The sequence below is a fragment of the Phoca vitulina genome, unplaced genomic scaffold (genome assembly GCF_004348235.1).
Source record: "Phoca vitulina isolate PV1807 unplaced genomic scaffold, GSC_HSeal_1.0 scaffold58, whole genome shotgun sequence".
NCBI lineage: Eukaryota > Metazoa > Chordata > Mammalia > Carnivora > Phocidae > Phoca > Phoca vitulina.
This window is the reverse complement of record NW_022589761.1, coordinates 1,254,599-1,398,777: the sequence shown is the minus strand read 5'-3', so window position 1 is coordinate 1,398,777 and position 144,179 is coordinate 1,254,599. Positions and strand designations below refer to the sequence as shown.

Below are 144,179 nucleotides of genomic sequence, written 5' to 3'. Positions count from 1 at the left end.
AGCCTGAGGAGGACAGCCTCAGCAGGGCAGAAGGTACAGGGCTAGAGAGGAGACTGGTGACAGGCAGGATGGGGACAAAGGGAAGTGTCTTAGCGGCCACTGCGCTCCCTGCTCAGAGGGCCGGACCCTGCGCCATCGGCCCAGCTCGGCTGTGCTCGGGTACCAGCCCAGGCTGCAGGGGCCTCTCTGGCCCTGGACACCCGCTCCAGCCTAGCCTGAACCTGGCGGCGCAGTAGGCCAGAGGCAGGGGATGAACTGAAGTCACTCACTCACTGCTACACTTTCCAGACCCCGACCACGCTGTGCTGGAGCATGGAAGGGCCCCGGTGACCGGGGGGGCCCATGCAGCCTCCTCGACCTCGGCAAAGGAGTGGAGGGTCTAAGACCCCCTGTGGCCAGAGAGAACAGGGTCGTGGTGTGGACCACAGAGGACACAGCCTGGAGTGGGAGTTGGGGAGTGTGCACCATCGAGACGGCTCCTGACCCCCCAGCTTGTCCCCATGGCCGGACAAGTGAGCAGGCAGCTAGAAGGTGGACTGCAGGGTCGGGGACGTGGGCGAGCCTGGGACATGAAGGCAGGACGGGAGGAGGGGACATCATGGGGAGCAGTGCACGAGTGGGAGTTCGCCGAGCTGAGAAGGAGAGAGCGGGCAAAGGCCTCATTGCAGCCGCAGGCGGCCGGAGTGACAGTGAGGGGCGCTGGCCGTGGCTGAGGCGGAGAGGTCAGGAGGGGCCGGCCATGGGCGGGCTGGACAAGGAGCTGGGGGGGATGGCGCTAAAGGGCTGAAGGCAGGAGGGTGACAAGATCAGATCAGGGAGCAGACCAGGGGGAGATGAAGCAGTTAGGAGGCCACATCGCTGGGCATCCTGGGGAGAGCGGCAGGGTCAGCATGGAGCACAGACAGACACGGGCCACCCCTGTGCACACAGACATGCAGTCAGGTGCGTGCAGGCGGTGAGCACACAGCCACTCACCAGGACCGGGCTGTGGCCAGGGGCACCAGCCCCCGACCAGACCCCAGACACGATGCCCGCCTGGTCCGAGGCCCGGGCTGCCTCTGTTCCAGTGGCAAGAGGCCTAGAGAGTGGGTGGGTGTGGTGTGGGGAGCACAGGAGAGAGCTGGGGTCCCTAGCTGCCTTGGAAGGCAGAGGCTGAGGTCACCCCGGGCTCCCTGCCCTGCACCATGGGGTCCCCTATTTCTGGTGCTGGCAAAGCAGAGCCCCTGCCTAGCTCCTCTCACCCAGCCCTGTGCGGCCTGGCTGCTCGGCCCCTCAAGCATTGCTTTCCAGGAGAACCAGCCTGGCCGTGCGGACCACCAGCTGAGTCATTCACACATTTCCGGAATATTCGTTGAGCACCTGCTACGTGGCAGGCACAGAGCCACCTGATCCTCTAGCAGGAGCCTTTCGCGTACGCTATTGGGAAAGTCAGTTTGGGAGAGCAACGCCCCCATTTTCCAGAGAAGGCACTGAGAGAAGGCCCAGGAAGAGTAGATACCTTGCCTTGGGTCCCATGGGGTAGGCAGCTCTCTGCAAGCCCCAGGCCTCGGGCCCAGGCAGGGGTAGGCATCCTCAGTGGAACTCACCTCCCACCGGGGTCCTGGGGGGAAGCAGGGCCAGATCTGCAGCCCTCAACAGAACCCAGAAACCACAGGGAGCTGGTCCAGCCAGGCTGCGTCCTTGCCCCCAGGAGGCACTGGAATTCAATGGCCACCGGTGCTCAGCCATCCCCAAGACTCTGGTGAACACCCCTCCCCTCCAAGGTTAACAGGATAAAGGCTGGGTAAAGAAACTACTCATTTCCCAGCTCGCAAAGAAGCAATTATGTGACTTTCTAACATGGTTTCAAATATATTTTGCAAACTAGGACTCAGACAAATATTAATGGCAGCAAATTACAGTACTTAGCAGAATTATCACCTAGCAAAGAGGTGCTTTTAATCTATAAAAAATATCAACAAAAGATGTAAATATGAACCCCTCAATGGGTGGTGTATCTTGAAGAAAATATACATCTAATCTCACAGTGTGCTACCTCTAATACCTGGGGAGAAGGTTAACAATTCTGAGACATTCCCTACGGCTAGAGAATATATTTTGATGTAGATTTGTGGATATCAGAGACTTTAAATCTATTGTATAATCACAGGGCAGGAGGGAGGAGCCCGGCCACCCATTTCTCCGGGATGGGAAGGCAGCCCCTGAGGGCTGTTTGAATAGCTGTTTCCCTTCCTGAAGCTCCTGGCTCCTGGGGCTTCGCCAGGCACCCAGGCCTCCTCCAGGGGAGACGGAGCTGGCTGAGTCCCGGGTACCCCCTCTTGAAGATGGGGAGACTGAGGGGAGCCCCTGATAACAGGGGAAGGGAGGCTGTGAACAAGGCAAACTCTCAGCCTCACGGTGTTGGTTGGGGCGACCAGGAAATAAGTGACCCAAGCAGGTGAACTTTCCTGTAGTAGGATGTGTGTGTGTGTGTGTGTGTGTGTGTGTGCGCGCGCACTCGCACGTGCGTGCGTACAAGAGAGCAGGGACTCCCTACAACACCATCATAGGACACATGCGTGGGGCCCCCACAGCCCACCCACTGACTCCCCAGGAGCCATACCAAGCAGCGGGGCCCTAACAGCCCTCCTGGGGCTTCTCTCTTCCTCTCTAGGGCTGGGACAGGCCAGGGGCAAATAGCCAGAGAACCCCAACCAGTGGCTACAGCCCCAGCTGGAAGAGTGGCCCTCGGAGCCTGCGAGGGAATGGAGGTGAGCTCACGTGGACAGGGGCTTCCTCCCCACCAGTCCACCGTTCTCTCCCTTGGACTCAGGGCCTCAGGCAAGGAGAAGCAAGCTCTGGAGCCGGGGGAGCTCCTCGGTTCCCAGGGCAGGACCCCGCCAGTCCCATGGGCTCTAACCCGGGGTGCAGCTGTGGCCATCAGGGACCAGTGAGGATGGCTGTCCCACCTGGGTTTCACTGTCTCCTAAGCTTGTCCTCATGCAGTTCTTCACGCTCTCCTCCACACATCCCCATAAGTGACATTTAACTGGACTTGAATTTTGATGATTGCTGTGGACTGAATCTTTGTCCCCCCCAAGTCCCTACATTGAAGCTTAACCCCCAGTGTGGTGGTGTTTGGAGGTGGGGCCTTTGGGAGGTGATTAGGTCACAAAGGTGGAATCTCTCTCGTCCCCATGTGGGTCCATCCGCAGACCAGGAAGTGGGTGGTCACCAGACTCCAAATCTGTGGGCATCTCGATCTTGGACTTCGGCTTCCAGAACTGTGAGAAATGCATGTGTGTTGTTTAAACCACCCCCGACCCCCGGTCTATGGTAATTGCTATGGCAGCCTGAGCAGACTAAGGCAATGATTCAAATAGACAAGAAAAAAAGTACATTGGAGATTGGGTTCCTCTTCATACATCACCAAGACCCCTCACCCCTTTATTCATTACTTCTGCCTGTTCCTTGTGCCCCAGACACCTCCCCTCCTTCTACACACACACCTTCACAGGTAACACCCTTGGGTCTCCACTGACGGCCCTTCCTCATGGAGTCTTCCTCTGTCACCAGCCCCTACTGGTCCCCACCCCCACTATTTATTCGCGTTTTCTGAGGCCACTCTTCTCTTGAATTCATCACATAAATATTACATTTATCTGTGTGGTTCTTAAAAATTCATGTCTGGATCCCCCGAGACAGCAATGCCCTAGGAGGGCAGGGCCCCGGGCTTCTGTGTGGTTGGTTTTGTTATCCCATTCTGGCTCACTGGTGTCTCCCCAGAGCCTGATACCCAGAGTTTTTGATGAGTGAGTGAATTTGGTTACAGCTCTCTCCTCCTCCTGGCCGGTGACAGCATTCCCTGAGGGAACGCCCGCTCTCAGGCTCTCCTCTGGAAGCCATGCCCAGAAGCTCGCTTGAAGACCCGTGTCTCCATCCTTCCCACAATCCTCCTCGTGCTCTGCCCACAGGTGGAGAGAACTTTCCGGCAAAGCCCTTGTCCATACACACCTGGGACCTCATCCTGCCCGGTGCTGCCCACAAGCCACCAGCCGGGCACTACATCCTCTCCCACCCGTGTTCCCTTCATGGCACACCTGGGGTCCAAGCCCCTTCCGGGGTTCCCACTACTTGTCTGCCAAGGGGTTGGGGTGTTTGTAATTCCGCTGAGGCTAGCTCATAAAACCACACCATCAAGAGAGCCGCTTAACAAATCATGACTCTGTTGATTGTTTCTCAAAAAGAGAGGTTCTTCCTTATAGTGAATTGGTTCTGTAACCCGTAAACTGCATCTGGCTCGGTTAGTTCTCTGGGTCACCACCGTGTGTCATCTTCGGGAACCCGTATGAATGACTTCACTACTTTCAGAGCTCAGTCCGCAGGACGCGCAGCCCCGAGGGAGGGAGGCTCTCTGGTCCACCAAGGGGACGCGGTGAGGGCGCTATTCCTCTGGGTTCCAGGGGAAACTGTGACCTGGGAGCTCAGCAGGAAATTTCTGGCACTTGTATGAAAACTGGGCCTTTTTACCTACCATTTGGAGTTGCAGCTGCGTCACAAATGCTTTTTGTGAGGACCCCGATCCATTGCGCACTGAATAGGGCTCAGTTCCTGACTCCGTGGGACCTTAGGCAAGTCACTTAACCTCTCAGGCATAAATGGCGCGTGACAGACCTGTCCCCACCTCTCTCACTGGCTATTTCCAGAATTAATTGGATAATGCTCACAGAGTGCTTTGAGCTTCCCAGAAAGAGGGGCACCTGAAACACGGGACAATTATTCTAATTATAACTGCCTCGGACCTGCATACACAATTTTGCCTTTTAATGTTATCCCTGCGCGTAATGGTAGAAGAGTCAAGGCCAATTTTCCCAAAGGGGATGATTTTAAGAAGCTCCATTTTCAAAGAAGAGCAGAGCTTATAAAATAGAAGCACACTCACTCCGGCTGGTGCTTTATAGACAGTGCCCCCAGCGCGTCCCCACGGAGAGCCCTGAGGTGCTCACCCACGGCGGGCAGGAACAGCCAGGCAGGCAGACGCCTTCCTTCCCCAGGGACACTGGCCGCAGGAAGGGCTGTGGGATGTAGGTGGCCACCTGGCCTTCCGGTCCCTGAGAGGAGGTGGTGTGGGGCTCCCCCAGGCATGCCGCTGGGAAGCCTGCTGTGGGCATCAGCTCGGTCAGGCTAGCCGCGCCCCCATCTCTTGCATGGCTAAGCCTGAGCAGGCTCTTGTGCTCTGCTCCTTCAGCTTGCAGTTAGTGCAGGGCGGACCAGTGCCACCATGGTGGGCTCTGGCCCTGGACTGCCACATGGCTCGGGCAGGCAGCCACAGTGGGACAGGATTTGAACACGACCTACCGATTCCTGATCTCAAGCTCTTGCCACCCTCTCTACTGCCTCCTCCCTGTCACCTGCCACCCTGAGGCACCCAGGATACACCCTGAGGCAGCAGGCTACCTGGCCCCCACCTGGTGACACCCCATCCCCCCCTCCCCCGGGACCAGGCAGGTCCTTCCCAAGTCCTGGCTCTTCCTGGAGCCAGCTGGGAGGGACCTGCCTTGTGTGGGCTTCCCCAGCTGTAAGATGGGAATCATAATATCTCTCAGCAGAACTTTTGTGAAGATTAAATAAAAGAACACCAAGTACTTTGTCAACGCTGAAGACCTATAGGAACATGAGCTCTTGGTCTTCATGCTTCCTCACTCCCCTGACAGGCTACAGTGTCCTTTGTGGGAAGCCAGTAGATGGATGTTGCCGGCAAATGTCCCCAAATTCCCCAGAACTGAGCAGGACTCCATGACGGGGTGTTCCCCGGGGTGGCTTCTTGTCTGGGCTCATCTCCTTCTCACTGGGTCAGGTCCCAGGTCTTCAGGGGGTCTGCCACTGGAACAGCAAGGGAGGGGGTCTCAGGACAGGAATCTGGCCAATGGGGGTAGTCCTGACCGAAATGGAGATCGTGGTGTGATCCATGAAACCAGGGGCTGTACCTGAGGCCCAGGTAGGTCCCCAAGTCAGCATGTCCAGCTGGGGAGACCAGCTCTCGCAGCCCTGCACAGACCGGGGTTTATTATTTATTAAGATTATTATTATTATTATTTATTAAGATTTATTTAATCTTCACAAAAGTTCTTCTCACCACATCTCCGATTACTGTGGCTAAGGCCCATCCTGCCCATTCTGAAAGAACGGCATTTAGCTCAAGCTGGAGAGTTTGAGGAACCAAGAAAGCATCCATCAAACTCCTGGCCAATCTGTGCTGGGGGCCAGGCCGCATGCTCGGCGCTAGGAGGACTAAGGGAGGTCATGGAGAGAGGGAAACTCGGAGAACATCCTCATCTGGCTCAGGGCCAGGAGACGACCAGGGGCTGGTGGGCAGCAGGAGGCAGGAGTGAACAAGCTGGAAGAAGGAAGGACCGCTTAGACGCAGAGAAGCCAGCTCCTGTCGGCACGGGAGTGCAGGTGACGGGTCCCAGGTGCACCGTGTGGCGGGATGGGCAGGCCACTTTAGCACCCCTGAGACCACCGGCAAGCCACTAAAGCTTTCCGTGCGCTGTCACTTCCTAAGCGATAAAACGGCGTCAGAGGACTGTGGGGAGGAAGCATATCGTCATTATGCTGGGTTTTATGACTGGCAACTAGTACCTAATGAATGCTAAGTGCATAGTGCTGAGTACTTTATATGAATTATCTCAGTTTCACTCCCCCCCCCAACACCCCACCCCCTGATCTCGTCAGACAGGTACTGTTCCCATTGCAGAGAAGGACAATCGAAACGGAGAGCAATGGTGTAATTTGACCGAGACAAGTTAGTGTTGGGGCCTGGATTTGAACTGTGAGCCTTTGCCCTTAAGCAGGCTCCTAACCCAGAGCCCGCTCACAGCCCGGCTGACCTGTAAAGCAGAAATAGAATGCCAGGGGCGCCCGGGGGGCTCAGTCGGTTGAGCGTCTGACTCTTGATTACGGCGCAGGTCATGATCTCAGGGTCGTGGGATCAAGCCCCGGGTCGGGCTCCGCACCGGGCGTGGAGCCTGCTTGAGATTCTCTCTCTCCCTCTGCCCCAACCCCCCGACCCCCACGCTCGAAGCGCACGTACTCCCTCCCTCTCTCTAAAAAAAAAAGAGAGAGAAAGAAAAACAGAAAGAGAATGCCAGCCACACAGGCAATGTTAGTTCTCCAGTAGCCACGTACAAGAATCAGGTGAAATTAATTTTAATAATGTGCCCAATATGTCCAAAAGATTATTAAACATGTAATCAATGTAAAAAAAAATACTGAGATATTTTACATTCTGCTTCTCGTACTCCCTCCTCAAAAGCTGGTGTGAGCTCACACCAGCAGCGCACCCCGTTGCGGACGCGCCACATTTCTAGGTCTCAGGAGCCACAAGTGGCTTCTGGTGGGTGGCACACAGGTGGGTGTTACCTTCCAAACCAGGACACTCGAAGATGAAAGGAGGTGTCATTAATAATTACGAGGGGACGACAGGCATAAAGCAGGACTGTCCGGGGAAACCGGTCCTGACAGGCGCTTGGGACACTCAGGTCCCCTTGGCCTATGCCCACACCCGGCCCCCCCACCACCAGAGGCCCCCTGGGTCTGCCTCCTGCCTGCACCGCCCCTTGCCCCTTGCTGGGCCTTAGTAGTCTTTGCAAGGAGCTGTGTCTTTTTGAGTCTGCTCTATGTGATAAGTGTCTGCCCTTATCCTTACTACTTTCTTTCTCATTTCTTTGGGTTTGCTCTTTTTCCAGTCTCTACAGTTGAACACTAAGCTCATTGGTTGTCGACCCTTCTTGCTTCCTGATAAATATGTCTAAAAGGCATAAATTTCCCCCTGTGTACTTAATGGCTTTCTCTGTGACCCACACCTTGTGACATGTAGCATCTTCAGGATCCTTCCATTCCAGGTTTTCCTAATTTATTATTTCTGTTTCGAATGTTATTTAGCTTCCAAACGCCCAGGAATTTGCAGCTATCCCTTAGTTTTTCACATCTAGGATTATTCCACTGTGGCTGGAGCACTCAGTAGGTATCTTACCGGTCCTTTGGAACATATGGAGATGTCTCTTATGGCTCATCACATGGTTTATTTCTGTAAATGTCCTGTCTCTGAGCAAGTCCCTTCTCCTAAGAAGCTGTTTGCTGCCAGGTAGAGCTCCACGAAAGCACCCATTAATTCATGGCACCCCTGTCCAAACCGGTCCTCAGCTCCCCAGCCAGGCTTGATGAGCCCCCCAGAGTCTGGGCTTGCCCTCACAGCCTCCCCATGGCCAAGACCCTCCAGCTCTGGGCGCTCAGGGATGAGGGTTCCCTGCTCTCCACCTCCGTGGCTCACAGGCATCCTCAGAGACCCAGCCAGTGGCGGTCACAGTCCTGGGGCTGCCTCAAAGAAACATCAGCCCCGGAAGGAGCCCCAGAAGGAGCCCCATTCAGCCGACCGCTGGGACAGGGAGAGTGATCTGCTATGCATCCAGGAACCATCAATGGAGAAAAACAACAGTCCTGATGATAATGGCAGCTCACTCTTACTGAGCACTTCACTTACTCACTGCCAGACAAGGGGCTGGAGCTTACATGACTCTATTACCTCGTGTAATGCTAACAACCCCAACAGTACCCGAACCCATGTTACGGCTGAGAAAACAGGGGCTCCCAAGGAGCCCAAGGCCCTGGCTACAAAGCTGAAGCTCTAGGCTATCCTTTGCGTGAACATGAGAACAAGAATTGATCCATTTCTCAGAAAAGAGAATCAGAATAGGAAGGCAAAAGCTCTCGGCCCCAGAATGGGGCCTCGGGAGCAAGCGGTTATCCCGGGCCTGTTTCCAGCCTCTAAGAAAACACCTGGACAGAATCTGAACAGCCCCAGCTGCACCCCCAGAGACAAGGAGCTCAGGTAGATCACAGCCCTAGAAAGAAGTCAGATCCATTTTTATGTGTCAAGGTGAAGCCAAAATCCCCTCAAACACCTTGGAGTGACCCCTTGCAGTCTTGGGGGGAGGGCTTGGGAGGGGGACGGGTGGTGAGGGACAATCGCCATTTGCTTCTGGACCCGTCTCCCTCCGTCGGGTGCCAAAAGAAGCCCAGAGAATATGGAAAGTTTACCAACAGACAGGCAGACCCTGACTCCAGCCTCGCAACCACAACCCAGATAAAGCCAAATGTAAACTCTGCCATGGTCCAGACACCTCGTTCCGATTTCCTTTCCACGGCAGCGCCAAGCCCGCCAAAGGTCATGTACAAGATAGAATTTGACACAATAAGACTCCACTCCCATGTTAATGCCCCTCAGATCGGGCCTGCAGAAGTGAAATAATAAATTTAGGAAAACAAGCAGAATGACCCGTCTGGTTGGTTGGTTTTTCTAGATACCATCTACATATTTTAGAAACGTACAACCTTCTAATAGAAATGAATAAACTACTCAACCATAAAGTTGCTATAGAAGATATGCTTGTTCTGATTCGAAAGGGCATCTGCTATCTGCAATATTGATAATACTTTTCAAATTTCATCTGCTTTTGTTTGCATTCTGTGTCGTCTGTTTAAACACAGTGGGAATAATAATGAATCCCTGCATTATCTCTACTTTTTCAAGGCCGAACATATAACTTTATCACAAAAATAATTAAAATTCTTTGGCACTCTTGTATCTTTTCCATTAAACGTTATCAACCAGTGACAATAAACTAACATGAGCCCAAGGCTGGCCATGGGCCGCCTTTACAAAGAATGCATTTGTCCCCGGGGGAGAAGACATGAATTTTCAGTTTACAGGGTCAGACGATCCTGAAGTTTTTTACAGTAGGAGACCACAAATCTATACCTCCTGTCCCCTAATGGGGGCTGGCGGCGGGCACAGGGCGCCCCATAAATTCTCAGACAAGAATACACTTTAATAGGCAAAAAACCTTGGCAGCTTAATAATTCTGAGTTGCAAATTTAAATATTTTACATATCATTAGACATTAAAAACAAAGATTTATGCTGCTCGTCTCTGCGGAGTGAGGACCCCGTCGACTTCACACACAGCCATGAATCTGCTTGAGGTTCATTAGCTGAGCGTCTTTGGCTAAGGAAGCCCGTCGAGTGGAGGCGGCCTCTAAATCACGGCTTTTATTTTCCCGCCATCCGGTGGCACTTGAGGAGGCCCCTCCCCTGAGCAAGGCCCCGAGAGGGCGCCCTGACCTGCAGCGGGTAGGAACCGTGGGGCCGGGCCCCCCCCCCGCCCGCTCCACCAGGATGAGCAGACCGGGGCAGCCCAAGGCCCCTGTGTCTCCAGTCCCCCTCCCCCAGCACCTGCTCTGCACCCAGAGTCCCCGGGGGGCTCCCCTGCTGGGACGCACTGTGCCAGGGCGCCGGGGGGAGGGGGTGCCGCTGGGTACGTCTTAGTGGCCTGTTCACACACATAACTGGGCCCGGGCTGATTGGCCGATGCTCTGGGGGGGGGGGGCAGGGGAGGGAGTCAGGAGAGGGGGAACTTCCCACAGTGCCCACACTTTTATCCTTCAAGCTGCTCCACAGACCCCCCCAGGCAGCACCCCCAGCTGCCCAAGCAGCCGCCCCAGTGCCTCAGCCTGTCCCCTCTGTGCGGTCCTCACTCGGGGTGCTCTCCCCACTAGCCCAGAGGCGCCCGGGGAACCTCCCCAGCATGCCCACATCTACCCTTCCTGCACCTCTCATCCCCCAGCAGAGGCCTCTTGCAGGCAGCTGGGCAGGGCCAGTTATTAACTCTGTCTTCTGCTCTCCGTGCTTCTGATGCTCTGACCCCTCCCAGGGCTAGCTAGTCCCCAGAATACGGAACAGCCATGCCAACCAACCAACCCAGGGCCGCACCACCCTCACCCCCTCTCCCTGTGTGCAGTGGGACGCTGCCACTCCAGGCCGCTACCCCCCTGCGCGCGTCCCCCCAGGGCCAGGTGCCGCGTGTCCAGAGACAGCCCCACGTCCCAGCGCCTGCGGAGATTATCCTCACTTGCCAGTGCTAACCTGCGTACCCTGCCGCACCCGTCCCTTCCAGCCGGAACACAGTAGAAGCTCTTGCCCACACTTTCCCCTCCCTCCCTCTGCCCCCACCCACGCTGGTGGTCCCCCCTGCGGCCCTTATTGTACCTCGTGTTTTGTATTAATACACTATATTTTAAAGCAGGGCGTACAGCCGGCAGATGTGGGTATTTATACTAAAAACTTGTGTGTGTGTTTTGATGGAGCACAAGCTGCGTGAGTGCCACGGCCCCCACCTCTCCCACTTCTGTCACACGCACGTCCCTTCCCGGCCTCAGGCCCGGGAGCTGGGATCCCGGCCTGCGGTGGCTGAGTATGCGGAAGACGGAGTGGACTCCTGGGGGCAGGGCCTGGTAGAGTTGGTTGTGACTGGGAGGAAGAGGGGTCTCAGCTCAGCCCGTGGCCGTTCTGGACAAAAGAGCAACACCGCTATGCTCCTCCAGCCCAGCTTCCTTCTGTGGGGTCTGTGCAGGTTTTTTCAGAACTCAACAGAACCCAGAAACACCACCAGAGCTGGCCAGGGCTTGGGAGGTCAGGTCACCCACCACTTGCCTCGTCCTCACATGAGGAAACGGAGTCCAAAGGACGGGAAGGACTGGCCCAGAGGGCCCCCCGCGCTTGTGTCTTTCTGGGTACCCGTGGAAGATTCAGCACGTGCGCGTCTCTCTGCTCTCATGCCCGACCTCACGAGCGGACGGTAGGAGAATGAGAAGGCGTGAGTCCACAAAACAGAGAGAATGGGCCGAGCAGCCATGGCGAAGGAGGATTTTGACACAAGTTTGAGAGATGGAGAGCAGGTGGAACAGTAGTGAGTGAGCGGCGCAGGGGGACCGGCGTGAGGGGCGCAGGGGGGCCGGCGTGAGGGGCGCAGGGGGGCCGGCGTGGGCGGCACAGGGAGGGCCGGGCGGCACAGGGGGGCCGGCGTGAGGGGCGCAGGGGGGCCGGCGTGAGAGGCGGCAGTGGTGGCTGCTCAGGGACTGGAGCCACAAGGTGTGTCTGAGCATGGGGTGTGGACAGAGCTAAAAGCATCATGGGTCACCCCGCTAACCTCCCGGCCTGGGCTGCCGAGAACGCACTCCTGCCCCCAGCAGACGGTGGAACCGGTTCTATAGAGAAGGTGGGCAGAGGCAGCAGGTGCCATGATGACAACGCGGGGCACAAAGAAGCCCCAGAGGGAATAGCGAGCCCCAAGCCCCCGGGCCCCAGAACTGACAGTGCTCATCCACACAGCCCCAGGCCCACGGGAGATCGGAGGGGCTCTCACGGGCAAGACTGGCCCAAGAGAGACACCAAGGGATCCCACATGTGGCTGTTCACAGGAAGTGGGCAGGTCACCCCCCAGTGGCCCACAGCCAGGCCACAAACCTTCCAGGGGTGCCCCTGGCCCTTCGCTCCGAGATACATAGGGATGGGGGGGCCACCAGACATCTGAGCAGAGTCTCCAAAACGTGAGACAGAGGCCAACAGAGGGACTTGGGAGACATGGAGGCAATGCAGGAGTGAGAGAGGAAATGCCCACAGATCTCTAGCCCGACTGAACCTCCACACCCAGTGAACAGCAAGCAACTCCTGTTTCCCCTCCCTCAGCCCCTGACAACCACCATTGTGCTCCCAGCTTCTGCACTGGACTAATTTAGATACCTCATAAAAGTGGAATCAGGCGGTATTTGCCTGTTTATGATTGGCTTCCTTCGCTTCGCATAAAACACTCGAAATTTTGTTAAAGGGAATAGGTTTCATGTAATGCGTTTTTGCCATGTTTTTTTAGCAGGAAATGCCCACGAGGTTATCATTAATGCTTCAGAGAGATAAGAAAAAGGCATGGACTCCCTGAGACAGGAACTGGAGATGGACAAAAGGAACATTCACTAAAAAAAAAAAAAAAAAAAAAAAGAAGAAGAAGAAGAAGGAAGAAGAAGAAAAAGAGCTTTTTAAAATGAGAAATAAGAGAGCAGGATTTTAGCAAATCAGCAGTTGGAAGTTAAAGTGAGGGACATTCTTCAGAAGCAGAACAGAAAGAACAAAGTTGGAAATGGGAGAGACCAGCTAAGGCAGGGGGACGAAGTGGTGAGACAGGCTGACGAGACTTCCAGAGACGTGGGGCTGAGGAAGACCACGGCAGACGTCTCTGAAGGTAGTGACTCAAAGAAACATCCTGGCCGTGAAGGACAGGCATTTCCAGACGGAGCGAGCCCAGCCATGTGGGATCTCAGAACCGAGGGGATAGACACAGGATCTTAATGCTATCAGGGGGCAACGGGCCACATTGGAAAGGCATGGGGCTTGTCAGCAGCCATGCTGGGTCCCAGAGACGCTGGGACGGCGCCTTCAACACTGGCAGGGGAAGGACGCCAACCTCGGAGTGCAGATCCAGCCAAACGGCCAGTCAGGAGGCACATTTCAAACATGCGAAGTCCAAAAGAAAAGGATTCTCCAGGCACCTTTTTTCAGAAAGTCGCTGGAGGGTGTGTACCGGCAAAATGAAGGAATAAACCGAGAAATGGGAGGACGTAGCCGCGGGAAGCAAGAGGAGCCAGTCGGTCCCCAGGCTGATGTGGAGGGGAGACACCAGGAGAGCCGCTGAGCCTCCTCCTGAAGAGCCTCCAGCGGAGCCAAACACTGTGTGAGAACGACGTCCTCAAGGAAGATGAAGTGGGAGTGTTGGACGGCCCGATACGACACAGTCCTGTGGTTGCAATACGAGGTTACGGTTCTGGCGGGAAATCTGAGCATAAATTCATAATGGTATATATATATATCTCTTAAACAGCCAGCAAAAACAGAAGCAAACAAAACCAAATGCAATTAGAACAGCTAAAAGAGTGGGCAGTGGCCACCCTGAGGAGCCAGGGTGAGGGTAGGGAGGGGCAGCACGGAGAATGCTGGGCTCTCCAAGAGAAAGTGCTTCTCACTAGAAGCCAACTCATGCTTAAGATTATGCACCTATGTTAGCTATATACAAATTCAATGCCTAAAAGGAAGTTGTATTTAATAGAATTATCCGTTAAGACCATTTAAGGATAAATTCTCTTCCGGTGTGTACCTCACGGTGGCAGGGACAGAGTCCCACGCCTCTGTTTCCCCAGGACCTTGCATGGAGCCAAACAGAGCACCCTGGGCTTGAAATGTGTCATCCTGGGAGCAAAATTAAGTATCGTTTCAAGGCTGGTTGTCTCTGATGCCGATGTCCCAGGTCCTCAGAAGACGGGTCCCTCGCTGGCCAGAGAGGCGAGAGGGCTCAGGAGACCCAGGAAGAACACAGCCCTAGGACCTGCCCCTGGCTCAGACGCTCCTTGGCACCCTCCCCTGAGCAAGCTCCCTGCCCGCCAAGGCGCAGAGCAATCCGGCCCCTGCGGCTTCAGGCTCTCTGAAGACCTCCCTTCTTGAGGAGCCACAAGAAGGTAGGACGGCTGGAAGCTTCCTGAGGCCCTTGCGCGCCGCCCTTCCCTCCAGGGAAGAGGGACTCTGGCTCAGCTGGAGCCAGAAATCCATACAGCTAATATGAGGAGGGTTTTTCCTCCCCCAGAAATGGATTTCCTTTCAATACCTCAGCCAGAAAGCAAGCTGACTTCCTGTGTTGGCACATTCCCACCTCTTCGCCAGCCGAGCCCATGTGGCCCAGCCATCCACCTCCATGCACACCTGTTCTTTCTTCTTCCATGAGGCGGACACCAGCATCCTCACCTGCGGGCCATGGAGCCCTGCTCAGAGGAAGGAAGTACCTTCTTCAATCACGGATGAGTGTTGTCCATGTCTCTACCGCACTGCAGCCTTCCCTCCTGGCTCAGTGGCCTCAGCTTCCGTGGTACAACAGAGACCACGCGTAGACCTTGACTCCCTGCCTCCTTCAGGCAGCGTGGCCAGGGACCCAGGCTGGGGGCCAGGTGCTCGGGGGTGTGGGTGACCAGACTGGCCTGTGGTGCCTGGGAGCTCCTGACACACGGTGGATGACAAAGACATCCCTGACCGCAGGCGGGGGGCCTTGCCAGCCCCTCTTCTCTGCCTTTGGCCCCTGCTAAGTGCCATTCAGCTTCCTGGCCCCTCTGCTGGTTTCCTCCCTCTCCAACCAACTTGACCATTTTTTTGTGATGTTTGGTATCGAAACAAAAGGGATTTTTCTAATTACAGTCCATGTTCTCCAAGGGCCCTGGATAGGCCAAGGAGGGGCAGGGGCTTGAAGGAGGGGGGCAGAGTTAGGAGCAGGGACACCAGGCTGGCCCGGGGCTTGCACTGCTGGTCCCACTCAGATCATGGAGGAAGTCCCCCTTCAGTTCCTCTTAGCCCCTGCCCAGGCACCTGTGTCCCAAAGGCCTCTGGGCATTTCCCACATGCAAGGTGACCCATCCTTCTTGGGCCCAGGTGTACACAGACCTCTGTCTGACATGGTGGGGACTGTCCAAGGAGGGCTGTCCCAGCCTCAGAGGGCCTATGTTGTGACAGGAAGGGGATGAGGAGCCCTGAGGGCACAGACCTAGGTGGGCATAAATAAGCTGGGTGGTCTTCAGGGTCTCCAGAGTGTGTGTGTGTGTGTGTGTGTGTGTGAGAGAGAGAGAGACAGAGAGAGAGACAGAGAGAGAACGGGAGTATTGGGAGTTGTGGGAGCATGTATGAGTGTGTCAGAGAGTGTGTGTGTAGGAGCTCACTGCTCCTCGCTGCCCCTCCCATGCCCTTCTTTCCTGCACCCAGTGCACCCTCTCTCCCCTGTAGGGCTTGCTGGGGTCCCGGAAAGTGGGGAACTGGAGTCTTTGTTAGCCCATGCATGAGAGTGAGGCTGGGGGATAGGGGGCTGTGGATCTCCAAGCTAGGACTCCTTTAGGCCCTTGCTCCCCTTCCCGCCACAGAGGACCCTCCTCCTGGCCAGGGCCATGGCCCAGGCTGTGGTCGGGGCAGGCACACCCCTGTCAGTAGGAGCATGTGGGAGCATTCCCATCCTTACCAGTGATGTTCCATGATCACTGATGGTGGGATGTGGCCTTCCCCAGGGCAGCCATACTGCATAACTCCTAGGGGGCACACTTCTCATGTTCACCGACATGAATGGCATCTCTACTCTGGTTCAGTGCACAACCTATGCAGCTGTACACTACAGTCCCACTCAGGGCCCCCAATGTCATCACTGCCCTTTGCATATATAAACGGGAGGGTCTCGTGAGCTCCAGGCAATGCTCCTCAATAATAACAGCACGAAGACTAGCCCTTGTTCTCTTCTAAAGAGGCCCTGAGGATGTTCCAAACAGCCTCAACCTGATACTTGAGATCCCTCTGACCCTGTTTCACCTGTCTTGAGGGCTGTCAGGCCAGGGGTTGCTTCCTTGTTCTGTGGGAGGCCAAGGCAGGATGGGTATGAGTGGGCCTGGGGTATGGATCTGTGGGCTGCAGGAAAAACCTTTCAGGTCAGAGACTAGGCACCCAGTGTGGTGGCCAGCTCGGCCACAGACTCACTGTGCAAAGTTGTCCTCTCCTGAGGAGCTGCACTGCAGTGGTCTGTCCCTCAGGCTCCCGTCCTGCAGCTCTCCTGAAGGGTCAGCACCCCTCTGTTCCCACGGGGTTGGAGAGAAGCCGGGGTTGTTGGGTTGAGGGCCCACCTGCTGCCCAGTGTCTCTCAGTGACCGACGGGGAGGTCTCATTCATGTCTTCCCGTGTCTTCCATCATTGACTGTCACGGTGGGCCCAAGGCTGCACGCGAGCACTGACAGGGGTGTGCCTGCCCCGACCACAGCCTGGGCCATGGCCCTGGCCAGGAGGAGGGTCCTCTGTGGTGGGAAGGGGAGCAAGGGCCTAAAGGAGTCCTAGCTTGGAGATCCACAGCCCCCTATCCCCCAGCCTCCCTCTCATGCATGGGCCAACAAAGACTCCAGTTCCCCACTTTCCGGGACCCCAGCAAGCCCTACAGGGGAGAGAGGGTGCACTGGGTGCAGGAGAGAAGGGCATGGGAGGGGCGGCGAGGAGCAGTGAGCGAGAGCTGCTCAGAAGCCTGCCCTCCTCACCCTCCCCTCCCTGCTCCCGGATCACAAAGGGCCTGCTTCCCATTCGCTTCCTATTCAACCATGTCTCTCCATTGTCAATAAAAGCCATTTTTAAGGTCAACTATCTTCTTCCATCAACCACCAACCCCACACAGCTCCAACGGCACCAGCCCCAGCACCACATCATGAAATAAAAATTAAATTGTAGTTGGGCTTTTAAATCAACTCAATTAAAATAAAGAGATTCTTGGCTTGATATAGGGAAATATTTGTATTTCCAATTCTATTTGTTAATACATTGACATATGTGCTATTTTTTAAATGTAGCACTAAGTGCACTTTCTGTCAATGCCATAGATTTTTTAATAGACTGAGAAAATGCATTTCATTTCTTCTTATTTTCCTTCAATACATCATTTGGTTCTGCTTTTTTGCCTGCATGAAATTCATTTTCTAATGGAAATATTTGTTTTGTAAATCAAATATGTATTATGCACAAAATGCAAAGCACAAATTAAATTATGTTAATGAAATGAAAGAGATATGAAATGCATATTTCATGGACAAAACATAACCTCAGCAAACAACCATTTCTTGATAAAATCTTTAAACACAATCTCATTCTGTGACAGACATATTGTTAAAGTAGATAGCACCTCATTTAAATGGTTTCCTTTAATATGAGTGCTTAGTATATAATTGTAAATAACTTTTGGGATGAAAAACCAATAATGAAATACTGTCTTTAATAGTTTGCTATTGATGTCAGCATAAAATTTGTCGTAGTTGAATATTGGAAATTGGGAGTGCACAGAAATATTCTCAAAAGCTGTAAATGATTGCATATTTAAATAGAGCTGACTAAGGCAAAGATGTTATAGATATTAGTAATAGGCAGAAAATTATGCTGACCTAACATTATTTGACAAAACCCACTGTTTTAAATTATATATTGGTTACACTTAATGAATAATAGATTTTGTAGGTGTTGTTTCCCCGATCATAATGCTGATGATACGATATGTCGAGGATTTCTTAGTCATCTTTCTAACAATAAACACAGCCTCAGCTCACAAAGGTCGGGCGAGAGGCCACCCACGGCCGTGCGGGGCTCGCGCCTGGAGCCGGGCCCCCCAGGGAGGAGCCAGCCGAGAGGCGCACGGGGGCCACAGCAGCTGGGTCCGGCCCACGGGGAAGCCGGATGGGCCAGGCTCGCCTGAGCGGGACCTATTGGAAAGTCCTGCCAAAGCCCAGCCCAGCCGGGCATCACCAGCACCCGGGAGGGACCAAGACCTGCCCGGGAGTGCGGAGGAGGCACCGAAGGACCTCTGTCCTCCCCCCAACATCACCTGCACCACTGATGATCACATGGGAGAGTGCGCGGACACAGGCCAGGTGACACCATGACCAGGAGCGCCTGGGAGGAGAAAGGGGACCATGGCTGCTTGGACTTCCCTGCTCTGTGCGTGCGCACACTCGCGCACACGCACTCACACGCACACGCACTCACAATCCCGCGGGCTTCCTAGATCCTCAGAGGGCTTTTGTGATGCGCAACCGTGAAAAGCAGTCGGGATCCCACCTTTCTTCTGCTATTAGAGCCACACGTAGCCCAGGATTCCCGGGCACCCGACCCTTGTCCTCAGGGTCTGCTCCGCACATAGGTGTGCGTGCATGTGCGTGTGTGCGTGTGTGTGTGACTCATGTGCTCGTCCAGCCGCACGCGCAGGGTGTGAGGGTGAGCAGGTGTGGACTGAGGGTGTGTGAGGGAGAACAGAGTGAGCAAGGGAAGCACATGAGCTGGCCTGGGGAGCAGGCAGCTCCTCGGATTCTTTCAAATGCTTCTCTGCAGAGCAAACACTTAAGACTCACGATTTAATGGAGGGGAAGGAAAAAAGCAGAAAGGAAAATCTTGACCTCCCTCTCCTGCATTCTTCCTATCAAAGCTGATGCTTTCTCAGCCCCTTCTTCCTGGGAGAGTGAGTGTCTGAGTCCCAAGCCCAGGGGCTGTGTCCTCTCGCGCTCAGACCCTGACCTGCTGTGTGGCTTTGGATAAGTCACTCCCCCTCTCTGGGCTCTGTTTCCTCACCTGCCACCTTGGTAGAGTAGACTCAGTGATAGCTGAGGTTCTTCCCGGTTCTAGCAGCTGGAGATTTTTAAGGCACCCAATCCGCCCCATGACGTAAGCTCCACCCACCAGAGAGTGCAAGGCACCAGACAGTGAGGCTCGGCTGTGACATCACAGAGATGCCGTGCTGCAGGGGTCAAGTGGCAAGCCCTGTGCGAACCCCCTGCGCAGCTTCTCGGTTGCCGCCCCAAAGGCCCACAGTGAGGGTGCACCAAGGAGGCGCGCACTGCCGAGGCCTGCTCATCCCCAGGAGGGACCCCAAGCTTCCAGCTGTCCCTGGGTCCTCCGAAGCCACCTCCTCTGCCCAAGCTGAGCGCTGCGCTCAGGGCTCCTGCCCCCGGCTGGAGTGCAGAGCCCTCAGCTGACCAGACTGCCAGCACAGGTAGGCCCCACAAGAAATACCAGACAACATTCCCCCAGGACAGGTTGGGGGTCGGGGGTTAGGGTATGTCCTGTGTACATAGCCCAGCCCTTGGCACCATTCTGGGCAAACAGAAGGAGCCTAATGAATGCTTACTGCTGTATTTCTGGCAGAGGCAACCACAGTCCTCAGCCACTTACCCACCACCTCCTCTTAGGGCGCCACCAATGTGCCCGGCAGCGTGCCCGGCGCTGGGAACACGCAGGTGCATGCTCGGAGTACAGGACCGTCCCCCGGGGGAGCTCACGGGGTGTAATCTGCACTCCTGGTGACCCAGCCGCGCTGGGAGTGTGAGCACGGCCCGGCTGCCCTGGCGAAGGACACCGAGCGAGGGGCTCCGCGACAGAGAAGTGCGCGGGGTGCGGGCCGCTGCGCCTCTGAGCGCCTCTGCCTTGGCTTCTGGGGCTTTGCCGGCAAACTTCGGTGCGTCTTGGCTCAGTGCACGTCACCCCGTGTCTGTCTTCGTCTTCACAGGGCGTTCTCTGGGGCCCACACGTCCCCTTTGTATGAGGACACCGGTCATACTGGATCAGAGGCTCCCCGGCTCCCACGTGACCTCTGAACCAAGCCTGTTTCCAAACGCTTCCATGTTCTGGGGTGCTGGGGGGTAGGACTCCGACATAGGAATTTGGACACAAGTCAGCCCTTAGCCCTATAGGGGTCTATGGAAGGGGGCTCGACTCGGTGAGGCGCCGGGATGGCCTCCCGCAGGAAGGGGCTCGGAACTGGGCCCTGCAGGGCAGAAGCCAGAAGCAGTAGAGGCAGAGAGAAGAGGCAGGCCAGAAAAGTGAAAGAAGCCCGTAACAAACACGGGGGGCCTGGGGGTGCAATGAGGGGTCGGCAGAGCAGGCAGGGCCCGAGGGCAAAGGGCACGCTGGAGGCGGTTTCTACTGTAGGAGCTGGGACCCCGAGCTCCCTGCCCCACTCTGGCTTCTCCTCCCTTCTGTTGCCCGCTTGCCCGGTCTGCCGGGGGGCCCAGCTTGCGTGCACCCCCAGGAGCTCTGAGCCCACAGGTTCCCCCCGGGGCCAACTCCGAGGCTGGGTCTCCGCCTCCGGGGCGGGGTGGGGGGGTACAGCACTAGGGCGCTCAGGGCCCCTGGGACCCGGGCCCTGGGGCAGGCAGGGCACCGCCAGACCTCTGCCCTGTCCTCTGGGAGCCCTGCCCGGACCCTCCCGTGCTGCCTACCTCACAGCGGGCCAACGTTTTTATCCATTCCCTGAAATTAAACTTCCCCATTTTTCATTATCAAATTCCGAGCTAGTGTCATCTCCCCCATGCCGGCACTCGTTTACAGCGCTGAGATTAATATTAGGTGTTTGTAAAAGGCGAATATTAGCTTCTCCCTTATATCTGTCAGAATTAATAACTTCCCCATCACAGATAACTCCGGGTCAATATTAGATTCGCAGATGAGGCTGGAAATAAAATGTATGGAAATATAACGTCTCATTTGTACATATTCAAAAGAGGCCCTTTCATTACTGAAATCCGGCGACAACTGTTCAAAGGTCAGAGGACTTTGTGGCCTGGAAACACCCACCATCTGGCCTGAGCAGTCACAAGCGAGGACACATTGGTGCCCCTCCACGGGGAGCACGGGAGCGTGCAGGGGAGGCCCTCCCAGGGACTTTATAGGGCAGAGAGGGATAGAGAGCTTACCCGCCACCGTCCCAAGCTCACACTGGGACCGAAGCCAAGGCCTGGCGTGGGCACGTCGCCAGTGGCCGCCGTCCATATGCCCTCCCCTCCTCTGTGCCAAACCAGGGGCACGAGGTCCCCTCCCTTCCCTCCAGCGGCCGGGTACTGGGTATGCAGGCAACAAGGGGTTAACAGGCAGCACTGTGGAAGGACCCACCTTCTCCCAGAAAAGCCCTGCCACCCCCAGCCTCGCCCACCGCCCACCAAGTTGGGGGGAGGCAGAAGCAGGCCTCCGAGACAGGCAGGCCAGCTCCCCATTTGGCAATCGCTCATAAATCATAATTGACAAGCAGAATTTTTCCCTTGAGCAGCAAGGGTGCTTTATTTAGTTGTTTCTATTTTATCTGGTTGCAGAAGATGATGGGCCCCCCTCCCCACCACTTTGGCTGTTTCCCATAATAATAAAACCCTCCAGAGGCCAGGGTGAGATCTGACTGCAAGAAGCCCTCCCGCCCTGACGAAGGGCTGTCTTGGGACTTGGGCCCAGAAGTGGGAGGTTGGAGGAAACAGTAAGAGTGACAAAGTGGGGGGATGTACCAGCTCCCGGGGAGGGGGTGGGGGCGAGAGGGCCACAGAGCCCTGCCCCTGCCCCCTCTGCAGCGGGGAGCCCAAAGGCACCTCTCCCCCTCAGCGAGGGGGTCCTACATTCTGGGACCCCAAGCACAGACAGACAGAGGAGGCCCGCCCTCAGCCACAAGGGAGGGGGAGGGGGTGCCCGGAACAGCGCATCCCAGGCCAGGCCCGGAGCTCCTACCCCTCTCCTTCACAGCACTGTGCTCAGAGCAAAGACCCAGGTGGGTCTCCACAGTCAACTAGGGGGCCAGCTGGGACCCTACTCTCCTCTGAGGCCTGCCTGGCTCAGGTCCCAGTGGTTAGGGGGGTCAAGGGGCATGGGTCTCCAGTGCACCCCAGGCCCGTGAGACCAGTGCTGGCTTTGGGTTCCAGAGGGCAGAGGCACAACCCTCCCCTCGAGGGGCCCATGGAGAAAGCCCGGGAAATCCCCCCGGCCCAGCCCTCGGCCCTCCCGGCTCCCGGCCTGGGGAGGCCTTTCTTTTCGGTGCTAAGAAATCCCTCTCCGGTTCCCATAAATGACTTAAGCTCTTCCCCATTAACAGGCTCCCTCCAGCTGGGCTGGCATTGAGGTCCCGGCTCAGGGGTCTGTGTCTTTGTGAGCAAGGGGCCCCTGCTCTGGGGAGGATGAAGGGGAAAGCCCTTTCTTTCTTTCTTCCTAAGCCCCTCAAACTCACAGTGACCCACAGTTAAATCCCCTTTAACAAGGCTCACTTCCTCACCCAGCCAGTTAAAACTCCAAAAATAAACAAAGCCCAGAGCTGGCTTTTCCTGCAGCTTTGGAGGCTGGACTGGGGAGGAGCGGATGGGCGGCGGCCCTTACCTGATGGGGGGCGGTGTGCTGCCTTCTGAGCTGGCCTGAGGGGCCTGTCCCAACTGCCTGAAGCCCTCCGGGGAGAGGCGCCTCTGGGCTGGGCGGTGGCAGCTCCATGCGGGAGCCTGGGGCCACCTGAGCCACCCCCCACCCCCAGCCCGCTCCTGGCCACCGGGCTGTCTGCCCGGGGCTGCCCCTGGGGGACACTCACACTCAGAACCCAAGTGGGCAGCGAGCCCAGGCCCTCCCTGCCTGACCCGTGGCGTGAGCGCGGGCCACCAGTGGACTTGTCCCCCCCCCCCCCCCGCCGCAGTGGCCTGGCGGGCTGTGCCCCCCAAGATTGGGGGACTGGAGCGTTTGGTGGCAGTGGAGCCCGGGAGGGCCCGGCTGAGGCGCTGGGGCCCCAGTGGGGGCTGGAACCATACCCCTCAGCAGGACAGACCCCGGGAATCCCTCACTCTCCCCAGAGCCAGACACAGCCCCAGAGCCGCCTCTGTGCCCACCAAGCTGCAGTCACGGCCACCTGGGGCCATGGGCACCGCTGAGGGAGGCGAGTCCCAGAGGCTCCCCGGGGGCAGGCCGAGGGCCCTGGGCTGGGAGGAGGCATGCCCAGGGCCACGCTCCCTCTGAAGCCTCTAGGGGACCATCCTCCCTTGCCTCCCCCCAGAGCAGCCAACCCTCAGAGGAGCCAAAGAGCCAGAAGACCGCAGGAATGGAGTGGGGCTCCATGCAGGTGCCGTGGCCACTGGGCAAGATCGGCAGGCCTTGGCCGGAGCCACGTCGAGACACTGGGCCCTGTGTGTCTGCTCCCCCTCCCACTGCCCTCTTGCCCTGCCCTGGGCCTCACAGAGAACAGCCCTGCTAAAAACAAACAAACAAAAACCCAACAGCCACATGATCTCTCTGCTCCACCCTGGGATCTAAGCCATCCCTCCACCCATCCGTCCATCCATCCTCCCCAAATATCTATTGAACATTGGCTACATTTAAGACACCACTCTGAACACAGAGGACATAGTAGCCGCCACGACAACTAAAATGCTTGACCCCAGCACACCCGCCACGGGATGAACCCTCTGCGCACGCTACTGGAGAAAACCGGAGGACCGGCCCTGTTTGCTTGGTGGTCAGGCGTGCCTTCTCAGAGGAGGTGATGTTTAGGCCGAGCTGGTGATACAATGGCCCCAGGAAAGAACCTCAGGCCAGGGGACAAAGCCCAGAGTTGCAAAGTAGGTGGTGTGTTTTAGAAAACAGTAGGACAGCAAGTAGGACAGTTTATTAAGGGAGAGGCCAGTGTCACTTCCCAAGACTGCTCCCATCCAACCATACCTACCTCCCATCAGAGACACCCAGGTGGGCTGCCCTGAGCTCTGGCCTGCCCCTGGGCAGCCCCCAAAGGAAAAGTAGCTAGAGTCCTTGGGGGCCATTGAGTGGGGAGGGGAGATCCTGTGTGACTTGGGCTGCAGCCAGCCTCTGGACAATCCCAACCCACAAGGACCTGGCTATGGACACCTCTGAGGGTCCCCAACTGGCATGCTGCACCAATTTCCTGAGGATGCAGGAGCAAAATGCCACAGGCTACGTGGCTTGAACAACGGACATGTATCGTCTCACGGACCTAGAGGTCCAAGATCAAGGTGTCGGCCCAGCTTGTCCTTCGGATGGCTTGTTCCAGGCTTTGTCTTCCCGCCTTTCATATATGTGTCCAGATTTCCCCCTTCTATATGGCCACCAGTCACATTGGATTAAGGCCTCACCCTGCACCAGGGGGGCCTCATCTTAACTAATCACACCTGCAATAACCCCTGTTCCAAATAAGGTCACCGTCTGGGGTACTGGGCGTTAGGACTTTGATTTGGGGTGGAAACATAATCCAACCCACAACACACAGGGGGCAGGGAAGTTTGCCTTATCTGGCTTATCCTTTCGGGAGCCTGGCTTCATTCACTCCTCCCTGAGTATCTGCCAGTGAGTGAGGCCTGGGGCAGGGCAGACCTAGACGTGGGTGGGTGATGGTTATCTCTGTTTCTCCCCTCACTGAACCGCAGGTTCCCAGGGGCCAGGGCTGGGTCTCACTGGCCCACCACACTATCTCTGGGGTCTGGCACTGAGGACGCCCTACTACGTGTCTATCAAATGGAGGAAGGTGGAGAACTCGAGTTGTCCACTCTCAGGGCACTCACCCTCCTGCACAGTCACGAGAACGTGTCGAGTGGGACATGACTGGGAACCCAGGCCCCCTGCCCTACCCATTCAGCTTGGTCGGGTTTGGGGTCCTTTTTTCCAGCTGGACACATCTCATCAGCCAGCTGACGTGTGACAGCCTCTCTTTCCTGGCAGCTGGTGAGATGGAGGGGTTTGCTTGCCACACAACACAACTCGTATGTGTCCATTCTCCTGGCCAGAGAGTGGTAACAAAACTGCAAAACACTCTTGGCTGTCCCTCAGCCTCTGGCACCCATTCACCAAGACCCTCCGAAGGTCATATCCCAGTGTGTGAACTCTTGGGAGCAGTGGGTGGAGGGATAGATGGATGGATGGGTGGATGGATGGATGGATAGTGGATGAAGGGATGGAGGGGTGGATGGGTGGTTGGATAGTGGATGAAGGGATGGAGGGGTGGATGGGTGGGTGGATGGATGGATAGTGGATGAAGGGCTGGAGGGGTGGATGGGTGGAGGGATAGTGGATGGAGGGATGGAGGGATGGATGGGTGGATGGAAGGATGGATAGTGGATGGAGGGATGGAGGGATGGATGGGTGGATGGAAGGATGGATAGTGGATGAAGGGATGGAGGGGTGGATGGGTGGGTGGATGGATGGATAGTGGATGGAGGGATGGAGACATGGATGGGTGGATGGGGAGGAGGAGGGAGGAAGTCAGTAAACTCAGCCAGACTCCTCTTCTTGCTTTATCTTTTCACTCCTTTGCTCTGTGAGCAATAGAATGCAGCCTGTAACTTCACCCAGCATTCCAAGTCTGGCCATTCCACGGCCTGTCCTCCCCTCTTGTCCTCCAGGATCCCTCTGCTCCACCAGGTTGGACCCACTATCTTTGCCCCCTACACACTTCCATATCTTATTCACCGCCATCCTGCCATCCTGGGGGACACTAGCACCCCATGCTCCTCCCCTCTTGGAAATCTCTCTTCTCCCAAGGCCTGGTGGAAAGTGGATGGCCTGCAGCACACTCAGGGTGGCTGCTCCAGCCCGTGAGGCCTGCTTCTGAGGTGCCTGAGCTGCTGTTTGCTACCCATCTAAAGCAGACAAAATGCTATCTCCTGGCTCATCCTGCAAAGAGTGGGAGGGTGCGGTGCAGAGCGGGACCCAACACCCTGTGGGTGCACAGCGGCTCTGTTGGTAGCCATCCTTGTAAAAACCCACCATCGCCCTTGGTGGGAAAGCTGACTGTCATCTAACTCCGAGCTCCACAGTGCTTCTCTGAGTCTTCCTATCAGCCACGTGGCTGCACCTGGGCTCCAGGTGAAGGTCTCAGCCAGGAGCCCAGGTTGTGCAAGAGGAAATGTTTGGAAAGATTGAAAATGGGACTCTCCGCCCAACTCCGTCCACCTACCAGGACCTAGCTGGTACTCCCACCCCTTAGCTCCTCCCGGAAGCCTGTCCTGACGGCTGCAGATGTCAGCCAACGTGGTCCCATCACCTCCTCTTAGCCATCTCCCTGTCCTAGCGCCACTAAGTGGTGTCCCTGGGTGAAAGCCCAGTGGCTGGCTCTACCTGCTTCTTCATTTCTATCTCCCAGGCCCAGCCTGGCTCAGGAGGATGTGCAATAATTATGGCTTCATTAGGACTGATTGCACGAGGCTGGAGGGCCTTGGGAAGAGTAAGATTTCCAGGACAAGTGTAAAAACTCAGGCATGACAATGTGTGACCTGCTTTGGGGAAGCCCCCTCCCCACCTCCAATCCCCCACCCTCCATCATTCCTCTTCTTCAGGTAACAGTTCATGCTCTGTGGGTGGGAGGTTCCATGACCCAGGATTAACCAATCAGAACACCACATCACCCTGGCCGGTGACTGGCTCAGGGAAGGACCCATGTGACTTCTACTGGAGCAATTGTCCTTGGGTTGCTAAGGTGATAGAATCTGCTGCTGGTGAGAATGAAGCCATTCTCACAGAGGAAAGCGAGCTAAGAATGTTCAGGAAAAACAGAACCTTAGTTTCACTGTTCAGGAGCCTTGATCCAGCCATGCCTGAAGGCAGCATGAACCAATATAGTCCCCTTTTTGGTGAAGGCCCAAAGTTGGGTTTGTGTCACTTGCAGCCAGACTCCTGGAACCATAACAGATCCCAGGGCCAGCATCACTCCCGTCCTCTGGGATCTGGGCCCTCCCAAATGGCCACTGCTTTCTTCGATCCCGAGTGCAATAGCCAGTCCCACAGGAAGTCTGGCTGGCCGCCTCAACCCCGACACTGCCCTCTCCCCTCCCCCTCCTCCTGCTATCCCATGCTTATCCGGGGTAGGCGCGCACTTCCGTGCAGGAGTGTGATTTGTCCCCCGAACCCTTGTGGCCCTCGGCGTCAGAGCCGAGAGGTGGCCATCTCCCCGGCTCGACAATGTGCTCCTTCCCTCTCGTCCCAGGGCTTGCCCTGCCTTCTTGGGATGGCTGCATTTTCAGATCACACATTCTGTGGTCTCTGCGACCTTTCGGGCACATTTGCTCCTGGCACGCTGGCCAAATGACAGGCCCTCCCTCAGAGACACCCGGGTCAATGCCCAATATCGACAGCGCCTGCCCGCCTCCTCCTCCTCGGCGCCAGGCCGCCCCATCACCCATCTCCCGTGTCCCGCCCCCCGCGCCCCCTCGGCCCCCAAGGCCCTGGCACAGGGCCGGGGTGGGGGGGCTCCCTGCAGGCCCGCCCCGTGCAGCAGCAGGCCCTCGTCATTTCTGCAGGAACTTTCCTGCCCTCGGAGCCCCTCGTGGAATGCGGCCCCCGGAGGGCACGACCCCGAGGCCCGGGAGCCCCCCCGCCATCTCTCGGGCACCCCCGCCACCCCCCGCGAGCAGCCCGGCCCGCGCCCCTGCCAGGGCCCTGCACAGCCGGCCGCCCACCTCCTGGGGGGAGCTCAGCACAATGGGCTTGGCGGCCCTGCAGCTTCCCAGGCGGATGTGATGGCAAATAGCAGGCGCTTGGCATATCTTCGGGATTTCTGAGCATAACAGAAATGTCAGGCGGATTTTAATGAAAGGCTGTGTGCTTCTGGGGACTGACAGGCCGACGCAGAATCCTAATTTTCAGATGGCTTGTTCTCAGGGCTTTCAGTACCAGGGGCCAGAGCTGAGGGGAGCCCCTAAAGTCCCCTGGGGGCGGGGGCCTAGGCCACCCCCCCATTTGCAGGAGCAGCCGCTCCATAGCCCTTCAGGGATCCATCCCTGGGTGCTGAGTCCTGATTTAGAAACCAAATTATTTCTCTTCCTCACCCGCAGCAACTGGACACCTGCCTTTTGCCTACACTTTGTGAGCAACGTGTGGTGGAGCGGGTGGCGACCGACCCCTCGGCTGACGTCAGGAGGACGGCGGGAGCACAGCCGGCGCCCTGGGCAGGTGCCACGTGGCAGGTGCCATGCTGGCGGGGGCGGGGCAGGGCAGCCCGTGGAGGCTGCAGGCGTCACCCTTAAAGGGAAACCCCGCTTGTCTGGCCAGCTCCAGGGTGTCAGGGGACCCCGGCCAAGGTGCCGGGGACCAGAAAAGGGCCGGCTACCCTCGGCGTGTGCGGTGACTGGCAGGTTCTGGAAAGAGTGCCTCCCCCTTCGGTGAGGCCGGCTGGCACCTGGGCCAGGGCAGCCCTCCGCGCCAGTGCAACACTGCTGAGTCAGACAGGACAGGCTGGAGGGACCGGAGCCCACCCGCCATCCAACACCACCCCTCCCTGCCCGGGCACAACTGACTCTCTCTATTTGCCATGCACGTGCCACTTTGTCCTCTGCCTTCTGACGAGCTAACACACTGCCCCCCTCCCGCTCCCCCCGCCAGGAAGGTCCCTGGACCCTGCTCCCTGGAGCTCTGAGTGGGCTTGGAGGAACACGGCCCTCAAACAAGTAAACCACTGAGCTGGACAGTGATCCCTGCCAGAGAGGAAGGACAGGATGGTGTGGGAGGGAGCCGGGGAGGGCCAGGGGCTGGATGACACAGGGGCCTGGCAGGGCTTCTGGGAGGGGGGGGGTGCCCTCGGTCGGCTGGCACTTGGAGGGGACCAGAGTAGGGGGACACTGGGCTCTCCCTGCCTTGCAACTGGCTCCTCGCTGAGACCTCCAGGCCTAGGTGGCCCTGTGTCCCTTTCAACACGGAGACATTAATGGGCAGCCCCCGGATGCCTTTGCTTTGGCAAGCAGAGTCACTCAAAGAGACACAAGAAGGGGGGAGGCCGTCTGGCGGCCCTAGGCAGGCAAGGATCCACGCTGCTGGCCACAGGCCTCCCCACGCCCTCCCGGACCGAACTCTTCACAGGCCTGGCTCCGAAGCCCGCAATTCTGTGACTGCTCAGTCCCATCCTTTCTCTCCGAGAGGTGGAGCCAAGCTTGGAACCCACAACCAGGAACCCCAGATCTTACCGAGAAACCTGGGCTGAGCGAGGCCCCCTCTCCCCTGAGCCAGGGGGCAAGACAGAGCACGGAGTCCAGAGACACCAATGCGGCACCATCCAGGAGGGCTTGCTGGAGGAGGTCAGCTCTGTTGGGCCTCCACAGAGGATGGCAGGACTTAGATGGGGGTGGCGGGAATGAGGCAAGGCCAGTGCAGGGACTGTGTGGTGGGGTCCCTGCCGGCTGGGTGGGTGAGCGCTGGGCAGGCCTGCGACTCAGGAGACACAGGTAAGGAGTGTGGAGGCCTGAGTGGGCAAAGCCAGTCCTGCTGGGCCCCCACCGAGGGCTGGAGGGCACTTGGGAGCTGAGGGAGCAGGTGGGGAAAGCGGAGGGGTAAGACCTGAGGGATTCTAGAGGTGACATGGCCATGACCACTGCAGTTGCAGTTGGGGGGGGGGTGGCACAGTTACCGAGCATCACATCATGATAGCTCCCAGCACCCCCCCAGCCCCCTGGTGTCTTTTCTGGGAAGCTTCCAGGCCCTACTCTGCCACCCCTCACCCCAGCCTCCTCCCGGCCACTTGGGCTTCCTCTCAGCTCCTCGAATGCGCTGGGCTCCCTCCCAGGCTGCTCTGCCTGCCAGGATGCCTTTCAGCTCCTGGCCTGGCCAACTCCCTGCCCTTTGCCCCTGGCTCAGATGCTTCTGCAGGAAGCCTTTGCTCAGAGTGAGGTCAGACCCCCTTCTGGCCATTCCAAGGAGTTGGGGGGGTGGATCCCTCAGACTCCTTACTATTTATGTGTGCAACCTCTGCCGTCCACCCTGCAGGACCATGAACACTTGGAAAGCAGGAGCCGAGGTGGGTCCCTGGACACAGCCCAGGACTGGCCTGTTGAGGCATTCAGTTAGGGAGCGTGAGGGGCAAGTGAGACAGGTGTGTCCCCTCCACCAGGAGGGGAGCACTCGGTGAGCTGGCTGGAGTCTGGCCCTCCTCTGTTCCCAGGACACAGCACCTGGTTCATCACCTGGCAGACTCTTTGCTTGGTTGACTGATGGAAGGAGGGAGGGAGGCAGGCAGGCAGGCAGGAAGGATTGGATTAAGTGAGCTCTCTACCAGCGCCCCCTCCACTCTGCAACCTCTGCCCCCAGGGCGGGTCATCAGGGAAGGACCAGGGAGGGCGGCAGGGAGTGGCACCTGGGTGCTCTTCCAGAGCGGCACAGTTCTGAAACCCGCTCTGCTCACGGAGCCCCAAAGAGGAGCAGAGATCAATGAACTGCCCTATTGACAAAACCCCTGCCGTAATGCAGATATTTCTCACATTTTTATTGTGTTCATGGATGTTGATTCATAGTGGTTTTGTCAATAAAAAAACACCGCACAGTCTTACAGTAAAACTATCACCAAAAATTATTTATTGCTACGATAACAACAAATTATATATTGAAGGAGATCTGTGATGGTGGGTTTGGACAGAACGCCAGAGACAGATTGGTGGCTTCTGGGGCCAAGGTGAGGGTCCCTCTGAAACCAGCCTTGGCAGGCCTTGTCCCACAGTCACCGGACCACATCCTCCTCAGCAGGGGCTCAGCGCCTCACCTCCCAGGAGCACAAGCTGGTGGCCAGTGAGAGCCGGGGCAGTGTTCGCACCCAGGAACACAAGGGAGCAGGTGATGGGGTGCCAGCACCCCAAAGCCAGAGACGTCAATTTTGACTAGGTGGGCCAGGAAGATGTCCTCAGAGAGTGACAACTGGGCCACCTCTTGATGATCAGCTGGGTTCCTATGTTTACCTCCATCGGCAGGAGCAAAAGCTTGAAGGCAAGAAAATGAGTGCCACGTTCAGAAAACAAGGTGATGGCACGTGCCTGGCACATTCTAGCACGTGACTGGGGGACCCCGGGGCGACCCTGGGCCCACGGCACCCGATGTGAGCCTCAATTTCCCGGCTGGTGGCGGCCGTCTGCTGATCTAGTCAATCAATGAAAGTGGTTTTGTACATTTCTCCCTTGGAAAATTTACTCCCCGGTTCTGGGTATTTCACGGGCAAAGTATAAATTGTGGAGGTGGCACAAAGTATAAAAGCAAGCTTTTCTTTTAAAATATAAATGTGCCAGAGGTGCAGAGTGCGGAGGGGTGGGGGGACCTTAGATCATTAGTGGCTCCTGCCTGTCTTGCTGACAATAATTGGTGGGCGGGGAGCCGGCCGCGGGCTGGGCGGCGGAGCGGTGGGCGGGCCGGTGCCGCGGGGGTAAATGGCACCCGGGCCAGCCGGAGGCAGGGAGCTCGGCGGGGAGTGGAGGGGAGGGGGCGCCTCCTCCAACAGCCTGGCTTGCTAGTTGGGACAATTAACAACGGGGCAGGGATAAAATTTTTTTCCCTGGAATGTCTGCTTGGGGGCCAGGAATTTATACTTACACCGATTGGTTGGGGTGAGTGGGAAAGAATACGTTTAAAAAAAAAAAAAAATCAGTGGAAGATTTCTGCTCCACACTGGTAGCCTTTTCCTGCACATCTTTCTCTTTATGCGGTTTTGTCTCAGTGATTTGAGCATGTTCTAATTTTGTCATTCAAGCCATCTGACTTTCACTGCTCTGTACAAACAAAACCTAATTTAGTCTGAGATGTTTTAAGTCATAACAATGACGGATGGCCAGGGTTCAGGTGTGGTGGAATATTTAAATACCTAGTCTATATTTTTCTGATATAAAGACAGGCAGCTTTTTGTACTCTGATTAATTATGATTTTGCATTTCAGAAAAAAAATAGCTTTTTCTATTCTACATTATTAATTGGTTATTTAATTAGGAATTCTCCAAGCTTCAGATGTTGGGAAGCTAAATCTGTGAGTGGGTTTAAAAAAAAGCCGAGCTCCATCCTGTTGCCTTTTTGTATCTTATGAAGGTCACAATAAGACGTGATTGTTTGGCATAGCGGCAGTGAATTATGCCACCCAGACAAGCTTTTAACCTATGTGCCTTCACTCTGAGTGAGACACACGGGCATGTGCTCTCTTTAAACCGTTCTCTATTGAAGAGGATTCAATCACCATAATGAATCTGAGGCCAGGCAGCAATCTTCCGCACTGAAAGAATTTCTAAAAGATTGTAGAATTTGTAAAACGAACAGCTCGCAGACTAAATGGCTGTGTGGGTGAATCAATTATTGCAAAGCCCCGAGTAGTCATAATATTTAGTACATATCATAGAGTGTTTCAGGTACAATAAGATATGCTCGTTTTTCCCCGTTCCTGCTGGAAGTGGTCCCGGATGCCTGCAAAAAACCCCAGCGGACCGCGGCATCCCGCGAGAGCCGGGTCAGGCCGACCGCGTCCACACACACCCCCAGGCGCGGACACCCGGAGGCGTGGGCTCGGCGGGGCGGAGGCTGGAGTCTGGAGAGCAAAGGGGTGGCCCAAGTGCCCCCCCGCATCTCCACGAGTCTGCCGCACCAGCCCACGGAGATGCTAAGTTGCCAGTTCTCCTTTTTAGAGCCTGTTTTTGAACCGTTTCCTTATTAATACAATAATTATTTTTCCCTGACAGCACCATTTATAACCATCTACTCTGTGTCCAACTAGCCCTGTTTTCATTAATCAATGGACATGGAGACGACTGTCATCACCTCTCTGGATTATGACTTATCGGCCTCGTGCAGGCTCCTTTCGGGTGGACATGAATCCGGTGAGGACGGAGCCTTTTTGGCTCCTGGCAGGGAAGCTTCTGCCACAGAGTCTTGGCCTTCTGCTTCAGAGAAGGGCATCCAGGGAATCCCCAAGGAAGGCCAGAAAAGCTGGCCCACGGTGCCCTAAGGCATTGCAAGCCACCCTAAGAGGCAGCGCCCACCCGAGCGCTCTGGGGAAGGCTGCCCGGGGCCCTAGGGGAGCTCAGAACACTGCCCAGCGTCATTAGGCAAGAGTCCCCAGTTGTTGGACTATGTGAGAAAACCGATGACAAGCCTAAGAATGTGTTAAAGGGGGACAGCCCAGGGATGTGGGCTGGGGCAGGGCCCCCTGGGGGCCGCCCTAAAATGAAGCTGGGGGATGGATCCCCCACGTGTGGTCCCCCAGGGGTTTCCATTAGCTCTGCAGGGACCACTCTCCTCTCATGGGCCTTGTGTCCTAGAGGGAACATGCAGCACGCATTCCATTGTCACTCGGAGCCCCAGACGTGGCATTGCTGTCCATCCCCTTGACGCGTGCTCCCTGGAGGATGCTTGCCACTTCGAAGCCCACAAAGCCACAACTGCAGGGGGTGGAAACCCCTGCTCCACAATGATCTATAGCCCAGCTTTGCCGCCATGGCTGCACGCTGGTCACAGACACTCTGACGATGTAGGGCTCCCCCTTCTCAGCTGGTAAGCAGACAAGAAGAAAATCTCTCAGATAGTTCTAAACTCCATGCAGGTCTTTCCTCTAGTGAGTGTCACCTTTGAGCCCCTTTGCTGATAAAGAGCGAAGAAGTTAGCCTTTTTTTTTTTTTTTTTTACTTACAAGGAAGGCTGCCAGTAGGCTGCAGAGCCAGAACCCAAGCCTGGACCTCAGGAACCCTTTCTTCCTCCCACGGGGCCCCTCCTGGCTGGGTGCTCCTCCCCTAACAGATCCTCCTTGGATCAGCAGGGCACCCACGGCTCCCCTTCCAAGAAGAGCAGATGCTGTCTTCCCAAACGGACCCAGAGCAGAGCTCCTCACTAGCTCACTCAAGCATCAGCAAATGGGCCAGACTTTCCATTCTGAAACAGCCTCTCAGGCAAGCTCTCAACAGCCTCTTTCTCATACTCTGCTGAGGGACAAGGGGAATAAACAGAACCAGCTTGGGGAGTTACATGGCAAAAAGATCCATGAAGATCAAGTGATTGGGAAGAAATCTCACAAAATATGTTTATAACTTCTGCAGGAAAAATTACAGGACTTGACTGTGAGCTCTTAGATGTCTCAATTAAATAGAGAAATGTACCATACTCATGGATAAGAAAGTATAACATTGCATAGATGTCACTTGTTCCCATCAGTTGTCTCACTATTATTCCATTCCAAGTCCTAACAGGGACTTTAAAGGAAACTTGTTAAGTGATATGGAAGAATAAGAAGCCAGAAATAGCCAAGATACCTCTGTAGAGGAAGAGTAGAGAGGAAGGACCGTCCCACTTTACATCGGCACTCAGTGTGAAGCTATAGTAATTCAAACAGTGTGATAATAGTGCACGGAGAAACAAACCCACCAGAGAAACAGGGAGCCCAGAAACAGAACCTCACACTTAGGGACATGGTATTGGGTGCATGACAAAAGTCATGTCAGAACAGCAGAGAGCGAAAGGAACTGTCAAATAGATGAAGTTGCGGAAAAAAGTGATTAGCTGTCTGGAAACAGCAGAAATGGTATCTTCTCACGCCATGTTGGAAAAGCAAGTCCAGATGGATTAAAGACCTAAATGTTAAAAACAGAACTTTAAGCATCTTAGTAGAAAATATGTCTAAATGTCACTTAGAGCTCACTGTAGGAACAGATTTCCTTTGACAAACATCAGTGACTAGAGAGAAAAAGATTAATACATTTGACCATATTAAAATTAAAAATTTTAAAAAAATTAAGAATTTTATATTTATCAAAAAATAACTTTGAAAGTCAAAAGACATAACTGACAAAAACTTAGTATCACCAATGTATTGAACTACATTATCAACAAGAAGAGCATAAGCAACCCAATGGAAAATAGGCAAGAGACATAAATAGGCATTTCACAGAAAAGTAAATAAATATGGCCAATATGTTTATATTAAGAGAGGATGCCATAGACTGAATGTTTGCGCCCCTCCAAATTGCGCACATTGTAACCTAATGCCCCACGTGATGGTATTTGGAGGTGGGGCCCTTGGGAGTTGATGAGGTCACGAGGGTGGGGGCCCATGTGAAGGGGATGGTGCCCTTATGAGAAGACACAGGGGAGAGATGACCTCTCTCTCTCCACCACAGTGAGGATTCACACAGCAAGAAGGCAGCCTTCTGCAAACTAGGAAGAAGGCCCTCGCCAGGATCCAGATCCGCCGGGGACCAGATCCACCAGCACCGTGGTCTGGGACTCCCCAGCCTCCAGCACTGTGAGAAATAAACGTCTGTTGTTTAAGCCCCCCTGCCCAAGCAAAGACAGATTGACATCATTGGTGATCGGGAACATGCAATCCAGACCATAATGAGACACAATATTATACTTATTTGACTGACAAAGAATTAACAGTTTAATAACACCAAGTATTGGAGAGGATGTGGATCCATAGAAGCTCTTGTACATTGTTGGAGAGGCAACCCCTTTAGGAAAACAGCTTGTAATCATCCCCTAATGTTGAATATTCACGGTACTTCTACTCCTAGGTGTGTATCCCGAAGAGAAAGTCCTGCACATGTACAAAAGGAGACACACGAATAATGTTAGTAGCAGCACTGTTCACCATGTCGAGACTCTGGAAACAACCCAAATGCTCATCAGCAGGAGACTAGATGCATGCTGTGTATTTTCACTCGGTGGAACACTAGACATGAGTGAACCATGTTGAGATGCAACAATGTGGGAGAATCTCAGCGATTGACTATTAATTGCAAAAACTAAGTCACCACACGTGACGTTTTAGGATGGCACCCTCTGAAAGTTCAAAACAACAAAATAAAAATATTTCATTTTACGAGTGCAATATAGGAAAGCAAAGGAATGAACAGAGTATTGAGAAGATGGTTACCTTGGGTGAGGGAGGTGGGGATGTAGGGGGAATCTTAGATTATTGTCAAGGTTTTAGTTTGTGTTTTGGATGGGGGGGCTCATGTTATTTAAAATATCACTTAAATAATGACACCACGTATGGGTCCAAGGATGAGTGTGTAGGAACCAAGGATTGTGACAGATCCATTCTAGGTATGCAGGGCCAGTTCTGCAGAAATGTATATGCTTTGGTCTAGCAATTCCTCATGCAGGCATTGACCCAACAGAAAAGAATCAGGTGTGTGTGCGCAGAGCTGTGTCCAAAGCTGTTCAGGACCAGATTGTTTCTAATAGCAGAAAACTACAAAGAACATTAATGTCCAACAATAGGGGATTGACTGAATAATCATAAAGTGCCATCATACGATGGGATGCTAAAGAAATTTTGAGAAGTGAGGTGAGACATTGTGCACACATTCACTGTAGGGGAAAAAAACTAAAATGTCCTGTGGGAGCACCACTACAACTCTGATATAGCGTGGTGAGATTACAGGTGCCTTTTGAGGTGATTCTAAAATGTAAGAGATAATAAAAGAAACGGTACCGCAGCTGGTGCATGTAGAGGCCTCTTGTGCAGATATCGAAAGCGTTATTGCCTCATACCGGCCAAGGGGACACGTTTATTTATCATTTTAATGGTTTATATTTTATATTTTAAAATTTAAAAGCTATGTTTGTTGTAGATATTTGGGGAAGAGAGAGAAAAGTATAAATAAATGCCCCAGAATCCCTCTAACATGGACGTTCTTCCTTTTAGTCTTTTCGGTCATTACTCTAAGTTAATTTTATGTATCAGCTTGCTAGGCCATGGTGCCCAGTTATTGGTCAGATGCCAGTCTAGGGGCTGTTTTGAAGGTACTTTTTAGCTTAACATTTAAATCAGTAGATTTTGAGTAAAGCAGATTACTCTCCATAGTGTGAGTGAGCCTCATCTAATCAGTTGAAGGCCTTAAGAGAAAAATCCCGAGGTCCCCAAGGAGGAGGGAATTCTGCCTCCCGACAAGCCTCATATTCAAGATGCAACGTCAACTTTTCCCTGGGTCTCCAGATTTGAGGCTTGCCAGCCCCAACAATTGCATGAGCCAGTTCCTTAAAATAACCCCCCCCCATTCTCCACAAACACACACACACACACACACACACACACACACACACACACACATGTACATACATCCTATTGGTTCTGTTTCTCTAGAGAACCTTGACTAATATATTTGCATTTAGGTCCTTTTTACAAAATAGGGCTTTCATACAACATGGAATACATCACGAGCATTAGCCAACACTGTTTAAAGTCTCTAAAAGCTATTTTAATAGCCATGCATATTTTTATATTTCATTCTTAACTAGATCCTGATTATCAGACACTTGGTTTTTGCCAATATTTCACTATTGTATGTAACGTTGCAACTACCGGGCTGGGGTTATAATCTTTACATCTCTGATCAACCTAGTTTTGAGAGACTTAGTGAAAAGACACTGGATGGGTGGGCAGGGCCCAGTGTTCGAGTTCTAGACCTGGTTTGACCCCCGTGGGCAGGAGCTTCACCTCTCCGGTGGCAGCAGGGTGACCTGTCATTTGGGGGCGCCTTTCTGGCCCCTTGGCTGTGACCAGGCTGGGCCCCTGGGCTCGCCCCTGTGGAGCAGGTGTGCCCAGCCCCCTCTCCAGCACCCCTCAGCCCCTGTCTCCCCCTGGAGCCTCACCTCCACCATGACCTCCCTTCTGGAGTTTCCCCGTCCTCTGTCCTCCCTCGGGCCTCCATGACTTACCGTCTCCTCTAGCCTCCCAAGCACAGCGAAGGGCCACGGCTCCCCTTTCTGGCCGGTGTCCCTCCATGCCCGTGGATCACCCACCAGCATGCGAACGCCACGTGAGTGGAGTCCAGGATGGTCGGGACCAACGAGGGGGCTCCCAAGAGGAGAGGTGGGAGAGGGCTGGCTTGAGTCTTGACATAGAAGCAAGAGCCCGGGTGCCCTGCTGGGTTCTCCACGGCGCAGTGTGTTTCCTGAGGGCCTCGTGTGGCCTGTTCTTTTCCAGAATGTGGGGTGATGCTGAGCACCCTCCTCTTCCCAGGCTCCTGCATCTCCTTCACCTTGTGGCGACCTCACCCTGTGCCCCAGCCAGCTGCTGAGGACTAAGCTACTCTGGCTCCCCCAATACGCGTCTGTCGGTGAGCACCCCCCAATTCCGACCACAATGTATATATTAAATTTGTTCCCTCTGTCTCCACTGTTGTAGCGTCTACACAGTCTGCCTGTGATAACAGTCTCCTGGTCTCCCCGCTTCCACGCCCAGCCTCCCGCAATCCGAAGGGAGCAGACCCAGTGATTTTCTTTAAATGGGAGTCAGACCCAGTCACTGTCCTGCTCAGAACCCTCAGAACCTTCCCACTGCCCCGAGCATAAGCCCCGTCCTCAGCAAGCAAGAGCCTGGTGACCCTCCAGACACACCCGTGGCCTCTCTCCACCCCACGCCCTAGCCCCCCAGCCAGGCGTGCCTGCCTCGGGGCCTTGGCACTGGCTGTTCCCTCCTCTCAGCTACTCCCCAAGGCTCCCTCCTACTCATCCTTCAGATCTTGGGGCTGCCGCCCCATCTCGCGGCCTTTCCTGACCCCCGGCCCATTTTACATTGATGTGCTTGGCCTTCTCACTAGACTCAAAGTCCCATGAAGGCAGTGCCCAGACCCATCTTGCTTACTGTGCTATCCCCGGCACCCACGGCATATAGGGGCTCAAGAAAGACTTTTGACTAAACAAATGTCAGGGGCCCAAGCCCGGAGAAGCAGCCGCCTCCTAGGGCAGGACAGCCACACAGGCGGCCGCCTGCGACACTGGCACCCCTCTCCATACACGCTCAGACTGCTGCCCGTGGGAGCCTTGACAGGGGAAGGGGAGAACATCAGGGCACGCGGGGCACTGCCCCGCGACCGGAAGGAGAGGGTGGAGGCTAAACGCACGTTCTGGTTGAACGAGACCCACAGCCCCTGCCAAACTAGCTCAGGTGTGTCCCTCTCTCCGTGCCTCCCAGGAGCCGATGGGCTGCAGACGGCAGGGGTTAGCTGGGGCGGCTCCGGGCCGGGGCAGCCAGCGGTGGGCACGGACAGAGGCTGCAGGCCCTAGACTCACTCCGGCAGTCAGTGGGCAGCACTGGGCTAGATTTCTGTTTAGACAGACCGGGAGAAGGGGGTGCATGAGCGCTGTGGGCGAGCAGGGCACACAGCTAGACATCCTGAGCCTCTCCTTCCACAGAATCCTCCCTTCTAACCAGGCAACCTGCAGCTCCCCTCCCCATCCGACCTCGAGCGCTAAAGGAAGGTCTACAGACTGAACACGGGGGCCTTGCAGAAAGCTCTTCCCGCTCCAAGTCTCCGGGCCTCCGTTCACTTGAAGGCCTTGTGAATCCCCGGCGCCAGTCCACAGGACGTGGTGATGGGACAGAGAAGGCAAGCTCACTGGATCAAGGAAATAGGACCAAAGCAAGTCTTCAAAGGGCAACAGAAGCCAGAGCAGGTTGACCCTCCCCATCTTCCCCGCGAGCACCACACACAAACCCCTGCCTCCCCAGCCACACAGCCTTCCACGTGTGCTACCTTGACGTCTGCAAGGACATGGCTCGGAAGTCCGGCAACCTGCCCAAGGGCCCACCCGCTAGATGGGCACGGCCAGGGGGGCGGTGAGACTGGGCTCCCCGGCCCCCCAGGCCTGCCCTCCACCCCGCAGGTGCACGCGGTTGAGGACCTTCGCGTTCAGCAATCCAAAAAAGTGAAACTCCCCTAAATAGTTCTCAAGCATTCTCGCCGACAACACCAAAGGCACAGAAAGATAAAGACGTTCCCCCCTGGGCATGGAAATGAAGTTCCCCCCAAAGAACATAAGCCAGATAACCTTTTCTAAGGCGGCTGTCAGTCACCACCTCGGCCCCTTCTCTCGGGGACTTTCTCTGAGTAATATATACACAGTACTGATTCCCTTAAAATTTAGAAGTGGTAGAGGGAACCTGTTTTCTGGAGGAATTCTCAACATGTTCGCACCGCAAGCTCGTGCTGTTGGGTCCCCTCGGCGCTGGGACCCCGGGCCCCTCAGCCCCACACATGCACGGTACATACACTTGTTTATACGGAGCTACGGCTCGCTCTTGATTGCACAGCAGTGCAGCCTGCTGATGAGGTCTGCTGTTGACATTTCAGCATTAGCTGGCTTTTGTCAATTGTGGCAGCCTAAGAAATTCTATCTTAAGGGCTGCTCTTTATTAAATTTGCAAGATACAAAACTGACTGACAAATAGTCTCTTTTCCCTTTGCAAATGCATAAATATTGGTCAGCAACTCTAGAGTAATTAAAATGTTCTAAATTTAAACAAAAATGTAATTGCCAAAGAGTTTTACAACGACTGGGGGTAACCTCTATTTCGCTTAACACAACATTTTCTTAATATTTTTAACATTTATCAGTGTGCAGATCTTCGGGGGATTAGAATGGGGGGAGAAGGCAGTGGAAAGAACAGTTACGTGAGCCTCCTTGTTCTGTTTTACCAAACTTTGTCACAGAATTTTCTATGCAACTCTTTTATGTGCCATTGGTGACATAATCCTGTTTTTTTTTTTTTTTTTTACCAGCCATTATATATGATAAATAAAACAATGCTCTGAAAACACTGAGATCTCTCATCAATGTCATTGTGAAAAGGGCCCAGATAAATGAGTCCTGGAATCAAAGGCAGATGACATGGCTGACCATGTATCATCTTCTATGTATTGAACGTAGTCTTTGTAAAGATAGAGCGGTAATAAAAAGTGGTATTGTGTGCTCTGAAAGGCTGTGTGGGTCTGTGCATGACTAATCTGTCTTTCTGCATTATTTTATTCAATCTTCTCTGACTTTATGCCTTTGACATTTTTGCTACACTCAGTAAATTTGAGTGAATAGGCAATTTTAAAGAATTTTTATAGGGCTTCAGAGAAGTCATAGGCAGACTGTATCTTTGTTCAAATTTAACAGTTTAAATATTTCCTTTGTCTGGGGTGCAGAGTGATCTTTAGACAAAAAAAAAAAAAGAATGTTTTAACCTTAAGATTTTAACAATGTTTCCTGAAAACAGTTCAATTATTTAAAAACAAAACAAAACAAAACAGAATAACAAGCTTATAATCAAGGAGGTGTCAACTTTTTCTATTTTATTATTTTATAAACACGAGACTGGCCTCTTTCTAAAGATTAAGGTATTCCTTCTTTCTCCAGAAACCAGAGATGCAGAAGATGTAATTTTTAAAAAGGGATTCTTTTAAATCTAGAGTTCAGAATGGACTCACTTGAGATCACCCCCTTTTTCTGACTCCCTATTGCAAGGATAGTTGTCTCTCAGTAAATAATGACTTCGCTGTATGTCTTTAACTCACTGTGTAACATGTTATCAGTTCATTATCTAATCTGTAACATTAGCTACGCACTTGAGTTTAGATAGTTTACACTACAGAATATGCAATATGAAATAAAGAATGATTTCCTTTGCTTAGTCGGGCAGAAGTCCTCGCCTGAAGTATATCAGATCACTACATTTCAGGAAATTCACCCCCTTCCATTGAGGCTGTTAAACCATTCAGAGGAAAACAGATTTCTTCATAAAACTCTTTGGGCGAACAGGTGCTAGCCTCATAGTTTGGGCTTATAAATACTTTTTAAAAGATTAAACTATTTAAAGCACACCTAAACTTCAGATGAACCCATCCTGATAGATTTGTATAGCCAATTACATTTTATAGTATCTATACTATCAAAAACATAGTCCACATATATTTTTATGAATCCCTCCATAAGGCCACCTCCAACAGAACGACTAAACATTTGTGTTTAGTACAGTTGAAGTGTTCTCAGGAAACTGGACCTCAGGATTCCCTCCCGTGGGAAGTGGGAAATTCATGCTCTCACGGTCCAGTGCAGGTGAGCCTTAGGGCCCATATCCTGGAGCTGCGGGACAGAGCTGGGTCAGTGGAAGGCAGTCTTCCCCAGACACAGGGAAGGCTAAGTGAGTCATAGGGCTGTTCGCTCCGGCCTCTGGCAGGACCCAGCCAGCCCACGTCCACATTCACTGCTTCTGGACCTGACTGGAGGCTCACTACCCTGCACAGGAGTGTGGGGCAGGGCAGGCGGTGCTTAGACTCCTCTAAGGGGAAGTGGGACACTGGTGTGCCAGTTGCTAGAGGCGGAGTCATGGCTGAGAGCAGGGGAGGGCTGTAATGGGGACAGAGAAGGTTCCTTCACGTTCTCTTTCTCGGAAAGAAGGAGCCTGCATGGAGTGTAAGAAGCCCCACAAACACAGGAGCCTGCCCGTGGTCCACATACAATGAAATAATGTCCCAAGCAGCTCTGGTGTCCCCCCGCCCCCACAAACCGCATGCCCTCCGCCATGCACACTCAGTAGAAGACAGCTTACATCTCACCAAGGACGCATGGTAATAAATACACAGGTCCGATGTGGGGTCCCAAACACCTTTGTAATCATCTAGCAGAGAATGAGATCTGGATGCATCATGTCTGGGTTTGTGACTTCTGCCTTGTAAATGGATAAACATTTCACATCTCCATGTAAGACTGAAACATGAATCCCCTATCTTTTTCATGGCAGACACAAACAAATACTTTTTATCACTGCAAAGCACTTGATGTAAGTTCATTAAAATGAAAGATTTTAGAGAGCCCCAAAATGTAGGATATGATTTATGTATAGATCCCTGATAACAGATGTGGTTTCTATTATTTTCCTACCACATAAAGAACTAATCCTGCTCCTGCAGGAAGAATGTGTTACCTTCCTCTTTATGAACCATTTTCATAAAACTGAAGAAACAACGAACACATCCATGATTAGCTATGACAGGTTCCCATTGATTTATTTGACTCGAGTCCTAAGCAGAGATCTGGTTCCAGGTCTGTCTCTGCACATTTTTGTTAAATAATAAAACTTAAAACTGAAATGACCCACTATTTCCAAAATAAAGAGAGAATAAAATGTTCTACAACTCTAGAGATCTTAGCAATGTTATCAAGCAGAATGTGGAATTTGCCTTTTCAGAGCCCTGCTCTTTAAAAGTGAAACGGTGGAGGCGGCCCCCTCGCCAGCGTGCTTTCCAGCCCAGCCTGAGCTCTCTATGCTTGAGAGCACCTTATGATGCTGTAACTAACCTCAAACCTGGAGCAGCAGGGGGCCAACAAACCTCAGAATACAGCAATGTCATGCTTTACGGGCACTCTCTCAGCAACAGCATGAATGAGGGGGGAAATTGGTTGCCTAGGAAACCCTCTAGTCCTGGTAATTATTACTGTAACTGACTGCACACCCCACCTATAACAGAAATGAATAATAATTTATAACCGCTGACTGGCAGCTTTCTGTCGGTGCCTTTGCTCACCACTGCTACCTACTGGCAAAATGACTTACATGCGAACAGTGGGGTTTGCCACAGAGCGAACCACCACCAGAGAGAACCTTTAGAGAAACCTTCTCCCATCTTCCTCCACCAGTTTCTGAATATAGTTCAAGCAAATTGCTGCTCGATCAATAGAGCAAAAATGAAAAGTGCTTTGTGTTCGTGTATACAATGGGGGTTGAACAATCTAATGGAAGCTGGTCATCTCAATTAAAAGCAATTTCATATTGTGACATGAGCGAGACCAAAAAAAGGTACTTAATAAGGTTAACGGAAGCTAAATAAAAGCATATATCTTAATGACCCCAGATGTACGACTCACAAGCTATTTAATAGTATGGAATTTGATACTAAGCAAAACTGCTATAAATAAAATCCTATCTGGTAGTTTTGATCAATTAAACTACATAATTAACAAAGATGGTCCATTTATCTTAGGTTGTCTAATTTGCAGTACAGCGTTAAACCACCTCTACTGGAAGACTAGTTTGTTTAGAAATTAGAACGTTCATAGTGATTTACTGGATTTGATTTAAAAGACACAGCAGGAGTTGGCAAAATTCACATATCATGGGGTTAATGTGGGTTAGAATGTAGCTATTTGTAATACAAAAATATTGCATACCAAATACACACATCTGATTTCTTTTAACCCTGGTTCATCTTTTCACAGAAGTCGTTACTTTCCTAAAATGAACAACAAAAACAGCTGCATTCACCACTCTTAGGACACCGAAATCTGCCATTTTCAATTTCCAAAGCAAGAGAATGCTGGCATGGTGATGAGCCAAGCACTGGTGACTGAGAAGGCGTCAAGTGACCAACGGCGTCCTCCGCCCCAATCCCGGACCCCCGAGGGTGGGTATTTCCGCTGACGCCAACCGGTCCCAACACGCAGCCGCCACGCTTTCAGCCCCGGGACTCACTCCTTCTGTCTGGTCAATGCATTTCAAAGTCGAGAGTTCTTTCAGTTCAAGAGTTCAGAAGAAGAAAGACAAATCACCGCAGAGGTTGCTGAAGCTAGATTAAATATCACCAAGGTGGAGGGTGTGTGAAAGCGAGAATGGTGAGGCACACAGCTCGACCACGGTGCAGTCAGTCCAGGCTCAACCCTCAGAACCCTCGGATGCTGCAGTGTTCCTGACAGATTCACTGTCACAGGGAATGTTCCCTAGTGCATCGGATACCACACATCATGGAACTTCCCACCCCGGGCCCTAATTAGCTGACTGCACTGCAACATAAAAAGTAATTTTCCACAAATACTGTACAGTTTTAAAATCAACAGATATATTTTTTTTTATGTTTTCTTCCCAATAATCAATTTTAGGTATGGTTACTGACGACTTATCTCTTTGCTTTTCAGGAATCAACAAATTTCCAAAAAGTTCCCTAATTCAGACATGTTGCAGTTCCAACACTGACATGGCCTTGGAGAGTTGCTCTCAGTAAAGGACCCACTAGAGATGCAACAGCCGTGCGTAAGACACACATGAGTCGTTTAGGATAGAAACACCAGAATGCAGAACACAGAGCTGGGCCCTGCAAAAAGCCTACAGAGATCATACTAGGCCCTCCATTTTTAAATACAGTTACATTTCAACAAGTATTTACAAACTTCACTTTTCTGAAGGTCTGCCTGCTACTCCTTGTAGAAAAAATTAAACTTACTATTTTAGCCTTCGTGGCCACAAATGGATCTAGCCTATATACTGCTATCTTAGAATCTCAAAGCCTGCTCTAAAGCACAAATATTTTGTTTTCATTGTAATTTCCACCAAACTGAACCATTCCCTCCTTGCAAACAGGATTCACCAAATCATCACTGGCATTCCACTCTTATTTTCAGTTTAGCTTCCAAACCCCAAATGTACAATGGTTGAAAAAAAAACAAAAACAAAAACAACGCTGGATCCCAAGAGAACAATCTCCAAAACTATACGTTTACTGATTAAAAGGCTCAGGTTCTTAAAACTTGAACATAGTGTAAATAAAATCCCTGGGTAGGTTCTAATTTTACTAGCTCTGTCCCCAGTAAGAATATCAGGATTATTTCCATCCTGTAAATCCCACTGAGCACTATCCCACCTAGAGAGTACCTCCTCTGACATGAAGCAGTTGCCAATTTCCTTATCTCAAAGAGGACACAGGACTCTAAGTTTGAATCCTCACTGTGGATCTCCTAGAGCCGTCTTGGTATTCTTCTTTGACCCAGATGCTGACCTGCCTGCCCAAGTAAGATAGACCACTTGAAAGCAATGGATCACTTCTTTAGGGCTTAGAATGGTACTTTACACAGAGAAAATGCTCAAGGATACTATAAACAAATATTCTGTCAGCTTTCCTGCTACAAAATCTCTAGAAATGCTGGATAAAATAAGCCAAACGTCCTCTCAAATGTAGATGCAATCAAGAGCAAATAAGAAAGAAAATAACAAATCACCAGTGGCTTTAAAAAAAGTAAAGATTAAAAAAAACAAAACAAAAAAAGCTAAAACCATTATCATCAGGTTAGAGCTGTTCTGGAAGCCAACCAAAAGGTTTAGGTTTTAAAATCTCAGGAAACCGGAGGCAAGTCCTTGAGGTCAGTGAGGGAGTCAGTCAGAACTAAGACAGGACCCATGAAGAGCTGGAGCCAAGTAAAAGGACAGACGGGGAGAAATTTCCCCACTACCAAGAGGACACACCAAAGAAACTTGTTCCTATCCGCCTGAGCTCTAGGCGGGGTGGCTTGTGCTGGAGTCCCCCGGGAGTGTGTAACCCTAAGCTAGCCCTCCTCCTGATGGGGTTCTGAGGAGCCACAGGCAATGAAACGAACTGAGACACCTGATCAATGGACGTAACAGAAAGAGGTCCTGCCAAGGAGTTTGATTCTAGTCTTGAAATAAACTGGTACGAATCTGTCCTTCTGCCATAAACAGCTGGGAAACTGCACAAAATCCATGACACAAGTGTTTTCAGACACTAGAGCAACGGGTAGTACAAGACTGAGATCCCCAAACAAAAGGAAACAAAAGAGGTGAGTCCTATAATCCCCGTTTTTCTCAAGAGACATTTTTCTGGACCACAGCATGAGGAGGAATCCAAGCAAATAAGACTGAGCTTATAAGAGAGAAGCCAACAACTTCATGAAGTGATCCAGATCAACATGCTGATGTGATGCGAAGAACAAGGCACCTCATCTCTATGATACTCTTCCCCAGACTCTTAACTCCAGGCTAAGCAGAAGAAGACAATGGACAAACCCAAACCAAGGAACATCCTATAAAACTACCTGGCCAATATCCTTCAAAACTATTAAGGTCATGAAAAAACAAGAGACTGAGAAATTGTCACAAATAGGACGAGACCAAAGACATGACAACTAAGCACAACATGGCATCCTGCCATGGATTCTGGAAAGAAAAATGGCATTGGTGGAAGAAGTGGTAAAATACAAATGAAGTCTGAGTTTAGTTAATACTGTGTTGTGCTAACTAACTTCTTAGTTTTGACAAGTGTACCTTGGTAATGTAATATGGTACCATTAAGGGGAAACAAATTGGGCGAGGGATGTATGACAGCCCTCTGAGTTATCTTTGAAACTTTTCTGTAAATCTAGATTTATCCAAAATAAAAAAAGAATTCTGGCATCAAATAAAAAATTACTAAACATGAGAATAAGCAGCAAACTGGGACCCATGATCAGGGGGAAAACCAGTCAGCAGAGCTGTAGACATGACGTAAAAATGCTAGAAATGACACAATTAGCAGACAAGAACTTTAAAACAGCTATTCAAATATGCTCAATTTAAAGGAAATCATTAAGATAATAAAGAGAGAAATGAAAGATTTATATTTGTTTTTCAAAGATTTTACCTGAGAGAGAGAGAGGGAGATAAACAGAGCACGAGCAAGGGGGGAGAAGAAGCAGACTCCCTGCTGAGCAGGGAGCCCGATGTGGGGCTTGATCCCAGGACCCTAGGATCATGACCTGAGCCGAAGGCAGACGCCTGACAGCCACCCAGGTGCCCCAAAAGATTTTTATATTAAAAAAAAAAAGAACCAGGGCGCCTGGGTGGCTCAGTTGTTTAAGCACTGCCTTCGGCTCACGTCATGATCCTAGAGTCCTGGGATAGAGTCCCGCATCAGGCTCCCTGCTCAGCGGGGAGTCTGCTTCTCCCTCTGACTCTCCCCCTCTCATGCTCTCTCTCTATCACTATCTCTCTCAATAAATAAATAAAAATCTTTAAAAAAATAAAATAAAAATAAAAAAAAGAACCAAATGGAAATTCTGGAGGTAAAAAAATATATACGATATCTGAAACAAAAAATTTACTGGATGTAATCAAGAGCAAATAAAAAGATACTGCAGGAAAAAAAAAAATCAGTGAACTTAAAAACCTATCAGTAAAACCTACCCAGAATGAAAACAGAGAGAAGGGCTGAACAAAACTGAACAAGCCTCAATGACCTCCGGGGACAATAAATGCTGTATAACATAAGTGTGATTGGTATTACAAAATGAGTGTGTGTGGGGGGGCAAACAATATTTAAAGAAATGATGGCCAAAATATTTCCAAATTTGAGAAAACAAAACTCTAAATCCACAGATCCAAGATGCTCAACAAACCCCAACAAGACTAAGCACAAAGGAAATCATTCCTAAGCACATCATTATTAAATTGCCACAGAAAAAAGATAAACACCACATACAGAGCAACAAAAATAGCGAAAACCACAAAATTCAAGCCTATAGAAAAATATCTTCAAAGTGCTAAAGGAAAATAACCTATCAAAAGGATTCTCTACCCAGCAAAAATATCTTTCAAAAATGAAGACCAAATAACACTTGGTCAGATAAAAAAAACGGTCAACTGATCTGTCACACTAAAAGAACTGTTAAGGGACGTTCTGTAGGCTGGAGGAAAAAAAATCAGGTGGAAACCTGAATGTACAGAAAATAATGAAAAGACGAGAAATGGTAAATTCAGGAACAGACATTAAAGATTTTCATACATTAAAAATTGGGGGGTGGTGCGCACCTGGGTGGCTCAGTCAGTTAAGTGACTGCCTTCTGCTCAGGACCCTGGGATTGAGCCCTGAGTCAGGCTCCCTGCTCAGCGGGGAGTCTGCTTCTCCCTCTCTCTGTCCCTCCCTGCTCCACTGGTGCTCTCTCAAATAAATAAATAAATCTTTTTTTAAAAAATTTTTTAACAGACAATTGAAAGGAAGGGCAAAGTGAGGGCCTTTGTTAATACTTTCCCCAAAGAGCAAGGGTAAAATTGGACAAAACTGTCAAAAACAACTATTTCAGAACTCTGAAAACTGACCAAAGGCATAAAACAAGAAACTGAGCACTGGGTAAGAATGACGTAGTCTGTGACATGTTAGCCACCTTCCTTCACCCAGCTCCTTCTGAACACTGGTTCTAGTAGGGCAGGACAGTTCGTGAAAACCAGAAGCATTTACTTGGGCTGGGAATGACTAGATCTGGAACAATGTGGGAAATCCCAATGACCAGAAACTTTGTCAAAACAGATGGGAAAGGCTCACATCACAGCTAACCTGAGGTTGCAACACTAGTTGATGCAACCAAGAGACCAGCAGTCTGGCTGGAAATTTCACTGAAGATCTAGGGAGTGAGACACCCACAGGCCTTGATAAGCTGACATTTTGAAAGACTGGGGGCATGTTAGGGTATATACATACATGCTCATGAGGTACCTGAGAAGGCTCTAACTGTTTATAGAGGCCTTGCACGTATCATGCACACACACACATGCAGATACACACAGAGGAGACACAGGAAAGCTGGAATGAAGTAAAAATAAAAACTGGGGAAGTCTTGTAAACTGCATGAATTTTGAATGCATGCTCCAAACCACACACAGGTGCACTGACAAATGATGGGAGCCTTAATGGCTCAAGATATTTAACTATAACCTCTGACCAATCACTGGTTGGCCACTAAGATATACTGATCCAAGAATGCCAAAAGAAGCTGGGCTTAAAAATAAAAACAAGAATTAAAGAAAAAAAAAAAAAGTGAAGAGACATCAGGGGCCACACATTGTGGAAGAAACAAATTCCACACAATTATTCCAGGCAAAAGGAGATCAGAATCCAGAGTTGTTAAAATGCATTATTTAAAATGTCCAGTTTTAAAAAGGAAAGTATGGCCTATACACTTGGGGGGGGGGGGGGAAGCAGTAAATACTAAGAAATAGTTGAGAAAACAAAGAAATTAAAAGGTTATACTAAAAGAAATATTTACTTAACACCAAGAAGAAAATCAAGGAGAAACAGAAGAAAAAAAAAGACATAAGACATATAAAAAACAAACAGCAAAAGGCAGATGTAAATGATCTATAATTATTAATTCATGTAATCAAAAGGGAGACTACCAGAATAATTTTTAAAAAGCAAGATTCAACTATATGCTATCTACACAACATGAATGCTAAATTCAAAGACACAAATGGGTTGGACCTAAAAGGAGCACTACGTAAATGTAATCATAATAGAGCCAAAGTGGTCATGAACATAGACTTTAAGATAAAAATATTACTAAGGAAAAAGAGGGGCATTTTGTAATAAAAACAGTATTAATTCATCAAGAAGCTATAATAATGACAAACATATATGCACCTAACAACAGAGTCAAAAAACAAATGGAGCTAAAATTACCAAAAATGAAAAGCTATGACAACTCAACAATAGTAGTTTAAGACCTCAATAACCCACTCTCAATAATGGACAGAGCAAGTAGACAGAAAACCAGCAAGAATACAGAAGACAGTGATATCGATGAACATGCCATGATACTCTAAGAGCAAGAGAATACAGATTCTTCCAAAAACACAGGAGAGAGTATCCATTACTCATAAAAAAGTCTTCATGAATTTTAAAAGACTAAGGACATAGTAAGTATGTTCTCCAGACAACAGAATTAAAATAGGAATCAATAACAGACAGATACTTGGGAAATTCTCAAATATTTGGAAATTAAACAATACATATTTAAATAATCCATGGATCAAACAAGACATCTCAAGAGATAATAAATACTTTGAACTAAAGGAAAATGAAAATACAACAGATCAAAATTCACTGGATGTGGTTAAAGCAGTGCTTAGAGGTTAATTTATATCTTTAAGTGCCTATATGAGAAAGGTACAATCTCAGACCAATACCTTAAGTTAGCACATTAAAAAAACTAAAAAGGAAGACCAAACTAAGCCCAAAGCAAGGAGAAAGAAGGAAATAATAAAGATTGGAGTGGAAATCAATAAAATAGAAAACAAGAGGGAAAAAAAATCAATGAAATACAAAAATGTTTCTTTGAAAAGTTCAAGAAAATTGACAGAGCTCTGGCTAGACTGACCAAAAAATGAGAGAAGACAAAAATCAGCAAAATCAGAAATGAAATCATTACTAATCTTAACAGAAACTAAATGGATTATAAGGAACTACTATGAACAACTTTAGGCCAACAAATCAGACAACTTACATGAAATGGACAAATTCTTAGAAAGCCAAAATTACCATAATGGGCTCAAGAAGAAATACAAAATTCAAATATAACAAGTAAAGAAACTGAGTAGTAATTACAAATATCCCCAAAAAGAAAAGCCTACGCCCAGATGTTTTCACTGGCAAATTCTATTAAACACTTACAGATAAAAATAATACCAATTCCTCATAAACATATTCAGAGGAGTAAGAAAAACTTCCCATCTTGTTCTACGAGACTAGTGTTATCCTGATACAAAAGCCAGACAAAGACATCACAAGAATAGAGCACTACAGACCGGTATTTCTCATGAATATCCCCTACAACATATCTGCAAACCAAATTCAAGAACACATAAAAAGGACTATACACAACATAGAATTATACAACAAAAGGATTATATAATAACATCTAAAAAAGATTATACAAAGTGGGATTTATCCCAGGAATGCAGGGTTGGCTTAACATCAGAAAAATCAATTGATATAATGTACTGTATTAATAAAGAGAAAAATCACGATTATCTCAATAGATACAGGAAAAAAATGACAAAATCCAGCCCCATTCATGAGAGAAAACTCCAACAAACCAAGAATAAAAGGAAATTTCCTTAACCTAATAAAAGGTATCTATTAAAGACTTACAGCAAACATCACACTTAATGGTGACATATTGAACACCTTCTTGCTAATATCAGAAATAAGGAAAAGATGTCCATTCTTACCACTTCAATATTGTACTAGAGGTTCTAGCCAGTGCAATCAGTTAAGAAAAACAAAAGGAATTCAGATGGGGAAAAAAAGGAAGTAAACTTCTTATTCACAGATAAAATGATCTTTTATGTAGCAAATTCTAAGGAATACACACACACACACACACACACACACGCACACACACATCCTTGTGACAAAAACTAATAACTGAGTTCAGGAAAGTTGCAGGATACAAAAACAATATACAAAAGTCAACCACATTTCTACATACTAGAAATGAACAATTTAAGAATGTCATTAAGGAAACAATTCCACTCATAATAGCATCACAAATAATGAAATACTTAGGAATAAATTTAGTAAGAGTATAAGAGTTGTATACTGAAAACTACTTAACATTACTGAATTAATGAGGATCCAAATATATGAAGAATACAGTCTATGTTCCTCGATTAAGAAAACTCAATAATAACTTGGTGATTCTCCCCAAATTCATCTGTAGATTTAATAAAATCCCAGTAAAAATCTCAGCAGGCTTTTCTGCAGTAGTGGGTAAGATGATCCTAAAATTTACATTGAAACGCAAAGGACTCAGAATAGCCAAAAACATTTTGAAAAAGAACAACATTGGAGAACTTAACATTTCCCTATGTGAAAAATTATGAAAGCCAGAGTAAATAAAGACCATTTGGTACTGACATAAGGATAGACAAATAGATGAAACATAATTGGGAGTTCACAAAGAAACAGCTTCATACTTACAATCAACTGATTTTCAAAAAGAAAGCCAAAATAACTCCTTGTAAAAAGGACAATCTTTTCAATAAGAGGTTCTGGGACAACTGGGTGGGTATCCAACTGAATTTAAACCCTTGTCTCACATCATAGACAAAAATTAACTCAAAATGATCATAGCCCTTACTTTAAGAGCTAAACCTGTATTAGAAGAAAACACAGGAGAAAAATCATTGTGACTCTGGGTTAGGCAGAGTTCTTCGATAAGACACCAAAAGAAAAAAAAAAAGAAAAAGAAAAAAGAAAGGAAGGATGGAAGGGAGGAAAGAAAGAAAAAGAGGAAAAAAAGGAAGAAAAATCCATAAAAGAAAAGATTTATCAACTGGACTTCTTCAAAACCGAAGACTTTTGTGCTTCAAAAACACCATGAAAAAAAAAAATCAAAGACAAGCCAGGCTTGAGAAATATTTGCAAATCATATCTGATATTAGACTTGTATTTAGAACACGTAAAAAACTCTTACAACTCAATAATAAGAACCCAATTTAAAAGTGAGCAACAGGGGCGCCTGGGTGGCTCAGTTGGTTAAGCGACTGCCTTCGGCTCAGGTCATGATCCTGGAGTCCCGGGATCGAGTCCCACATCGGGTTCCCTGCTCAGCGGGGAGTCTACTTCTCCCTCTGGCCCTCCCCCTCTCATGCTCTCTCTCAAATAAATAAATAAAATCTTTAAAAAATAAAAAAATAAAAGTGAGCAACAAATTTGAATAGACACTTCAGAGTCTAACAGTACATGAAAGTACTATGTGAAAGTACTAAACATGAAAGTACTAAACGATGGCTAACAGTACATGAAAGTTTTCAACATCATTAGTCACTACAGAAATGCAAATTTAAATAAATAAATAAATAAATAAATAAATAAATAAATAAATAAAGCTTTATAGCCATTAGAATGGCTGAAGTGAAAAAGACCATACGGTGTTACCAAGGATATGTACAAACCGGAAACATACATTGATGGTATGTAAAATTATACAGCCACTTTGAAAAACTGCAATCTCTTAAAAAGCTAAACCTAAATTCATCATCCAATCTAGCAACACCACTCCTAGGTATCTATTCAAGAGAAATAAAGAACATACGTCTACACAAAAACTTGCAATGTGAATGTTGACAGTAACATTATTCACAATACCCAGAAAAGTGAACAATTCAAGTGTTCACCACTAGTGAATGAATCAACAAAATGTGGTATATCCATACAATGGACTACTATGCAGCAATAAGAACGAACTACTGATGCATTAATACAACATGGATGAACCTCAAAAACCTGATGCCAACTGGAAGACAGATGCAAAAGACTAAATACTGTGTGATTCCATTTATATTAACTGTCCAGAAAATGGAAATCCATACAGAGAAAGCAAATTAGTGGTTGCCCGAAACTGAGGATCTAAATAGGGACTGACTGTAAATGGGTACAAAGGATCTTTTTAGCACGATGGAAATGTTCTAAAACTGGGTTATAGCAATAGTAGCATGACTTGAAATTTAAAACCACCAAACTGCACACTTAAAAAATGGATGTTATGGTATATAAATTATACCTCAATAAAGCTGTTAGGAAAAAAATGGAACCAAAGTACTACAAATGCTAAAGTGATCATACTGTCTGGGAAGAGCAGAGCTATAATAAAAGTGCACATTTTTATAGGAAAGTGTCAAAAAATTAAAATACAGCAAGTATATAATTTCCAAATCAGTAGAGAGAACAGGAAAACAAAAAGCACTTCATCTGAATAGTAGTAAAGGGAGTTGTAGGGAGGTGATAAATAATCAGAGTAAATTGAATGCCCAAAATAGTAGAGTAAGTCCCAATAAGAGTAATTACAACAACCCTAAACTAAACCTGACAGTTATAAAACATTGTCAGAGTAGGCTAAAAACTGTTTACACTAACATTATAACATCACTACTATGGGCATCTATGTATACACAAAAAGACAAAACACAAAAATATCACACACACACACACAAAATGGAAATGATTATACTAGAAAAATATTTAGCTATATCAATGTTATATGAAATACTTTAAGGCAAAAAAATTATCATTAAGGACAAGGAGAGTCACTATGAAGCCACTGGATTATGAATATACTAATTCTGTACTTCCATGCACATAATGCCTAAATTCGTATTTAAAAAATGAAGTCTCTCAATGAAATACTGTTACACTGATTACTTCTCTTCACACTTTTCCTATTCTCTATCTACACATTCCTTTCTTTTACGCATATGGCCAAATAATATAGTTGAAACCACCTCCATTCCAGCAAGTCAAAATGAATTCTCTTAATGTGTGAAGTTTAAGAAACAGAGCAGGTTTCCAATTTGGGTTTTTAAAAAGGTGACCTCACAATTAGTAAGCGAGTATTCGGATATTCTACAGATCACTTATTTCCTTATGAGTTACGTGCACTTGTTTAGAGGGCAAACAATTTACATGTCAGAGAAGGGTGCTCAGAGTGCTGATTATGGAGCAAAGCTGCCTGGCTTTAAACCCCAATTCCACCACTTTTAACAGCTGTGTGACTTCAAATGTTGCTTACTCTCTGAGTTAGTCTCCTCATCTCTAAAATAGAGGTGATTAAAAAAAAAACATAAAAAACCACAGTACCTACCTCACTGGGCTGCTATGAGCATTACATGAAATAGTCCATATAAAGTATATGGAAAATGCTTGATACATAGTAAGTGCTCAAAAATATTATTTCTTTACAATTCATCAGGTAAGGGAACTACAAAAACTTCATATCCTAATGATGTTCCTATAAAATGAAATTTAAACTGAGAAAACACTATAAAATGTAAAAACTCGACAATACTGACCAACGGATTAAGCATATAAACCGTAAGTATCTGCTGTAGTTGAAGATTTCATTTAACAGGCATTCAACTGAAAGCCTATATGCTACTCACCGAAAGAACACACAGATAAAGATTAGTATCCTCGAAAAGCTGTTCCTCAGAAGAGAAAAACAAATCAAATACAATGAGGTATCTGTACTTCTGAAATTTGGAAATACTCCAATGAATAGAAACTTATTATAAATTATACGCAAGACCAATTTCCTCAAAAAAGTAAAAGAAATAAAAAATATAGAAAATGAACATGATCACTATATATACTTAATATTCCTTAATGATTCTGAAATTCCTTTAGGACAGTACAGTGTCCCAAAGATATTATCAAAGAATCATCAATGAAATGTAGATACGCAAACGTATTAAAACTATGTCTTCAATAAGAGAAGTAACATTCAAAACAGACCTTATCCTGTGTTTAAAAGAAATCACTGAGTAATTGTGCCAATGGCCCATCAATCCTACTTCTAGGACTCTTCCCTTGAAGATATAGATACACTGAAGTTACTCATTGCATCATTACTTGTAACTGCGAAATACCAGAAACAGTGCCCATATATAGGGAAGTGCCAAATAAACCATGTTACATCTACACAAGAGAATACAAGATCTCTGTTTAAAAAAAAAAAAAGGGAAGATGTCTATAAACTGACATATGGTGATTACCAGGGCATACTATTAACTGGAAAAAAAAAAAAAAAGTGTGGTGGAGAAGTTACACCTGTCATCCTCATGCCAGAAAGAAAGGAATAAGAAAATACATATGGATGTATTTGTGCTAAAGAAACAAACAAACAAAAAAAAATGAGATGAGAAAATAGGAATTGGTTATACACAGCAGGTAGGTGGGGAAGTGATAGAAAGAAGATGGGACAGGAAAAGGGGTACCAGGAAAGAAGGGGGTGTGCCACTTCCCCGTTTTTACCTTTTTGCAGAGTTTTACCTGTTAGAAGCACACTGATGTTCACACACCCTTCACATACCACTAAGTTACACCGTTAACACCAACAAGGATGTGGACAACCCAAAATGGAAGACAAATGGTAACAAATGAACCTAACTGAAATACACAATCACAATGAAAGGAATGGGAAAAGAAAAAACACTAACCTAAGCAACTTTGGAAAAGTTTGACTCATACTTAGCTAAAAAAAAAAAAAAAAAACATAAATAGTGCACTATAGTTAATAAATGTGTTTCTCCTGGGGGTAAGGATTAGCACTCTGAAACTACTTTTATGTGTCTAGTAGATTTAAAAATAAAAAAAAGCAGGCAAATACATTGTAGATAATAAGAGCCAGGTTTCTCACTGTTCGAGAAAGAAGTCACAAATAAGTAAAAACTGGAACAAATCCTGTGGTGTTTGATTAAAATCAGAAGTGTCAGTATAAACTTGTATGTTTTTTAATATATATAAACAGACAAATATGTAAATGTAAACACATGCTTTGGTTAGTATACATAATTTCCTAGCTCTATCTACGAGGAAAGGCTTCTAGCAATTGGCACCACAATGGCAATACACACACCCATATGAGAAATGTTGGTTTTTAAACACCTTTCTCCAATAAAAGGAGTAAGGGCTCCCTGGAGAAGTGGCTGATGATTTGAAGACTGGAGCAGGAAAAATACAAGATAAGCCTGTAACATTTTGTGGAGTCAAAATGTTCAAACAAAAACATGGAGATCTGTGAAAGAATTCAGGAACCAACTCAAAGAAGTTCCTAATGGTCAAATATAGAACAATTTGAGCAAACAAAACAATGGTAACTGGATCTTAACCCACAGAATAAAATAAATATCCAAGTTTATACTGATATAAATAATAAATAAACAGCAGGAAGGGGAATGGCACAGCTTTTCATTACAAAAGACTTCTAAGAGATAAATGTAAAAAAAATAAAGTACCCAGACATCTTGATGCTAATAAAGCTAATTAATTAATTCTTGACAGGAGCACTGAAATAGCTTCACAGGAGCCCCTCTATCACATTAGATTACATTAGGGGGGAAAAAGGAGGAAGGAAGGGGGACAGGGGAGGGGAGGGGAGGGAAAAAGGGGGAAGGGAAGGCAGAGCAGAGTGTTAGGTAGGTAGGTAGAAATAGCCCAAACAAGAAAATCACCATTAGGCAAATACCACAGTAATAACTGTTGCCAACAAGATCTGCCAATGAATGCAAAAATTGGTGGGCTTAAGTTTGAGGAGGAAAAAAAGCATAATCTCAAAGTATCTCCTTGAAAGTATTTATTAACTACAAAGGAAAAGATAGTAACTTTACAGTGGAGAAACCTAGCAGACACCACCTTAACAAGGTTAACACTGAAATTTTGGACCTCTTGAAATGACGCACTAGAATGCATCTCTGATATGAACCTCTTGATATGATGCATTTCTGTGGCATTCTTGCCAAAAATGCAAAACCTCATTCTAATTACGAGTACATCAAACAAACTCAAATTGAGGAGCATCCTACAAAATATCTGACCAGTACTCTTCAAAATGTCAAAGTCATAAAAGAAAACAAACTATCAGACTGGAGGAAACTAGGATAGTTACAATAAATGCAAAATAGGATCCTAGAACAGAAAAACAACACTTAGTGAAAAAGTTGGTGAAATTCAAGTAAGATCTGTAGATCAGTTAATAGTATTGCACCAACATAAATTTTCCGGTTTTAATCATTGCATTAGGGTTATACAAAATATTATAATATTAGGGGAAGCTGAATGAAGAGGTATATGGAAACTATACTATTTTTGCAATTTTTCTGTAAGTCTAAAATTTGTTCAACATACAAAAAAACTTCTGCTATTCTGTTTTACAAGGGTTTAAAAGAGAACACTTATGACCAGCTTCATTTTATCCCATTGAAACATGAATTTAATATGAAAAATAAAGCTATAATGTAAAATTACAATCGAAACTTTGTTGTAAGACTGAAGCCATGAAATGGGGCCACACCACTTCATTTGGTTTTCAGCAGAACATAAGAAAATGTTACCGAACACTTTTTCTTTGCTTCTACCACCATCTTATTCTATGAGGGAACATCTTATTTGCAAGAAGTGACATAAACTACATAAACAACAGGCTCAAATTATGAAAAATTATTTAATGACAGTACTCTTGAAATTACATGCCCATAAAGAATATCACAATAGTCCCACAATAAAGTTTGTTTCTGGGGGAATATCTAACAGGGCTCACTTGAATAGCAATTGGGAGTCAGGACTCTTCTGTGTGTATGTGATGGTACTCTTGGTTTGGTTTGATTTTTGCGGGGGAATGGGCTGAGAGAAAACAGTTTTAACTAAAAATATATGCACAGTTGATTAAAATTTACTAAAGAACAAATCTTCTACATTTTTAGGCTATCTTTCAAAATCATTCCTCTGTTCTCACTTATCCATTAACTTGTGGAGATTCAGGCTCACCCCCGTATTATTAAAATACATATTCATAAAACTTTTACAGTTGTGCTGTTCTAGTTACAAATAGCTTCTACTTTTCTAGGACATAATTTCACTTTGTTTAAGCAAGAATTCATTAAAGAAGCTATAAATAACTTTTAAATATTTAGCCATGAATAGAGGGTGGACTGGCATTGATGGCTTATTTTAGTACTAATGCAGAATGCTTTTTAAAAGTTACATTTCAACATGCATCAAGCTAATGATTAACACTTGCAGTGTAATTTTCAATGTTAGAATAAATTTCTCTTTAAGGATTTTTGCTAACAGTCAATATGTTATTTCAATTATTTACTAGTAGGAAAGTAGCCTTAGAGAATGAAAATGTTGGAAAATTAAAACATAAAATTCCTTATATAAAAAATCTCGGATTTTTTTTTTTTTAAGCATCTACACAACCTTTCCTTCTCTCCCAAAATATAATTCCAGTTAAAAGTGAACACACCAAGGGAGAAGAATTGCCTATGGAATTATAAGAATTCAAAGAACCACTGTGTGGTGCAGGTAGCATATATATGAATCAAAGACATTTCTGTATTCAATTCTGAATCATAAACTTCACAACATTTTAAAGACCAGGTTTCATAAAATTTTTACTTGAAAAAAAAATGTTTTACAAAATACCATTCTTCTAATCAAAGAAACTTTCCCAAAGGGTACATGTAGCTTTCTGCCTCAGAGATGATATAATGACCGTCAAAGGGGAGAGTTTTTTTAAATAGCCACCTAGCTGCAAAACCTACAAGAAGTAGATTTTTTTTAAAGTGCCTTTAAAATGCTAAAGCAAGTAACATAATTGTTCAATCTATTTGAAATTTTTTAAGTTTCCTTAAAACGGTCCATATGGTATGCACAACTTCACAGCTGGTACAAAACTGCCTGTATTTAGTTCAAAACACAAAAACAATGCACATGGACAGTATTCTTTGAAAAATAATTCTAAATACTGCCAGTGCATCATAAGAAAACTTAGACAACAGTATTGACAGTATTCAGAGAATTAACAAAACAAGCTGAATATTGAAGTATTCAAACATTTACTTTGATTTTTAATACCACTGATAACAGTAAGATCTTGCTGCCAAATGAATTCTGGATGCTTATTTCAAACTACACGTAACATATTTTGCAATATAGATTCTAAAGAAATGCAAAACTAGGTTCCAGGATGTAAACTCCCATTGCCTAGGCAGGCCCTAGTTTTTCTGCTGCAATCTGGCAGCTTTGAACTTTGAAACCCTCTTTGTAGTTTCTTCTGATACTTCCGACAGAACTTCTTTTCGTTCTGGAATGGTGGGTAGCACAGGATGAACCAGGGTTGGGTGTGGTGTTAAGGAGGGTGATAGAAATTCTTTTTCTATTACAGTTCCAGAAAAAGCCTAGAAGACAAAAGTCAAATTATGGTAACAAAACGTAAGTAAGATGCCCACAAAATCTTTATCCTGTATTTGCCAATTAGACATTTCTTTTTGTTAAAAGTAAATTCTTAAGATTTTTGGATAAATACACAAAATACAAATTGTTCAGAGAAATCAAGTACTTTAAAATATATCTTAATTACACCACCAAATATAAGTAGATTTTTATAAGAAAGCAAAATATAAAATGAATGTTTTATCTGGTATCAAACAAAAATGGGTACATAAAATATCCTCAACTTTCACACATTCCATTTATGTCCAGACCATGCTGTGAAAAATAATGTATTGAACTAAAACATGCTATTAGGGTGTCAAACATGAGCTGATGAATGAGCTATCCTATGGAGGCCATGCTGCCCGCTAGCCAATAGCTTACTTTCAGCAGTAGTGACATTTCTTAGGTGGTGTTCATTTATGCAATTACTTGAGAATTTTATTGAATCTTGTGCCTCAATTTTATTTAAGAGATCAGTGTAAACTGAAAAATTAAGTGCTGATGCTAGTGGAGACAAGCATCTGTCTCAAAATTTATCATAATTCAATAATGAAAATCAGATGTTCCACAAAAAAAAAATGATTCTTTTAATTTCAACTGGATGTCTGCTGGACTTAATCTGGCCAACTATGTGTTCAATTGAAAAAAAAGTAATGTGTACAAAATGCTGGAAATATAACCAAAGATATATCTTTATATATCTTTTTATATAAAGGGGCCCCTGGGTGGCTCAGTTAAGTGTCTGCCTTCAGCTCAGGTCATGATCCAGCCCTGCATCCATGGGGCTCCCTGCTCAGCGGGGAGTCTGCTTCTCCCTCTCCCTCTGCCCCTCCCCCCCACCTGTGCTCTCTCACACGCTCACTCTCTCTCAAATAAATATTTTAAAGTAAATAAATATAAATGAAGGAATGAATGAATGAATAAATAAGATCTATAAAAACCAAGGAGTTGGTACGGATTTTATTCTTAAAGTTTCTGGTATTTGATTGCCCCTTTCATCTTTTAAAACTCATTACATACAAAGTAAAATCTGACATGTAAACTTTCACGTATATATTGCTTCCCTTTGTCTACCAAGAGTACAAATTTAGTTAAGACAATGTATCACCTGAATACTTTAGAAAGCTACGCCCCTCCACCTTGCCCCACCAAAGAAACAAAACAAGAATGCCCCTTCCGGGCGCCTGGGTGGCTCAGTTGGTTAAGCGACTGCCTTCGGCTCAGGTCATGATCCTGGAGTCCCGGGATCGAGTCCCGCATCGGGCTCCCTGCTCGGCAGGGGGTCTGCTTCTCCCTCTGCCCCTCCCCCCTCTCATGTGCTCTCTCTCTCATTCTCTCTGTCTCAAATAAATAAATAAAATCTTTAAAAAAAAAAAAAGAATGCCCCTTCCTTCCCACAGTATTTCAAGAACTTGGGTGGAATCCAAGCTCTTAAAAGAAACTCAAAGTCTACTTTCTCAAAACTCCTATTTTATCCTGATGAGCATTGAGCCTTATATAAAAAATGCTTCTGCAAAAAGAAGACATTATTTCAGCATTTAAAGACACTGAAAAGGGTATCTTTCAAATACTTACCATATGGATGAACTATTTGTTTTGATGTTAAAAAAAAAATGTACAGCATCTAGAATGCTAATGACAACAATTCAATGCAAAATGCAAAGCTAATAAGAATGAAATAAAACTAAGTTCCAATCTTGAGCTCTAGCTATACCATGATACATTAAGTCCTTATAAAAACCTAATTTTCAAAAACTTAAAAATAGCAAAAGTCTACATCCATTACCTGTTTTTCTAATAGTATGGAAGACTATTAAATGAGATACTTTCCAGGGCAACTAAGATCACTGTATTGGGTAGAGGGGAGGAGAGTATACTGATCATATATACTGTCTCTAAATGCTAATGATTTCCATCCCCAGTGACATTTAGTACAATTATCACCATTTCGTTACTATTTAGTACAAGCAATAGTTTTAGATATGCTTGCTTATATATAAACATATATATTTCTAGATGTATTTGATGTATACACAAATGGGTATATCACTTTGATACAGGTGTGAGTGGGAACCTTATAAACTGAAAATCTGAAATACCCACAAAACAAAACAAAACAATTTAGAAATCGTGCCTGGGAATAATGGCAACCATAACATATGACTATTTCAAAGACAGGAATTCTTATTTTGGGATCTCCCAATACCCCTTCCCCCCACACAAAAGTGTGTACAATGTGGTAGATAAGAATGTGTCTGTGTGCACTCATTTTTCTGAGGGGAGGATCTACAGCTTTCATTAAATTGTAAAACGGTTCCATAACCCCCAAGAGTAAATATGTCCCTGGCACACGCCAAAACACAGGACTTCAGATAATTATCTGCCATATATATTTTTTCTTTTAACTCAACTAAAGCATATAAAAGAAGTGTATAGTCATCTACTTGAACTATTATGAAATGACTATGGTTTGGTCTAGTGGTAATTTATTTAAAGTAAGCTGCTAAATGATCTTCTAGCCAAAAATGTAACACATACGCAAACTGAGATACCTTAAAATTCCTACTTCACAAAAATAAAACTTTAAGATTGGTAATATTTTCCCCCTGCAAAAGTTTTCTTGAATTATGTTAACTTTACAAGACCCTCATTTATGTTGGTAATGACTATTCATTTTTTTACAAATTATTAATTATTGAAAAAGAACAAGCCTAGAATGAATTAGGTCTCATAATTTTTGAGATTAAATGTATGTATAAAGAAGCTATAAGATAAACAATTCCATTAACCAGTTGATTAACTTCAATAAATAACTATATAAGATAAAGTAATTTAAAGAGTAGAAGACTAATAATTTATAAACCATATCTGGGAGATACAGCACCTGTAATTTTTAAAAAAGCAGAGGAGAGCCTCTTTTAAAGAAATGTCTTTTCAACTCCAAAAATTATCTATGTGAAATCGGGAAAGTGAATCATAGGCACTTCTGAAATGGACCTACCACCACCTTTTTGATCTCACAAAAACTGAGGAAAGATACTATATGAAATAAAAGAGGCAGAGACACACACACACCTCAGGCGTTCCTGATAAGGACAAAAGTTTCTTGTGATGGTTTTCCTCTCGTTCCTCTTCCAAAATACTCTCACTAGTGTCACTGCAAGTGGCCTCTTCGCAGCTGACACTCCTCAGGCCTCCCCGCCGGTCGTCCAAGTCGGCAGCACTGCTTTCACTGGTATCACTGCAAACACTGTTCTCTCTGCTGCGAGACTTCAGGATCGACTTGCGAGGCACATACTCTCCGTTCACAACATCAACGAAGACTCTACAATATCCAAAAACATACACAGCCACTTTGGGTAACTCAAAAACAGAGGATACATTTATAATGATTTAAAAAAAATCTTTTCTAGAAATTAATCTACAATGCTTTTTTCAAAGTTACATCTAAAATTTTCACAATCAAAATAATTTTTAGCTTCAAATGATGTATTTTATATTCTTAAAAACATGATTTTTTTTGGCCTAATAGAGTACTTTTTTTATACCCATGTTCTGGGTGACACCTGATTTGCCAAAATTCCACATAAATTTAGGCCTACTTAGAAGACAATTTAGCAATTTTAACTATTTTACAAATACGGGTCATGAAAACAGTAGGTATTTTTAAATGGTAATTTTTTCAACAAACAACACAACAAAAAATTGGAACAGCAATACTTGACTCCTGCTTTGTGAAAAGGTAAACCACATGCCAAGCATCTTCACAGCTATGGCAGGAAAGTACTGCTCCAGCCCACTAGAAACACAAACTTGTATTTCTAAAGTTAACATACAACATTTTTTGACTGGATCAATTGGGAATGTTTTAAAAGCACTGGCAAAGAGGGGGAAAAGGGAAAGATCATGCACTTTTCCAAGTGCTTTGACCTGGGAACCTATGGTAGCTCAGTAGCCCCTGTGAGAGTCTTTGAAATACTAAGCCAGCTCTATCAGAATACCTCACTTTTCAGTGATAGATACAGCCTTCTGTATTACAGACAACCTTTTGCTATAAATGTTCAGTTACAAAAAGAGGGAAGGGAACAGCAGATTGTTCTGTTGCCTGTGAATACCACTCACCTATAAATGTCAGCAGGAGTCCTGATAGTAGGCAGCTCTTGGGCAGAATGACCACCACCAGAGCTGTTCTTTCGTTTACGTTTGGCTTCTTCTTTCTTTTCACTGAATTTTAAAGTGGTATTTTTTCCAGTATTTATTCGGACCTAAAAATTTCACAGCATAAAATAACCCTTTTGAGAAATTAAATCAAAGCCAAAACTAAAACAAACTCTGTAAGTAAAGAAGAGAGACAGTTTAAATTTTTTTGACACTCATGAAATGATGTGCATTACTGGGATTAAAAAGTCCTTACCTTAACATACTTCTACTACATTAAATTATATCGTCTTTAATGACCAATTCTGGTCTTCAGTGACTTTATTATTGTACTGAAAGCAAATTACATTTACACTAAATGATTGATTTATTATAAGCTTTCACATCACCCCATTACTTTGACGTACATTTTTGGCTTAAATCATGCATTTCAAAACAAAGAGCACAATTAACCAAAAGAAATATTTGGTAAGAATATAAAGTTTAGGTCATAAAAGCTATATTGGATAATATTTAACTATTTAGAATTTTTTAAATACCTCTAGTTTTTAGAAATTGAAGGAAAAAAAAAAAAAACCCTGAAGGATTATCATGTTTTTCTTCTATGCCTACTCGGCATTTATACTGCACTTTCCACATGAATGACTGCTCTTCCTCATAACATTCCTAAAAATACTACTTTTTCTTCCTGTTTTATTGACATGCAAATAAGAAAAAGTTTAAAGCCTGAAATAAGAATCATAAAATAAACTTCTTTTTCTGGTTATCAGGTCAATTTTTTCCAAAGAATTCACAAGATGCTCCCTTTAGCCTGAAGTATTAAAAAATAAATAAATAAATAATTTCACTTCATATTAGAGCAGGGATAACTAAAGGGACCTAAGAAATATCAAATATGTTTTAAATATGTTTCATTAAATAATAATCACGGATACTTAAGACTGATACCACGGACCCTTAACTCTGCTCTAGGCAATCCCTGAAGAGGTACCTTGTGGTACAAAGAGCACTACACTGACACAAAGGACTTTCTGTTTTATTACTAGCCAGCTCTATGGACTTCTAGGCCTCAAGTTTCCTTGAGAAAGATGAATTAGAAAGATAAATTCCCAGCTGCTCCTCAGAGCAGCATTGCGGAGCAAGGGAATGGGTTTAAGGTAGTCTATCCTTCCTCCAATCAGAACCAACCTGTTTTGATCTATTTTAAATATTGGGATTTTACAATAAGTACGAAGGGAATAAAAAGTCTTTTGATACTAAAGAAATGCTCACAAACCCTGTATTAGAAGATCTTTACAGTAACCCTCAGGTCTAAAATGCCAAAATTCTAAAGTCATGATTATCCACAGATGTTTATATTTACTTTATCAGAAAAGGAGCTACTTTTTACTTCCTCTTAAATTTTTCCACTTTGCTCATGGTGCTCCTATTCATATTGTGCCCACACAGAAAATAAAAACCTGGCATAATTAAAAATGTAACTAAAGCAGTCACTTTAACATCCTAAGTACACCCAAACACCCACAATATAATTAACTCTCGAATTCATAAGAAAACTCTCTGAATGAAGGACAGGTGGAGTTACAGTGGTTGCTGCTCAAATCTGATCCCTTTCCAGACCCCAAACAATTCAAATTCTACTGTGGCTTCAGAGAACAATGGACCAAAACCAACTATCTAGACTTTAGACTCCCTCCCTACCCTTTTTCTTTTTAGAAAAATTGGCCAGAATAAGAGGCAAAAGATGGTCTTCTTGTTTGGCACTATCAACAATATTAATCACTGCTGACACTGTTCTTTTTTAAAGAGTATTATAGATGATACTGAATATTTAAATTATATGCAAAATTAATAAAGTTAAAAGTATACAAACCCTCTTAGGTTCGACAGTATGAGAAAAATATATTGTTGGTATAGAATGATCTCCAACCCCTAAAGCATCATGGTCATTTTCATTTTCATTATCACCACCAACATCATCGTCATCATCATCATCATCCTCCTCATTACTGTGGTAAGAATTTGAACCGTTCATTGAATGAATGCCATTCATTTGACCACCGAACAGTTCTGAATGTGTAACATCCTTATAACAGCTGTTCGAAGTAACAGAGTCTGTTACTTGATGCATCACATGCACATTTATATTCTGATCTTCCTTTTCTTCTTCAGAAGACGTCGTATCCTCTCCATTTGCAATCATAGTATCAGGCTTACTAGTAAAGAAAAAGAAAATTAACAAGATCTAACAAACACGTCAAAATTCTCCATATTCTAATTCTCAGTTCATTTCAATGGGCAGAAATTAAGATTGAATAAGATATATTTTTAACTAGAATTCTAAGTCTATAAAAATGTTTTGAAATAAATTAACAAAAAACCCCTACGCTAATTCTGTATGTTGTACTTACTCAAACACTAAGTAGAATATAGATGATTTTTTTTATCTTTGCAAGAGGACATGGCCACCCACAACACAATATAAATAATACAATCAAGAGATTTGTAAGAAATTCACAGAGAATATGTTTCTCTATTTAAAGACCAGAAATTAAAGCCCCAGAACATGTAACACATTCTTATTTCCTACTTCTATATTTGGAATATTTTACAAGCATGTATTATTGTAATTTTAAAAAAAGAAGAATTCATATGTACACACATGAATATAATTATATTTATACACACACGTACATTTTTCATGCTTCATTTCTGAAGGATTTGAAGACCTTACAAAAATAACAAAACCAAAAATGCAATAGAACTGAAATAACATCATGCAAAAATAGAAAGAGAATCATGACCAAGAAAATAACAAGATTCAAGACTGATCTAAAAAAATGAAAGAGTATCAGTTAATCAAAAAGACCTAAGAATTGATAAGTGAAATGGTAGAAAAAAATATATATCCTTTGTGCTTCATGTCCTATTTTTCACAGAAACTAATTACTGCATATGGTACATCATTAAGCAAAATAATATATGAACTTCTCTAGTAACAGATTTCATTGAGCATTGTGACAATTCCAAGTGAGTGCTAATGTGTATTTCAAACAGCAGTTTGGAAAAGTTTTTCATATATATAACTACCTGACCAGATTACAAACTGTCTGCTCAATAAACAGAAAAGTTTGCAAAGGAAAGCAAGAATAAACCTTTTACAGTAACAAATCCAGAGCAAGTTTTTCTTTAACAAGTCATTCAAATATACAGCATTATCCTGACTAGAGTATAAAAATATTTCATTTAAAATGTAATATATAAAACATCCATAATTATTGGAAGTCGACTATATGATATATCTTAGGACTTCATTATATAAAATATGGCTGAAATCTTATAATTAAAAAAACAGGAATATTAAGTATTTCTGTACACACACATATATGCATGGGCATGTACATGAATGTACAGCCCTAAAAGAAAATATTCTAAAGAAGTTAATATTTATTTTAGAGTGGTAGGATTATTGATATTTTAATATATTATACTTTTCTATATTTTCTTCAATTAACATGTTTTATTAATGAGGAAAGAGATTAACAAGGAAATGTGTTTAGAAACAAATTCTCTTGGAAAGATAATTTGTCATTAGGTACCTATCAAGTTCACCCAGCAATTCTTCTTGTCTCTCTAGTTCTTCAAGTCGAGCCCACAGTTCCTTATCAGCAAGCAAATCCTTGGATTTTACATCATTTGCAAAATCTGCTTCAAAAATATCTGAAGTTTTTGGTTTGGAGTGAGGTTTATGCGCAATTCGGTGTTTTGCTATTTAAAAAAAAAAAAAGGAAAGACATGGCTATTAATGGCCAACTTTAAAAAGGCATAAACGTAGATTTAATGAGACTTTCTTTAGGGGAGAGGGGATGTTGAGACAGAGAGAGGGATGGTTTTAAAGGTAAGCAAAGACAACTCCAAGATGTATCTATCTCATAATCTTGCTACTCAAAGTGTGGTCCAAGGACCAGCACCACTGGTATCCTTGCAGAACATTTCAGAAGTATTGACACTCAGGGCCACCCCAGATCTGCCAAATCACAACCTTGTGTTTTAACAAGAGCCCAAGAGGATTCATATGCACATTAAAGACCGTGAAGAGCTACCTGAGAGCTTCAAAAATGCGTAAGTAGAAATGGTCACAAGGTACCCTTCTTATAACAAAAAATTCAACACAAATAATACATATCTTCCATTCTTACTCAAGAGAATTTAGTTACTAAAGTAACACATCAAAGCCTTGTCACATGATACTTTCAACTCTAAGACACTGCCAGGCATGAATACCCTAGGAGGAATCTATGGAGGCTAATCCCTGGAAAGTTGGACTATAATTTTATATATGAACATTTCTACATTTTAAATTGCTTTATCTTATTTGTAATTCTCATGTGAGGGCAGGAGATAAAGAAAATCTGAACTCAAATCCATTTGCTTTTCATTTGAAAAAAATGGACTTTTTTATAAAGCGTATTATAGCTTTGAAGAAGGCAATGGGGAAGAAGTCTAAAATGCTGTTATGAGATATGGTTAATAGATGACCTCCACCATATATTCAAAAGTACAACACTGTCTCCTAAATCTGAAAATACCAAAATTATGTTTCATGGCCTATTATTCTCTGTAACTATCATTGATAAAGCAGTATTAGCAAGTTTCATATTTCAGCCCTGTAAAACACAAAAATCTTTCATTGGTCACCACAAACAAAAATTGTAACTTGTCTTTCTGTTCTTTAACTAATATATGTCTCCTTTATTTCACCTTCTAAAGCCACTTGATATTAATTTTGATGCCCTATTAGTAGAGATAGTATGACTAGAATATGGCTTCTAAAATTATCTCTGTTTCAACCAATAAGTTCTCTTCAGAGTTAATTACTTAAAAAAAATGGACTTTAAAAAATCAAAATAATGTTAAAAGTAACAGTTTTCTACAGCAGCAAATTATAAACCATTTATGTAATACTTTTAAAAATTTCACTACTGTAACACGTTACAACTGACTGGGGAATCACTCACTCGCTGCCTTTACTGAAGTAAACCCAAGCATATAAACCCATCCTTGGCAAGAGAAGGCTATCAGGTGAGCCTGGGAAAGCCCCTGTGTCCGGAATGCCACTGCAGGCAACACAAAATGAATGGCTGAGAAATGCTTAGATTGTCTTCATTCTTTCTTCCAAAACCAACATCTAAAGCTAAACTTTTAAAAGAAGAAGAACTAGCAAAAGATATATTATGACTCAAAGTCAATGATCAAATTAGGAGCAGACCAGTGTACAGAATATACATCTTCTGAATTTGAGATATTTGGATCATCACAACTTTGAAGAAAGCCATGTCATCTCACCACTTAAAATAGATCAACCAGGAATCAAGTTTTTCATCAAAAAGTTATTTCTCTTCTCATGTTTATATTTTAAAATACATTAAAACATATAATGATTTATACCAAAGTTATAAAAACATAATAATAATAATAAAGAATAAATGAAACAGTATCATATAATCCTAAAGATCTCACATAAGAGTCCCTGAAAATCAACACAAATGGCAAATATTTAAATACCCAGACATAAAACAATCTTACTGCTTACCTTTAAATTCAAAGTCACTTTTAATTTCTTCTCTTATGTCAACAATATCACCTGCAGCCTAATTTTTTAAACAAAAAAAGCCCATTAACAATTTGAATCTTCAATACATTAAAATTCTTATAAGTGCAATCATACAACCTAGAAAAATGCCTGAAAGCAACTGAAACAAGGGATTTGTTCCAGGGCTGTAAGATTTTTTTTCAACATAAAGACTGTTCTTAAAAAACTAGACAATTGAAAACAAATACTCACATCACTCATTTTCTGCAAATCTTCTGTGAATTCAACTCTGGATTCAAAATTTTTCATCACTTTTTTTAAATCATCTATTGTTTTTCTTACATCTGAAATAAACAACACAACCATTATGTAAAACGTGGTATCATTTTAACTATACTCCTATCATACTGCAAATATAATGACTAAATAATAATGCTTTAGAAAAGACTCTTACCTTATCTTTATTTTCATTTTCAATGAACTTAACAGTATAGTCACACTGTGGGTTTTCTGTGATATACATAGTATGTGACTCTGTTACTAAAGTGTCTGTCTACTAACATTTTTCTCTACATTACAGAATGCAGAATGCGATTACAGATGTTGCACGGTACGACCAAATTCCTCCAGAACCACCACCTATTTGGACTATCACACATAACACAGTGTTTCACAATAGTTTGTATAATTTTTATCCAGCTTTATAACAAAAGGATAGAACAGACTGAAATCTGTTATTTTGCTTCAGTACAGAAATATTCCTGAATTAAACAACTGAAAATATAAAATTTTTATGGCATATTATCATCCATTTTCCAACTTTAAATTTTAATAACTGCATAGTAATATAATCTATACACTTTCAATTTCTCCTAAATATCACCCTCCATTAATTTATTTGAAGAAAAAACTTAATTTGGGAATGGACATAAACATTTCTCTATCTAATACTAGACAAATGCAACAAGTAATTCATGTTTCTCGGATTGAAGTAGAAATCTCTCTGTTATGCAGCCAATAGCACCATCCAAAATGCAGGGGATTTCTAATCATAATTATAAACTGAATGATCTCCAAATATAGAATTTTTTTAAGGACAGGCACTGATAAAGAATAATAGAGAGTAATCTGATACGTCCTCCCCCGGATGCTGGGTGATTTCCTACTGTTTGACAACAGGCACTCAATCAGTAAGCAGCTCAGGAGGGGATGGAGGAGAAAAGTATACAGTCCCTTCTCTGCCAATGATGAATGTAGGTCTGGCAAAGGTCTAAGCAGTTAAAATACCTTTTAAAAGCATGAAAATAAGGCAGGGTGTTCAAAGTGAAATATCAGCCCATGTGAAGGGCTTTTCAAACAGCGGCACATTTTCTGACACAGCTCTCGTGATACGCAATGCTAGTTTAAATGAAACACCAGCACTTGTGCTCTAGCCATGAATGGGTTACAAAGAAAAGACTGCATTAACCAAATGAAAATGACGGTGTAAACAGTTCATAAAGCCTCGCAGCCCCGATGCCGCTGTAGATCATTAAATTCCTGCAACAATTAGACCTTTTCTCACGGCAGCAAATTGGAGCGGTTGCCATGGCAAATCTGAGCCCTTAAGTCATATATCTTTGATTGCAGAAAGGTCAGACTCAGACAGCCTAATAACTCAAGGAGCTGTTTGACAGGTTTCATCCGAGCATGGTCACAGAACAGCATAAAACTGTGTCGGCAGTTGTTAAAAGCAGGGGGTCAGGGAAAAGGTTAAGGTTATGGAATGTTTTTGCTTCAGTAAACTCAGTCAGATAATGTGTCTAACCAGCTTTAGATCCAAAGAACATGATTTTAGGTAGGAGGTCAAATCAATAACTTTTTTCAAGAAGACTGGAAAATATTAAAAATGGCAGGTAGGTAAGCTAAGTACATTTTTAAAAGTCTATCCACATCTAAATACTGTGCAACTAAGCTGAAGGTATCCCGGGAAGCCTTGGCTTGTCAATGTGGAGAGAACAGATTGTTCCTTGAGGCCCTTATATATTATAGGACTTAACTTTCAATCAACTGTTGTTGATTTTAAAGGAAACTCGTCCTAAGTCATACATGTTAGAAAAAGTTGTGTGACTATTCCATTTAAGAAGCTAAAGAATGTTTTATAGAAAGGGTAATTAGGAAAACAAAAGATATATCACACACTTATATTTCCCTCTTTAAATTGAGAAAAGCTCTTTTCAACCATACATTAATAATGAACCACTATCAGAAAGTTAGGGAATCAGATCTCAAGATCACGTATTTTATAACAGAATCCCAGAAATAACTCCAATTACCACCACCACCATCATCATCACGAATATATTTAATACACAGATGTACATTCTATCTGTGATGTACACTAAACATGGGCACAGATACTATTGAGTATAATACTATGAAAACATCATGTAAGTTCTATGTTCAGAAACAAAAAATTAGATAACTATATAGAAGTTTTAAGACAAGAAAAAAGAAAGCTGGACCAGTGCTAAAAAAAAATAGCAACAAAAAGCTGGTTGCTCAGAGTAAGGGTAAAATACAGCAGGATAAGTGCAGATACTGATTTTGCACAAAATAAATAACAAGTCAAAATAAAATTCATTATCTACAGATTAGTTCAAAAGAATAATATTAAAAAAAATCAGAATAACTTAATTATGTTTCTTTCTCTAACTCTGAGACTTAACATTATTAACCATGATTTTACATTTTTCACTAAAGCTTTCTGTACCCTATTCTCCAAACTTTTTTGTTAAGAGATGAAATAGACATAGGTCACTAAAAACAAATCATGTAAATAGACTCCATCATTTTTAACATCCTAAACATAACCCAGTTAAAATCTATTAAGCAAGATTTCAAACCACACTGAAATCATAGTGAGTAACAACCTGTTTAGAGAACAGAAAATATACTTTTTAATATGGACAGTATCTGTACTAGTTTTAATCTCATACATTCTAATAATCAATTGTTCTGGGCAAAAGAAAACTGAAGTTCAGTTGGATCAAACACACATCTGTGAAAAGGACAGAAGAAAGTACAGGATTCCCCCACTATCTGAAACCACAGCATTCCTACGAAAACTTTTGTAAGCCAAAATGGTATAAAGAGAAGCAGCAATTACCATGAACATATAAGGAAAAGTTTTTGAGTATTCACAGACCTAAAAAATAATCTATTAGGCTTTTCTGATACCTTAGGACACACCTTGCTAACAAGATAAAGCACGCCTGCCCACAGAGTTCAAAGCTATGGTGGCTTGATGCTGAGTATCATTCCAGGGAAGGTGCTTGGAGGTGTTTAGAGTACATGCTGGCCCTGTAAGGCTTGCTGCAAAATAAGCACTTTTAAATGCTATTTTTGCTTTTCACCTTTCTTCATAAAAGTGAAAATTCCCTTCAGATTTCTTTCAGTTAGGAAAAACAAGGTACTAACATCAGTCTGTCATACAAGTGAAGTGACTAACACAAACTTTCAAAAAATGGGACACCTGTGACTCCATATATACCAAAAAAAGGTAAAAATAAAAACAACTAAAATTTGAGAAAGAAAATAATTTGGAGGAAAGGAGAACAAAAGACTGTTTTCAAACAATGATAATTTTAACTAAAAATTAGAAATCAATTTTATAGGCTTTCAAAAGTAAAGAATTCAATACAGTCATTACTTGTTCTGCTGACAAAACCAGGCTGCATGTTATTTCTGCACCAAGTATAACCTAATATTTTAAAATCTTCACTAATTCAGAATCTATAGTATAATTTGTCCAGAACGAGCTGAGATTCTTTGCACCAACTATGAAAAGGGAGACTGAAAGCAAACTAATAGTGCAAATTCTAAAGACCATCTTTAAACTAGAAAAGAAAATCTACAAGCTCTTAAAAACTTGAGCAGAATCATTTTCATCTAAGATAAATGAGATACACTATTCACTAAGTAGGACCAAATATTTAGAAATATTTAGTTTACAGCTTGTGGAGTTACATATATTTGAAAGGAACAAAGTTATGGATGTAATGAAATTTACAAAGCCTCAATAAAAGTTACAAACATCATTCATGAGAGCGGTCTTCTTACCTAGCCATATACTCATATGTACTAAATAGGATCCAGTCTATAAAGACAACTCTCTTCTGAACCCTTTGTGACCACTCCATTCTCAACCTTCTGTGTGCTGAAATTTTTCAGTATTCTTTCAACGGTTTCAATAGGACATGCCCCCTGGTGGAAATGCTCACAAACCTCTGTACAGGATCTCTCCTTAAACTAGTTCCAAGGTTTATACTTCTGCTTTAACAAGAGATTGAATTCATGCACTTCATATTTACTTTTTTCCCATACCTCATTAAAACAACACTAAGTATTTTTATCAAAGGCATAAAAGACAAAGCTAATGGGAAAAGAGAAAAGAAATGACAAGTGATGTCAACCAAGTTTTGGAAACTGGACAAGTGATAACTGACTTTGTTCAACAGAAAATGCTGAACCCTAACTGCAGCAAGGGAAAGCTGCAGCAAGTCAATTTGGGCTGTCAGACCTGGAAAGAATTCTCTTGGAAATACTTCTGAATGAAAGCATGAGCTAAAACAAAGATGTGAATCAAAGTTTGAAGAGTCTTACTAAGTCTTACTAAAAACAGTCCTGAAATATCTAGCCTGATTCCCAAAACACTAAGATAAAGACTAGAAAATTCTTTTGTAGGATGCTGATTAAGCCCCAAACGGCAGATATTTGTAGATTCCTTAATGAAACAAAATCAGTTTGCCACCTGAACTCTCTACATAAAAGCCTAATAATCAAACTCAATCCATGCACACAGCTTCTTAACAGTACTTGCCTCTTAAGTATAAATGATTAGCCAAGGATCACCAAATATCTGAAGAGTCTTCACTATTAATGTCAAAGAGGAAGGAAGGGAGGGAGGGAGGAAAAAATATAAGAAGCACCGTAGAGGAAACAAAGGCAATGCATAAAGAAAACTTTAAAAGAAAAACTCTAATTCCTAAAAGAACAGTATTGTACTCATGAAACAAGAACAGTATGCTACACCAAAGGGTTCAAAAAATAACAACAAAACAAAAACACAGAGCTCGTGGGAATTAAAATATACAGAAATTTTTTAAAAATCTACGATTCCAAAGATAAAAAGAAATCACTTCAAAACTTAGAAGAAAGAGATGAATAACAGGAGAAGGAAAATATTAAAGAAATAATATTAAAAATTTTCCAGAACTGCAGGACATGCATCTCCACACTGGAAGAACCCAACAAACAAATTTTAAAAGATACACAACAAGGTATATCAATGTGGCATTTCAGATCATGGGGAATAAAGACAGAAACCTAGAGCTTCTAAAAAACAAAACAAAAACAAAACATGTTACATACACAGAAACAAGAATGGCATCAGCTTTTGCAAAAGCAATACACAAGACAGAAAGTAACAAGATAATATCTTCAAACTTCTGAAGGAAAAATTGCTTAAAACATAGAATTATCACAGTCTGGTTACAGAAAGAGTATAAAAAATATTTTCAGACATGCAAAATTTTAAAAAATATATCTCCTACACACCTTCCCAGAAAGTTACTAAAGGCTACATACCCCAACAAAATGAATAATATCTAAAAGAAGATGCCATGGGAACCAACGAACAGAGAATAAATAGGAGATAAAGACGTGGTATAATGGTAAAGGAAGATACCAGGAAGATAGCTGTCCTTTTTTCAAGATGGAAGCTAGTCCAAATCAAAGCAAGCCTATGAAGAACTCTAGTACAGAGATCTCTAAGAATAAAATCAAAGTGTATGAGTGAACAGACACATGTCATTACACAACAAACAAATAAAAAGCAGTTAACTTCAAATGAAAAGCTATATAAGAATGGAAATGGAATTACATGTAAACATGAACACTGATTTAACAAAAATTATAATAAAATAATATTAAAAAGTTTGGGGAGCAGAGACTGAAAGAAGGGCATGTAAATGATCTAAATGCTAGTCTTTAACTATAGGCAGGGAGCTAACAAATACTACATAAAACTGAAAAAAGGTCAAGAAAATAGAATATGTAAATAACATGGGAAATATGGATAAAAAGAAAAGAACAATTAAAAAAAAAAAAAGAAAAGAAAAGAACAGCCAAAAGACTGAAAATAATTCCCTCTGGGGAATAGGAAATGGGAGCTGAGTAAGACCCTGATACTTTTTCATTATGTTTTAAGAAGATGTACGATGTTTTAAAGCAACATACATTTTTTTTTAAAAGATTTATTTAGAGAGAAAGAGAGAGAGAGAGAGATTGAAGGTGGGGGGAGGGGCAGAGAGAGAACCTTCAAGCAGACTCCCTGATGAGTGCAGAGCTTTGACGGAGCCTGATGTGGGGCTCGATCTCATGACCCCATGAGATCATGAGCTGAGCCAAAACCAAGAGTTGAGCACTTAACCAACTGAGCCACCCAGGGCCCCAAGCTATATACATTTCTTATATAGATAAAACCCAAATCATAAGTACATATATTTAAATATAAATATTACATAGTATTATAGAGATAAAACCAAATTATAAATTATAAAACCAAAATCATAAGTCATAACAAAATATCAATGCACTTAAAATATGTATGCCCCACTGAAGATACTCAAAAACACACATATTGCCTCATAAAATAAATCATAAAACTGCTGACGGCCATATCACATTTCCCAAAACACATATTCCACAAATACTTCCAAACCCTCTAATCTCTCCCACTTCTGAATAAACTTGATTTTATTTCTGTGAAAATTTAAATCTTTAACTTCTCTAACTCAAATATTCTTCATCCATCCTGGCCTCCTTCTCTTTTTCATGGACACTTTCCAAAGCTACATTTTCTGTGTTTTTAATGTCATCGCATCCAGGATCTTTTATCATTTCTCTTGAACCATTAATCACTCAGTACACTTACTACAAACATGCTCAAAAATTTCCCATGCTCAAAGGAAAATAAAATCTTCCCTTAAAACAATGATAAGAAGCAAAATTATAGACTAAAAAGCTCTAAGCCCTTATCCCCCCACCCTCCCAACCATAAAACATCCAAGAACAACCAGAAGCTAACTAAAATACCTACAAGCTCTGGAAAACAGTCAAAGGTCTACAACAACCAAGCAAACACCCAACCAAGAAAAAGTCACAATCAAAACAGCAGGAAATTTCGAGGCATTTTTACTTGCCTTTCCCCACCCCCTTCCCCAGTGGGAAGCAGTTTTGGTCTGGGCAATGTGGCAGCCCAGATCCCAATTCCCTTCCTTGAACCACAGAGAATAGACTAGACCTTATCTGCAACATTCTAATTTGTCTAGGGGCTGACTAAAGAACTGGTATGTGTCTCACCTAAAGCAGACTTCAGTGGGAGGAAATTAACTGGCACTGATCATGAAAGCTGCAGGGAGACTAGAGACCCACAGACACCGGGCACAGAAAATTAGGGGCAAAGCCACACAACATACAACCTGAGATTGCAAAAAGAAGCAGAGGGAGAATCTTTGTAAATTAAAATATTCAAAAGCAGCTACGTATACAGGATATTAAGAAAATCCCACAGGCCCAAGAAACATTACATGCTCAGAAAAACAGGAAAGACCATAACCTTTCAGTTTGGGTTGATAAGAAAGCTCAGAGCATACCTACCTTATTCCGAAACCCTCATCAACCTGCAAAGACTGGGAAAAATAGCTGTTTTCACAAATGCCCATCAAAAATTAAAAATTTCACCAAAAATCAAAAGGCATACAATAAATAAGAAAACACAGCCCATTTCAAAAGAACAAAATACATCTCCAGAAACTGTCCCTAAAGAAACAAAGGCATCAGGTGTACTAAACAAAGACTTGAACATAACTGCCTTCAATATGCTCAAAGAGCTGAAGGGAAACACAAAAAGAACTAAAGGAAATAAAGAAAATAATGCATGAACAAAATGAGAATATCAAGAAAGAGACAGAAATTATAAAAAGGAACCAAACAAATTCTAGAGTGGGAAAATTTAATAACTAAATTGAAAAATTCACCACAGGGACTCAACAGCATATTTGAGCAAGCAGATGAAACAATCAGTGAACCTGAAGACTGGGCATTTGAAATTACCAAAGTCTAAGAAACAGAAAGAGAAGAGAATGAAGAAAAGGGAACTAAGCCCAGGGGACATATGGGATATTATCAAACAGACCAATATACACATTAAGGGAGTCTCAAAAGGAAGAAAGTGGCAAAGAGATTATTAGAAGAAATAACGGCCAAAAAGTTCTAGAATTTGACAAAAGACATGACCCTACAAATCCAAAAAGCTCAACTAACTATAAGGAAAGTAAACCCAGACACCCACACCAAGATAATAATCACACTTGAGAGACAAAGAGAGAATCTTGAAAGCAGCAAGAGAAAAGCAATTTATCACATATAAGGGATCCTCAAGGAGAATATAAGCAGATTTCTCAGCAGAAACCTTAAAACCTGGAAGGCAGTGAGTTGAAACATTTAAAGTGCTGAGAGAAAAAAACGATCCACTGAGAATCCTATATCCAGCAACTATCCTTCAAAAATGAGAAAGAAATGGAGACATTTCCAGATAAATAAAAGCTGAAGGAGATCCTTATCATTAGACCTGCTCTACAAGAAATGCTAAGGAGAATTCTTCAGATTGAAATGAACAGCCACTAGACAATAACTCGAGGCCATTTGAAGGTAAAAATAATTTCCACTAAAGGTAAACATGGGCAAAAACAAAAACCAGTGTTACTGTCATTATGGTTTGCAACTCCACTTTTTATTTACTACAGGATATAAAGAGAAATGCATAAAAAATCATTATAAATCTATGTTAACAGGTACATAATGTATAAAGATGTAATTTGTAACATCAATAATTTAAAGATGAAGACAGAGCTGTACAGAAATAGAGTTTTCACATGTGACTGAAGTTAAGTTGGAATCTATTCAAAACACATTATTATAACCTTAGGATGTTATATGTAATATCCACAGTAACCACAAAGAATATATCTATAAAATATTAATAAAAGAAGTGAAAAGGGAATCAAATGTTTTACTACAAAAAAATCAACTAAACACAAAGGAAGGCAGTAATGAAGGAAATGAGACCCAAAGGTGTAAGACATAGAGAAAACAAATTTTAAAAATGGCAAAAGTAAATCCCGCCCTATAAATAGTTATTATAAGCCCTACAGAAGGCATGGATTGGCAGAATGGATTTTTTAAAAGTTAAAAAAAAAAAACAAAAAAAAACAAACCCAGGATCCAACTATATGTGGTCAACAAGAGACTCACTTTAGATCTTAGGACACAGATTGAAAGTGAAAAGACGGAAAAGATATTCCATGCAAATAGTAACCAAAAGAGAACTGGAGGGGCTATATAATGAGATAAAATATGATATTAAGTCAAAAAAGTTATATGAAACAAACGATATTTTATATTGATAAAAATTTCAATCTATCAAGAAAATATAACGGTTATAAACATATACACACCTAACAATGTAGCACCAAATATATGAAGATAAAATTGACAGAATCCAAAGGAAAAACAGTCCTCCAATAAAAATTGGAGATGTCAACACTCTACTTACAACAAAGGATTGAACAACTGGAAATAAGAGCAATAATAGAAGATTTGAACAAAATTATAGACCAACTGACCCTAACATATATGTGCAGAACACTCTATCCAAAAGAATACATATTCTTCTGGGGCACCTGGGTGGCTCAGTTGGTTAAGCGACTGCCTTCGGCTCAAGTCATGATATTGGAGTCCCAGGATCAAGTCCCGCATCGGGTTCCCTGCTCAGCAGGGAGACTGCTTCTCCCTCTGACCCTCCCCCCTCTCATGCTCTCTATCTCATTCTCTCTCAAATAAATAAATAAAATCTTTTAAAAAAGAATACATATTCTTCTAAGGAGAACATTGAACATTTCCATGAAAGACCACATGCCAGGCCACAAAACAAGTCTTTAAAATTTTGAAACCATACAAAGTATTTTTTCCAATCACAATGAAATGAAACTAGAAATCAGTAAGAGAAGGAAAAGTGAAAAATTCACAAATGCATGGAAATTTAACAGAACACTGACTTAAGGGGTCAAAGAAGAAATCACAAAAGAAATTAGAAAATTCCTTCAGGGGCGCCTGGGTGGCTCAGTCGTTAAGCACCTGCCTTCGGCTCAGGTCATGGTCCCAGGGTCCTGAGATCGAGCCCCATACCAGGCTCCCTGCTCGGCAGGAAGCCTGCTTCTCCCTTTCCCACTCCCCCTGCTTGTGTTCCCTGTCTCATTGTAGCTCTGTCAAATAATAAAAAATCTTTAAAAAAAAAAAAGAAAGAAAAAAAATTCCTTGAGACCAATGAAAATGGAAAATACAATATAACAAAATTTACAGGATGCAGTGAAAGCACTGCTAAGAAAGCAATTTATACCAGTAAACACCTACGTTAAAAAAGGAGAAAGATCTCAAACCATAACTTAACTGTATGCTTTAAAAGGAACTTGAAAAAGAGTAAACTAAACTCAAAGCTAGCAGGTGGAAGGAAGAACTAAGACTAGAGTGGAAATAAACAGAGAATAGAAAAACAATAGGAAAAAAATCAACAAAATTGAAAGTTGATTTTTTTGAAAAGACCCACAAAATTGACAAAGTTTTTACCTAGACTGAGAAAAAGAAAGAGAGAGAGGACTCAAATTACTAAAATCAGAAACAAAAGTGGAGACAATTCTATTTATTTTATAGAATAAACAGGATTATAAGAGAATACTATGAAAAACTGAATGCCAACAAACTGGATGACCTAGGTGGCCAAATTCTTAGAAACAAATGAACGATTAAAAATGATGCAAGAAGAAATAGGAAATCTGAATAGACCTGTAAAAAGTAAGGAGACTGAATCAGTAATCAAAAACCTCCCAACAATGAAAAGCCCAGAAATAGATGGCTTCATGGATGAACTCTACCAAGTATTCAAGAAAAAACTGACATCAATTCTCAAACTCTTTCAAAATATTAAAGAGGAAGGAACACATTCTGTGAGGTCAACCAGACACACACACTAAAAGAAAACTACAGGTTAATATCCCTTATGAGTATACATGCAAAAATCCTCAACAAAATGCTACCAAATGGGGAGCTGGGGAAATTCGAGCAAGTTGGACCAAATGTACAAACTTCCAGTTATAAGATAAATAAACTAGGAAGGTAATGTACAATGGATGACTACAGTTACTGCTGCTCTATGATATATATGAAAGTTGTAAGATAGTAAATTCTAACGGTTGCCATTACAAATAATGAGAAAATATTTTTTCTTTTTTTTGTCCATTTCTTTTTATTCTATGTATATGAGGTGACAGATGTTACTAAAACTTACTTTAGTAAACATTTCACAACGTAAGTAAGTAAAATCTTTACGTCATACACACGAAACTCAATTGATGAAGAGAAAGCCTTTGACAAAATCCAACACTACTTCACAATACAAAACAATAAACTAGGAATAGAAGCTAACTTCCTAAATATGATAAAGGCCACATATGAAAAACCCAAACTGCCATCATACTCAATGGTGAAAGACTGAAAGTTGTTCCCCTAAGATCAGGAACAAGATGAGGATGTCTACTATTCTATCTATTCAACATAGTTACAGAAGTTATAGCGATGCGTCACAAATAATGTCTCAACCAGTACCAAAAGATTGGGATCATTCCCTGCATATTTTTGCACCATAATGCTTTGAAACTCGAACTCAGTCACAGGAGGAAAGCTGGAAAGAACTCAAATACATGGAGGCTAAAGAGCATCCTACTAAGAATGAAGGGGTCAACCAGGAAATTAAAGAAGAATTTAAAAAATTCATGGAAACAAATGAAAATGAAAACAACTGTTCAAAATCTTTGGGGTGCAGCAAAGATCCTAAAAGGGAAGTATATAGCAATACAAGCCTTTCTCAAGAAACAAGAGAGAAACAAGAAAACCCTGCACCTAAAGGAGCTGGAGAAAGAACAGCAGATAAAGCCTAAACCCAGCAGGAGAAGAGAAATAATAAAGATTAGAGCAGAGGGGCGCCTGGGTGGCTCAGTCGTTAAGCATCTGCCTTCGGCTCGGGTCATGATCCCAGGGTCCTGAGATCAAGACCCACATCAGGCTCCCTACTCAGCGGGGAGCCTGCTTCTCCCTCTCCCTCTGCTGTTCCCCCTGCTTGTGTTCCCTCTCTCATTATGTCTCTCTCTGTCAAACAAATAAAATCTTGAAAAAAAATTAAAAAAAAAAAGATTAGAGCAGAAATCAATGAAATAGAAACCAAAAGAACAGTGGAATAAGTCAATGAAACTAGGAGCTGGTTCTCTGAAAGAATTAGTAAGATTGATAAACCCCTGGGCCAGTCTTATCAAAAAGAGAAGAGAAAGGACACAAATAAATAAAAACATGAAAGAGGAGTGATCATAACCAACACCAAAGAAATACAATTATAAGAACATATTATGAGCAACTATATGCCAACAAATTAGACAATCTGGAAGAAATGGATGCATTCCTAGAGATGTATAAACTACCAAAACTAAACCAGGAAGAAACAGAAAACAAACAGACCCATAACCAGCAAGGAAATTGAAGCTGTAATCAAAAATCGTTAAAAAAGGAGAAAATCAAAAATCTCCCAACAAACAAGAGCCCAGGGCCAGAGGCTTCCCAGGGGAATTCTACCAAACATTTAAAGAAGAATTAATACCTATTCTTCTGAAACTGTTCCAAAGAATAGAAATGGAAGGAAAACTTCCAAACTCGTTTTATGAGGCATTACCTTGATCCCAAATCAGACAAAGACCCCACCAAAGAGGAGAATTACAGACCAATATCCCTGATGAACATGGATGCAAAAATTCTCACCAAAATACTAGCCAATAGGATCCAATAGTTCATTAAAAGGATTATTCACCACGACCAAGTGGGATTTATTCCTGGGCTGCAAGGTTGGTTCAACATCTGCAAATCAATCGATGTGATACATTACATTAATAAAAGAAAGGACAAGAACCAAATGATCCTCTCAAGAGATGCAGAAAAAGCATTTGACAAAGTACAGCATCCTTTCTTGATTAGGATTTTAGAGGGATAGAGGGTACATACCTCAATATCATAAAAGCCATCTATGAAAAACCCACAGTGAACATCGTTCTCAATGGGGAAAAACTGAGAGCTCTTCCCCTAAGGTCAGGAACATGGCAGGGATGTCCACTATCACCACTGCTGTTCAACATAGTACTAGAAGTCCTAGCCACAGCAATCAGACAACAAAAAGAATAAAAGGCACCCAAATCGGCAAAGAAGTCATTGAACTCTCACTCTTTGCGGATGATATGATACTTTATGTGGAAAACCCAAAAGACTCTACCCCAAAACTGCTAGAACTCATACAGGAATTCAGTAAAGTGGCAGGATAGAAAATCAATGCACAGAAATCAGCTGCATTTCTGTACAAGGAGACAAAAGAAAGAGAAATTAAGGAGCTGATCCCATTTACAATTGTACCCAAAACCATAAGATACCTAGGAATAAATCTAACCAAAGAGGCAAAAGATCTGTACTCAGAAGACTATAGAATACTCATGAAAGAAATTGAGGAAGACACAAAGAAATGGAAAAACGTTCTATGCCCATGGATTGGAAGAACAAATATTGTTAAAATGTCTATGCTACCTAGAGCAATCTACACATTTAATGCAATCCCTATCAAAATACCATCAATTTTTTTCACAGAAATGGCACAAATAACCCTAAAATTTGTATGGAACCAGAAAAGACCCCGCATAGCCAGAGGAATGCTGAAAAAGAAAACCATCACAATTCCAGACTTCAAGCTCTACTACAAAGCTGTAATCATCAAGATGGTATGGTACTGGCACAAAAACAGACACATAGATCAATAGAACAGAATACAAAACTCAGAAATGGACCCTCAATTCTATGGTCAACTAATCTTCGACAAAGCAGGAAAGAATGTCCAATGGCAAAAAGACGGTCTCTTCAACAAATGGTGTTGGACAGCCACATGCAGGAGAATGAAACTGGACCATTTTCTTACACCATACCCAAAAACAGACTCAAAATGGGTGAAAGACCTAAATGTGAGACAAGAATCCATCAAAATCCTTGAGGAGAACACAGGCAGCAACCTCTTCGACCTCAGCCGCAGCAACCTCTTCCTAGAAACATCACCAAAGGCAAGGGAAGCAAGGGCAAAAATGAACTATTGGGACTTCATCAAGATAAAAAGCTTTTGCACAGCAAAGGAAACAGTTGATAAAACCAGAAGGCAATCGACAAAATGGGAGAAGATATTTGCAAATGACATATCAGATAAAGGGCTAGTATCCAAAATCTATAAAGACCTTATCAAACTCAACACCCAAAAAACAAATAATCCAATCAAGAAATGGGCAGAAGACATGAATAGACATTCCTGCAAAGAAGACATCCAAATGGCCAACAGACACATGAAAAAGTGCTCAACATCACTCAGCATCAGGGAAATACAAATCAAAACCTCAATGAGATACCACCTCACACCAGTCAGAATGGCTAAAATTAACAAGTCAGGAAACGACAGATGTTGGCTAGGATGCAGAGAAAAGGGAACCCTCCTACACTGTTGGTGGAAACGCAAGCTGGTGCAGCCACTCTGGAACACAGTATGGAGGTTCCTCAAGAAGTTGAAAATAGAGCTACCCTACGACCCAGCAACTGCACTATTGAGTATTTACCCCAACAATACAAATGTAGTGATCCAAAGGGGTACATGCACCCCGATGTTTATAGCAGCAATGTCCACAATAGCCAAACTATGGAAAGAGCCAAGATGTCCATCGACAGATGAATGGATAAAGAAGATATACTGTATGGGACGCCTGGGTGGCTCAGTCGGTTAAGCGTCTGCCTTCGGCTCAGGTCATGATCCCAGGGTCCTGGGGTCGAGTCCCGCATCGGGCTCCCTGCTCCGTGGGGAGCCTGCTTCTCCCTCTGCCTCTGTCTCTCTCTCTGTCTCTCATGAATAAATAAATAAAATCTTTAAAAAAAAAGAAGATATACTGTATATATATATATATACACACACACAATGGAATGTTACGCAGCCATTAGAAAAATGAAATGTTGACATTTGCAACAACGTGGATGGAACTAGAGGATATTATGCTAAGCGAAATAAGTCAATCAGAGAAAGACAATTATCATTTGATCTCACTGATATGTGGAATTTAAGAAACAAGGCAGAGGATCATAGGGGAAGAGATGAAAAAATGAAACAAGATGAAACCAGAGAGGGAGACAAACCATAAGAGACTCTTAATCATAGGAAACAAACTGAGGGTTGCTGGAGGGGAGGGGGTAGGTGTTGTAATGAGCAATGGGTATAAGACTGATGAATCACAGACCTGTACCCCTGAAACAAATAATACATTATATGTTAATAATATAAATAAATAAATAAATAAATAACTAGGAGTCCATAAGAAAAAAAAAGTTATAGCGAAAGCAATTAGGCAAGGAAAAAAAATAAAAAGCATCCAAATTGGAAAGGAAGAAGTAAAATTATCTCTATTGGCAGATGATATGATCTTATATGTAGAAAACCTGAAATATTACACACACACAGCTAAAAAACTAATAAATTAAATACTCAAAAATAAGTTGCATTTCTATACACCAGCAATGAACAATCTGAAAAGAAAATTAAGAAAATAATTTCAATTTACAATACCATTAAAAAGATATTTAGTAGTAAGTTTAGCCTAGAAGACACAAGACTTATTGTGTTGCTGGAAGAATTTAAAGAAGACAAAGTAAATGGAAAGACATCCTGTGTTCATGGATTAGAGGGTTTAATATTGTTAAGATATCATTTTACCCAAAGCAATCTACAAATTCAAATCAATCCCTATCAAAATCCCAACAATTTTGCTGCAATAGAAGAAATCCACCCCAAAATTCATATGCAATCTTGAGAGACCCTGAATAGCCAAACAATCTTACAAAAGATCAAAGTTGGAGATCTCATACTACTTGATTTTAAAACTTTCTACAAAGGTACAGTTATCAAAATACTACGGTACTGGCATTAAGACAGACATATAGATCATAAAATAGGGTAGAGAACCCAGAAATAAATCCTCCCATATATATCCAAGCAATTTTCAATAACGGTGTCAAACCATTCAAAGGGGGTAAAGACAGTCTTTTCAACAAACACTACTGGGAAAACTGGATAGCCACATGCAAAAGAACAAAGTTGGACCCTTAGTTTACACAATATACAAAAAATTAACTCAAAATGGATGAAAGATCTAAATGAAAACTGAAACTATGAAATTCTTAGAAGAAAACACAGGAGAAAAGCTTCATGACATTGGATTTGGCAATGATTTCTTGGATATGACACTAAAAGTACAAGCAACAAAAGAAAAAAAATAGACAAATGACTTCATCAAAATTTAAAACTTTAGTGCATCAAAGGACATTACCAATATAGTGAAAAGGCAGTCTACAGAATGGGAGAAAATATTTGCAAATCATCTATCTGATAAGGGACTAATATCCAGAATATATAAAGAACTCATACAACTCAACAACAAAAAGACAACCCAATTTAAAAATGGGCAAAGGACTTGAACTGACAGCTCTCCAAAGATTTTTCTACAAATTGCCAATAAGCACATGAAAAATGCTCAACAAACATCCTGAAGTCCTTAAAAAATTGGAAATCAAAACCTTTAGGATGGTTACTAGGAAAGAAAACAATAAATTACACAATATCCATATAATGCCCTGCAGCCATTAAGAAAAGACAGAAAGATGCAAAAAACATGTGCTACCATTTGAGTGGTTGTGTATATAATGGGTTGGGAATGCGTAAGTCTACAAGATGTGAACACACAAAATGGTAAGATACTGATAATGCCTCCAAGTTATCCAAGTGGATGATAAGGGAGGAAAAGGGACACTTATTTTTCAATAAAAACCCTTTAAAATTCGTATCATGTCCAAATATAACCTTTTCAAAAAAACTAAGTCACTTTCCATTCTCCCCCATACCTTCCCTAGTCCTAAGCAACCATTAATATACTTTTTGTTTCATAAATTTGCCTATTCTAAATATTTCATACAAGTGGTATCATATAATATATAGTCTTTTGTAGCTGGCTTTTTTCATTTGTCATAGTAAATGGTACACTTCTTTTTCTTGCCAAGCAATATTCACATTTATTCATTCACTGGATGATAGACATTTGGGTTGTTTACATTTTGGGGCTATTATGAATTATGCTAATATTCACATACAAGCTTCTGTGCAGACGTATGTTTTTACTTTCCCTTGGGTATAATACTATCTAGGTGTGGAATAGGGCTAGATGGTAACTCAATGTTTAACTTTATGAAAAATTCCAAGCGGTTTTCCAAGGTGGCTACACCAATTTATATTCCCACCAGCAACATATGAGGGTTGCAATTTTCCACATCCTCACTAATACAAGTTACTGTCTGCCTTTTTTATTACAGCTATAGTAGGAAGGATAAAATGGTATCTCATTGTGATTCTGATTACCAGTTCATTTTTGACAAAAGTACAAAGGCAACCGAATGGAGAAAGGACTTCCAACAAATGATTTGAGAAAAACTGGACATCTATACATAAAAAGACTGAACACCTTGAACTAAACCTCACACCTTACACAAAAATTAACTTAAAATGGAACACAGATCTAAGTGCAAAATGTTCAACAATGAACATTTTATAGAAGAAAACATAGGAGAAAATCTACATGAACTGAGGGTAGGGCAAAGCATTCTAGATATGACACCAAACAAATGACCCATAAAACAAAAAAGTAATAAACTGGACTTCAAAATTAAAAATTTTTGCTCTGGAAATACAATGTTGAGGGAATAAAAAGACAAGATACATACTGGGAGAAAATATTTGCGAATCACACACTTAACAAAGACTTATATCCAGAATATATGAAGAACTCTCAAAACTTGAGAAAGAAAAAATACAACCAAATTTTTAAAAATGGGCAAAAGACTTCAACAGATCAAAGAGGACAGATACACACACAGATGGCAGGCAAGTACCTGAATCAATACTGAACATCATTAGCCATCAGGGAAATGCAAATTGAAAACTCCTACCCATCTACTGAAATGGCTTAAATTTTTAAAACTAACAACACCAAGTGCTGGTAAGGATGCAAAGCTACTAGGACTCTCACACCCTGCTGGGATTGGGGGAATGTAAAACAATATAGTGTCTTTGGAAAATAGCTTGAAAGTTTCTTAAAAACTGAATACACGTACCCACCATATGACGTAGCAATCCCACTTGTAGGTATTTATCAACAGCAATGAAAATTTATAGTAAGACCAAAACATAAAGGTTTATAACAGCTCTGTTCATAATTCCAGAAAATGAAAGCAAACCAAATGTTCTCCAATAGACGAAGAGAAAAACTGTGGTATGTGCATATAATGGAATACTCAGCAGTAAATACGACTGACCTTTTGATATACAAAACAACTTAGATGAGGCATTATGGTGAATGAAAGAAGTCAGTCTCAAAAGGTTACATAGTGTATGACTCCATTTATATGACATTCTGGAAAAGGTAAAATTGATAGTGATAGAGACAGATCAGTGATTGTCAGGCCTTACAGGTAGAGGTAGGGTGTGACCACAAAGAGAACGCACGAGGGAGTTTCTGTTGTGATCCTGGGCTCTGACTAGTGTATCCTATATCCTATTCTATATTCTGACAGTGGCAATGGTTAAAAAATCTTTACTTGCATTGAAAACTCATGGAACAGTATACCAAATAAAAAGTCAATTTCACTCTGATAATCTTAAAAAAAATTTTTTTAACTTTAAAAAGCTGGTCATATTCATGTTAAATGGCAAAAATGCAGGATGTGAGCACAAAGAATAGGGCCCGCTTAAAAATCAGCTTCCTTAGAGAAACCTCCCCTGAATCCTTTTGTACTTGTGTTAAATCCATTTTGTCCTTCATTTTGACTACTTTTTAAACATGCAATGACCCCCCTTCCACCTTTCCCAATTACCCTGTCAACAGTGAGGTAGGACTGTGTGTTTAACTTGTTATATTTCTTCTTCCATAAGAAAAATAAAGTATCTTTTCTTAAATAAATGTTAAATACAACAATATACCTAAACATTTCTTTAGTTATTAAAATTAGTATAAAACTGTGTGAATAAAACAACTTTTTAGAATTCATAATAGGTTCTCAAACATAATTCATAGGTACATATCCTGAAAATTATTTTAGATAAACACTGATCCCAAAAGTCATCATTTTTGGTCAATTCCAAAAACCATTTTCAACAATGGAAAGTGATTTACCAAAAAATACCTCTTTATTCTAGAGCTCTATTCCTATTCTATTAAAAGTATTCTCCCGGGGCGCCTGGGTGGCTCAGCTGGTTGAGTGGCCGACTCTTGATTTCAGCTCAGGTCATGATCTCAGGGTCATGTGATCAAGCCCCATTCTGGAGTCCACGCTCAGTGGGTAGTTGGCTTGAGATTCTCTCTCTCCCTCTACCTTTGTCCCTCCCCTGCTCGCAACTGAGCGCGCGTGCGCATGCTCTCTAAAATAAGTATCTTAAAAAAAAAGTATTCTCCCATTATTATATTAAGTCATAACTGATTCTAAAGATTGCTTTGCTGAAATACACATATGAAAATCAGAGTGAACAAACTTTAACAGACGATGAACTGATTTCATATCAGCAGAGCTACCCCAGTAAATAAGAAAACTTTCCCCATTAAGAAAGGCCTTTAAGAAAGAATTATGCTCATTCTTTTTCCTCTAACGTACATGACTTATTTTAGTATAGTAATGCCAAAAGAATTATCATTGCTAGAAATTATATACAGGCCTAACAATAAGATTCTGATTAGTGTCACAAATGATCAAATATGTTATCAATTATAAACTTATAGGAGTTGATTTGCAATTAGAGTGTCCAAATATAGATCCCACAATTTCAGTGAGTAAATGAGTTCTCTAACTAGTACCCACTCACATGTATAAGTGAAATAATTTCAGCTGTAGAAAACTCAGCTGTTTTTTTATCTTTATGACCTCATTTATACAGAAGAATCCTCAAAAATTTATTTTCAAATACACATTTAACTAGAAGGTTAAAAAAACAGGTAGGGGTGATATTATACTATCAATTTAAGTATTTTATTATAGAAATAAGAACATAGATATTAAATGAACCTAATTTTAAAATGCAAATAAGCTAGAACTGAAGCCAAACCCATCCAACTAAAAAATGTGTATGCGGATATGTATCTACACCAACAAATAATATCATAGATAAACAAAACTTAAAGAAATACCTCAACCAAATGAGACAGAGGCCTCACATCACTGAATAAGTATATGGGCACTGTTTTGGGTAGCACCTCTCCACACCTGGCCTTCTCTGTAAGATGAAAATATGACTTCTTCTAAACCAAAAAGCATGTTTAAAAATTGTTTCTACTTTTACAGATAGGTATTTTTCTTAGTTCAATAAATAAAAAGTAAATTCCCTCTGTGTACTACAAGTATTAAAAGCAAAAGTAAGTATATGAAAGCACCCAGAACAAATCAGTTATAAAATATAAAATGAGCCCAAGTCTGATGTCTTCCCAACTTCTATCTATAAAACCACATGTTAAGGACTTTTACACTCTGTCATTTCTGAAAACATGCTAATGTGGGTGATATTTCCAACCCAGATGTTCCATTCTCCAGCTTACATTCTCAAATGTTGGTTCTACTCAAACTACCTACAATTCAACCAAATCACAAATAGTCTGGACTAATAAATCATGGATGATACTTTTAGTAACAGCTTGGCACTTTGTGAACTGATACACACCAGCAAAGATACGTCATTTATAATTGGTACATACGTTCTTTCCGATGCTCAACTAAGCCCACAGCCTGCTTTGCTGAGCACTTTGCAAACCAATTGTCCCCGAGTAAAACAGTGACTTCGTTAGTATGGACAAGCTTTCCTGGCATGAAGGCAAAGGGGCCAAATGGTACCTATTGTTGAAAGGAAGGAAGGGAGGGAGGGAGGGAGGGAGGGGAGGAATAAGGAGAAAGAAGACAAAAAATTAAAAACACTAAAAAATACATTTTAAGAAACAGTTCTGCGCTGGGGTCTTTTTATCAACTAAGAAAATACATTTTATGAAACAGCATTAAAAGCTCTGTGTTGAGGTCTTTATCGACTAAGAAAAAACGTCAACTTTATAGAAATTTAACATTAAAATTTCACTAAGAAAACCTATAGAAAATTGCTTTAGGTTAATAAATCAATGTTAAAACAGGAAAAGGAATAAGCACATTTACATACAGCTTTCAGAGAAATTAGCACTGTCTCTGAATGTTTATACTTCGTGTTCATTCATAAATCTAAATGAAAGCAAACTCGCAATGAAATATTAATAAAGAATACCTTTGATTAAAAAACCTGAAAATTATTTCCAATAAAATAGCCATTTGTTTAACAAAATTGGAATTAACAAATAAATAGCTTTAATGACTCTACAAATTTTACAAAATATTTGGGCTAGTATAATAAAAAACAATACATTTATAAAACATTTGAACTACTGTAATTAAGAACAAAGTCTTTATGAAAAAATATATTCAAGCGATGAAAGAATCTAATCCAGGGCTCACGAAAGGATCACTATGTCGATATGAAGATCATTCAGACAAAAATTAGCAGTACCTTTTTATATAAAATCAATGTTCTAGGGTGTAATTCTGTGAATTATACAACATTATGATCTATTCCTGCTCTGGCTAACAGGAAACGACTAAGTGCCATATTTCTGTCTTAATTACAGTTTTCTAACACAGTAAATTTGCATACCAAATTTGTCAAATTTTGTGCTAACATTTATGCCATTTGTGTCTCCATAATGTGATAACTTAATATAAATCTGAAAAAAAAGAAAAGAAGCAAATACCAACTATTACAACAATTAGTGGATTATTTTAAAGTAAAACAGGGGCGCCTGGGTGGCTCAGTCGTTAAGCGTCTGCCTTCGGCTCAGGTCATGATCCCTGGGTCCTGGGATAGAGCCCCACATCGGGCTCCCAGCTCCTCGGGAAGCCTGCTTCTCCCTCTCCCACTCCCCCTGCTTGTGTTCCCTCTCTCGCTGTCTCTCTCTGTCAAAATAAATAAATAAAATCTTTCAAAAAAAAAAAATAAAGTAAAACAAAAACTTTCCTTGCTATGGTAGTTACTTCAGATACTTTCTATTAGAGCTTGGCCATTTGTGAATCAATACATATAAAGCAAAGAAACATCTTCTTACTTTCCATAACTAATATGTAAACAACATACTGCTTTAAAAGCAACACACTAAACATACCATGATATTATAAGACAACTTATCAGGCAAGGTACTGAGTCTTTCTTGCAGGGCATTATAGTCATTATCTACCTTCTTCCTGTTGACAAAAAAATAGCAAATACTAAATGAATACACAAACTAACAATTCCTTGAGTAGACTATGTATCAAAAGACAAACTAATCAAAAATCCAATTTTAGCAATTTAAATATTTAAGTATTTCAAAAATTTTTAAATTCTATGTTTACCAAATTTAGCAGTGGCATTATTCAACCATACACACACCAAAAAATTAAGACTTTCAAGGATTTGGTTTCAGAATTAGAACACACATCTTTAGAACTAGTGTTTCATAATGTAGATCATCTGAACTAAATAAAATTTAGAAATTAAAGGAGACATTGAGGGACGGCCTGATGTTTAGAGGGAAACAGGAACTTAAGATGAAGGAAGAAGAGATTTAATAAACTTGTGGGTGAATAAACACTGGCTGCACAGCAGAAATCATGAACACAAAATCTGACCAGACATTTTCAGTCCCTAGAAAACTTAAAGCTGAAAAATGTGGAATAACCCTTCAGTTACTCATATTAATGTGATTAAGCTGAGAGAGAACCAATGAGGAGATAGAAGAAATTAGGTAGAGGTAATATAAAAAAGCATTTCGATTTGGCTTTGGAGCCTGTTTCATGTTATATCAAGACAGAGCTACTTAATAAATTAATTTCAAATAACCAAAAGATATCATTCTGTAGGAGTAGAGATGGTCATATGTTTCCGCACTATGCACTCAGTTCTTACACCTGCTGGAAATGAATAGTCCTTCATGCAGATGCCTGTTTTCAAATCCTCTCTGAAAATTCAGTTTCGTAAGGGTTCCTTGCTAGGCTGTAAGCTGCAGGCTAAACCAGTGCACTGAAATTTTTTGAAAGCAAAAGCGTGTTGTCAGTTTGAAAAAAATAACAAAAACAAACCCCACCAATTCAACAAGTAATTTAAAAAAAACACGTAGATATTGCCAAACTGAAATTAGAATAAATTGCAACACAGATAATCATTCTCCAGATAATAAAAATGACTGCTCTATAAACATCATGGAATTGATTCAGTTTACTCCTTAGCACCCCTAAAGCAAGAGAAGCATAATTAATAAAAATTATCTCATTTACTCTTAAGAATATCAAGGAATTTCACATCTATACTATTATTCATCCTAAAAATATTCCTGTAGTAAATGTCACTTTTCAACATTTTCCTCATTCAAAAAAGAAAGTAGAAGGAAGATGGAAAAAGCACACATTTAAGAGAAATCAGACCTCCTCCGTCATGAAAGATGCAAGCAGTGAATTTAACCTAGGTCTTCTGGCCTGTGTTCTTGGTTCAAGTGCTTTTGCAAAACGTTCCCTCAAAATCCTTTTTTATAAACATAAAATGTCTTTATTCTATTTACTTAAGGGAAAAATATCATCCTTCTGGATAAATTTTTTAAGAATAAAATGGTTTAAAAAAACTTCATGCACAGAGCTACATACCAGAAAGAGCACGGCATTACAATCAGACCAGAAGGTGAATCCCAGCTCCACCACTTAACATACACAAATTAACCCTGGTCTTAGTATCTTCAGTGGTAAAATGCCTATCTCACAGGTTCAAGTGAAAGAAATCCAAAGGGTTTAGCAATGAATATCTACACTGAGTATCCAATACCCCTTTTTCCATAAACTATCAAAAAACACCAATTCTAAAATTTTCAAGAAAGACTACTACCCACTAAGCTGAGATTCCATTATGTTAAATTCATTCAGTTTGATAAAAAGAGTACAACTTATTGAAAGGCAGTATAGCTAAATGTTACCATTGAGGGGGCTTTTGGAGATAGGGTTGGTGTGAGCAATAAATTGGATACTATCTATAAAGAACTGATTTGGCACAATGTAAACACTCATTATGAAATCTACAGAACACTAACAGTTTGTATGTTTTAGATAAGTAATTCAGCAAATGCTCAAGGCCTATACATCAGCTTAGATGTCTAAATGTTCCTGTGATTGTTAAAAAGCTAGTATTAAAGTTAGCATTCAGTATGTCTTATTTTGGTAACTACACGTGGAAAAAGGAGATTTCCTAACAAAACACCTCTTTTGTATATTAAAAGAATAGTAGATTCAACCACAGGTAATACAAGAGATCAATGTCAGTATTCCAAATCAAGTATGTTCAGTTTTAGACTTATCACTAATTCTCTCTAGAACAAAAGTGGACATACTGGAGGACGGTTTAAGATCAGAGTTCCTATTTCTAAATTCTGAGTTGTTTTCTAAAAATACAGAAACAAAAAAAAAGAAAGAAAGAAAAAAGAAAAAGATAATTTAAAATGCAGCCCACGCAGAAGTCCTTTTCGAAGGGAGGCAAGTACAAGACAAGCAGTGTCTGTAGGAGAAATTACGGCTTAAGAAACTCTCTTCCCTAAAGGTTCCACTAGTGGAAATATGCAGGATCAAACACCTTGGTCAGAGTTTATCTATTTGTCCTTAAACAGTCCCTCTAATATTCAGGGATTAAATAATCCTGTTAAAGATCACAAAGCCTATATAGCAGAAAATACAAAAAATGATTCTAAGAACTACTGTGTTACAGAAGGTAAGTAGGGGATCTTTATTTGCACAAAAATTTGAAGAGTTTGTTTCTTCTGTTTTATTACTTAGAAATATAGTTTTTAGATACTGTAGTCATATTAAAATATGTAATCAAAAGAGGCAACTGCTTAATTTTTTTTCAAATGGAAAATAAAACCCAGATATAGTTAGGTAAACCACTCAAGCCTACTTTACTTATAACATATAGACCTCCTTGTCTGGAGGTCTTCATCGTATTTGATCCTTATAGATTAAGTTCAGGCTTCAATTCTTAATTTTAAAAAAGTTACCCAATAAATAAGATTTAATTTGCAACAAATATCTTCGTGTAATGTTCCTTACAGAAAATAAGAACTAAAGCACTGCTGTAAGTCATATATAAGACACTTTTACAATTTTCTTTTGAATCTTGTAATCATGCACTATATGCCTTCTGAGAAGCACCTTCTGTATTAAAAAGCAGCAGCAAAGAAGGACACACAAGAAGCACGCTACAAATTAGCCTTAACCTTAAGGATGAAGATCAGGATAGATCCCATGGGAAACACCTTATTTTCCTAAAGCTGTGAGAAGTATGAGAACAAGTTAAATGATGTGTTTGCTCAAGTATTTACAGGTGTAACTTATGTCCACGACTTACTTTGAAATACATCTGGGAAAAATGGATTAATGGATTGAGATAAAGATAGATATATGATCAAGCTTCACCTACACAATTCTTTCAACTTATGTTTAAAGATTTTCGTAACAGAATATTAAAAAGGAGATGGGGGAATATGAAAGCAAGACTATATTTTTAATCTTTTTCTTAAAGGCAACTGACAAATCTTTGTAAAGAAAAAAAGTTCTACATCCTTTGGGGCAAGAAGAAAGTCTCCAATTTTCATCTTTAACAAAAAAGGGAAATAAAATTTAAATCACTGATGCACTAATTTTGCTAATTTTCAACTTAAAGTAGTAAACTGGAATAGGCAGAAATGTTGACATTAAGCCTGTGGGTTTGTTTGTTTTTAATTTCTTATCATTCTCTCTCCCTTTACCTAATGTCCTAAACAAAAAATGCAGGAAACAGCAAGTGGTGATCAAAAAGGGAAAAAGAAATGGGCTTTACATTCATATTACTATCTGGGTTAATCTGGGGCAGAGTTAAGTTTTTAAGAAACTACAAAATCCAAAGATTTTGGAATATAAGTAACTATATAATCTTATTTACAAATGATTTTTAGTCTATCATACCCACTCTAGAACTTCCTGTTAAGAATTCAAGAAAACCTTTGTTTCAATTCAATTCACCATTTATTGAGCTTCTCCTCTGCAACCAAGCCTTATGCCATATGCTGCAGGGATCATCACTCAAATATAGCACGTCTTTTTTATTTCTTTGCATTGCTTCTTTGTTAAAGATCCACTAGCTTGATGGATGCCTGGGTTTTTACCTCTGAAATTAAGAAAATAGAGGAATATTAAATTCAGGCATAGATTATATATAGGTAAAGAGAAAAGTCTTCTCATTACTAAAGAAAGGAATGATGATTGTTTTCAAAGTATCCTCTTGAAAAGTCTAAATAAATTATTAAAGTTATATTAAACAATAAAAACATTCTTGAAAGAAGGATCACATTGTTGAAAGATCTGAAATTTGGCAGGAAAGGGAACATATTAAAAATTAAAATATATCTGTATTAAATTAGTATTATTTTTTTAAATGGTCATGGCAAAATACTACTAAGTGAAATCTATGATAAAATTCAGGCAATATGGTGGCATATTCCTTTTTCTCAACTCTATACCTAGGAAACTTGTGTCATCAGAAGATGCTGATGAAATAGTCCATGTTCTTTATTTTTATGAGTCCATCAAAAAATTGTACTGGAAATAGAGAAAAGACGAACCTAAATATAAACACTTGTAATTATTCTAAAGTTAATGAAAGAATATTGTCAAAGAGAGACTGATGCAGCTAACATTCTACTAGATTTCCTCAATTTAACTTCTCAACAATGAGAAAACAGAGTATAATGGGTTATATACAGCAAAGCTGGGACAGATGAATTGCTTCCAATGCTCTCTGCCTACAAACATGTACATATGACTTCAGACTTGTCAGTGATCATAGGTACCTGTTTCTTCACTCATTAGCGTTCCTTTGTTCTAAGAATAAAATGAGATACAAATCTGAAGTAAGAAAGTTTAAAAATTATACAAAAACACATCACTCTGCGTTTGAAAAAAATGCCCCAGGGTGCCTCCTAGTTCAGTTAGCTTCAGGTGAAGAGTTTACGGGTCATTTTAATTTTCTTTATTCTCTGAGTTCTCTACAACTGACACTAATTTTTGTGACAAATCAGAAAGAAGGGGCCTTTCGGAAAAGAGGAGTTTAGCTATGATAAGTTTATAACCGACTTAAGCTTTGAATGTTTGTGCCAGTTTCTACTTAATTCTAATTTATAGGTGTAGTTTCGACTTTCTACACTTTCTTTCTTTTAGAAAAAAGAAAACTTTTCTGTATTGTTTTCTTAGAGCAGTGATTCATAACCTTTTATGGTCACTGATACCTATGAGAAACTGATAAAAACACTAGATTCTTTCCTGAGAAAAAGTCCCTGCATTTGGCATATAATTTCAATAGAAGCCACTCAGATCCCTCAAGGTCAGTTTTTTTAAGAGGTCTTATAACAGTTTAAAAAAAAAAAAAAAAAGCAATCTTGGTTTTAAACCCATCAGATGTAAAATTCTCAAAATGATCTTCAACTCCGTTGATTTAAATAAAAGAAAAATAGGAAAACCATCCCCAGTTCAGTCATGAGTTGAATATAAATTAGTAAAAATGTTAAATTGAATGCATGCCTCAGTTTTTTTACTGACTACATTTTCCTTAGTCATACACTGATACCCACTGCCTTTAGTGTATTAGAATTTAGACTTTTGTATCGCAAAACAAGAACAAGCACCCTGGATTATCACTAAGTGACCTGCCTCTCAGTCAAGCACTGTTGCTGCAATAGTGACACCTTCATCCTCACATGGTCCTCTCCTGAGCTGGAAAGCTTTATTGTAGATTGCTCTTATTTTTATAAAAAATAAAATAAAATGAATAGAAAATTAAAAAAACTCGAAGTGCAAGGAGGTGTAGTTTTCAAACCTAATACAGTTAAAATAGAGATGAAAAGTCATTAGGTATACCAAGTCAAATTGAGGTATAGCATCAATCAGATACTCAATGGATTTAAGCTAATTGTGGGAAATTGTGAACCAAATATTGTATATGGACACTGCAAATACATAATCAAAGACTATGTTCTAAATGAGATGTACTTACAAATTTTTTATAAAATCCCTTATTTTAAAAATTCCCCTATAAGAAATTCCCCTATAATGCATTTATTTTGCATTTCATTTTCAAAAAGCATCAAGTATTAAACTAGTGTGGTTCTTACAAAAACATGATACAAAGGCTAGGGGACTACTAGAAGTAACAAATTCTAATAATTTAAAAATCATTAACCTTTTTAAAAAGAAAAGAAAAAAAGCATTTACTATTTTGACCTTGGTGACATAAATACACATATAGAATTAAAAAACTGAAGGGAATAAAACAAAATGTTTTAAAGAGGGAGAATTAGCTTCTCTTTAGAATTATGAGTAAATTTATTCTTTTCTTATTTCAACCTTTCTATAAATAAGTATGTATTCATTTTATACTCAGGATAAAAAATTAAAAACCTAATTCAGATTTTGTTTTTAAAAAAATATCATCCTTAAAACATTCAACTTGAATCCTTTTCTTCTGCAACTTAATTTGCTTTGAAATATCACATGCAAAAATTGCAAAACTTACTTAACTTCCCAAACCCATGTACTAATACCATACCATTAAAAAAGAAAAAAAAAAAAAAGGAAAAAAGAAAACTATGCAGGAACTTAAAAATGACAGAGAAGGGGATTTGTATATATGATTCCTCCCTCTTGCCGTTGTCCCTAAGGACACTTTCATAAATAACTACAGAGAGTCCAACAACAAAATCATGTAAAATCTCCAGAAGGTTTGGAAGTTGCTCTCCACTCTACTGGGGGTGAGGGTGAGAGTCGGGGAGACACATAAAATGAAAAAGCCCAAACAGAAGGCCCTATACAAAACAGTGACTAAAAACTTTGTGGTCAGTAAAATGGTGAGTCTGAAAATTTACTGACTGAAAAGTTTCCAAATTTACTTAACACTGAAAAATGAAGTCATCACCATGAATAGTTTTTTTTAGTTTTAAAGGTATGGAAATCAGTATTTCACAGATTATGCATAATAAATAAAACAAATTTTATCTAAGTATATGAAGGCAAGTCAGGAAAGCACTGTTTCAGGTAATTCATAAGAAATATACTACAGCATTGTTATAATGAAATAGCTTGGTGCTTTTGTGGGGCAAAGAATCCCTCAAAACATCAGATAGAGATAGATACACATATCCACCCATCCACACTGATTCACTTGAAAGAATTCAAAACAAACATATCTTCACTTGTATTTTTTAACTATTTAGGTATGCTCTCTTGGTTATTTCCCTCTATATACTTTGATTATAACCTATACTAGAAACTAGTTACTCTTTTCCTCTAAACAGTCTATTTTCCTTTGAAAAATAAAAATGCCAAGTATTTGCTTTAGAATCCCTCTCTCAGGGCGCCTGGGTGGCTCAGTCGGTTGAGAGTCTGCCTTTGGCTCAGGTTATGATCCCAGAGTCCTGGGATCCAGCCCCAAGTCGGGCTCCCTGCTCAGTGGAGAGCCTGCTGCTCCCCCTACTTGTGCTCTCTCTCACTCTCGTTCTATCTCAAATAAGTAAAATCTTAAAAAAAAAAAAAAAAAAAGAATCCCTCTCCCAAAATTCTTGTTGTGATGAGCACTGGGAGTTGTAAGTAAGTGCTGAATCACGAAACTGTACACCTGAAACCAGTATTACACTATATGTTAACCGGAATTTAAATAAAAATTTAAAAAAATAAATTCACATGCTCAAGTGTTTCAGCATTTATATGCCCAAATTTAAAGCTATTCTTTCCAAAATTAAATATTTGAACAATATAAAATGTCTTTTTATTTTCACTTAAGTCTGCTTCATGTAATTTCATAGATATCTTTACTACTTAAAACTTTTTTAAGATGATTTGAAGGAAGAAGACAGTAAAGTTTTTGCAATTCATATGCATACAGTTTATGATTACAAATAATGCCTAACAGACATATGACGTGTATGTGCCAGGCATTACATGCTATTTTCATTAAATTCTCACAAATCAACACAAGTAATAGAACTCTTTTCTTGTGGGACATATTCAATAGAAGTATCTTTTATGATGCATTAAAAATGACCATAAATTCTTCATCACTCCTCCCACCAACTGGAGTCTATTTCCCACTTTGACCAACATAATGTGGAGCCACCATTCTTGCTGCCCTGAGATCATCAAGTAATATGACCCAGGGAGAAGAGCACATGGAGAGAGGCCCAGCTAACAACCAGCACTAGCCACCAGACTTGTGGCTAAGGCCCATTTTGGACAACCCAGCTGACCCAGCCACCAAAAAGCTGCAACCACACGAGTGAGCCCAAACAGAGTAGCAGAACAAGAACACAGGTAAGTCAAGCCCAATATGCACATCCACAGAATCATACACAAACACACAAAAAATGGTAGTACTTGTAAGCCACTAAGTTTTGGAGTAATTTTATTAAGGAACAATAAATAATGGATATAACAGCTTAGGAAGGATATATTTCGAGTTGTGAAACCATATAGTCTTAGTACGGTCACCATTATTTATTTAAAAAAAAAATCAGTACCAAATCTTATCTGGTAACTCTAAAAATTAGACATTCGACACACAATGAAATTTATGGAAATGAAATGAAGAATAAGAGTTAACTAATAATTGAGAACAATCTCCAAGGACGAATTAAATGAACAGCGCAGCATACAGTCTGATTTCATTTTTGTCAAAAAGGGTAGGAGCACAATCTATAAACACATGTGGATGAATACACATGCACACACATATACACAAACACACTCCCTTTAGGCAAATGATTTTTGAAAAGATTTATAAGAAACTGTCAAAAAACCATTGTTTACAAAGATAAATGAGAACTGGGGGATAAGGGTAGGAGAAAAACTACACCCCATTTATACCCTTTAGAACTTCCTACATTTTGAACTATATATTCTGCCAAATTTATAATTTTTTAGTGTAAATTTTTAAGTTTTCTGTCTTAAAGATACACACTGAAATATTTGCAGATGGAATAGTTTTCAGATTCATTTCAAAAGCGCTGTAGGTAGGGGAAAAGGGTAGGATAGGCTGTTTAAATGCAACAGCTCAGATGACACCACGAGTTGATAATTACTGAGGCTGAGGGACCGGTACATGTGGATTCACAATACAGTCACCTTTTGTTTGAAATTATTCATAATAAAAAGTTATCTAAAAACATTAATGTAAAGCTTTAACAATACTGCTTAAAAAGCCTTCTTTCCATCATGATAAAATAAGATAATGGCATGAATACAAAATATTCAGAAATATTTACAAAGCTTTGGTAGGTTTTTCTTGTTTTCTTGATTCATCTGACAATTAAAATTTTCAAAAAAAATTTCAGAGCTATTTATTGTCAGCCTGGATGTTCTATAGACATTATCTCACTCGATCTTCAAGTTAAGTAGTATGATCGTCACTTTACAAGGAGAAAACTGAGAATCTCAGTAATTCGCCCAAGGTTACAGTTAGTAAATGACAGGATTCAAATGTAGATCTGTGACTCTGAATCCCACGCTCTTTAGGGAAGAATTAAAAAGATAAAAAATTACAGATAATCTACAAACAGAATAATCAGGCCCTGGTGGATTAAACAGTAGGAAGTATATCCATATTTTAATAAGAAAATAGTGTGTGGATTTTATAATACCTTATTTCCTGAGTTAAGTAAAAAGGATTTTAAGGGGGAAAAAAAAATGCTGTATTTAAATTTTTTTTAATCTTCACTAAATTGAAAACCACTATTAGCTCTAAAAGTGTTGCACAAATTCTCAACTATTAGGTTCAAACCTTTCCTTATTATCTGTTATTAGCTAAACAAATGCTATAAATGTTTCTAGTTCACCAAAGTTCTAGAATTTGAATTAATTTTCTGGAAAAGTTTTTTTGGGCAGATCCTGTTTGCCCCAGCCCATTATTACTCCTACTTTTCTACAAATATTTTTACTTCTGCCCTACATTAAAAAAAGAAAAATATTTAAGATCATTTTGGAAGCCTACAATATTCATTACTTGTCCCTAAATAAAAGAATCCCTTAAAATTGCACAAACAAGTATAAACATCACTAGCGTTAAGAAAACAGTTTTTAAAAATCATCCATTTTGCTTTTCCTTATTATATTGATATGTATCCCATGCAGAAGGGAGCTTAGCTATATGAACTGTATTTTAGACTAGGCTAAAACCAAGGGCTAAAGAAAACTGAAAAGCAACATGCTTTTAAAAGCAGTGTGTAAGACACCCTTAAGAAGCGTTCCAGCTTCCGTTCTTGCCTCCTAGCTCTCTGTAAATAGCACAAAATTATTGTGATTTCCCTGTTTAGTGTCCGACTATGAATTCCTCCATGGCAGGGTCGTTCAATTCCAAACAGCAACATAATACTGGCATATGGTAGGAACTCAATCACTGTTTGCGCAATTAACACAATAAAAATACCACGAGAATTCCACAATGCCCCCAAATAGCTATTTCCTGGCTTTCAGAGGAATGGAGATACTTTGGTTTCAGTTTTTTAATATAATAAATTAGTGAGTTCACTGGCCATTTAGATTCTAGCAGTATGAGATCCTCATTAAAAACAAACAGAAAAAAAATAAAAAATAAAAAATAAAAAAAAACCAGAAAAGTCTGTTTCCTCAGCCCTATTAGAAATGATTCAGAGGAAAAAGCAAATTTTAACTGGAAAAATTAGTTTAATTTTTTAAAGTATAAATAAGGTACTGTATTATTTTAAGATACATGTAGGTAAATACCTAAGCTTCTATAGTTTGGAAAGCTTTGGAAAATTGGAAACTGAGATTGAGAGTCACATGAACCTGCTCTGAAATGTCACATTTCATTTGTTACCAGACTTGGGCATTGCTACAGTATATGCTAACTAAAATGTTATATATAATTATATATATTTGGTCTTCATTTACTCAAACATTTATTAAGTGCCTATAATATGCCAAACACAGTAGGAGGTGCTGTGGATAAAAAAAATGAAAACATGCCCCTTGGCCTTAAAGAATTTTCAGTCTAACAGGGAAAGAATCTTGCAAATCAAACCAGAAGCAAGTTATTCACACATCTGCTTCAATTAGTATCTGTCCTTAGTGAATCCAACCTTTTACTGATCTCCTGAATTCCTTACCAAACCAAGAGAGAGAAGTCCACATGAATAAAACTTCCCCTGGAATTATTTGTAAAATGGATCACTTTGGCCAAATTAGCAGGAGGTGGAGGGTTGAGGGGGAATGGTTAATTCTTTGGCCAAGTACTTGCATTTCAAGTTTTAACCTGGACTGAATGTATAATGAAAAGTGAATGTCCATCATGGAAATGTTGACAGACTTACACTACCAGTAGATGCAACTACAACACTGCATTTATTGAAAATTAATGAAGTCCCTGAATTTTTATTTATAAAGTGGATATTTTTAGTTTTAGATTATTTTCTGCAAGCCAATAGTCAGAATTTAATAAGATGATGTGTACAGATTGTACCGATTTTCACTCTTATCCACTGCTTGCAGCCTATGTGCATTTAAACCAAAAAACATTTGATATACACTAACTATAAATTATTTCCTTGGAGATCTCTCAGGCATGAAGAAAAAGCCTCTTAAAATAAATTTAAAATATTATATGCTTGATGGTGTATAACCAAAGGTTTAATCTCACCACTAAAGGGGCAGTTACCATGATTTTGCAATAACCCTGCAGACAATAATCAAGACAGCTCCTGTTGTTCTCTGAGTAAAATCTTCGTAAACACAGCATGGAAATATTGTAATTTGATATCTGTAAGATCAACAGCTATACCTCATGACAACTCATAATATAGGATTTTATTCACCATTAAATTGAGTGTTTTCCTCAGAAGACTTAGGAAAGTGTTATTATTTACCAAGCATTGTCCTATTAACTAAAGATTAGCACATTAAAATAGATATGCTTTCTTTCTCTCTACACTCTAAAAAAATAAAGTGCAGTCCATAAAGAAAGCTCTGGGATGTAGGCAATTAATTAGATTTTTCAAACTTCAGGGAAATGTGGATATTTCCATCATTATTTTAAAACAACTGATTCCAATTATTATTCTACTACAAATATAAGAATATTCCCCAAATAGAGCTCTCTGTGATTAGCCAGGTTCAAAAATGTCTCAGTCTCCACCTCATAATGATATTAATATTATTCTAATTTGAAAAAAAGAAAAGAAAGGAAAAAAGAAGGCAATTAGAATAAACACAAATGGTGACACAATTTCAGGAAATCAGGGAACACGTAATTCAGTAAACAGTGAAGGACAATATAAATTAGTATCAAAACCATTCAAAATGGAGATTACTAGAAGAATTCAATTACGGGTTACAAAAAAATAATACACACTCTATTTAAAAACAAAGAGATGACCCCATCAGTATTTCAGAAATAATATAAAACCATCTTTCACTCACCAATGCTGGATTTTCTCTTGGCAGTTAGTGACCACCTGTCATGAAAACAGATAACTACTCATGAAAAAACAGGGCTATACACAAAGCTACAAAATCAGTGTATCAGAAAACGAGAACAGTGGCTTTACAGATTTAATAGCATCTCAGTATACATTTTTATTTGTCAAATGCACAGAGATGTGACTGTTAGTTTTTAAGCAGCACACTTTATCATAACCCTCTAATGCAGGCTGATAACTGCAGAACAAATTACAGCCTTCCGATTCATACTTTGCTACAAAACCCGCTTCATAACTATTAGGTGACATATGATATAAGATAACTAGTATTTTGTACAATCTACAGACCTGCTTTCAATGTTACATATTTTGTAGAATACGCAAATGTTATAAATAACAAAAAACCGATGCAACGTCCACGTTTCACCACTAAAAAAAAAAAAATGACAGTAGTAAAAATATTTTATTTTGTCAGTATATCTCCAAATGTTTTCACCTGTAATTTTTATTCTGACGCATTAAAAATGAGTTCAGTGATATTTTTCTACTAACATTTTCAAGAAGAAATACTTGGGATAAAGAGATGCTCTGAACAGCCCATTTGTTCCCTCAGTGAATTATGATAAAATTTTAAACACTTAATAGCCAGTTTAAACTATGTTTATAATACTAAAACAATAAAATTAAGTACAAAAGTTATTTGCTTTCCTTAAAGATATTTCAGCAGACTCTCAAAATGCTGGGAGAAAAAAAAGAACACTAACCAATGAGGAAAAGAAACACTTGAATGGCAATTTAAAAAATAACACTGTTTTGAAAGATTACTAATTGTTTTTAAATTGCCCATTAATAAAAATTTTAAACAATAATCTCAAATATTGTAGCACCATTTTAGAGACAGAGAAACTAAGGGATACAAGCCAAAATGCTCAACACAAGGCCATGTGAAAAAGAGAGCAGCATTATCTTGTTGGAAACATACTGCTTTAAGTTCACCACTCTAAACATCAATATTGTCTGTCTCTCTTGCTCAATGTTTCACCCCAAAATCACAAGACTTTTTTTTTTTTTTTTTTGGGGGGGGGGGGGGTGCTGTCACTAAATTCCTATTATAACATTTAATTCCTGAAATAAATGTCCTCCTTTGGTACATTTTAAATACTAAGGCAGCAATCCTGTACGAAAATACATGCTGTAATCAGATACCCAACCATACTACACATTAACTCAGCATAAAAAGTCCGTTTTAGAATGAAGATCTCTCAGTAAGTATCAATCACAGAGCAACACTTAATAACAGTGGTAATATATAATAGAGTACTGACTTTACATCTGGAAGAACCAGGCTAAAACTACATCAATCCATTTCACTGTTTCTGATTTGGCAGTAATTATAAAATAGACAAACAGAATTAAATGTAAATTGAAAAAGAAAAAAATCTTCATGAAATCCTTTTCATAAAGTTCCTCTTTAACAACCCCATTAAAAGATGAGACCCAAAAAACAGTCAGGATGCTTTCCAATCCCAATGCATGTGTTTCCAAGCATGAAGTGAGCCAAAAGCACAAAAAGAAAAGCCCTGCAAACCATAAGAGCAGAATGTTCATTAACCTCTACATGATAATCCTTTCGTAGCTGCATATTAACTAGTTACATATTCATAATCATTTACATTATTTAAAGGACCTTCGATGAAATTTTCTAAGCAATATCCATTAGTGACAGTGTTAAAGGTTATAGAAGATAGTCTACTTAATGTTTCCAGGAAGCCTTTTTAATTAGTAAATATGTAAATTTGGCACATATGCTTTTTATGTTTAAAAAACAAGTCCCTAGTAGAATGGCATGTGTTCTTGCCATCACCCCCCCAAGTCTAGTCTCCACTTTGTTTTAGCTATCTCTTCCCCCCTGCACCATCCCCCTCGCCCCCTTTCTTTCCTAAAATAGTCTCCCCAAGAACAGACATTCAAGGATAAAACAACAAAAATCCATTTCAGAATTTATAACAGAAATTTTAATCACCAAAATACTGTCTTACACTAAAATCTTATAATTAGTTACATATAGGGTTTAGAACAAAAGAGACGTCCAGTTAGGCAAAATCAAAGGTACAGGCTCCATTTTCCAAGAGCCAGAGAAATAAAGGAAAAGGTGAGAGAGGCAGGTATGATAATACCTAGAACAGCCTCTGATAGGACTGCAGTTATCTTTGTCTACATGCGTTATATAACCCACTTACTTTCAAAAACCATTTAAACCCAAACAGTTGGGCTGATATTTTGAGAGATCATTCCAGTTTTCTTCTCTTTTAAAGCAATTTATTCAAAAGAAAATATTGGCAAATTTCTAGAACTTTAGCTGCCAAGGCAAATTTTAGAAGAAAGAAAAATGTGATGATTCTAAGTTGAATCTGAATGGGTTAAAAAAAATCTAATTTTTCTGTTAAGTTAAATAAACCCAAATAATCTTACTTCTTCTGAAAATGGACTCAGATTCCTTTAAGTATTAAATAAATAAAATGAACCTGGTTCTATAAGAAACTCTTGAAAAACAAAGCAAAACAACAGAAAAACATTTCATTACTTTGTTGTCCTTCACAGAAGCTTTTTTAATAAGTAAGATGGCTATGGAGCAACAATAATAGTTTTTTAAGTTAAACCTGCCAAAGCATGCAACTGTTACTCCTGAAGAAAAAAATCTTATTGAATCATTTTTATAAAAAAAATAAAATTGGTTAGTAGGCTTCAACAATTAAAATACTTGACCTAGTAAATTCTTTAATGTGATATAATCACACTTAGAGCCAGGAATTTATAAATAAAATATGTGCTTATGCAGTAGTACAGCATTAAGTCCACAGTAAAGAAGGACTATGAGTTGATTTACCACTTTTTAAGATACATTCTATCATTAAGAATCTTTACCAACAATCCAGTAGTTAGAAAGTCCATGGTGCAATTTGTAATTCAAAACTGCCCTTACCCTAAGAGTAGTAACAGTGGTATATGCCAAGACTTCATTGGATGAAAATCAGTAAAGGTAGGTTTTTAACCTTTCTTTAAAGAGAGGAACCCTGTGTTCAAAACTGAAGTATCTTATCCAATATTATGCAACCGCCCAGGAACTGGTAAGAAAAAAATCAGTTTTAGAACTAGGTCTATCTAACCAGGCTTATCTAATCTCAAAGCCCATACTCACTGGATTAGACTACCTCCAACCAGCATGCATCTTATTGGGTGACAGAAGAAAAGCAGTTATTTGCATCTTTGGTCTTTCTTTTTTAAAACACTGACTGCGGCAGCCACTTCTCCACTTCATCCACAAACCTACATTCACACACAAAGAAGACCTTACCAATGTCAGTAAAAGCAAATAAGCTTAAATTCACCAACTGGCTAATAAAAACCCTCATTTTTTCCAATAGCTCCTGGCCCTTTTTAGGTCAAGTAACTAAGTATAAACAGATTTCCCAAGCCCCATTTCTTTGTGTGCATTGAGGGGCGGGGGAGGAGAACACTAGGCCTCTAATTACTATCACATCTCATTATATTTTTGAGGCACTTATGACTGAGTTAGATGCCCAGGATGACAGTGGTAGACAACAAACCCAACAACCTCTTTTTCTTTATGTCAGTGTCCAGCTATCGTACAAGAAAGTTTTGTTGCAAAAGGTTAAATATTTGATAAATTTTAAAGCCAACAAACTATATGGAATATGGGATTATAATTCCTTTGCTGTTTTTCCTCAGAAGAAACTTTCTAAAACTTATTTTAAAAGGAAGGAATGAATGATTTAACATGTATTAAGATCTCCATTACTTATTTCCATTCGTGCCATTTATTTTGGTAAGAGACCACAAGGGGGCATCAACCCATGAGTTTTCTCTGTTAAATACAGTGCCACATTAAAATTAGACTGGAACAGAAAGCCTAAAAGGGTAAGCTTAAGTCTCAAAGGACACGTCTCTCAAAAATGTTCCATTTCACTTCTAAAACCCCCCTAACTGTATTTCAGTTTCAAATTCTCCCACTACGGATTCATATACAGAATAATAATCTGAGGATTGTATTAATCAGAGCTGTCTAAATTTATAGTTTGCTTCTCTTGTTAGACTGTCTTCTGACAGATGGTACAATTCTGGGTTTTAAAGCTGCTGAATCAAAAAGAGAAAAGTATCAGTGGTGGCTAAAACCAATGGATAGTACACATGCACTGTTATCTGACAATTACTTAAAAGGTTGAAAATAAATTCTTCAAAGACGTATTTGTCAGTTAATTACACAGATGTATAAAAGTCATTAGCAACGTATACAAAACGCATACTTCAACAAAATTAGTAAGATATTAGGGGCACCTGGGTGGCTCAGTGGGTTAAGCCACTGCCTTCAGCTCAGTTCACGATCTCTGGGTCCTGAGATCAAGCCGGCATCGGACTCCCAGAGAAGCAGGGAGTTTGCTTCTCTCCCCCCACCCCCCATCCCTCCCCACGGCTCGTTCCCTCTCTCTCTCAAATGAATAAAAATCTTTTTTAAAAATTAGTAAAATATTACAAGTCTTCTTAATAAGCCTCTGCAAAGAAGGAAGGAATTGACTACAGGTTCTTAAAAAGAAAACTGCAATAAACAGTAATAAACTGCAATGAACTGAGTATTTCTACAAAAAAATTTCAAATAAGTTTGCTTTCTAAATATGCTGAAAATCAAAAATAATCAAAACTACCAAAAGTTTAACTCCAATTATATAGAGCCACTTGTTAAAACACTCAAATGTCCTTATTCAAAAATGTAGTTAGGATGGAATCAAAATGATCATCTTTAATCCTTACTTTTACATTTAGTCCAGTTTTCTCCTACACAGGCTTCTAGTGCACTTCTCACATTCGAACCCAGTCTCTTTATACACAAACATTAGATTACGCCTAACATGCTTTGGTATTGTACATTCCATTCCCTTCATGGTTCTACCTATAAATTAGGGCTCTTTTTTCTTTCATTTATTACTCATAATACCAAATATAAAGATAGTTTTGTCATAATGGAAATATTAGAGACTGGTAACATACACATCCAGCAATATGTCTAAAAATGAAGACCCTGATGTTAGGAGGGTTCTGTTTTTAGGATTATTTGAATTAGGAATCCAGGAAACTCTAAACTGTACTGGCTGAAAGCCCAGTGAGTTATGGGTCATGTCTACTTTATTCACCAACGTATTCACCTGCCATACAGTAAACATGCATCAAGTTCTTTTAAAGAAGTACAGGTCTACCATCACGTAGCCAAAAACCTCAGGAGCAGATATGTTTCTCAACTTAGAAATTTTCGTAACTTAACAAAGGAATACAGTACACATAACATACATTATGAAACACCAACCCCCAGTGAAACACCACTCTGTATCAAATACAGTAACACTGGCAATAAAACATATGAATATTCAAAGTAAGTGGAATAAGTGCTTCACTCAAATCAGTTCCAATCAGTTTGTCAACAAATGAATATGCCACACACTTAGGAATAACTTTGTTTTCAGTGCTTTTTAGACTTCTGAATTGCAGATTGGGGACTGTAACCCGTATTTATTTCTGAATGTGAAATAATGCTTGAATCGCAGCTTGCATACCCACTGTTTTACCAGAGATACCAATCATTTTGTCTCTTTCTCTTATATTTACATCACTGATCCATTCTGAATTAATTTTGTATATTGCCCATTGCCAAATTTAGGATGTTATCATCTGAAGATTCATAATCTGAGATTTAATTTTATATTATCATTTTTACCATCATTTGTGTCTAGTTGAGCTTCATTATAGGTCAACAGAAAACCTCCAAATTAAAGCCCAGAGATTTGAAAGCAAAAAATTGAAAATACAGAAAAGACCAGTAAAAGACATGTAAGAAACACCGTATAATTGAAAACCCAGAAAGAGAAGGAAGAGCAAATGTGACAGAAGCAATATTTGAACCTACCATGACAGGATTTTCTAAAATAAAGAGAAAGGTGTCAGCCAACAGATTCAAAAAGCTCTAAGAACCTCAAGCAAGAGAAAAAAATTACATCAAGGAACAACATACTTACACAAATGAAACCCCCCAAAAAAGAGAAAATTTTATAAGCAGCAAGAAGGAGCAAGGAGGAAATACACTGCCTTCAAAGTAGCAACTAGAAGAGCTAGAAGGGAACTTCAACAACAACAACAAAAAAAACGATAGAAAATGAGAAAAAAATCTTAAAGTGCTAAAAAAATAACTGAAAATCGGTAATTATGTACAGCAAATAGATCCTTCAACATGAAGAAAAAAATAAAAACATTTTCATACACACAAAAAATTCTTCACCAGCAAATTTTCACTAAAAGAAATACTACTGGTGCTAGCTAATGCCAAGGTGATAATCATTTTGCAATATATAAGCTTATCAAATCAACATACTGTACACCTTCAATTTATATACTGGTATATGTCAATTACATCTCAATAAAGCTGAGGAAAAAATGCTACCGTGACTATTCAGAGTGACGTAAATGCAGAAAGAACTAAAGAACAACTGCACAGGTAATTTTAAAAAGTAAAGGAAGGGGGTGCCTGGGTGGCTCAGTCGGTTAAGCGTCTGCCTTCAGCTCAGGTCATGATCTCAGGGTCCTGGGATCAAGCCCCGCATCATGCTCCCTGCTCCACGGGGGGCCTGCTTCTCCCTCTCCCTCTGCCTGCCGCTCTGCCTACTTGTGCTCTCTCTCTGTCTCTCTGTCAAATAAATAAAATATTTTTTAAAAAATTAAAAAATCAAAAAAAATTAAAAAGTAAAGGTAAATCAATATTGATCACATCAAATAATTATATAAAGTATTGTGGTGTTTAAAACATGGAATTAAAACACATGAAACCAATAATGCAAGAAGTAGGATGAATAAATGAATTCATGCTGTGATCTCTAGAAAAAATTACCCTAGTAAAAAAGATGGCATAAGGATACAGTATAAGTATACGGTATATTTAATGTAAAAAAAAAAAATGTATCACAAGCTCATACGGGGAGAAAATGCAACATGACATTTGATTAAATCAAGGGAAGGCTGAAAAAGAACATAAAAGCAGGTCAAATAGACCCACAATGAGTTACCACTTCACACCCATTAGGATGGCTCAGAAGGAAGGAGTGGGGAGGGAGAGAGGGAGGATAGGAAGGGAAGGGAAAGGGGAAGGGAGGGAGGAAGGAAGAAAGGAAGAAAGAAAATAACAAATGTTGGAAGGATATAGAAAAACTGAAACTCTTGTGCACTACTGGTGGGAATGTAAGATGGTGCAGCCACTGTGGAAAACAGTAAGGTGGTTCCTCAAAAACTAAACACAGGATTACCATATGATCCAGCAATTCCACTTCTGGTTATATACCCAAAAGGGTTGAAAGCAAGGTCTCAAACATGTTTGTACACTCAGTCCATAGCAGCATTATTCACGATAGATGAAAAGGTGAAAGCAATTCATGTTCGTCAATGAATGAATCAATAACAAAATGCAGTGTATACATACAATGGAATATTATTCAGCCTTTAAAAGTTAAATTCAGAAATATGCTACAACATGGATAAACCTTGAAGACATTATGCTGAGTAAAGTAAGAGAGTCACAAAAAGACAAATACTGTAAGATTCCACTTATGTGAGATACCTAGAGTAGTCAAATTTATAGAGACAGAATATAAAATAGTAGTTGCCAGCATATGGGAAAGGCATAATGGGGATTTCTTAATGCCTAGTTTCAGTTTTACAACATAAAAAAGAGTTCTGAAGATGGATGGTGGTGATGGTTGCACAACAATCTGAATGTACTTAATGTCACTGAAAAGTATGCTTAAAGTTGATTTAAACAATTATATGTTATAGTTCACTACAAATTTAAAAACAAAAATTAAGTCAAGTAGAAAGGCAATAAATACCTAAGGTAATGATTAGAGAAAAAGCTAAAACTCAACATGCATATATTACAAAGAAGAACAAAAATCAATGACTTTTTCATCTCTAATAGCTTTCATCTCAAGAAACTGGAAAAAAATCATAGCCAAAAGGAAATTTTTATTTTTTTTTTTTAAGATTTTATTTATTTATTTGACAGAGAGACACAGCAAGAGAGGGAACACAAGCAGGGGGAGTGGGAGAGGGAGAAGCAGGCTTCCCGCAGACCAGGAAGCCCGATGCAGGGCTTGATCCCAGGACCCTGGGATCATGACCTGAGCCGAAGGCAGATGCTTAACGACTGAGCCACCCAGGCACCCCCAAAAGGAAATTTTTAAAAGGAAGAATAAGATAAAAATAGAAATCAATGATGTAGGGCGCCAACTTACTAGAGAAAAAAGTCAAAAACTTCCTTTAAAATTTAAAGATTGATAAAACTGATTAAGCCCACAGAAAGACAAATTAAGGGGAAAAACACATGCACACAAATTGCAAATAAAAGGAATTAAAAATAGGACATTACTAACAAATCTATAGATATTAAAAAGGGAATATTACAAATAACTCAAGGACAGTAAATTTGAAAACTCAGATAAAAAGAAAAAGTCCCTGAAAAGCAAATTTCCAAAACTGACACAATTAGAAACAGAAAATATGAATAGCCCTCTTACAAAGAAATTAAGACCTATTCTAAAATATCAACAGAAGCAAAATAATAGGTCCAGACAACTTGACTGATGAATTATTTCCATTAAAAACAATACCACTAGTATACAAGTTTTATAAAATACACAAAAATGAGTTATTTTATGAGACCAGCATAACCATGAAACCAAAACCAAACATGAACATTACAAGAAAACAAACAAAAACACTACACACCAATATCCCTCATGAAACACAGAAACAAAATACCTTAACAAATTAATATGAAATTTAATCTGACATTATATGAAAAGATAAATACATCGTAACAAGGGGGATTTTTTCAGGAATGCAATGGTGTTTCAATATTAAAAAAAAAATCAAATTGACTCACCACATTAACATCTCAACACAGAAAAGCATGCGATAAAATTCAACATCTACTCATGATAAAGGTAGCAAACTAGGAACAGGAGAGCATTTCCTTATTTTTATAAAGACTATCGACAAAAAGCCTACAGCAAACATCATTTCTAATGATAAAATATTTAAAGCTGTTCCCATGATCTGCAGAACTAGATAAGGAAGCCTATTATCACTACTTTTATTCAACACTATATTAAAGGTCCTACATCATTCAATAAGGAAAAAATAAAGTAAAAGCCTTAAGAACTAGAAAGAATAAAACTTCTTTTATGCAAACAATATGCCTGTATATATCTATACACATACTATCAGAATATACATTTAACAGTCAATATACAAAAATCAAGTATATGACCTTATACCAGCAAAAGACGAACAGCAGATAAATTACAAAACGCAAGTATAAGTACCAAATATCAAGGGATAAATGTAAAACACATGCAAGATTTATATACTAAAAGCCAATGCTGAACGAAGTTAGAAAAGAACTAAAACTGAAAGATATACCATGTTCATGGATTAGAAAACTTCCTGTAAAAATGTCAACAGTCCCCCAATTAATCTTTAGACTCAGTGCACTCCAAGCAAAACACCAGCGGGTTACTTTTTAAGTACTGAAAAGCTGATTCTAAAATATTCATGAAAAAGCAAAGGCTCAAGAAAAGTAAAGGAAATCATGAAGGTGAACAAAGTTAGAGGAATTTACTATTAGATACCAAGACCTAGCAAGAAAATGTGGTATTCATGCCAGTAGAGACAAATAATACAATGAAATAGAAGAAAAACAGAATTACATATACATGATCATGTAATTTATGAAAAAGACATACTCCGTAAGGAATTAGAGCTATGCCTTAGGAGTAAGGGTTATGTGCTAGGAATAAGAGCAATATTCAAAGAGACCAAACAAAATTTCAACTGGCCACTAAAAGAAAACTTACTCGTGTTTGAAAAGTAACATCACCTAGAGTCTCTACCATTTTTCACTACAATGTCTGGCATCCAATCAAAAATTACAAGGCAGCCTATGAAAATAGGAGAAGGTGAGGAAAAACCAAGAGTAAAAATAAACAACAGAAACAGACTCTCACTTGATTTACATATTGCAGTTAAAAGACACTTTATGATAAACATATTCACGAAAATAGAGGCCTAGAATCCACTTAAATAACGAGAAAACATAAATTCTGTAAAGACAACTGAGACTATGCATTTAGTAGGTGGGTTTACTAGATTAGATACATACAATTCAATAGAAGGTATCTAAATTGGCATACAAAGGACAGAACCAAAGATGAAGAGAAAATCCTAAAGCAGATGAAGGGGAAAATATATACAAATTCTTCAAAGAAGGGCACCTGGGTGGCTTAGTTGTTAAGCGTCTGCCTTCGGCTCCGGTCATGATCCCAGGGTTATGGGATCGCGCCCGGCATTGGGCTCCCTGCTCTGCGGGAAGTCTGCTTCTCCCTCTCCCACTCCCCCTGCTTGTGTTCCCTCTCTCACTGTCTCTCTCTCTGTCAAAAAAAAAAAAAAAAAAAAATTCTTCAGAGAAGGAAACACTATCACTGATAGAAGACTAACAGAAATGAAGAAAGTCAAAAGATAATGGAATGGCATCTTAAAAGTGTTGGGGGAAGGGGTGAACCTACCAGGTTAATATTAAATACACATGAAAACAATGTTTAAAACCATAATAATCCTAATGTTTCAGGGTTAAAAACACATGTAGAGGTAAAATATATGATAACACAAATGAGACAGGGTTGGTCAATAAAATTAAACTATCAAAAATTCTTTGAATTATTTCTTAAGTGGCAAAATTTCAAAAGATCAATGAACAATTTCCTACCAATTTAAAGTAGCCTGTAATAAGTAAATGTTACATATTGTAATCTCTAAGGTAATAACTGAAAGGAAAATAAAACCCATATAAATATAAAGCTAACAGAGTTTAAGAGTATAAAATACCTTAATAACACAAAAGAAAAAGAAATGAAGGAACAAGAACAAGTATGACAAGTGGAAAATACATGGTAAGATAGGTAGAACTAAATTTGAACTAAGTGATAGATGAGAAAATTTAAAGACCTAAGTAAATAGAGAAATAACATGTTCACAGATTAGAACTTCAAAAATAAAAGCACAATGAGATAACATAAGAAGGCTAACAAAAAGACTGAAAATATCTAACATAGTAACATTTAACTGAAAAATGTGACATTATTTTTCAAATAAGAGCCTAATTAAGATAAGCTAGTGTTCCCTTTAGAAGTTATATATCACTGAGAAAGAACTGACAAGATTTAGTAAATTGGCAGAATTAAAGAGATAGATCAGTACAAGCCAGAAAGACTCTGGTTTAAATGGTGTTGCCCAGAATTGGGATAAGGATGTACAACGTGTAGATTAGCGACAAAAGTGATCGATTCAATTTTAGTAAATGAGACTGAACTGTTTATGGGACATCCAACAGAAGCCACCCAAAAAGCAACAGCTGTGGGCAACAGCAGAGGGCACACAGGAGGAATACATGAGAAAGCACAGGCAGAATAACAAGTGAGGACAGCCAAAAATGGAAAGTACAGGGATTACTAATATTTAAGGATCGAATGAAGAAACTAGAGACTAAGTAGCAATAAAGAGGTAGAAGACCCCCCCCCAAAAAAGTGAAATCACAAAAATTCCTAAGGTACACAGTTTCAATAGTTTACAGGGAGCAATTAAAGTTTCAAATGAAGCACAGAACTCAAGGAAGGCCAGAACTGAGAAAAGGTCCACTGAGTTTGGCAAGTGAAATATAGTAACTTCAGCTAGAGTAATTTCAATGAAAAGATGGAGGCTAGCTTACAGTAGCTTGAGAAGCAAATGAAAAGCAAAGAATTAAAAAGAGAAAATTATCACACTGTATTATGTTTCGTTAACATATTTCCCTATAAATTTGTAAGTTCCTTGAGGGCAGAAAAAAATACCCTATGTATCACAGTATCCAACACAGTGTGTGGAACGAAACTCAGTCTTGTCTTTTTGTTCCCTGGAAAAAGCACTCATTTGCAATTACTTTAGTATTACTTGATTCATTAAAAAAAAAAAATCAGGGGCACCTGGGTGGCTCAGTCAGTTAAGGATCCAACTCTTGATTTCAGCTCAGGTCATGATCTCAGGAGATCTTAAGATTCTCTCTCTCTCTCTGCCCCTCCCCCCTGCCCTGCTTGTGCATGCACATGCTCTCTCTCTAAAAGATTTTTTTAAAAATTTTAAAAATCAAAGAAATCAAAGGTTTAGGAACAACGATCAAATCCATAGATTAAATAGGATTTTTTTATTTTTTTGCTATATTGTTATTAGGATTTCTTTAGAACAAATAACATATTTTTATTTTTATTTTTATTTTTTTAAGATTTTTTTTTTTTATTTATTTGCGAGAGAGAGCATGAGAGACAGAGAGCATGAGAGGGGGGAGGGTCAGAGGGAGGAGGAGACTCCCTGCTGAGCAGGGAGCCTGATGTGGGACTCGATCCCAGGACTCCAGGATCATGACCCGAGCCGAAGGCAGTCGCTTAACCAACTGAGCCACCCAGGCGCCCACAAATAACGTATTTTTAAAGAAACATACTTAGAGTATTCTACCCCCCAAAAAACATGTCATTACCTTAAGGTACAGTAAATAAGTGAGGAGGAGCCAGAAATGAACCTAAAAAAAATGAGTCAGACAATACAAGGATCTCAAATCACATTTTATTGACCCTGGATTTTGTGCTAAGTACAATGGGACTTAGAATGATAAAAGTGACATAATTCTACTTATGTTGTTTAAAAAAAAAAAAAAAAAAAAGCTCTCAAAAATAGGCCAAAGGGAACTAAGAGTGGAACCACCAAGACCAGGCAGGAATTACTGCCTCCAAGTAAGAAATGATACCTTGAGCTAGTATCCAGAATCTATAAAGAACTTATTAAACTCAACACCCAAAGAACAAATGATCCAATCAAGAAATGGGCAGAAGACGTGAACAGACACTTCTCCAAAGAAGACATCCAAATGGCCAACAGACACATGAAAAAGTGCTCAACATCACTCGGCATCAGGGAAATACAAATCAAAACCTCAATGAGATACCACCTCACACCAGTCAGAATGGCTAAAATTAACAAGTAAGGAAAAGACAGATGTTGGCGGGGATGCAGAGAAAGGGGAACTCTCCTACACTGTTGGTGGGAATGCAAGCTGGTGCAGCCACTCTGGAAAACAGTATGGAGGTTCCTCAAAAAGTTGAAAATAGAGCTACCCTATGACCCAGCAATTGCACTACTGGGTATTTACCCCAACGATACAAATGTAGGGATCAGAAGGGTACGTGCACCCCGATGTTTATAGCAGCAATGTCCACAATAGCCAAACTATGGAAAGAGCCAAGATGTCCATCGACAGATGAATGGATAAAGAAGATGTGGTATACACACACACACACACACACACACACACACAATGGAATATTATGCAGCCACCAAAAGGAATGAAAGCTTGCCATTTGCAACAACGTGGATGGAACTGGAGGGTATTATGCTGAGCGAAATAAGTAATCAGAGAAAGACATGTATCATATGACCTCACTGATATGAGGAATTCTTAATTTCAGGAAACAAACTGAGGGTTGCTGGAGTAGTGGTGGGTGGAAGGGATGGGGTGGCTCGGTGATAAGACACTGGGGAGGGTATGTGCTATGGTGAGCGCTGAGAATTGTGTAAGACTGTTGAATCACAGACCTCTACCTCTGAAACAAATACATTATATATTTAAAAAAAAAAGAAGAAGAAGAAGGTAACAGGAAGGGAAAAATGAAGGGGGGGGAAATTGGAGGGGGAGACGAACCATGAGAGACTATGGACTCTGAGAAACAAACTCAGGGTTCTAGAGGGGAGGGGGGTGGGGGGATGGGTGAGCCTGGTTATGGGTATTAAAGAGGGCACATATTGAATGGAGCACTGGGTGTTACACGCAAACAATGAATCATGGAACACTACATCGAAAATTAATGATGTATGGTGATTAACATAATAAAAAAATTAAATTAAATTAAATTAAATTAAAAAAGAAAGAAATGATATCTTGAAAATGGCAGTAGAGATCACAGGAAATAGCCAATTCAAGGAACCAAACACACTGTTCTCTAGGTTTTGACCATCTTATTCTTCTAATCCTCTTACCTCTTTTTACTTAATATTTTAAGTTAAATTGAGTAATATTCTTTGAGAAGATAACTAGAAGTTTATAAAGCAAAACCAGTTTACCCTTCAAATCAATAATCACACCTCTAGGATTTCACATGAAATCACTTCACAGATGAGAAACAACATACACAGAGTGATCTACTGAAACATTATTTGCATTATCAAGAGACTGAAAACCACCAAATGCCCATCAAAAAGATACCAGCTGAAAAAAAGATACCACACAACAGAGTACTATACAACCATAAAATACACAGAGAAAGATCTCTGTGAACCAGAGTAATTCCTAGGTATAAATTTAATGAGAAAAACAAGGGGCAAAATATAACATGCTACCTTGTGTGTAAGAAGGTGAGAGGGAAGATAGGTATATTTTTATATTTATTTTTAAAGAAGAAACACAGGGAGGATAAACTAGGAATTACTGAAAATATTAACTGGGATAGGTAGAAGAATGGAATTAATTATCTCAGTATATCTTTTGACACAGCTGTGATTTTACACCATGTAGATGTTTTATGTATTCATAAAACGAAATTAAGTCAAACTGATAAAAAAGCAAACACTACAATCCAATACAAATAGAAACTGTACATCAAATCCAAGAGATAACTGCACAGAAAAAGTAATAATAACTCAAGCATTTTTGAGATCAGTATCCTAACTCTACAACCTTAAGGGAGTTAATTCATAAGGACAAATGGAACTGCAAGGAGATCCTGAGCTTCGCTTCACAGGTTTGCTGTTGGCAATAGTATTAATGTAGTAATTCTAAAACTATTTTGTGTATATTGTAGGATAGAACAAATGAATAAATACAGATGTTGTTGAGAACCAAGGTTTTTACTATGGAAGACAGGAGATTCAAATATAGATGGCAGAAATTTTAAGAAGAACCCTATGGTAATGGATCTGAATGAAAAGTTTCAGGATCCACTAAACAATTTTAGTTTTCAACTTTCTTTTTTGAGTAGTTCTAATTATTTGCAAAGACTGGCATTTCATGACTTCTTAAAGGTCTTCCAAAAAAATGGAGAAAATTTACTTAGTAAAAGAATAAAACTCATTTTATCTTACAATTATTATATGAGTACAGTGAACCTTTTTGTAAGTCTAAGTTACATTATAGGATCCTAGTGATTGTATTTTTCCTGTGTCTTGTTATTTCATCACCCTAGTAATTTACACTTCACGATCACTTATTATTCCTAACTATGCTTTAAAAAAAAGAACTATATAGTAAAAAATGGGAGGGGGGGGAATCATGGAACCACCTAGAAGGATACTGCAATCAATTGTGAAAAATCATCCTTCAGTTTTCTTATTGTATTGTCCAAAGTACTACACCATCTTTCAAAAAAGGTATAAAGGCCAAGAGACACTATCTTTGTAGTCTGTTTTTAGCTTAAATACAGTTGACAATTCAGAAATTTTTGTTTGTTTGTTTTAAAGATTTTATTTATTTATTTGACAAAGAGAGAGACAGCCAGAGAGGGAACACAAGCAGGGGGAGTGGGAGAGGGAGAAGCAGGCTTCCCACGGAGCAGGGAGCCCGATGTGGGGCGCGATCCCAGGACCCTGGGATCATGACCTGAGCCAAAGGCAGATGCTTAACGACTGAGTCACCCAGGCGCCCCGACAATTCAGAAATTTTCATTTTCTGTCCATGATGGTAAGGAGAAAAAAAGTGACAGAAGAAGACATTTCACAATTATTAAACAAATTAGAATATGAATTTTAAAAATAGCAGCTCTCTTGACCAGTGCTGTCCAATAAAATTTTCTTTGATGATGGAAAGCTTCTAAATCAGCACTGTCAAATGCAACAATGTATGGCTACTGAGCACCTGAAATGTAGTCAATTCAACTGAGGAATTTTTAAATTTTATTTAATTTTAATAATTCTGAATTTTAAACTTAATACCCACATGTGATTAGTGGCCACCATATTTGCACTAGACAAAGGTAAAAAATGATAATATAAATTAATATAAATTAAATCTCAGATTATAAATCTTCAGATGACAAAATCCTAAATTCTCTCAAACTCAACAATCAATGGGCAATATACAAAATTAACTCAAAATGAATCAATGATGTAAATATGAGAGTTAAAACCACAGAGCTCTTAGAAGAAAACAGGTATAAATCTTCATGACCCTGGATTTTGCAATGTGTTCTTAGATACGACACTAAAGCATGAGCAACAAAACAAATAGATAAACTGGACTTCATCAAAATTAAAAACTTTTGTACAAAGGACATTATCAAGAAAGTGAAACAATAATCTATAGAATGGGAGAAAATATTTGCAAATCATACAGCTGATAAGGGTTTAGTACCTAGAATAAAGAACTACAACACAACAAAAAGACAACCCAACTTGAAAATGGGCAAAGGATTTGAATAGACAGTTCTCCAAAGACGACATCTGAATGGCTAATAAACACATGGGAAGATATTCAACATCCTTAGTTATTAGAGAAATGCAAACCCAAACCATAATGAGATAGCTCCACACCTATTAGGATAGCTAAAAACAATGAACAATAACTGTTGGCAAAGATGTGGAAAAATAGGAAACCTCATGCATTGCTGATGTAAAATTGTGCAAATGCTGTGGAAAATAGTTGGCCGTTCCTCAAAAAGTTAAACACAGAATTACCATATGACTCAGCAATTCCACTCCTAGGTACATACCATAAAGAACTGAAAACAAGGACTCAGATACTTGTACACCAGTGTTCATAGCAACATTATTCACAAGAGCAAAAAAGTGGAAACAATCCATGTGCTCATCAAGAGATGAACAAATAAAATGTGGTATATACATACAATGGAGTATTATTCAGTCATAAACAGAAATGATGATGATGAACATGGATGAACCCTAAAAACATTACACTACATGGCTGGGCGCCTGGGTGGCTCAGTTGGTTAAGTGACTGCCTTCGGCTCAGGTCATGATCCTGGAGTCCCGGGATCGAGTCCCGCATCAGGCTCCCTGCTTGGCAAGGAGTCTGCTTCTCCCTCTGACCCTCCCCCCTCTCATGCTGTCTCTCATTCTCTCTCTCTAATAAATAAATAAAATCCTAAAAAAAAAAAAAACATTACACTACATGAAATAAGCCAGCCACAAAAGGACAAAGATCATATGATTCCACTTACATGAAATATCTAGAATTGGTAAATTCATATAGACAGAAAGTAGGTTAGAAGTAACCAGGGGCTCAAGAGAGAGGAGAATGAGAGTTATTGCTTAATGGTTATGGACTTTCTGTTTGGCGTGTTGAAAAAGTTTTGGAAACAGGGGTGATGGTTGCAAAACAGTTAATGTATTTAATGCCATGGAAATGTACACTTAAAATGGTTAAAATGGCAAATTTTATTTTGTATATATTTTATCACAATAAACAAGATTGCTGAAATAAAAAATCTCTACATTCTATTTCTTTTTTCACTCCTACAAGGTTTTAAGTAAGTTGCTTGAGGTCAGAAACTCAGAGAATGAGGGAGTGGGGGAGGTAACAGCACTGGAAATGAATTTTGAAAGCAAAGATTATGTAATGGTTTATCTTTGTTATCTCCCTAAATCCTAGAAAATGGGAAACCATGCAAACTGGGAAGAGAACTACACGTATTGAATATAGTGGATGTTGAATAACAAGATGACTGATTTGAACTGAGGAGAAAAAAATGAATGAATGAATAATGATATACTTATAAGAACACAAAGGAAGTAAGAGTATTCCCATCCAATTAGTCATTCAACAAGAACTTCATCATGTAATAGCATGCAGCAAGAACCTGGATTATCCCATTTTTCTAAAAGGACATGTGGCAGTGTTCTTAAATTTCACGTGATCTTTGTATACCAAAATTTACTTAATACAAAGAGGATAGCAATGTTTAAATTCTTATTAAAATATCTAATAAGATTGTTTATTATTATCCCTTATTCTTATGTAAATTATTTCTGTAATTACTCCAAAAAATAAAAAGTAAAAAGGATCCCTTGGACCTAGGACCTGAAAAACGTGGTGACTATTTTTCCTGGTATACTGAAAGTTAATATATTTCCACTATCCACTGAAAGGCTTTGATGAAATTAACACCCCAGCAGCAATGAGCAATACTGGAGCCCAGATCTGGATTTCTAACCATTTCTCATTAAAAAGAAACAGAGCTCTTCCAAGAAATAGTCAGTTTCAGGACTCAGGCAAGAAAACTACAAGGTAAGCCTGGGATACCTTGTGCCCAAAACCAGAGTAATCATCAAGGAATTAAGGAACATGCCAAAAGGAGGCAAGAGCTAGCTTCAAGGGGCTCCCATTGGCCAAACTGAAACAATTTAAGCATTAGAAGGAATAATGACAAATTATCACACACTAAATGTTAAAAAAAAAGTTTATAGTAATACTAAAAGAGGGGAAGGGGCTCTTCTTTACAGAAAACTGCCAGCTATCAACATAGATGGTTAGAAAATCACTAATTTGCAAACATTAACATAATAACTAATTCAGACAAGGAATACCCATGGTAAAGGGTTGTTGTGGAACAGGGTATGTATAGTCTTCAAGCATTTAATCCTTATACAGGGGAAAGGGTACTTTTATGGTGGAAAGATCTGGCAGATGCCACCTTAAACAAGTAATTAGCAACACCAATCATGGGATAATGTAACATGTATCTCCTGCTGTGAGGCAGTGAGAAGCTATCATCATCTATATAGGATTCTTGCCATAAATGTTTAACTTAATTTTTTCATGATTTTATTCAACACACACCTCCAAATTGTGGGCCATTCCAAAAGAAAACTTCCATCAACTCTTCAAAAATACCAAATTCATAAAGACAAAAAGATGGCAAGGGGGTTGTTGTAGATGTCAGGAGCCTAAGGGAAAAGACAGCCAAATGCAATCTTTCATCGAATCTTGGATGGAAAAACAGCTATAAAAGACATTTTTAGAAAAACTGAAGACATCTGAGTATATTAAATAATAACACTGTGTGCCAATGTTCATATCTTGGGTATGAAAAAAAGATATTATGTTTATGAGGGAATATGACCCTGTTCTAAAAGAATATGATGAGCTTAAGTATTAGAGACATGATGATGTCTGCAATTTACTTTCAGATGGTTCAACAAGGAAAAAAAAAGAAAGAAATACAGACATATAAAGAAAAATCAAGTGGTACAAAATATTATCGATGACTCTAAACTATTCTTTAAACTTTTCTGTTGTTTTACAATTTTTCAAAATAAACAGTTGTAGCTTAAAAAAGAAAAAACTGCCCCCCCCAAAAAAACACTGCCCTAGGGCAGAGTAAAAAGATTGGAACTCACACCAATCTGGAGAAGAAGAATGATGCAAGCTAAAAGATTTTTAAACCCATACTAAAAACATTAGATGAGAAGACATCAAGCACTTATGGTTGAAGCATAGACTGCACCTCCTCTTCCCTTTTCCTATCAGTTTTGGAACTATTCTTGTCTTGTACTCTAATCTGGAGAGACCTGATATAATGAAAATGGGGTTTTCCCCCCTCTTGAAATATTGTATCTTAATGTTTATTAAGAAATTCCAGGGGTGCCTGGGTGGCTCAGTCGGTTAAGCGTCTGCCTTCGGCTCAGGTCAGGATCCCAGGGTCCTGGGATTGAGCCCCGCATCAGGCTCCCCACTCGGCGGAGAGCCTGCTTCTCCCTCTCCCACTCCCCCTGCTTGTGTTCCCTCTCTCGCTGTCTCTCTCTCTGTCAAATAAATAAAATCTTTAAAAAAAAAAAAATTCTAGCCAGTGCAAAAGGCAAGAAAAAGAAATAAAAAGCATGAGGCCTGGAAGGATAAAATAAGGCAATCTTGAGGAATCACAACAAAACTTACACTACCAGGTATCAAAATGATTTATAAAGCTATAATAATTAGTGTAGGTTTGCAAGAAAAGACAAACAGGCCCTTGGAACAGAGTCAAGAAATGGACCCACACATATAGTTACCTTATTTATGACAAAGATAATGATGCAATGGAAAGAGGACAATCTTTCCAATAAATAGTGATGGGGCAACTAGGAATGGTAAAAATGAAACCTAACCTCAATCCCCCATTATACACAAAATCAACTTCAGGTAGACTGTAGATCTAAACATGAAAGGCAAAACAATAAAGCTAGAAGATAAGAGAATATCTTCAGAACATTAGGGTAGGAAAGACTTCCTAAAAACAAGACAAAAAACAAAAAACAAAAACCACCAATCATAAAGGATTGTTAAAATTCAGAATTTCTTCTCTTCATCAAAGGACACCATTATAGAGTGTTAGTCAAGCCACAGACTAGAGAAGAAATTTACAAAGCATTCCTAAAAAAGCACTCGTATCTGGGCGCGCGGGTGGCTCAGATGGTTAAGCACCTGCCTTCGGCTCGGGTCATGATCCCAGGGTCCTGGGATCGAGCCCCACATCGGGCTCCCTGCTCAGCGGGGAGCCTGCTTGTCCCTCTCCCTCTGCCATTCCCTCCACTTGTGCTCTCTGGCTCTATCTCTCTGTCAGATAAATAAATAAAATCTTAAAAAAAAAAAAAGCACTCATATCAAAAGTAGATAAAGAACTGCTATGAACCAATTAGAATATGGTGAACATCCCAATGGAAAATGGACAAGAGATGAGCAAGTATTTTACCAAAAACAAACAAAACAAAAAAGCAAGTGGCCAATAAATATTTGAAAAGGTGATCAACCCCATTAGTCAATATTAAAATGGCTAGCCAATATGAAACAGATAACAGTGGTGATGAGAACGTGCAATAGCTGGAACTTTCACCCACTGCTGACAAATTGGTATAACCACTTTGGAAAACAAGCATTATAGGTAGAACTGAAGACAAATACCCCATTAGAAGTTCAGGGCAAAAAGTACAAACAACCCAAATTGTTCACCCGAAAAATCAAGAGAGTCAATGAAGATTATAATATCAGCCTAGCACACACAGAATTTTCATTATATTATATATAATACCCCCCAGTCCCATTATCCCTTTCTTCACACAGGAGAAATGGATGCTTATAATTGAAGATCAGTATGATTCTCAAAACACATTCCAATGGCTTCTCGTATCATAAAAATAAAAACCAAAATCCTTACAATAGCCTGGCACAACTCTCACCTTGACTCATTCTGAGCTGGTTGCCGGGACTAGAAATGTCTTTTCCAAAATATCCTCCTTAATCAAAACTTTCTTTTCTACCTAGCTTTACCTATCACAAACCATCGGACATTTTAAATGTGCCTATTCCATGCCTTTACCACTAGAATGTAATCTCCACAAAAGCAAGGACTTTGTTTTGTTCATTACTGTATCCTCAGCAGAGGATGGCATGTAGTAGGTATGTGCCTGCCATGTGGCATTCAACTCAATATTTGTTGAAAAGTTACATGTTTGGATTCTGGGCTTGGAGAGAAGAACAGCTGTTGTATGAGGTACACGGCTGACAGTTTCTTAAACTATGGGCAGTTCAGTTTATCATAAGAAATATGAAAACCCTCCATTAAGTTAAATTAATTGTTCTGCTTTATGAAGAATTTGAAAGATTTAGTATTAATCCAGGATCTACATCAGGAAAGTATAAATTATTCCAAACTCCAATTGATAATTATAAGAGCCACTCAGCAGTAATCATAACAAAATAATATTATACTCATGAATTCTCCAAAGTTACTATTATCCTATAAACCTATGAAAACAATACTATATACCACTTTTTTCACATTACAATAAAATCTCAGTAATTCTGCTAATAAAAGATAATAGTACCTGGAAATATAAAATGCAGATATTGTAGAAATATTACCCTGGCCAAGAAACCAAAATTTCAACAAATGCAACTCTAAGATAGAACTAGATTTAACAAGATCTGAGTATCAGGAAACTTCCCTAGGACAGCCCACTACAGTCCTAGATCATAACTTTTATGGCATAGGTCAGTCTAGAAAAGCTCCAAAGTAGCTCACGTTTTTCCACCAAATATTTTACTGCCATTGGTAAAAACATATTTAGTTAAAAGAAGGAAAAAAAAAAAGATGAGCCAAGTTCTTTCTTGTCCCACTGTAATCTTCTGACAGAGAATTAAGAGCAAATAAAACCTCCAAGGAAAAAAAAAAAGGAAATCAACTGGGGAACGGATGTTTGAATAAATTATATCTATCAATTCTGGAATAACCAAGAAAATAAACCACATTAACTGGTGTTCAAACTAGCCAAGAGCCATTTTTCAGGCCCAGAGTGTATTTAGCAATTAAAGATACAACATCCCAGTTTCATTACAATTAATTAAAGTAAGTTTTATCAACAGCCTTTATTGAAAGAGCTAAAATCCCATCCAATTTCACTCACTTTTAGCTAAAATAAGAAATGAAATTGTGTGCTTTAAAAACATTTAATGGTGTTTTCCTATATAAACTGTGAATACTTACATACATATAAACATAACTGTAACCACACTACACATACTGCTCTACAATTTTTAATGCCTGCATAAAAGCTCCTCATACTATCATGATTTAATCAATATCCTAACGTTGGATTTTTAGTTTTTCATTATTATAAACAAAGCTGCAGGGAACCTTTCTGTACATGTCTTTTTGCTAAATCAAAAAGGAATAAACAAAGCTTTAACTAAAAAAAAAAAAAAGTTTTTGAAAATGTTTCAGCCTTGATACTATAAATGAAAACAATGTTAAAATATTTGATCATGGGGGCGCCTGGGTGGCTCAGTCGTTGGGCGTCTGCCTTCAGCTCAGGTCATGGTCCCAGGGTCCTGGGATCGGGCCCCACATCGGGCTCCATGCTCCGCCGGAAGCCTGCTTCTCCCTCTCTCACTCCCACTGCTTGTGTTCCCTCTCTCACTGTGTCTCTCTCTGTCAAATAAATAATAAAATAAAATCTTTAAAAAAAAAAAAAAAAAATATTTGATCATGTCCATTTATTACAGATGTTGCCATTTGCTGAGGCTGGGGCTCATTTATGCTCCTCCTTTGTCTTTTTTCCTTAGTCACTAATTTTTTGTACTTGTTATTCATTGCTCCAAAGTATAAACAAAGGAAAAAAGAGAGAGGAACCAACTTGTCATACTTCTTAGCTGAATTTGGGAAAAAAAAAAAAATCCAAAAAACAATGATGAGCAACATTTAAACCACATTACCTGGCAGCCATTCTCAAACAAGGCTCCCAGTGAAAATAATGCCCTAAATCTAAGGTGTCCACTGTATGTGATGAATTAATTTCTCTCCTCTGCATCTAAAGCCTACTAGCTAGGTGTATACACACACACACACACACACACTCGTATCATTTTCTTGATGTTAGTTCTTTCTCACATTGGGAAAACCATTGGAAAAACCCAAGTCCTAAAGCACATTTAACTGAATTTATATAAAAAAATACTAAGTGTCACACAAATATAAAGCTACAATGACATTTTTCCTTTTTTCATTCTAAGAATGTCCGAACACTTCTATTTTACTGTACAATATCTGGGTTGGTTTTAAAGCCTAAATAAAGTCCCTGACAAAAAAATGTTGAGTATTTACTAGGTAAAGTTTTCCTATACTAAACTATAATTAAAGTATAGCTATCTAACCAGTATATTTTGTGGCATTATGGGTCTCCTGTTCACTGCAGCAGATCCTTTAAAATACAGTGTAGTCTATTTAGGGAAGGCTTTATCATCAACTGGGAATGATTTTACATACCCATGACACACACACACACATGCTTATTTTATGTGCCAAAACATTAACACAACACAGATATTTGGTAACATAATGTCTACTGAAAATAGTTATTTAGGTTCCCACAGGACTGTAACTGAAAAGGCAGTCTTCAAATGTAACTGAATATTACACCAGAAAGCTGTTCAGAGCACCCCAAAATGTATCCTTTGTATTTCAGCCACACTAACATCAGAATAAAACTAAGGATATCTCTTTTTACCATGACAAACAGAAGAAAACATATCAAAGTCAGCATTATGCACATGTTATACTATGAAAGAGACGAGTAATTTCTCTACAGAACAGACTACAGGCAATGGGAACACCATCTTCTGAGGGTCTGTTTCACATTTCCTAAAAGAACAAAAAATGTAAATACTTTTGCCAAAAATGAACAAATTGTTCTCATAAAGAGCTGTCTTTTCTTTTTCTCTTAAAAAAACATTAAGATCCATTAACGTCTTATAATTTAAATACACAATACTTGTTGGATTAAAAAAAAAAAAGCCAAGTTTAAAACCCAGCAGTTGTATAAGGCACTAGGAAAAAAATGGCTCTCAGAAAAGGAAATACAATGCATAAAATAAGTAGGAAAGATTCCCACAGTCATCCTAACAGGTGGTTTCCAAGCAAACCAGAATTTTTTAGGTTCTATGAAAAGTCCCTCATCTAGCTGAACTGAGTATATTTATATACCTATGTAAATAGTTATTTTTATACAGGAATGTTCAATAGAAAGTTAGGGATTCCCACTGTTAAGAGTTTTGCAACTTCCTAACCCTTTTAACCAAGATACTCCTAGTATGGCCTAGGACATTTTAAGTAAAGTAATGCTGCTTGTCAAAGTAAGAATTTCAAACTCCGCAAATAACCTGAACCTGAAATGCTACAGAATCCAAAGGGAAAAAATCTCAGATTAAACAATAACACCGTATTCCTTAAACTGGGCATACTTCTTCATATACAATCCCATTAGGAAATGCAAAATTTTCTCTCTACACTGGCAGATTAAAACTCACGTATGATACGACTGGAGTTAAAATGTAATAAAATAGCGTCCTATCCTGACAAAAACTAAACCACCAAAGCTGGAATTGCACATGAAGGCTATCATTACAAAACTAATGAAACTTCTAAATGCAATCAGATAAAAGAGCAACAAAGAGTATACATTTTAGCAACAATTTTTTTTAAAAAGCTATTAAGGTGAGCACTTCCATTTACCGCGTACCCCAAACCAAAAATAATTCCCACGCATTGTTGCATTCATTAAGTCAAAAAATTCACTCTGATACGCAAGTTAAACAGATTGTCACCTCCCTCTTTCCCATCCCTTCCCTCCCCTCGAAGGTCAAAGGGCTCCAGACAAAAGACAACAAAAGCACGTGACAAAAGTTTCTCCCAACACTTTCTCTCTCCAGGCCTAGAGGCTGTGCTCCTCCCCGGTACCGGGTCAAGATCGAGCTGGGCCCCAGACCGGAGGGCTGCGGCCCACAGAGGACAGGAGGGGGCTGCCGGGGCGGGCGAGGGGGAGGGGGATCGGACCCCGACGAGGGTCCCAGCCCCGGGAAAGGGGGCGCGGGCGCCTCCCGAGACCACCGGCGGAAGCGCGGGGCCCGGAGCGCGGCCTGTTACCTTTTCCTGCTCCTCGCGGAGCCGCGCCACCTCCGGGGCGCGCAGCGGCGCCGCGGCCGCGGCCGAGGCCGAGGCCGAGGCCGAGGCGTGGGGCCCGGGGTCGGGCGGGGCCTCCATGGCGGAGGCGCCGGGACCTCAGCGGGGCGAACGAGTCCTAAACAAATGTTTATGGAGGCGGCGTGGCCGGCGGCTGCCCAGCGCCCGCGTGCTCGCCCTCATGCGCTGCGCGCCCCGCGCTGAGGAGGCCGCGCCTGCCTTCTCCGCTGCCGCGGCGGCCGCTGCTCGCGTCCGGGCTGCCCGCGGCCGCATCTCACACACGCATGCCGCCCGCCGCCGCCGCCGCCGCGGGCTCGAAGCAGCAGGCGGGCCGCTGAGAGCCGGAGGCGCCTGTCCGGTGGCCGGGCCGAGTCGGGCGTCCTGTGGCGGCCGCGCCTCCTCCGCGCCTCCCTCGTAAGCTCCACCCCTCGCCCCGCCCCGCGCGGCACGCCGGGAAGCGCGCGCGCAGCCTCCGCCCTTGGCCCCGCCCCCGATGGGTCACGTGGTGCTGGAGCGGCGGGACTAGGGTAGGCTCAGCCGAGGCTCCGGTGGGTTGTAGCTCTCTGGAAGCTTTCATTCTAGCGGGATTGACGCTCAGTGAGCGCTCATGGAAGTGGGCACTGTCTTATCCTTGCGCCTTCTTCATCCTCCATGCGCCACTCGTTTAGCGCTGCATCTGGCGATAGGAGCTTGGATAATGCACCAAAGCTGTTTCGTAAGAACATTTAATTTTAGCAAAGTCAACTCCTTCCTGTGCCTGTTTAATGAATTAAAATATACAATTATACTTTGCCGTGTATTAATTACTGTGCTTATATTAATATAGTGCTATGTTTGGACTATTTAAGAGATTTTTCAAGGATAACTTTGCCCATTCTTTTTCTCTTATTTTAGAACTATGCCCTTTTTCTCATACTGTACACAGTAGGCACCCAATGAATGCTTACTGGCTGGAACTGGCCTTGGCCTTACACCTCTGCTCCAACTCGTAACAGAAATGGATGGATCCTGTTCCTTCAGCATTGTACAGATGGGAATAGGCTTGGAGGTACCTGCAGTTTACACCTTTGTGTGCCTGCTTGCTCTATTTCTCTTCCCTCTCTCCTGGCCTGCTCCCCAGTCCAGATACACTCTTTTTCCATTTGCTTCAAAGGAAGACAGAAGGAAAACTTGGGCAAATGATAAATGTTAATTCCTCTCTTTTCCTCACTGCATAGACGTTGGCGTCAACATCTTTGAAAGAGGCCGAATCTGACTGCTCATACACCTCCTCTAGCTCCATCATCATCTCTCTGACCTCAGCCACCTCAGTAGCTTCTTCTCTGGCCTCCTTGTTTCCACTCTTGCCCCCTGAAATGGACATGGTCGGCTGCCCAACCGACCTTCCCTCCTTCAGATGGTCAGCCCTAGCCCACACAACTCCTGTGCCTGTAGGAAGCTGACCCACCCCCAGCTCCAGTCTAAAGGCAATGCATTTACCCCATAAGTGGCTGATTCAGGAATGAGCATGTGACACTTCACAGACAGAGGTTTCCTGAAGGCTTCTGAAAAAGTTCTCCCTCATTCTTCAGAAGCGTTTCCATAAAAAAAAAAAAAAAAAGTCTATCCCTTGGTGGGGAAGTACAAAGCATATTTCAGGTCTAGTAAGACTGCCTAGACATCCCCTAGACTCAGAATGTAGTTGAGTCTGTGGTCAGCAGAGCCAAGAGACAGAACTTGAATTCTTCACTATTTCACAGAACTTGATTCAGGGCTGAATCAGCCAATTCTGAAATCTGCATTACCTCTGGACTTCTGGTTAAAGAAGCCAGTAAATTTCCTGACTGATTAAAGCAGTTTGCATCAGGTTTTCTATCACTAGCAGCCAAAGACTCTGATTCATGCACCCCCAATCTATTCTCAGCTCAGCAGCCTGAGGGAGCTTTTAAAAATAACCAGATCATGTCATTCTCCGTGTTTGAGCCCTCCATGACTTCCCCCTGCAACTAGAATAAAACCCAGATGTCCTACTAGAATTCCGTATTATCTGACCCACCTTTCCCACTTCCTTGCATGCCCCCTGCCACTCATATCAATCACAATTGGTTTCTCCCTTCTCCTGCCTCCGGGTCTTGGCACTGGCTGATCTTTCTGCCTGCAGTACTTCTGCCAGATCTTTGCATGGTCTACCCCTTTGCATTACTCAGGCCTCAATCCAAATGAAGAGGCTTTCCTGACATCCTTCCCGTAGAAGGCCCTCCCCTCTCCTCCAAGCATCCTCCAGCACCTCACTTTTTAAATGTTCATAGCACTTACTACTTTTTAGGATTCTCACTTTTATCTGCTTCCATGCTAGTTACCATCTCTTCACACTAGAACACCAGCTCCATGAGAGCAGGGACATGGTAGACATTCCATGGACACTTTCTGCTTCCTAGAGCTCAGAAGTGACAGTAGAAGAACTTGAACTATAAACCCAGACAGACCCAAGTTGTGATCCCAACTCTGCCACTTGCCTGCTGACAAGCCTTAGGCAAGACACTTAACATCCTTCTGAACTTCATTAACTTGTACAACAGGTCTTAGAGTGCTACCTGCCTCAGGGTTGGCTTGAAGAATGAGAGTGATCACAATTGTAAAACTTCCTCCATCCATCTAAAATCCTTCAAATTATAATCACTCATCCAGGTGAACATCAGGCACCCCAAAACACCTTTAACAAAAGAAAGTGAAATTTCGGCAAATATTCTTGACCCCCTTCCATGTACCAGGCCCTCCACTGGGCACAGGGGACATGAGGGGAGCAAGGCAGGCACCAGAATTGTCCACGGATCTTGGAGTCAAGGGAGGGCTGCAGACCTTAGATGAGGTTCTAACAATTCTATAGGAAGGTTGTCCTTAACCCCCAGGTCAAAAGATCATCCCCTCGAGGAAATTCCCCTAGTACTTCATCTGCTTATTCTTAGGTTGACACTGATCACTTTAATCCTTGTAGTATGTGGTTTTTCTGTACATTTCAGCCTCCCCTCCAAGGAAAGGATGAAATCTTCCTTAAATCTGAAAAATACATAGCAACAGGCATGGCAGTTGCTGCAGTTTGTTGCCATCTCTCAGATGCCAGTGACAGAAACCCAACTTAGAGTGACTTACGCAAAAAAAAAAAAAAAAAAAAAAAAAACTTTAAAGGCAGGGATCAGGAGGACATCAGGCAAATAGTGGAGTAGGAGGCCCTACGGATCAGTCCCTTCATCAAAACAACATCTAGTTTCTATCAACTAGAAACAGGAAACACTTCAGAGTCAACTATTTTGCAACTCTGGAACCTGAACAGATACAAAAACCAGGAGAGTGCTTGATGAAGGAAGAGATGCTAACTGTTGGTAAGAGGATAGTGGTGGGGAGGGGCTTGTGAGAACCAGCTGCCAAGCCCCATTCCTCAGCCGCCACCCCACCATGCAGCTGTGGGATTAGCAGCCAGCATTCCTGGAGTGGTTGGCTGATGCCAGGGTGAGCAGTAAGATCCTTGTTCTCCAAAACTTTGGGGTTATGCATTTTGGTCAATCTACCAGCTCCCTGAGAGACTGGTGGAGACAGCACCAACTCTTGTCTGGGTTTTAGCTTTCTGGAATCCTGGCAGTTTCCCCTGACAGCATCTATTGGAAGATTTAAGGGACAGAACACTTTTTTTTTTTTTTTAAGGAAATCTTTGTCAAATCACTGAATCGCTGCAGAGCTAACAGAACAGAAACTTCAGTGACCATACATACCAAGGAATACACTTTGAAAAAAAGGTTGGAAAATCACTAACCAAATGGTGGCAACCTCCAACAAGCAAAACTCAGCAATCTCTGAGGAGCAGGAAAATTGGATTTCCAGAGTTACCGCATAATAATACTCAAAATGCCGAGTCCTCAGCAAACATTATAAAACATTCCAAAAAACAAGGATGTAAAGCCAATTCACAGAAGAAACAATAATTAGAAACCATCCCTAAGGAAGCCCAGACATTGGAAATATTAGTCAAAGACATTAAATCAACTGTCTTAAATATACTTAATAAGCTGAAGGAAATCATAGACAAAGAACTAAAGGAAACCACAAGAACAATGTATGAACAAATAGGGAATGGCAATAAAGAGATCAAAATTATAAAAAGGAACAAAATGGAAACACTAGAGCTGAAAAACACAATAAACAAAAAATAAAATAATAAATTCACTAGAGGAGCCAAAAAGCAGATTTGAGCAGGCAGAAGAAATAATCAGCAAACCTGAATATAAGACACTCAAAATTATCCAGTCAGTTACAGAAAGAAAAAAACGTGAAGAGATAGGAATAGAGCCTATGAGCCCGAGGGACACCACTAAGCATACCAACATTTGCACAACAGGAGTTCCAGGAGAAGAAAGAGAGAAAGTGACCAAAAATTTTGAAAAAATAATGGCAGAAAACTTCCCAAATTTGATGACAGATTTGAATACACACATCCAAGAGGACTAAGCAACTCCAAGCAGGATAAACTCAGAGATGTGTATAACTGAGATACATTATAGTCAGATTGTCGAAACATAAAAACAAAAAGACAGTCTTGAAAGCAACAAGTAACAAGTGACTTGTCATATACAAGGAATCCTCAATAAGATTAACAGACAATTTCTAATCAGCAATCATGGAGGCCAAAGAGCATATTCAGTCCTGAAAGGGAAAAACTACCTCTCAACAAAGAATTCTATATTGGACAATCTATCTTTCAAGAATGAAAGAGAAATTAAAACATTTCCAGATAGGGAAACACAGGAACAAGATGGCGGAGGAGTAGGAGACCTGGATTTCATCTGGTCTCAGGAATTCAGCTGGATAGGGATCAAACCATTCTGAACACCTACAAACTCAACAGGAGATCGAAGAAAAGAATAGCAACAACACTCTGAACAGAAAAGCGACCACTTTCTGGAAGGTAGGACGTGCGGAGAAGTGAATCCGAGGCGATATTCGGGAGGATAGACGGCAGGGGAGGGGCCTCCGTCGGCCGCTTCTGGCAAGTGATAGACCCGCGTAGCACAAAATCGGAACTTTTAGAAGTCAGCTCCGCTGAGGGACGTCACTCCAGTGGCTAAGTAGGGGGTGGAACCCTTGTGGGACAGTGTGGTCTCAGGACCCTCAGGGTCACAGAAAGACCGGGGGGGCCTGAGTGCGGCAGAGCTCCCAGGTATCGGAGCCGGGAAGCCGGCTGCAGAGACGGAGCCAAGGCGCAGGCTCTCAGCTTGGGGTTGCCATAAACCATGATCCGCGGCACAGTCGGGCCACTGCTCCTCCAGCAGGGACCCGACAAGCGGCAGATCTGGGGAGACTCCCCTTCTTCCCCCGGGAGGAGCGGCGCGGAAGCGCACCGCAGGGATCTGCTGGGTTTGGAGACTCCACGCGGGGTCGGGTGCCAGAGATAGAAACGTGCGGTCACAGGCCAGGTGAGCACGGAGTGCGGCCGGAGACCGGGGAGACGGGAGTGACTGACTGCTTTTCTCTGGGGGCGCGCTGAGGAGCGGGGCCCCGAGTTCTCGGCTCCTCCGGGGCAGAGACTGGGAGGCCGCCATTTTCACTCTCCGCCTCCAAAGCTGTACGGAAAGCTTGCAGGGAACAAAAGCTCCCGAGAGCAAACCCGAGCAGATTACTTAGACCGGACCGGTAAGGGCGGGGCAATTCCGCCTCCGGCAAAGACATTTGGGAACCACGGCAACAGGCCCCTCCCCCAGAAGATCAGCGAGAACAGCCAGCCAAGACCAAGTTTACCGATCAATGAGAACAGCAGAACTCCAGCGCTAGGGGAATACTGCACATAGAATTCATGGCTTTTTTACCATGATTCTGTAGTCTTTCAAAGTTAATTATTTTTTTTAACTGTCTTTTTTTCTTTTCTTTTTTTTTGAATTTTTCTTTTTCCCTTTTTCAACCAACATCTTATCAATCCCTATTTTAAAAAACATTTTTATTTTTCATTATTAGAGTCATATTCTATCCATTCATAGTAGTTACCCGTATTTTTGGCATATATATATAAGTTGTTCTCTCTTTAAAATTTTGAGATACTTTCTTCTAACAGATCAAAATATACCCTAAATCTCTAGTGTATGGTTTTTTTCTACTCCCCTGCCTGATCACATTCTCTCCCTTTTTTTTCTTTTTTTTAAATCCTCTTCTTCCTTTTTTCAAACAACTTATCAATTCCTTTTATAAAATTTTTTATAATTTCCATCTTTACATTCATATTCCATCCCTTCATCATATCAACCCTTATTTTTGTACATATATAAGTTTTTCTTTCTTTAAAATTTTGGGAGGCACTTTCTTCTAACAGACCAAAATACACCCAAAATCTAGTGTGTGGCACTGATCTATATACCAGCCTGATCATATTTGATCACATTCTGTTTTCGTTTTGTTTTGTTTTGTTCTGTTTTTGTTTGTTTTTATCTTTATCTTTTTCTTTTTCTTTTTTTCTCTCTTTCCCTTTCTTTTCCCACTGCTTCAGGTCTTTTCTGATTTGTTTAGAGTATATTTTCTGGGGATGTTGTTACCCTGCTAGCATTTTGTTCTCTCATTAATCTATTCTCCTCTGCACAGAATGACAAGATGGAAAAAATCACCTCAACAAAAAGAACAAGAGGTAGTACCGACTGCCAGGGACCTACTCAATATGGACATTAGTACGATGTCAGATCTAGAGTTCAGAATCATCACTTTAAAGATACTACCTGGGCTTGAAAAAAGCATGGAAGTTATTAGAGAAACCCTTTCTGGAGAAGTAAAAGAACTAAAATCTAACCAAGTAGAAATCAAAAAGGCTATTAATGAGGTGCAATCAAATATGGGGGCACTAACTGCTAGGATAAATGAGGCAGAAGAGAGAATCAGTGATATAGAAGACCAAATGATGGAAAATAAAGAAGCTGAGAAAGAGAGAGATAAACAACTACTGGATCACGAGGGCAGAATTCAAGAGATAAGTGATACCATAAGACGAAACAACATTAGAATAATTGGGCTCCCAGAAGAAGAAGAAAGAGAGAGAGGGGCAGAAGGTATAATGGAGCAAATTATAGCAGAGAACTTCCCTAATTTGGGGAAGGAAACAGGCATCAAAATCCAGGAAGCACAGAGAACCCCTCTCAAAATCAATAAAAATAGGTCAACACCCCGACATCTAATAGTAAAACTTACGAGTCTCAGAGACAAAGAGAAAATCCTGAAAATAGCTCGGGAGAAGAGATATGTAACCTACAATGGTAAAAACATTAGATTGGCAACAGACCTATGCACAGACACCTGGCAGGCCAGGAAGGACTGGCAGGATATATTCAGAGCACTAAATGAGAAAAATATGCAGCCAAGAATACTATATCCAGCTAGGCTGTCATTGAAAATTGAAGGAGAGATAAAAAGCTTCCAGGACAAACAAAAACTAAAGGAATTTGCAAACACAAAACCAGCCCTACAAGAAATCTTGAAAGGGGTCCTCTAAGCAAAGAGAGAGCCTAAAAGCAACATAGACCAGAAAGGAACACAGACAATATACAGTAACAGTCACCTTACAGGCAATACAATGGCACTAAATTCCTATCTTTCAATAGTTACCCTGAATGTAAATGGGCTAAATGCCCCAATCAAAAGACACAGGCTATCAGATTGGATTAAAAAACAAGACCCATCGATATGCTGTCTGCAAGAGACTCATTTTAGACCCAAAGACACCCCCAGATTGAAAGTGAGGGGGTGGAAAACCATTTACCATGCTAATGGACACCAAAAGAAAGCTGGGGTGGCAATCCTTATATCAGACAAATTAGATTTTAAACCAAAGACTGTAATAAGAGATGAGGAAGGACACTATATCCTACTTAAAGGGTCTATCCAACAAGAAGATCTAACAATTGTAAATATCTATGCCCCTAACATGGGAGCAGCCAATTATATAAGGCAATTAATAACAAAAGCAAAGAAACACATCGACAACAATACAATAATAGTGGGGGACTTTAACACCGCCCTCACTGAAATGGACAGATCATCTAAGCAAAAGATCAAAAAGGAAATAAAGACTTTAAATGACACACTGGACCAAATGGACTTCACAGACATATTCAGAACATTCCATCCCAAAGCAACGGAATACACATTCTTCTCTAGTGCCCATGGAACATTCTCCAGAATCGATCACATCCTAGGTCATAAATCAGGTCTCAACCGGTACCAAAAGATTGGGATCATTCCCTGCCTATTTTCAGACCACAATGCTTTGAAACTAGAACTCAATCACAAGAGGAAAGTCGGAAAGAACTCAAATACATGGAGACTAAAGAGCATCCTACTGAAGAATGAATGGGTCAACCAGGAAATTAAAGAAGAATTTAAAAAATTCATGGAAACCAATGAAAATGAAAACACAACTATTCAAAATCTTTGGGATGCAGCAAAGGCAGTCCTAAGAGGAAAGTATATAGCAATACAAGCCTTCCTCAAGAAACAAGAAAGGTCTCAAGTACACAACCTAACCCTACACCTAAAGGAGCTGGAGAAAGAACAGCAAATAAAGCCTAAACCCAGCAGGAGAAGAGAAATAATAAAGATCAGAGCAGAAATCAATGAAATAGAAACTAAAAGAACAGTAGAACAGATCAACGAAACAAGGAGCTGGTTCTTTGAAAGAATTAACAAGATTGATAAATCCCTGGCCAGACTTATCAAAAAGAAAAGAGAAAGGACCCAAACCAACAAAATCATGAATGAAAGAGGAGAGATCACAACCAACACCAAAGAAATACAAACAATTATAAGAACATATTATGAGCAACTCTATGCCAGCAAATTAGATAACCTGGAAGAAAGGGATGCATTCCTAGAGATGTATCAACTACCAAAACTGAACCAGGAAGAAATAGAAAACCTGAACAGACCTATAACCACTAAGGAAATTGAAGCAGTCATCAAAAATCTCCCAAAAAACAAAAGCCCAGGGCCAGATGGCTTCCCAGGGGAATTCTACCAAACATTTAAAGAAGAATTAATACCTATTCTTCTGAAACTGTTCCAAAAAATAGAAATGGAAGGAAAACTTCCAAACTCGTTTTATGAGGCCAGCATTACCTTGATCCCAAAACCAGACAAAGACCCCATCAAAAAGGAGAATTACAGACCAATATCCCTGATGAACATGGATGCAAAAATTCTCACCAAAATACTAGCCAATAGGATCCAACAGTACATTAAAAGGATTATTCACCACAACCAAGTGGGATTTATCCCTGGGCTGCAAGGTTGGTTCAACATCCGCAAATCAATCAACGTGATACAATACATTAACAAAAGAAAGAACAAGAATCATATGATCCTCTCAATAGATGCAGAAAAAGCATTTGACAAAGTACAGCATCCTTTCTTGATCAAAACTCTTCAGAGTATAGGCATAGAGGGTACATACCTCAATATCATAAAAGCCATCTATGAAAAACCTACAGCGAATATCATTCTCAATGGGGAAAAACTGAGAGCTTTCCCCCTAAGGTCAGGAATGTGGCAGGGATGTCCACTATCACCACTGCTATTCAACATAGTATTGGAAGTCCTAGCCACAGCAATCGACAATAAAAAGAAATAAAAGGCATCCAAATCGGCAAAGAAGAAGTCAAACTCTCACTCTTTGCAGATGATATGATACTTTATGTGGAAAACCCCAAAGACTCCACCCCAAAACTGCTAGAACTCATACAGGAATTCAGTAAAGTGGCAGGATAGAAAATCAATGCACAGAAGTCAGTGGCATTCCTATACACCAGCAACAGGACAGAAGAAAGAGAAATTAAGGAGTCGATCCCATTTACAATTGCACCCAAAACCATAAGATACCTAGGAATAAATCTAACCAAAGAGACAAAGGATCTGTACTCAGAAAACTATAAAATACTCATGAAAGAAATTGAGGAAGACACAAAGAAATGGAAAAACGTTCCATGCTCGTGGGTTGGAAGAACAAATATTGTGAAGATGTCAATGCTACCGAGAGCAATCTACACATTCAATGCAATCCCCATCAAAATACCATCCACTTTTTTCAAAGAAATGGAACAAATAATCCTAAAATTTGTATGGAACCAGAAAAGACCCCGCATAGCCAGAGGAATGTTGAAAAAGAAAAGCAAAGCTGGCGGCATCACAATTCCAGACTTCCAGCTCTACTACAAAGCTCTCATCGTCAAGACAGTATGGTACTGGCACAAAAACAGACACATAGATCAATGGAACAGAATAGAGAGCCCAGAAATGGACCCTCAACTGTATGGTCAACTAATCTTTGACAAAGCAGGAAAGAATGTCCAATGGAAAAAGACAGTCTCTTCAACAAATGGTGTTGGGAAAATTGGAGAGCCACATGCAGAAGAATGAAACTGGACCATTTCCTTACACCACACACAAAAATAGACTCCAAATGGTTGAAAGACCTCAATGTGAGACAGGAGTCCATCAAAATCCTAAAGGAGAACACAGGCAGCAACCTCTTCGACTTCAGCCGCAGCAACTTCTTCCTAGAAACATCGCCAAAGGCAAGGGAAGCAAGGGCAAAAATGAACTATTGGGACTTCATCAAGATAAAAAGCTTTTGCAAAGCAAAGGAAACAGTCAACAAAACCAAAAGACAACTGACAGAATGGGAGAAGATATTTGCAAATGACATATCAGATAAAGGGCTAGTATCCAAAATCTATAAAGAACTCATCAAACTCAACACCCAAAGAACAAAGAATCCAATCAAGAAATGGCCAGAAGACATGAACAGACATTTTTTCCAAAGAAGACATCCAAATGGCCAACAGACACATGAAAAAGTGCTCAATATCGCTCGGCATCAGGGAAATCCAAATCAAAACCTCAATGAGATACCACCTCACACCAATCAGAATGGCTAAAATTAACAAGTCAGGAAATGACAGATGTTGGCGGGGATGTGGAGAAAGGGGACCCCTCCTACACTGTTGGTGGGAATGCAAGCTGGTGCAGCCACTCTGGAAAACAGTATGGAGGTTCCTCAAAAAGTTGAAAATAGAGCTACCATATGATCCAGCAATTGCACTACTGGGTATTTACCCCAAAGATACAAAAGTAGGGATCCGAAAGGGTACATGTACCCCGATGTTTATAGCAGCAATGTCCACAATAACCAAACTGTGGAAAGAGCCAAGATGTCCATCGACAGATGAATGGATAAAGAAGATGTGGTATATATATATACAATGGAATATTATACAGCCATCAAAAGGAATAAGATCTTGCCATTTGCAACAACGTGGATGGAACTGGAGGGTATTATGCTGAGAGAAATAAGTCAAACAGAGAAAGACATGTATCATATGACCTCACTGATATGAGGAATTCTTAATCTCAGGAAACAAACTGAGGCTTGCTGGAGTGGGGGGTGGGGTGGGAGGGATGGGGTGACTGGGTGATGGACACTGGGGAGGGTATGTGCTCTGGTAAGCGCTGTGAATTGTGCAAGACTGTTGAATCTCAGATCTGTACCTCTGAAACAAATAATGCAATATATGTTAAGAAAAAAAAAAAAAGAAGAATGTAGCAGGAGGGGAAGAATGAAGGGGGGAAATCAGAGGGGTAGACGAACCATGAGAGACGATGGACTCTGAAAAACAAACTGAGGGTTCTAGAGGGGAGGGGGGTGGGAGGATGGCTTAGCCTGGTGATGGGTATTGAGGAGGGCACGTTCTGCATGGAGCACTGGGTGTTATGCACAAACAATGAATCATGGAACACTACACCTAGAACTAATGATGTAATGTATGGAGATTAACATAACAATAAAAAAATTAAAAAAAAAAAAAACATGTCCAGATAAATAAGAGCTGAAGGAGTAGACCTGCTTACTAGTAGACCTGCTTTGCAAGAATTGCTAAAGTGAGTCTGTTGGGCTGAAATAAAAGAACACTAGACAGTAACTCAGTCATATGAGAAATAGAGAACACTGATAAAAGTAGTAACTACATAGGTAAACATAAAAACCAGTATCATTGTAGGTTTGGTTTGTAATTCTTCTTTTTTCACCTACAATTTAAAAGACAAATGCATAAAACAATCATAATAAATCTATGTTAATTGGGCACACCATGTATAGAAATGTGATCTGGGACAATAACAATATAAAGGAGAAGGGCAAAACTGTAGAGGAGCCCAGTGTATACTATTGAAACTAAGTTGGTTTTATTCAAACTGGGGTGTTATAAGTTTAAGATGTTAATTATAGTTCACAAGGCAAGTACTATGACAATAACTAAAATGTATACAGACAAGGAAAGAAGGGAATCAAAATGATACACTACAAAATAATCTAATAAATACAAAAATGTAGGAAGTGAAGAACAGAAAACATAAAAGATACACAAAAACAAATAGCTATTTGGCAGAATTAAGTCATTCTTTATCAATAATTTAAGTGTAAATAGAGGGGCGCCTTGGTGATGCAGTCAGTTAAGCATCCAACTCTTGGTTTCAGCTCAGGTCAGGATCTCAGGGTCATGAGAATTGTCATGGACTGAATGTTTCCCCAAAATTATTATGTTGAAGACCTAACCCTCAAGGTACTGAATTTGGAGAGAGATCCTTTGTGGAAGTAATTAAGGTTAAGTGAGGTCTTAAGAATGGGCCCCACCCAATAGGATTAGTGTCCTTACAAGAAGAGGCACCAGAAAGCTCATTCTCTCCTCGTACACACTGAGGAAAGGCCATGTGAGGACACAGTGAAAAAGCAGTCATCTGTAAGTTAGGAAAAGATCTGTCACTAGAAACTGAACTTGCTTGATCAGGAACTTCTAGCCTCCCAAACTCTGAGAAAATAAATTCCTGTTGCTTAAACCACCCAATCTGTGGTATTTTGGGATCGTAGCCCAAGAAGATTAATAAAACAATGCTCTTCAAAGCAATCTATAGATTCAAAGCAATCCCTATCAAATCCCAATGACATGTTTTGCAGAAGTAGAAAAACGCATCCTAAATTTCACATGGAATTGCAAGGGGCCCTCAATAGCCAAAATAATCTTGAGAAAGATCAAAGTTGGAAAAGATCTCACACTTACTGATTTCAAAACTTACTTCAAATCTACAGTAATCAAAACACTGTTACTAGCATAAGGATAAACACATAGACCAATGGAATTGAATAAAGAGCCCAGAAATGAACCCTCCCATATACGGTAAATTGATTTTTTTTTTTTTTAAAGATATTTATTTATTTGACAGAGAGAGAGAGATAGCGAGAGCAGGAACACAGCAGGGGGAGTGGGAGAGGGAGAAGCAGGCTTCCCGCAGAGCAGGGAGCCCGATGTGGGGCTCGATCCCAGGACCCTGGGATCATGACCTGAGCCGAAGGCAGACGCTTAACGACTGAGCCACCCAGGTGCCCCACGGTAAATTGATTTTTGACAGGAGTTCCCAGATCATTCAATGGGGAAAGAACAGTCACTTCAACAAATGGCACTAGAGAAACTGGATGTCCACATGCAAAAGAATGACATTGGACCCTGACCTTACACCATATACAAAAATTAACTCAAAATGAATAAAACCTAAACATAAGACCTAAAACTTTAAAACTCCTTGAAGAAGTCATAGGGGAAAATCTTCATGATTTTGGAATTGGCAATTTCTTAACTATGACACCAAAAGCACAGGCAACAAAAAAAATATAGGTATATTTGATTTCATCAAAATTAAAAACTTTTATGCAACAAATGACACTATCAAGAGAATGAAAAGACAATATAGG

The 144,179-nt window shown here is 41.3% G+C and overlaps 1 protein-coding gene across 1 annotated transcript; it reads right to left on the bottom strand.

The window, feature by feature from the left end:
- Positions 1–58,261: 58,261 nt before the first annotated feature.
- Positions 58,262–130,781, bottom strand: URI1 (URI1 prefoldin like chaperone). Its single transcript, XM_032390099.1, has 11 exons — positions 130,346–130,781; positions 104,695–104,729; positions 92,331–92,409; positions 90,852–90,987; positions 70,054–70,145; positions 69,802–69,859; positions 67,808–67,976; positions 66,082–66,424; positions 64,173–64,315; positions 63,126–63,375; positions 58,262–60,013 (listed from the first exon to the last, which is right to left on the bottom strand). Exons 1-11 carry the CDS (start codon positions 130,460–130,462, stop codon positions 59,831–59,833), a joined length of 1,605 nt encoding a protein of 534 aa, XP_032245990.1. The 5' UTR covers positions 130,463–130,781; the 3' UTR covers positions 58,262–59,830.
- Between the last annotated feature and the right edge of the window lie 13,398 nt (positions 130,782–144,179).

What these genes read in the sequence shown, in the direction of transcription:
- URI1 (XM_032390099.1), bottom strand. Translation starts at nt 130,462, where the DNA reads ATGGAGGCCCCGCCCGACCCCGGGCCCCACGCCTCGGCCTCGGCCTCG. An exon ending in AGTTGTCTTATAATATCATG is followed by an intron (nt 90,988 to 92,330) that starts GTATGTTTAGTG and finishes TTTCAACAATAG; the next exon opens with GTACCATTTGGCCCCTTTGC. An exon ending in AAGTGACTTTGAATTTAAAG is followed by an intron (nt 67,977 to 69,801) that starts GTAAGCAGTAAG and finishes TTTTTTAAATAG; the next exon opens with CAAAACACCGAATTGCGCAT.